Raw genomic sequence first — 144,179 nt, forward strand, 5'->3', positions numbered from 1 at the left:
CTCCTAGTGGCTATATTCTTGAAGGAACAGACCCAAACCCAAACTTCACACCTGAAACCCCCACTCTTCAAAGGTATACAAAATACAAATGTGTGTCTAGATTTTTAGAGTATTCCAAACAGCATCACTCAAATAGGTAAAATAAAATAATTAATTTAAACATTCAAGGTCTAATATCAGAGTTACAAAGTAGCGTGCTGATTTAACATCTAAAACCTATCTCTAGGTTATACAAACATTTAAAAAAAAAACACAGTAGCAAGGTATTGCATTCTTTCGTTTTTTAGTAATACTAAAGAGAGAGATGAGAGCCATAACAAAACCATGTGAAGCAAGGTGTTCAGGACTTTGTTCAATGGTCTGAAGGTAAGCATGGGCATCAACTGGATCAGAGTCAATCTCATTTAAACTTTAGGTCCTCTCAGACCCTGTAAAAGCAAAGGAAATGCTTAAGTGTTCTGCTACAGTAAGTCTCCATAGGTTCAACCTACCACATAATGAGCCCTATGCCAGCCACCACAATCTGTGAATATGAACTAATGTCACTGGATCTTTGAACCACGCTAAGGACTCACAAAACGCAATGCTGGCATAGATCAGAAGGCCACTTCTCCCAGCAGCGCTCTGTCTGCAGTCATGGCCAGCAGAGGACATTTAAACAGAGAACTTAAAAACAAGCAACGCTGAACAGTATCAATACTTGGTTCTAGCCCTTCCTCCTTGAACTAGCTATTTTCCATTTTCAGCACCAGCTAAACACCAAAAATCCATCTTGGTAATGAGATCTATATCAGGGAATTTTGTGAAAGAAAGACTTAGCAGTCAAGATACAGGCAGCGTATTCAACAGTAAGCCAAAGCCCCACTAGCTGGAACTACAGCAAGGTAGACCCAGAGGACACACGGGTCTGATTTTGCCATGTTGGGGCACATTTCCTTTCTCATTTTCAACCAATTCAAGTTTCCCGTTGTCCACCATCCTCTTGGAACAGAAAGTTTTGGGCAGCAAATTCCATATGTGAATAAGCTTAACCAAATAAGACATTGAAAGAAAAAAATAGAAAAGCACAGAATAGAAAGAAAGGCACAGACAAGGAAATCTTTCCTAGCAAATCCTGGCTCTAAGTGACCACGACTTCGTAACAATGGAATACAGATTTGCCTTCCTCTGTGTATATATCGGGGCTCTTTGTTGTTCGCCAAATATCCTGTCATACCCCTAACATCCCCACTTCAGAGATTTTACATAAGCTCCCCTGTTAGAGGAGAAATAACACACTGCAAAAATAACTGTGGTTGGAGTAGTTCTTTCACAACAAAATAAAGCCTTTATGTACTTCAGCTCTCAACTAACATATCTGAACATCTTAAGAACCACCAGACATACACCTGGAGTGCACACAGTTTGACTTCACCTCCAGGAGGTCTTTCTCCATGTACCTGTGTGTGCCTGAGATACACTGCTCTGCTTGCAGCAACAGGCACTTTCTGCTACATTTTTCCCACTGTGCCGGTGCTGGTAGAAAGCCTTTCTTGAACAAGGTCTGGTCAGTATCCACTTTCCCTGACAATCCTTATGGTGCCTGAGTTTGCTGACCTTTAGGCCAGAGTGTAAAGCTTATCTTCATCCTCAGCTTTTACCTGAGGGGAGGGAAAAATGACGATTCAGTTTTGGAAGAGGTTCTCACTGGTAAAAAGGGATTGACAAGTGAAATGCTTCCCACTCAACTTGTTTTCCACATCTCCTTCAGCTATTGCTGAACACTAGTTGAATCATACCAAATAAACAGTTTCAGCTTGTCTTAGTCTAGCTAAGTTTCCTAAAAAGTTTGAAAGCAAAGCCTAAACTTTTTGTTTGTTTTCTCACCCTGACAATTTAGCTCTGTCCAGTAAGGAAAGCAAAAGCATGCATCTATTGAAGCCTTTCTGTTTCTGGCTCTCTGACCTTTTTTAGCCCACCTGTTCAGCCAACTTCTTTTAAAAGCACCTTTCTACACACATTTGAAACCTCCTTTCATCCAAAGTTGACAAATCCCTCTAACACAGCCACCTCTTGTCATGTCTCCTGTTATTAAAACCCTACACAACGGATCCCACATTCCCCCACCCATCCCAAACAAGCATAGACCTCTACAGCCGTCTTATGTGGGAATGAAAACAGCAGGTGACTGGAGCACCCAGAGGTGAGCGAAAGTTGGGGTAGTCCAAGGATACAGAAAGGACAGAGAAGACAGAGCTGCAACCCTACAGATGTAGGCTGGTTCCTCCATCTCCAAGCTTCTTCCTCATGGCTCCAATTATTTGTTGACAGTATCTAGTTAAGTGATTTCATTGTCAGAGGAAACGCTACAGGGCAGACTAAACTGCTGGGCTGCTACCAAAACAGGAATGTACAAATTCGGAGCAGAAATTCCCTACGAAGGCAAGGCAGTAGCAAACTGTAAGTTAGTTACCTCTGTCACAGTCCTGTGAAGAGCCAGAAGAGCCCCACAGATTTGCCCTCTGTCAGACCTGGGGGATTGTTCTTTTTCTAAAGCAACCAAAGCTAAGACTTTCTAACCTTCCACTCCTCCCAAACCAGCTGCTCGGAGGCCACTCCACAGAGAGCCAGTTCCTTCCTTTGTCCAGGTAATGGGACACTTGCGTGCACACCCTCCCAGACATGTGTCAGGCAATTTAAATCAGCTCAGCAAGTCTTCCAGCCTGAGAGACACAAAAGCAATATAAACAGAGCTTCCTTTTGCACTCTGTCCTCAGAGAGTCCTATCCAGAGCAGATCATGCTGATACAACCTGACAACATCCAGGGATAAAGGGGAGGCTCACACCAGATGCAGTCTAATACGAGCTAGCATTATAAGAGGGCAACCAGAGATCAAAGACACGTTTTCTTTTCTTTCCTACTACCAGTTACTCTATAAACTGAACAAGCCCCCAGCCCCATCAGAGCAACAAAGAAGCCGATCCTCGCAATCCTGTCATGGGTAGGGAGAATGGTTTCCTTCCAAGGGACGCTACCAGGGCTGAACTGTGTTTGCTTTTCTTTAAAGCCTCTTGTATAACCCTTCGCCCTTCCCAGCATTTCTCTTGCTAGCACTGTAATGCATTTGGCACAAAACTGCAAAATTGCAAAACTCTTCAAGAAGTTGGATTTGGTTCTTGCCTTTTTAAGGGGTGTGGGGGGGAGAGCTCGTCGATTCTTTTTGAATTATTGATTATTATTATATTTAGGAGGCTGCTCCCCCCTCCACCTCGGAGTTAACCATTCATTTGGACTCTTCTTTCAGGCAGGTGGTTTAAGCTTGATCTGCCCTCCAGGGGTTAAATAAAGAAGTGATGGGAGGAAAAACAAAACCTTTCCAGTGGCTCATATTCGAAATTCTTTTTTCCCTCTCTCTCCCTCTCCTAAATGGGGCTCGTCTGCTTCTCGTTTCCTTTCGCTCCCTAATTATTCTGTTAGGGAATGGTGAGGGGCAAGGATTAACAATGAAGCAGATGACAGGAAACTGTTACCAAAAGCACAATGCCGGACCACCCCCCTCCATCCTCCCTTCCAAGAGACGGTCCCCCTCACCCTTCCGTCGACGCCATGGTCCCGAAAGCCCCCCTGTCTTCTCAGGAGTCCAAGGGATTATTTTGGACAGTAGGGCACGAAGGAGGTTGGCTCTTTGGGATAACCCTCGCTCGCGTCTAGGAAGGAGCACGCAATTCCTTGTAATCCTGGGGACTCCGCAGGGCGAGGATCCGGCAGCTCGGCTCCTCGGCTCTCCCCCACCCCGCCGCCGCCGCCCCAGCGAGGGCTCTCCGTGCCCCGGGGACCGGCGCTGCTGCCCCGCGGCCGCCCAGCAGTGGCCAGCGGGGCGAGGAGGCGCTGGCACCTGGGCTGCGATCCCCGGCGCCCTCCCCTCCCCGTGGGGTGCGTGTGCGTGTGTGTGTGCGAGAGGTGGGGGTGACTTCACATCGGCGCGGTCTTGGCTGAGGCTGGATTGGAAGGTTTTAGCCCTCGAGCCGTGGATTTGCAGTCTATCCCTCTCTATTTTAGGCACGGGCTGACATCACGAGCCGTTGTTACTCCTATAAATCCCCCCAACCGCTCCTTGACAGAAGCGGGGCGGGGGGCGGGGGGGGCGGGCGAGCGAGCCCCTCGCAGGGGGAGGGCCGGGCGATGCCGACCGTGACCTACCCCGCTTGCCGCGGACCGCCACCGCCTCCCCGGGGCAGGCCCGGCCCTCCGCACCGAGAGGGCCCGCCGGGACTCCGGGGAGCTGGCCGGGAGCGACAGGAAGGTGCGAATCCCCCTCACACACACCCCGCGGGTGTCAGGTTGTCACCTCATGCCCCTCACGCTCCCTCGCGAGCGGGCCGGCACTCCGGCGGGAAAGGAGTCCCGCAGCCCGCCCGGCCGAGGCGCGCGCCGCCGCCTCTGCGCCTGCCAGGCGCGCCCACCCCACAGGCGAAGCACCTGCCCCGCCACGCCGCGGCGGCAGCCTCCCGAGGCTGTACGGCCCGGCACAGCTCTGGGCGGCCGCCCCTCGCCGGACCCAGCCCGTTCAGCCCTTCGTGAGAGCCGTTCTGTCTCGCCGGGGCGGCCCGGGGCTGGCTGCCGACCGCGGCAGGACGGAAAGGCCGCGGCGCGCTGCGAGCGGGGCCACCCGCCCTCAGGGACGAGCAGGGCGCGGCAGCACCGAATGCGCGGGGCCCCGGCCCGGCCCGGCCCGGCAGCGGCGCGGGGCGGTGCTGCCCCCTGCCGGGGAGGCGGAGGCGTCGCCGCGAAGGAGGCCCCACCTGCCGGCGCAGCGGGCCCCCGGCCGGGGCGGAGAGGCTCCGGCGGCTCCGGCGGCAGCGACCCCGCAGGCTCAGCCTGACCGCGGAGCAGAGCCCGAGCGCGCCGGACCTGGCCCGGCACCGCGGGCCCGGGAAGTGCGAGTGGCCGCCGCACCTCCCCGCGCCCTCTGCCCGCTCGCACCGCCCTCGACCGCGCCCAGGCACGCGCCCGCTCCGCGCCGCGTCCTTACCTGCACCGCCCGCCGTCGCCGCGCCCCTCAGCACCGCCCCGCCTCGTCGGGGGCGCCGCGCGTGGCCGCGGCCTGGCGTGCCGGGGGGCCCGAGGCAGGCTGAGGTGCCGGCGGTGCCTGCTGCCGGCGGGGCCGCAGGGCGGTGCTCACGGCAGCTGCCGGAGCGCGGCCGAGTCCTGCCGAGGCGGCCCCGGCCGTGCTGGAGTGGGAGCTGCACAGAACGCGGTCACAGCCGGAGCACACCCTGGCCATGGCCCGGGCCACGGTCGCCCTGGCAGGCCCCTCTCCAGAGCAGAGAGGGTTGGACGGGCACTCACAGCAGCTCGGCTCACAGGAGAGCACAGGGATGATGTGGTGCGACCCCTGCCTCCTCACCTCATCATTCTTGGGAGCCACAGCAAGGTTTGTGTTGGAATTTTCCAGATCTTGCTAGCGGCCACAGGCTGGCCTGGCAGCCCATTGCCTGGCCTCCAAGCTGCAGCTGGGCCATGTTTGCAGCGTAGGACAGGAAGTTCTCATCCCACTCGGTGACCACATTTGTGCTGGAGCATGGGACACTCATGCTGTGTAAAAACACTGCCACGCACCTTAGCTGCAGCTTCCCCCAGCTGAGGCTCTGCCTGCCAACATCAGTGCTGTCTTTCTATCCAAGTCTGACCAACCTGATATCCTGTTTCACAGGGAACGAACGTTTCTGCTGTAGTCTGTTCGCTCTGCACCAACGCGGTGGCACAGAAAGCCAGCAGCCACACGGCAAGCTCCCTGCCACGATAAGGAGCTGCGAGGCTGTAGGGGATGCGCAGCCAAGCAAAGGCTGCCCGACCCTGCCCACTGCTCCCGCTCCCCCGCTATGCCTTTCCTCCACCGAGCTGATTCCAGTACCTGTCTTTAAAAATGGCAGGATGCAACTTAGAATGCATTCCCTAGTCCTAATCAAATACATTATTTTTTCTTGTAATCTTACCATGGACTTAGGTTTTCAAGGGAAACAAGTTACCAAGGCAATTCACTTAGAGTCACTGAAGAAGACTGAGAACATGTACTTCAGTATGTCCGTTTCCTTACAGTGCTATTTTTCAGCTAAGCACCCTGGCGTTTGGAAGTACTTTAATGCACTCCCAGCCCCAAAAACATACAAAGGGAGAAGTATAAATCCATTGGAGTGAGTAAGAATGCAGAGACTGTTTTGAGCTCTTTTTTTTTTTTTTATAGGAATATCTTTACAGCCTTTCCAGAATGCACAGCTCTTTTCCTTGGAGGGAAGATGTGTTGCTATCCATGTTGTGCTATTTCGCACCCTTTCTCCAACAGATGGCATAGATCCTCACCTGTTTGGAAAGAGATGTTTGAAATGGTTTTGCATCTTAAAAATAGAGCCTAGCTATCAAAGGGATTAGTGATTCCAACTTGCAGGCTGTTTTTTTCAAACATTCATCCCCTATTTTTCTTCATTACTGGCGTTAGATGTTAACCCCTGTTCTGCTCAGGCCGTAAGTAGGGAACTACTGTGGGTCAGCCTGCCGGACAGGTTGGACAAGCTGACTTGTAATTCCTACAAATACTAGGCACGGTACAAGTGCTTGGATATGTTGATATGACTGCCCACCCATACATGTGAATACATATGTCATATAACTATAGAAATAAAGCATTATGTTTGCATTTAGAGATTAGCCAGAATTGAATCTAGGATTCAAACATCACTGAGGCCCAGGAGAGCCAAATGCTAAAATCTGAATCCTGGGGTTGAGAGACGCTTGGCCATTTTCTTGCTTCTGTTTTCTTTGAAGAGCATCATGACTGTAAAAAGAAGGGGGGGGGGTGAATTGTGCTGTGCACGCACAGCTGTAGCAACCTCCTCCTGTGATTTTCATTCCATGAATTCCTTCAAGTTTCTCTTCAAGAACATACTTTTGTGTGATATACAGCCACTGAACAGCTATATTGTTGCTGCCCAAGGCCAGAAACTTTCACCTTATTCGTTGCCAGATCTGTGAGTGATTTGAAGCCAAATAGGGATGGGATTCAACACTGAGGAGTTAGAGGATCAGTAAATACTAGGCATGGCTGATCTTTAATGAAAGAAGAGTGAGGGCTAAGGCTGGAATTAACACAGACTTTTGCAGATCTGTGTGGACTGCCTAGTTCTCTACTGGACAAATCCTAGAGGGAGAAAAAAACCTGTAGGGCCTCTTCTCTCTCAGTTGTAGCAGTGGAGAACAAGAATGCTATGGAGAGCAGTGCAGTCATGGTGTCATAACTGAGCAGCTCACAGACCTTTATTATTTCTGGTTTAGAAGATAATTTCTCTTACCATTAGAGGGTAGAGACTATCATTTAATGTAATAATGGAAGAGCTCTGACCAGGCAAGCTAGGCTCCAATAAACAGTTCTGTTCCTTTCTCATTTCAGTTTTCGACGATAGTGTTAAGAAGAAACGCATGTTGACTTTCTTCAAGTTTGCCCTTCTCCAAAACTGTCACCTAATTTCCTCTAACCCCTTCTGTCAGCAGGGGAGTACCACACGTTCACTGGCACGTGTTCCTCCCAGCAAGGGAATGAAACACATCTTATTTTTCACATTTAATTCAGAATTTTTGTTACTGTTGCTGCCATGCAGTTTGTCAGCCAAACATAATCACCTGGCAGGAGGAGAAAAACAAACAAAATAAGGAGAAGCAATATACTTTTGTTGTACCCCTTAAACTTTTTGATTCAAGCAACATCACTTGGTCCTGTTGCCAGTGAAAATAAAAAAAAAAGTGCAAAAGCATAACACATTAAGTCTTTCTGCTCAGGAAAGCAAAAAATATAAATTACACAGAATGACCTCCAATACTAATTACCCTTTTAGAAGCAGTTTTCAGGTTCAAAAGTAGGTGGAAACTACTGAATGCTAAGAAACTCTTAGCAAGATTTCACAGCATCAGAGAATCAGAGCTGAAATCAGACTTACTAGGTTACAGTTGCCATAGCCATGCAATAGGCTAGGCAGAACACAACTTCAGGATCTGAGCCCTTCTTGGTGAGAGTATTAAATCCTTTCATGAGATCCCCAGCCTTCACGTCCAACTATTGCTGTGAGCTGGTCTGAGCACTGTAATAATTTGGAGGTACTACAAATTCCAGGATGCCATAGATGACTTATCCAGGAGTTACTACTGGTGGGAGACATTCCCCTGTCCCTCCCCCAATCTCTAGTCTTTAGCCGCAACTGAATAGAGAATGATTTAGTGAAAGAGCAGTGATTAAGGACCATGAGGAGACCAAAGTCTCTCCACTGAACATGCTTAATGGGAGAATCTTACACTTTCACGTCAAACAGTCCAGTCAAGAAAACCGTCTGCTAAGTGTGAGACCTGGACATTATTCTTCACCGTGAAGAGATACAGAGGAGTTTTTTTGCCACAAAAGTAAGTGAACTGATGTAAACCAGAAATTTTCCTGCGGTTTTCATAGGTCTTTGAAATAATCCACATAGAAAAACATTTTTTAAAGTATGTTTCAGGTTTTCATCTGTTCAGAATACAAGGTGGGAGAGAACTCCCCTGTACATTTCACTGCAATGGTTCATGTACAACAATCGCAGCACTGGATGTACTAAGAAAAAAAAATCTTGTTATTTATGTAGTAATTGAATTTTGTGCTAATTCTGCCTTTCAGCGTGCCTGAAGAGCCCCAAGTGAGGCTCACATGCAAACAGACAAGGGCAGTAGAGTCCCTAGAGTGTGACAGAGATAAAGCAATAAGAAACCTAAAGAATGTCAGACATGAGTATGTAGGTTAAAAAAACAAACCATGGTTTATTTAAATGTGTAAAGTACTTGGGAGGGAAAAAGATTACATTGTACTATGGCAATACAGACAGCACATACCGTAACAAGCTCATCCATTGTAATGAATTCAGGCCACTCTTTCCAGCCTCCTAATCCACTCAGTCACACATTTCTTTGAGAGAGGCTCACCGTCGATTTCTCTAGGGCACTCCACACTACCGATTAATTTCAGTCAGAATTTGCTGTCCTGTTTCTGTATGTCAGACTCAGGAGCAGAGCATCATCCTCCCACCAGGGGAGACAGGCAAAATATGGCAAAACTTCTCATGCACTAAGACCCTCTGTCATGGGTTAAGTAAAAGTAGCCTGATGAAACATCTGATCCTAGGACAAATTACCAAGCTGTCTGCCTTAACCTTATCCCAGACATGGCTCATCACTGGGATGAGAAGCCTAAAGCAGCAGAGACGGAGAGACATATTATGATAGTTATAAAATCCCATTTCCAGACACAGCTTTTTATTTCAGGTTCTTCTCAATCCAGTCTTTGAAGGGAAGAGTTTTGGTGTAGCCACTGTAGAGTTCTAGACTGCAAGTTTTATCATAACCCCAGCTCACTAATCCCATCAGGTGCCACCTTAGCTCAGGAGATGCTTTTCCTGGTAAAGTTATGGCTGCAATCCCACCAGTCTCAGCAGGGCAGATATTAGAAAAGGCTGTGGGGTCTTGTTTGGCACAGAACATGCTGTCAGTGATGCTGACTTGTATCCCGTTATCCTCATACTGTTGCTCACACAACAGTGAATCCACCATCCGAACAGCTCCCATGCGGATTGTGTCATTCTTGTATCCAGGATCTTTAATGTCAGCCAATACCTTCCAGCCAGTAACCATTATTTTTAAATCCTCTGTGGATGAAGTCAAGTCATGAGAAGATGACAAGCAAATAGGTTGAACACGACTGCTGATTCTTGCTTTGTCCAAGAGTTTTATGATAGCTATGTCAGAATCAAGTAATATAGGGTCATAATTGGGATGCACTATGATGGCAGAAATCTGGGGAGGAAACAAGAGCAGGAAGAATTGTAGAGTTAACAGCAATGGCAAGTCAGCAGCGCTCTTTCCATACTACTATAATGCATGTTAGTTTATTTTGTGTACTACTTTATCCTCCATTCCCAAACTGTTCTTTCACCATAGTGCTCACTCAAATGAGAAACATGCAGAGACATCAGACATCTTCTGACTTTTTTTTGGCTTGGGTTTCAGGACAGTTTTTATTGCATGAAACTGTTCCTAATGAAAAGCAGTCAAGGATATTTTCAGCAAAATGGGGAGTTAATGTGCAGTTCAAGTTTTTCCACTGTTTACTGAAAAGATTTTACCTGCCATGTCACCTTCAGCCTGTAGAATTTGAATGGCGGGGGGGGCTTTAAATTAAAATGTTCTCTTCTTATTGAAATTCAACCATGTTCCCACCAAAAAAGAATGCTAGAAATACATTACATAATGTTGGGGCCAAACTTTTACTTGTAGTTACCTTGATGAAACACTGCAAGAATGGATAGGATTCCTATAAGGAAATATTGTAAAAAATAATATATTTAGTTACCGGAAAAGTCTGAAAAAGCTGTAATTAGAGAAAGAAACTAAAAATCAGGGCAGGGAAGAATCAAATTAACTATGATTGCTTGGATAAAATCCATTCATTAGCTCACATACCTCACCCCCTCCAGAAAAAGACACACACAGCCAAAATTGCTGTATTTCTCCTCATTTTGACTTCAACCTTTCTAGTTCTACTTGAAAAAAAAGAAACAACTCTGGTGAGCCTGACATGCTATTCTTGGAGCTGGAGTCAGACATAAACTTCTTTTGCGTTTAGAGCTGTACAGCCTTGGGGCTGAGATGTGAAATGTGCTCACGGCATCAAACCAGGATCTAAGGCACAAGTGTTTCCCTCATAAATTATGCTAATCACTTTTGACAGTAGCTGGCATCTCTTCTACTTTTTTTCTGGCAAAATCACTCAAGACATTATGGCCCATGGAACCTGAGCTATTTCCTTAGTGATCTGTGTTAGGGGGTGAACATATGTGTTGGACAGCGGCGGCGGCAGCAGCGACAGCGACTTGAGGTTAGTGCGGGGGCGAGGGCGGCATCGGGCTGTAACCGGGCGGTTTTTGTACTCGTGACCCCCGTGGAGCAGCAGCCCCAAGCTGCTTCAGCCCCGAGCTACTTCCCCCCCACCCCGGACCTAGAGGTTCCCGGCAACGAATCAGGAGAGGAGGGGGCGTAGCCAGAGGCACCGCAGGCGATTTAAGCGATTTAAACGCACCAGCCCCTGTTGATTGGGTGATTGATTGATTGATTGATTGATCGGGTGATAAAGAGCCTCCTGGAGGACAGGGACTAGTCCCTGCCCAGAAGGGAGAGGGAGAGGGAGACTCAGCAGTGACTGTGTGAGTCAGCAGTGACTGGGTGTGTCCCAGGGCAGGAGAGGCTGCAGTCGTTTGCAGCTCATTGGGGAGGGCACTGACTCCCTCCCAGTGCACAAGGCGAGGAAGGCGCCAAGGAGCTGTGAACCAGGGGTGTCACCAACAGGTATTTCCCAGTTCAGTGAAAGAACAATGGTATCTACCCGGCAGAAGAAGACCAAAATGGATGTGGGAACCCAGACAGAGTTCCCACGGAAGGAGGCGATGGTGCAGGTTGCAGGCTGCAGGGAATGCTACAGCGTCTCTGTGGTGACAGGGGGCTGTGTGCGCTGTGAGCAGATAGATGATCTGCTCGGCCGAGCGGCACAGCTGCAAAGCCAGGTTGAAAGGCTTCAAGCCGAAGTAGAAAGGCTTAGGAGCATTGGGGAGGCTGAAATGGAGATAGACTGGTGGAGCCAGGCTTTGCACTCCCTGCAACAAAAATGGGAGCACCTGCCGGAGAGCTCCCAGGATCGAGGGACAACTGTACTCTGCCCCTCTCAGGTGGAAAACAATAACCTAGAGGAGAGGAGTGAGTGGAGGCAAGTCTATGGCTGTGGCAAAAGGCAAGTGCCCTCCTTGCCTACTTTGCCTCCACAGGTGCCTCTGAGCAATAGATATGAAGCCCTAGTGGAATACAGCCGGTCCAATGGGGATGTGGTGGAGAGGCAACCTATATCAGAGGTCCCACCACAGTCAGAAAAACCTGACAGGCGTATAGCTACCTCCTCCACAAGGAAGAAGAGAAGAGTTTTAGTGGTTGGAGACTCCTTCCTAAAAGGATCTGAGGGCCCAATATGCAGAGCTGACCCCCATCACAGGGAGGTCTGCAGCCTGCCTGGAGCCCGAATCAGGGATATCACCAGGCAACTCCCCAACCTGGTGAAGGCCACAGACTACTACCCCCTGCTGATCTTCCAGACAGGTGGGGAAGAAGCTGCATCCCGTAGTCTGAGGGGGATGAAGAAAGACTACAAGGCCCTAGGACGGTTGGTGAAAGAGTCTGGGGCACAAGTTGTTTTCTCCTCCCTCCTTCCATTTTCAGGTGATGACATGGGATGGAATAGTAGGATTCTCTCTATTAATGCCTGGCTACGAGACTGGTGCTACAGGCAGGGCTTGGGTTCTTTGATAATGGCTTGGTTTTATAAGACACCAGGCGTGACGGTAATACATGGGAAAGGTTTATGTCGTAGGGGCAAATGGGTTCTGGGACAGGAATTAGCAGGGCTCACTCAGAGAGCTTTAAACTAGATTCGAAGGGGGATGGGGTAGTAGCTGGGCTTGCACCACTGGGGCAACGCTCTAGTGTTGAGGTAGACCAGGAGGCCTCCCATCCCCCTGGGGTGAAATCGGTGTGCTCAGCTCACTCCCTGAAATGCCTGTACACCAATGCACGCAGCATGGGGAATAAACAGGAGGAGTTGGAAATCCGTGTTTGGTCGGGGGGCTATGATCTAGTGGCAATTACAGAGACTTGGTGGGACGCCTCGCATGACTGGAATGTGGTCATGGATGGCTATGTCTTGTTCAGGAAAGACAGGCCACTAAGGAGAGGTGGTGGAGTTGCTCTTTATGTGATGTGGGCAGCTAGAATGTATTGAGTTCTGTCCAGGGGCGGATCAGGAGCGAGTTGAGAGTTTGTGGGTGCGAATTAAGGGGCAGGCTGGCAGGGGTGATACTGTTGTGGGTGTCTATTACAGGCCACCGGATCAGGATGAGGACGGTGATGAGGCCTTCTACAGGCAGCTGAGAGCAGTCTCGCAATTACAGGGTCTGGTTGTTGTGGGGGATTTCAACTACCCTGATATTTGCTGGGAGGCCTACTCAGCCAGCCATCCTCAGTCCAGGAGGTTCCTCCAGTGCATTGATGATAACTTTCTGATGCAAATGGTGGATGAGCCAACAAGGAGAGGAGCGCTGCTGGATCTTATCCTTACTAACAAGGAGGGTCTGGTTGAAGAGGTGAAGGTTGAGGGCAGCCTTGGTTGTAGTGACCATGAGATGGTAGAGTTCAGGATCTCATGTGGCAGGAACAGAATAGCTAGCAGAATCACAACCCTGGACTTCAGGGGGGCTAACTTTGGCCTTTTCAAGCAATTGCTAGGGGAAATCCCATGGGACAGGGTGCTAGAAGGTAAGGGGGCCCAAGATAGTTGGTTAGCATTCAAGGACTGCTTCTTCCGAGCTCAAGATCAGAGCATCCCAACAGGTAGGAAGTCAAGGAAGGGTACCAGGAGACCTGCATGGTTAAACAGGGAACTGCTGGGCAAACTCAAGTGGAAGAAGAGGGTGTACAGATCATGGAAGGAGGGGCTGGCCACTTGGGAGGAATATAAGTCTGTTGTCAGAGGATGTCGGGAGGCAACTAGGAAAGCTAAGGCCTCTTTGGAATTAAACCTTGCAAGAGAGGTCAAGGACAACAGAAAGGGCTTCTTCAAATACATTGCAGGTAAAGCCAACACTAGAGGCAATGTAGGCCCACTGATGAATGAGGTGGGGGCCCTGGAGACAGAGGATAAAAAGAAGGCAGAGTTACTGAATGCCTTCTTTGCCTCTGTCTATACTGCTGGAGGCTGTCCTGAAGAGCCCCAGACCCCTGAGGCCCCAGAAGAAGTCAGGATAGAGGAGGAATCTGTCTTGGTAGATGAGGGCTGGGTCAGGGACCAATTAAGCAACCTGGACGTCCATAAATCCATGGGCCCTGATGGGATGCACCCGCGGGTGCTGAGGGAGCTGGCGGAAGTCATTGCTAGGCCACTCTCCATCATCTTTGCTAAGTCGTGGGCAATGGGAGAGGTGCCTGAGGACTGGAGGAAAGCGAATGTCACTCCAGTCTTCAAAAAGGGCAAGAAGGAGGACCCGGGGAACTATAGACCGGTCAGCCTCACCTCCATCCCCGGAAAGGTGATGGAACAACTTGTCCTTGGTGCTGTCTGTAGGCACATCAAGGATAGGGGGATCATTAGGGGCACTCAGCATGGCTTCACCAAGGGGAAGTCATGCTCAACCAACTTGATAGCCTTTTATGAGGACGTAACCCGGTGGATAGATGATGGTAAAGCTGTGGATGTGGTCTATCTCGATTTCAGTAAAGCGTTTGACACGGTCTCCCACAGCATCCTCGCAGCTAAACTGAGGAAGTGTGGTCTGGATGATCGGGTAGTGAGGTGGATTGTGAACTGGCTGAAGGAAAGAAGCCAGAGAGTGGTGGTCAATGGGACAGAGTCCAGCTGGAGGTCTGTGTCTAGCGGAGTCCCTCAAGGGTCGGTACTGGGACCAGTACTATTCAATATATTCATTAATGACTTGGATGAGGGAATAGAGTGCACTGTCAGCAAGTTCGCTGATGACACAAAACTGGGAGGAGTGGCTGACACAACGGAAGGCTGTGCAGCCATTCAGAGAGACCTGGACAGGCTGGAGAGTTGGGCGGGGAGTAATTTAATGAAATATAATAAGGGCAAGTGTAGAGTCCTGCATCTGGGCAAGAACAACCCCATGTACCAGTACAAGTTGGGGGCAGACCTGTTGGAGACCAGCATAGAGGAAAGGGACCTGGGGGTCCTAGTGGACAACAGGATGACCATGAGCCAGCAGTGTGCCCTTGTGGCCAAGAAGGCCAATGGCATCCTGGGGTGTATTAGAAGGGGTGTGGTCAGCAGGTCGAGAGAGGTTCTCCTCCCCCTCTACTCTTGCCCTGGTGAGGCCGCATCTGGAGTATTGTGTCCAGTTCTGGGCCCCCTCAGTTCAAGAAGGACAGGGAAACTGCTAGAGAGAGTCCAGCGCAGAGCCCACGAAGACGATTAAGGGAGTGGAACATCTCCCTTATGAGGAGAGGCTGAGGGAGCTGGGTCTCTTTAGCTTAGAGAAGAGGAGACTGAGGGGTGACCCATTAATGTTTATAAATATGTAAAGGGCAAGTGTCATGAGGATGGAGCCAGGCTCTTCTCAGTGACATCCATTGACAGGACAAGGGGCAATGGGTGCAAGCTGGAACACAGGAGGTTCCACATAAATATGAGGAAAAACTTCTTTACGGTGAGGGTGACCGAACACTGGAACAGGCTGCCCAGAGAGGTTGTGGAGTCTCCTTCTCTGGAGACATTCAAAACCCGCCTGGACGCGTTCCTGTGTGATATGATCTAGGCAATCCTGCTCCGGCAGGGGGATTGGACTAGATGATCTTTCGAGGTCCCTTCCAATCCCTAACATTCTGTGATTCTGTGATTCTGTGATTCTGTGATTCTGTGATTCTGTGATTCTGTGATTCTGTGATTCTGTGATTCTGTGATTCTGTGATTCTGTGATTCTGTGATTCTGTGATTCTGTGATTCTGTGATTCTGTGATTCTGTGATTCTGTGACAGTGTCAGGGGAATTAAATGAACTACAGCATATGCCCTCCTTGTGCCATGACAGTTCTGTCAGTTGAGTCTCTAGATATGCATTTCAAAGAACAGTGTGTAAAACAGTATATTGCTCAAAGGATAACCTTTTTCTCCCCATACAGGATGAAGGTGATCAGCATCTGTCTGTGCTCATCGTTTTCCACTCCCAGCAGACTTACTTACCCGCAAGTTCTGGATGGTCTTTTCATCCCTGTCGTCGTCTCTGTAGAATTTCCCCAGAACCACCTTGAGCTCTGCTGTCTTGAGCACGATGGTCTTGCCCAGGTCAGTGACACAGTGAGCTGCCACCACCACAGTGCGTTCGTTCACCAGGGCTCCGCTGCAGATAAGGATCCAGGCCCCTTTCCGGAGACTGTTCTCCTTCACCCTGTTGGCCGTCCGATAGATTGCTGCTTGCCAGGGCCACCTGGTAGAAGTCACTGTCTTCTGAAGGGTGATGTTTTCTGCTTTTCCACAGACTGAGGAAACATGAACCAAGAATGAGGTAACGCCTTTTCCCCACAAAAGAATCTGAATATCACTCTTGATTCCTGTTTAGGATGTGCCAAAAGAAAACAAACTGCAATGGTTAGCATGAGGGACAGCTTTCTAATTCTGTCTCCAACCTTCAAAATTATAATATAAGAATATTTTTTATAGCTTTTTAAAAGAACTTTTAATTTGTCCATTATTATCTGAATTCCTGGCTGAAGTAGGAACATGGATTTAGCACTTGAGCAGGTAAATTTTCATGACAACCTTATCAAGCTGCACTATAATGTGACTGCATAAAGAAATGGAAAGAACACCCCTGATTCTTGCTTATAATAAAACACCATAAAGCCAGCAGCACACTAAAACCCACCCTAGGCAGTAACAGAGTAGTTGTGAGATCCTCTCCTAAAACTGACCTTAGGACAGATGAGTTCATGCCTATGAAAACAGACTTATCTTGCAACAAGAAGCAAATGCATCTAAATCAACAGCCATCCCAGGGAAAAGAAAAAGCTCTGCCCTGTGCTAGGAATATATTACCTGGGCTCAGACCTGGGGTAAAATCTCCTGTATTAGGAAAGGTTTATTTCAGTTGGGAGAGTTACATCATGTGGTCACATTTTTTAGTCTCCTTAGAACACTTTTTTTTCCCTGGGATGTAGTGTGTGCATTCCCATAGTGAAAAGGATTGAATGAAATACTTTTCAATACATGAGCTGATCTCAAAGCAAAACCACAAACAAGAACTGTCAAAATTTGCTTGATGTTAGCATCTACTTTTCACAGTTAGCATGATGTCAGTAGTGGGTTGTACCAGATCTTGTGATATTCCTACCCTGTCTTGCTCTGTGCACTAGCTCTGGATAATACTTTATCTGGACTTACAGTCTGCAATATGAACCTTTCCTTAGCAGGGTCTATTAAAGAAAGAGCCTCTTTAAAATGCAGACTCCTATTGCTTAAACTTTGCCGTTTTTGTCAGCTGTGTGCCAAAGTATAGAGAGGAAAGAAAAATCACATTTGCAGTAAATAATACAGGAAAACATGAAGTGACAGTAGGAAAACATTTTCAAATCAGGAGAGAAACTCACTTTTGCTCAATTTTTCTACTCTTTTATTGAGGGCAAATTACAGTGCTGAAAGCTTGATCCCTTTACCATCAACTGCACAAGATCTACTGGTGGATAAAAAGAGCCATATATCCTCCAAGCTTTATTGCTCCTGTCTCCCAGCTGGAAGCCTAGGCAGCCTACACCACTGGAACTCCCTAATAATCTAAGATGAATACACATCCTGTTCCATCATCCACCCAGAGATGTGTGCACTTTTTTTCCTTGGAGACTCACTTGGAATACACACAGGGGCTCTCCCACTCCATTTTCCTGTCTTCAGACAAGTCCTCCTGCTGCTACCCAGGCGGCGGTAGAAAGGAGAAATGCACTCATACTGAAGCTGAGTGTGGAGATGCTGGTACCCTGGAGGCAGGTCTCCAAATGGCAGTGCTGGCTTCTTGGTTGGATAGATTTCAAGTTTTTGCTTGCTGAATGCAGATGAGTAAAGTTGATGCAAAGGTGTTTCCCTGTTTCAAGGCACAAAGAACACAAGGTAATAATAATAATATTATAGAAGCAATCATTACCATAGCTTTATCATCAGCTGTGTTAAGTATCGTTTAAAAGCATATGAAGCTTGCTTGTTAAAGAATAAGGCAAAAATATCATTCCAACATGTTTAGCAGTACTCCCATTTACATCTCAGCTATTTTATTTACATATATATATGTGTACATATATATAAATGCATGTTTATAAATTTTCTATTTCTGTCTCTTTTTTTTCATTTTACAGTTTCTGGATTGCAACCAGTTGCCTCTGAATGTGAAACAGTTTTTGCCATTCACAAAAGGACTAAGATAGATACCATGTTTTTAAATAAAGAAATTACACTAGAAGTTGGCATTGCCATAATTAATTCTCACTAGAGAGGAGTTAGACACATCTTTTCTCTTGTGAACATTTTAAAAGGCAGTATTAGGAATCGATTCAGATTAAATCATGTTGATAAAGTTGCTTGATTTAGCAATTAACAGATATAATCGCCTCACCACAGAGATTTCATAATTGCAATAATCACTAAGCTTCCATTTAGCAATTGTACTGATTAGCTGAAACATGGCACATAATTAAAAAAATAAATATATGCACCAGCCTAGATATGGACCATAAATTTGACTACAGTCATACTTAAATCTTCATCACTTAGAATGTGTCCCTTGCTCTAATGCTTCAAAGCACGTATCTACAGAAAAAAACTATTTATATCTGAAAAAATCAGCAGGAAATTAACTTCCCTTGAGATTTCTGGTACTGCCTGCATCCAGAAAAGCCATAAGAATATTTTTTCACATGGTAATTCCATTTTTGATCACAGAGAGACACAGACTGATCCCATTATATAGCATCTGTGAGGCGATACATAACAGCACTCAAGGAAAGTAAAGTTACTAAGAGCAAGAGCAATGGCAGGTTTCTTGTACTTTGAGAGAAGGATGAGAACTGCTGTGGTCATGTTTAGACTGCCAGGGTCCCATTCCCTACTCACATGTGACCTTGCAATATTGCATAATCCACACTTTGCCTCACTATTAATCTATGAAATGGAGATACTACTTCAAAGGATAAAAACAGTCCATGAACATGAGATGCCATCATGATGCTATAGAGGTGGAGGCATGTATGCGATCTCATATAGCTGGTGTTAATATCTGAAACATTTAGCATAAAAAGACCTGTGTTCAAAAGTGAATTGAGGAATTTAAGCAGGAAAAATCACTTGATGGCTACTAAAGCCTCCTGATGGCTTCTCAGGGTCATCTCTACAATCATACATCACAGAGCTGGAGAGTGGGAGAGTATTTCGGAAGTATGTGCTTGCCTTGTTCCTAAAGTCTTCTCTAGGCATCTGCTACTGGCCATTGCCAGAGACAGGATATGGCTTGAGCTGGACCTTTATTCTGACCTGGTATGGCTGTTCTTAAGACCAAAGATGAGGACAGTTATTGCACTGCATCTAAAAATAAATGAATCATGTACTGCAAAAAAGAAAAGCCCTGAAATGAGAAATTACTACTTGGACAAAAATGAGCCTGAACATTGCAGCATAAATAATTCAGATTGGTCTTATTTCAAGAAACAGCAGAAGGCTAAGCCCAGACAGGGTCTGATCTTTCATTCCTTCCTTCCCTCCTGCTCTGCTTCCTCCTCTTCCCCATGCCCACCCCAAACCCAGCTTTATATCAATTGTGCTATATTGCTTTGGATGGTAGAAACTTAATGGGGAGCAGAGTACATTGCTATACCCTCTTCTCTCCTTGTGCTCTCCCCACTCATTTCTTCACTAAGATGGCACATGTGCATATTCTAAGACACATCATTAGCCCCATGGAAATGTTCTCAGAGTGTTCTCATAGCCTGTCACAAGCTTGCAAGCCTAATTCCGGCATCGTCCAGTAGCTTGCAAATCTCTAAATGTGCATTTCTTCCTGGCTGCCTCCAGCAGCCTGCGAACCTGTGCTTAATCAGATCTCCCCTCCCAGCAACTCTCATTGCTTGGTTATCAGTGGAGTTGTAGGAATGGCTGCTCAGGCAGGCTAAGCACACAGGGTGGAAACGAGAGAAGGGGAAAAGCAATCACATTGTTTCTTTAAACCGTAGTTGAGATATTGCATTCTCACCTTGACTGAACCTGCATTGGAAGCACTTTCTGTCTCACCAGGTCAGAGATCTTTGGCTCTCTGCAGGCTAGAAAAAATATAATGTTGCACAGTACTTTTCCACATTCACAGCTCAAGTGTTATGGTTAATACACATTTCCACTCTTTTCTCTCCCTAGCTATAGTGGAATGGATTAAGAAAAGAGGTAGCCAGTTACGTACATTAAAATAAAGATAGGCCCTAAAACCTAAAGCCTTGGAAAAATACTTCCCCACAGATCACCAGATCTATCCTGTTTACAACAGCAGAAGCAACTGAGCATGTTCTGCACTGGCACTTTCATCCATGGAGGAAGATTTGTCCATCAGTGTGTCTGAATGCCAGATTTACACCACTACAGCTGATGGTTTGGAATCTGAGCAAACTTTTGCAATAATGGAATTATATTAAAAAATACTTAATTTCCATCTGTGTAGCCACACACAGCTAATCCCAGCGACTAAGCATTCGGAAAAAGGCTGCAGGATGTTACAGACTTCTAAGAGTCTGCTTGTGCACCCATTGGAAGGAGCTCGAGACTGATTCAAAGGAACACCTCAGAGTTACCTGAATATGCACAAAATAACAGAAGGGAGATCCAGGATTTCTAATTTTGCATATTCAGTTTATTTACTTTAAGAGCAGGATAAAATACTCAGGTTTATCAGTTCAAATAACCCTGCCAGGATCTCCTTCCTGCTGCGCACAGTGGAAGAAAAGGAATCTTGCAGGATGGATTTTATCTGTGTGCCTGAGCACTTGTGTTCTGTGGAATTTAACAATATCTAGTTCTTTGTGATTACTATGTATGTTAACCATTATGTCACTATCAAAGTTAACATCAATAAAGATGCTTTCCACAAATAATTATAGTCAATAAGGATGCTTTCCACAAATGATTACATGTTTCAGGGAGAGAGTATTTCCATCTAAAATAACAGAATAAAGCAAATTCCCCAGGAGACAGACATATTTCCTTATATTATCATTACTTCAGTTAAAAAAAAAATCCATTAAAATATGTGGCAAACAATTGCTTTGGGAAAATGAATTTGGCAGTTTCCCAGCCCAAATTCATTCATCCATTCAGAGTTTCAGACACGATTAGAGCAGCTCCAGGTCAACAGCATAATTCCCTTTCTAGCAAAGTACTTAAAGATGTGTTTCAGTGTTTTGATGAATATAGATGGCATGTCCTCAAGTGGTTTTCTGAACCAAACCTTCAAGTCTGCAATCTACAGGCTTGGCCTTTTACACTCATGGCTGGTCCGAGTGACTTACTTAAAAGGGCTGTGAGAGGAGAGCTGGGCCCTATGACAGCAAGACTGATGAGACAATTTTTTCCTTCTATTTCAGTTCCCTCCTGATCTTCTTTGATTTTGATTTTACGCAGGTTTGATCCTAGAATGAGGGTCATAAGGGTCTTAGGGAACATTCCTTTCCATATTTAAAGACAGAAATATCTTCTGAAATCACTGGCATCTTCTCTGGCTGAGTTTAGCAGCCAGTAGAGCTGGCAAACCACCAATCAGTATCAGGTGTCAGTCAGATGGCTTATTCTTAGCAAAAATGATTGTTTGGCAAGTGTAAATTATATAAAACAAACTCCCATAAAAACATAGCAGTTTTTGTGAGTTGTGGTAAAAAAGATGGTAAACTACCTTTTATGCAGATTGGCTGCTTCCCTGACCATTCTCCATCTTCTTGGCAGGTCCTCTGTTCATTCCCACTAAGAACATATGAGTTGTTACAAAAGAAAGCAATGACTGTGCCAATTTTTGCATAGCGTCCATTCAAGAACCCAGTGTCTTCCGCTACTCTTCTGTAGCCATTAAGTGGGCCACCAGGATCTGAGCAGTTTTTTTCATCTAGAACTAATGATAGGGGGAAAAAATAGTAATCATTTTATCAAGTTCACAGTATTATTTTCACCCATCAGATTGCTTGGCATTTCATTCAGATGTTACTACACAATCTGCACTTTATTAAAGAGGCCTTTTCCAGACCCATCTGGGATCTCTGTCTTTGAAAAGATCAAATATTAAAGAAGAAATTATAATCTAGAGAAGTCTGTTTATAATACACACTTCAGTCTTCACTGAAAGCATAAGATTCTCAAATTGTTAAGAAGACCTTAAAACGTAGCTGACAATCCTGAAAAAGAACCTTGACTTTACATGATGTTAATGTCCCATTGACATTAAGAGGGCTACTTCAAGAGCATAAAAGGAAGCAGTTAAACTATTTGCAGGAAACAGGCCCTTGGCATTCTTTTCCCTTTTCTGTACTTTCAATACTTCACTGGACTTGGATAATAAAACTAGACTACTTGATTTTACTTTTATGTTTGGTTGCATTTTGGTTTCTTAACACTGAGAGATAGATCTCAATAATCCAGGGAAATATGGGAATTGAAAGAGAACATATATATATATATCTCTCCACACTTACTGATGCTAAAAATTTTATATGGAAAGCTTACTCATGCTGTGTTCTGCCTATAAAACCTCTTTTACTTCTTCCTTTCCAATGTTTTCCCCTTCTTTTCATTTGTGTTTTTTTCTCTCAATAAACTTAAATTTTTGGCCTAAATCTGGATGACAGCATTCCCTATGTGATGCTAATAAATGCTTTTTCCTATATTTTTCACTCCTCTGCTTTTTCTGTTTAGCAGCTGAAAAGGTACTTTTTTTTTCCTTTGGATTTCATCTCAGTTTTCTTGTCGGGCTGACAGTAACATGTAATTCTGTTTAATTCCTCTGTCTGATGTCTCATTGCATGATAACCAGTGAACATCTAGTTTAGATAGCTAGTGTTGGTGCTGCTCTGCTTATGGAGGGCTGAGAAGACTGAGACATATCAATTCACCAGAAATGACCTCTTCATGTCATTGTTTCAGACTTGGCTGCCTGCTGAGCCTCACTTCACAAAAGCACTAACATATAAGAAAGCACTTAAACATTTATTTAAATCCCTGTGAAATCAGCACAGTAACAGTGCATAGGTATGGCTCTATCCTGTTCCCACATCCTCATGTCACCAGAGCCCAGCTCAGCAAAGCATGTAAGCCCATAGCTAACCGTAAGAGTACAAGTTCAATGAAGAGTATATGCTCTTAACATGGAGTATATAATTCAAGCTAAGCATATAATATATTTCAGTGCTTTCTTTAACAACATTGGATTTTAGCATATGCTGAAGGTTATGTATGTACTTAAATACTTTTCCACATGAGTGATATTCAGTAAACAAAAAGGATGTCTGAACTTCCTCTCAACCAGGAGAAGGGAGAAGTAGAGCCCTGTCTCCTTTTAATTTGGCTCCATTTTTCTTCTCTGTACCTCACAGGCTCTCTCACTTGTGGTTCACAAGTGTCTGACAACTCGATAGCAGCAAAAGACTACAGGGAATTGCCCACAGTATAATGCTTTATTTGCAAGTTGCTTTCTGCATCGATATCTAGCCTGGAGGCATCATCTGATGAGTGGAGTGCATGTTTCTAAATGTACCTAAGCTTGACCAAGTAAGCCAATGAAGGCCTTCTCTTATTTCATCCTATGCCTATCAGTAATTTGAACAGTAATTCTCTTCTTCCTGAAGCTCAGGGTTATGACTTTTTTGATGGATTAAAAACAAAGAGAAAACATCCGGGAAGGAGAGACCCAAATTATACCACCTAGCACTTCAGTAACAGCCAAGTCTAGAGACAGATCTTCCAATAGATCTTTAGCCAGGGATATCATGCAGCAGGGACTTTAGCACTATCCTGATATTATATTACATTTACTGCAACTGGAGACGTTCTCTCTAGATAGAAGAATGCCTATTGCTTGCTCTTTCAGATGAACTTCTGTACAGCTGTTTCATAACACTTCCCCTCCCAAATTTACATTGTTTGCCACAACACACTTGTAAAAGCACTTTTCCCATTGATACAAATTATTCTGGAATATAGAAATAAAATTGTGCAATACAAAACAACTAAAGAAAAATTAAAACTCTCTTTGGGTGAGAAGGGGCTAGGAATTTCACAGCTGAAGCAATGTGAATGGTAGGCATGCCAACTTGCACAGCCAGAATGAATGGAAGTTTTTCTTTTAACAGTTTCTCTCTAGGATGGGAGTTCTGTTGAAATAAGAGTCTAGTCTTCATGCAGTAAGCTCCTAATCACCTCCACAGAGTGCATCAGACTTATGCAGAGAAGGTATCAGAGGTACATAGTAATGGTAGTAGCTATTCATTGTTGCACAATGTCCCTCACTTGGTTTTGGTCCTAGATATTTTCAGTCTCTATGTAAGAAGGATGTATGCCTAAAGTCTTTGAGGAATTTATTTTTCAGTCATTTGGTGTTTCAGTCAGACCTTTATATAAGCAAGTCTTGGAGGCTTGGCCTCCAGCAGAGTAAAATAAGAATCTCTACTGCTTCTTAAAGACAGGAAGACAAAAGAACATCATGTTAAGCCATGGATCTACCAAATTTCAAGTGAGATTTGGATATTCTAGTTTCATGTGAATACATCAGCCAAAACATTTGATAAGAATCAAAACTTAAAGTGACCTTACCACATTCAGGATGATGTGTTGACCAAATCCCATCAAGCTGACAGTAGGCAACACGGCTGCCTTTTAAGCTGTAACCTGCGTTGCACTTGAAGTAAACCTGGGCCCCGTATTTAAAGTCATCTCCTTCCACAATACCATGAGCGGGAGCACCTGGAGTCCTACACATCACCACTGACAGTTCAGATATTTCAAAAAAATCCACTTTATTACAAAAACAGGACTGTGTTAGGATGATTCTTTATTTAGAACATTGAAAAACCAATTAAAATGGGCACAAGAGTCAAAATTACAAGACAGGTATATGCTGATCTTCAGAAAGTTGTTTAGATGTCAGTTCTACACACACTTATATATATGCCACTTTTCAAAACATATCTAGATCCATTCAGTTCAATGGGATTACTCAGAAGTGTGAAGTGATCATGTGCGTAAGTGTTTGTATCATTAAGGCTCATTTGCTCAAAATATTAGTACTTGAAGCACTTTCCATCTTAACAGGGGTTTTGAACGAACTACCATGCTTGGTCAAGAAAAAATTTAGATCCTTAGAAGTCTTATATTGAAATTCTTTCAAACTCTTCTTTCCATTTTTATATAGTTTTTCAGATAACTTCACTGAAATATTAAAGCATGATTTTTTGTGTAGATCAAACATTATCATAATGACATTAAAAAGGAACCTTGATATTTACCCAGCTGTGATATTTACCCTTTCCACAGGGTTTGCTCTATTTGGAAAATACTTACAGACTATAGTCTATTTAACTACTGCAAGTAGTAAATATTAGATTAAACATCTTAAGCAAGATTTCTCAGAAAGCATCAAACCAGCCATACTAAATCAGAACAAAGGTCTATCCAGCACAGAAACCTGTCTTCAATGGTGGTAAACAGTAGATTTCATGGAAGGAATATAAAAACAGAGCAAGCATACAGAATACTTTCCTGGCCATATTCTGGCAGCATTCAGAAATCTGGGGCTCAAGGACTACCTGAACTACAATTGTATTTTTGGTATAACATACCCTGGTGATTTTTTTTTAACATTAATTGGTGTAAGCATTTTCTAAACTCAACTATATACTTAGTGTCCGCAGAATCCTGTGGCAATGAGTTCTACGGACTAAGTGTTGTGTGAAAAATACACCACCGCCTTTGGTTTGGTTTTTAGCCTGCCACCTGATAATTTCATTTGATGCTCTATTTTCTCCATTATGAGAGACAGAGAATGTCCGTGCCCTATTCACCTTCTCCAAGTCACTTTTTAAGATGAATTTTCTGTGTGTAGAAATTATATGTATGTATTTCTGTATGTAGAAATTACAACAATGTAGGAAACACAGGTTTTAGTATCTACAGAGTTATCCATCTCTCTCTGTGTCTCTGGCTTTGCTTGGCCATTCATTGAGGAAAACTGCATAGAAAAAGATTCAGTGAAAGATTTAGATATGCGTATGGGTTTTTGACCTGGGAGCTGTGGTACTCTGCTGAAGATAGATAGATGAATGCTAAAGAGATCATCCCTACTTTATGCTTTTAGAATTTGCATTTTTCTGTTTTGCCTTGTAGCTAGTTGTGTACTAACCTACAGACAAATTTTGATCCTTACACTTCCAGAGGAAAAGCTTTTCTAAGACCTCAGCCCTGTAATCCATACGCAGAACACACATAAATGAATCTGTTCATATGAATTGTGGACCATCCAATTATTCACGTAAGGAGAAGATTCTTGAGTAACAGTCCTAAAGCAGCAGCATTTGCAAGAACAAGGCTCCACAGAAATTCCCCTCATTTTATGGATTACTACAAACATCAAACAATGAGTTGGCAGAATCATTTGTGCACTAGTAATCACAAGTCTTGGGAATAAAAACTGTCTAACATTTAAGCATTAGAGAAGGGCCCAGACTCACTGCTCCAAATCAAAACACATCCAGTTAGGGAAGCTTAACACTTCCCCTTGGCTGCAAGTGTTCTGCATCAGTGTCATCTTTAGTGAAAGAATAATGATAAAAATTCAACAAAATTCATTCCTAGCCCTTGACGTTTCTCATGTGAAATATAGGCACACATACATATACATGCATATATAGGTGCATATGTGTATACACAAGCACATACATAAATGAAAGGGAAATAATGACAGCATAGATTTTTCTAGGCATTTTAAATTCTCAGAACACTTATCTTCCCAGTCATGATCTTTGTATTCCCAGTCACTTCTTCCATGTCTTTCTCTGAACAGCAACTCATTTCACTACATTTATATTTCTCTCTTTCAATGTACAGTCACACTCAGCTTGTCAAATGAGAAAAGAAGATGATTAGAAACATCTGTGCACCACTCAGAGTTCTCCTTTTTATCATAAATACAGGCTTTCCATTTTGCTTGTGGTCCAGTTCAGCTCTGCAGAACAAATGTTTTGGTGCTTTTGTGTTTTAGGTCCATCCTGGAAAAAATGTCACCAAGCTACACTTACTTTTTTTTCCAGAAACTATAACTATTTGTTCTTGTTCAGTCTCCTAAGTGACTAAGATATTTAGCTTCTAGTCCTTTTGATTTGCTCTGGTTGCCAGACTTTCTTTACATTCTCGGTGCCAGTGTGACCCAGCTGGAACAACTCTGGTTTTATTTATGATGTAAATTCAGTGTTTTGTGCACAGATTAATTTAGTACTGGAACTATGGCCTAGAGGATATGGAGGGAGAAGGTCATGAGATCTAATCATAGCTATAAAACTGTGCCCATGGGTAAGTTGCTTCATCTGCTGCATCTAACAAATGAGAGCACCCCTTTCCTCACAGGGAGGTTATAAGCATTAGCTCATACCCACTTGTGTCACAGAGTCACTGTGGGGTTTCTCTGATGGCAAAACAGAGAAATATTATTAATAGACATGTCCCTTTTGTTACCTGTGCCTTTATCTACTGGTTGTCTATTCTCTTGTAACACAGGATCTTCCCTCATGGTCTATCCTATTCTTTAAATTTGCCACTGGAGGCACAGCCACTCATTTTATTTTTTCTTTGGGTGATTTTGTAAGTTCATTCTTTCTGTCTACAAATTAAATGTGTTTTTGAATCTTGAGATGTTCCCTGCATCTCAGCACCACAGCTGAGCTCGCTGTTTTCAGCTGTATTATCTAGCCTGAAAGTCACATACAGTTACTATAGTACCTGCCTCTGCTGCTTTGGTTTGAGCTCTATAGCTTTTTTCCCTCTTCAGTTTGACTTGCCTTTTATCCCTTTCACCTAATATGTTTCAGGCAGCTCTTCTGCACCTTTTCCCTTTACTTCTGAACACTTCAGGCAATGGAGCTTTGACCAGTTATTGTGAGGGGAATCCTAGCCCCTGTGTGCTTCATCCAATTCTCTCATCTTTTTGTGGATAGCTTCCCATCAAGAGTGTGAATTTGACTGGTTCTTACATCTTTCAGAATCTGCAGTATGTTACATTGAATTTTAGGACAGCCTCCTTTCCTTGAGATATTTTATTGAAGTCTTTCAACATTCTCTCCTGGTGTAAGACTATATCCAATTCTCCAACAGATGTTTCTCAGAAGTCAAAAAGAAAAGAAAAGAACATTTTGTAAATGTCATTCATACCTAACTCTGCCCTTACCCTCTGGATACACACACTAGCCATAAAATCCAACCACCTGAGCTGACCCAGTCCTCTTCAGTTTCTAAGCTCTCTAAGGTATTTGATATGATTTCAGATTTCTGTGTCTAGGCAGGATGGGCCTGATCCTGCCATCTGCTGAGTATTTATGAATATCAGTCCTCCTTCTCTGTGTGGTCCAGCTTTCACAGTCATGAGGGCTGGACCCCTCTCACCCACCCACAGCCATCCCCATCCCACCTTGTATCCATCCTCAACTATACCTGTTCCTGGTCTAGCCTTACTGCTACACAGAGACAGGGCTGTGAGCCATTTTGACAGTGCTTCCTTGGCAAGCAGGTGGTGGACTGGCCAGGAGCACTCCATGGGCTTGAACTGTTCCTAGGCCACTAGTTAGTCTGCTCTGCTCCACATGAAATAAATTATTCCTGCTGCCCTGTGACGCTGGCTTCCTGCCTTTAAGGTGTCTTACACGTGTCGTTTGTTCTGTGTTTGGCTATAGCATTACTTGTCCATAGCAAAATGAAAGAGGAAAGAGTAGGAAAATCTGTCTTGATAACCCATAGGAGGATTTTCTCACTGACACAGGAGTGGTTAAAGAAAGAACTGGCATCCATAGGTCTTACCCTACTTAAAGGAGTTATCAACATTTCACTAGTGTTAGTGCAATGCCCTCTGAATAGCAGTCATTGCCCAGCTTTTCACAAGATGAATACCTTACCTTTTCTCTCAATGCACTTTGCAAAGCAGACAGAAGAAGAAGCAAAAGACAAGGCAGAGAGCTCCAGACAGAATTATCTATTAAATGTACCATGAAGTCAGCAATACTCACCCCAAACTGTAAGGTTTGAGACAACCCTGCCAAAATGGAACTAAGAACGTCAGGATTTCAGGTTGCAGTGCTTGGTCTCTGCACCTTTCTCTCCACAAACAGAAGACCAAAGCCACCAGGAACCCAGAAAATGGACTAGGTGACTGCAAAATGCTACTATGAGATAGCAATGGACAGCCAAATATGAAAGAAATTCATTCAAGTCTGCCAAAAACGTCTGAGCAACCCAGAGACTCCATGAGGGTCAGGCTGATCCCATTCTTCATGCTATGGTGTCATCACACCTATAAAGATTCTGGTGAATTTATATCTAGAAAACAATAGGAAAACTGGAGAAATTTCATGGAAAGGTGAAACTAATGTTAGGGAAATATAATCTTGAGAGTGACTAAGAGCTAAGAATGACCAGTGTGGTCATACAAAAGCTAAAAACTACAATAATTAAAAAACTAAAACCAGAAAGGATACAGTAAAATGTTTAACAGAAGACAAAGAAGTATATTTGGGCAGGAAAAAATTAAGAACAGGAGAATTCTTACTCACGAAAACTCCATAAAATTCTCCTTGACAAATGTTTGAAAGGCACACTAAAAGTGGAAATTATATGTCTAATGGTTTGAAAATTGAAACTGCAACTAAAAAAAAAAACTGGAATAGACTTTGGAGAGAATAGAATGGCACTAGCAAGCCCATTATGAGCTGAGAGATTTTTTTTTTTGTTTTAATTTTTCCATATTTTGCTACACAATGTTGTTCCTGGTAAGTTCCACAATTAATCTATACAGGCATATATGTAACCCTTGTCACTTCAGGGTCTGAAGTCAGTTTTGGCCTGATACAGCTCTGTACAGAGAGCAAAGTAGGAAGGTATAAGACAAGGTGGCTACAGGCACTTCTGGCAGAAATGCTCATTTGTGATAGCCCAATTGTTAGACAGAGAATAATAACCAGAGCTGCCTCAAGTGTCTATATAACTCATAGATTCCCGATAAAACTTATTACCCTTCTTGCCTCTTACTTTGGTGTCTTGGGAAAAAGAAAACAATATTTCTGTCCCATATGAACATTAAAATGGCTCCACATTTCACAGACAACTTTCTGCAAAACCTAGACTAGAGGAACAGTATGTTCCTGAATTTTTAAGTAAAAAGTTCCATTATTAATAATAACAGTGCAAATTCCTCTCCCTTTATAAATTATATGTAAGAGACATTCCTCAGATCTGAATTATCTGCCATTTAGAAATAGTTTTCATGCTCATTTTATCACCAGTGAGATAAATTAGATGATCTCTTGAGCTACACTTTTCTATCTTCAATGTCCCTCAAATCGTGCCTGATGGATGTATCATTTGCTTTCGTTCCAGGGTCCCTTCATTAAATGAACACCATTTTTTTCTGCTGCCTTCCTCTCACCCACTTCCTCCTTAAATAATATATATCCCCTCACACATATCATACATTATCTCTAAATACTGCATAAGCTTTCAATAATATATTGCACGCCTGAAATAAATCTCATTTCTCATTGCTGGTACTAATAAAAGGTTTACATTTTCTTTTTTGTCCCGCCTGAAATATCAGGTGCAAGAGCTTGTAATTGCATAGAGTTTTGTTCTTAATTTGCTTACAGGATTTTTTAATACTGCTACTGCTAAAGAAATTTATCATGTTGCAAATTCCCAAGTCAGAGTTTGGCTTTCAGGCTGACCCACGCTAATGTATATAGCACATTTTGACTATCCAGTAGTGGCTCTGGGGAACATTTTTCTACGTACTTGTAATATTGCTTTTGCATAAGGTGTGCTGGCGTGCTTAGTGGAGGCCAAACACGAAAATGGCCACAGAAACTGCATTTGGTAATGAGTAATGGAGTAGAGCAGCTTCTGCTGCGCAGAGAACCTCAGCATCAGGATTTTGGATCCTGAGATTTGGGGTTTCCTGGCTCCATGGCAGTGGCTGGCAAGTGCTCTGGAGCCAGAGAATCTGGAAGCCCCAGAAATCACAGTTCCAAGATGGTCTTGCTGGAGGGAGTACAACATGCAGAGTATGTGGAAGAGATTTTTTTTGGTCTCCGATTAAGAAAATAATAATAATAAAAGAATTCCAGCAGAATATATACATTTCATTGAAAATTTACTACTGTGAAACCATTCTAACTGAAAACTCCCAGCCAGCTCTACCTACATGCACTTCATGCAGCTCACTGATATTTGCAGGGGCTGACAACGGCCAAGCCTGCTAAAGTCGATAGTGGGAAATCCCATCAGGTTTGGCTTTTTGCCTGCAAGTCTCTGATCTGATCAAATTCTTTTTCTTGGTTTAACTTTTGTTTCAAGGGCAAGTGTGATTACATGTATCATTATATAACAGTTCTTAAAGTTTATAATCTCTGTATTTCCAAAGTTTTTTATAAGATTATTGTCTATCTGCATTTTACTGCAGGTAAAGGTATAGCATGGAGATATCAAGTGATTACCTGAAGGCAAACATTGAGTAAGTGGCAGAACTAGGAACAGTCCTGTCATCTCCTGATATTGTTACTACATTTACATTTAAACTGACCCAGCTTTGTGCAGAAATCAGCATTAAATAATTATACCGTTATGTAATCCACACATTATTCTCAGCAGCAGTGTTTTGTACAAAGGTGATGGAGCCATATGGGAGCATATAGTTCAGTGTGCCTGAACGAAAAGCAAAGGAGTTAAGGAGGGAACGAGCTGTGAACAGCTTAGCAGTTACTGCTGGGTATTGTGATGCCTTTTGCAAAGCCCCATGAGTAAAGAGCTTTTCTGAATTCAGATTTACAGAATTTGTTGTCTTCACTCATAACAGAGCTTATTTCCTAATCTTGGCCCATGAGCTCTGTCAGTCCATGTAAATCTCTGATACCATTTATTCCTACATTTATCCCTTCTCTCCCCAGAGTGTATCCACAAGGTGAGGATGGCCCAAGTTCTCACAGGGTTTGCTGGCAGAGAAGAACTGACATGGGGGAGGACTCAGATGGCTCTCCTGAGACATCTTCCTTCTGCAGCTTGGCATAGCAGCTCAGAGACAGTTAATGCCTAACACATAAGCCCACGGAGACTAACTTTAGCCGAAAGCATAAGGACGTTGGCTGTCAAAATGTTTTTGGAATGGCTGTGTCCTCAAGGAGGGAATGAGGTGAGGGATTTCTGGAAGCCATGGCTCAGAGCACTCAGAACTGCTCTTTTATTCCTTCTCATAAGCAGTGAGCAGGGCTTTCAAGCAAGCATATGAGTTTGGCAATGGATTTGATGAAATAGCCTGCCAGCATTGGGAGACATCAGGCCATCCTGAGGCAGTGTGGCTCTGCACTCTCCTCTGAGGAGGGCTGCCAGACCTTGATGTACCAGGTCACATACACTATGAGGCAGGAGCCCTGACTCCAGACTTATGCTTTAGGAGTCCCAACATTCTTGCCTGGCTCCTGTCTGCCTTAAAGTTTCTCTGCATGCTGGGATCATGGGGACATAAGTCTGCTGATAGCAACATTGGATTAATGAGGTCCTTCAGCACCTCATAGAGCAAGCTGTGTAAGTAAGTTGTGGTGGGAATGTCCTTCTCTCTGATACTGCTGACACTCTCCCTAAGCCTGAAATCATTTCAGCACAGGCTTTGTTCCTACACGGAGCTCAATTCACAGTGATGGTACTGCCGCTAAGGAAAGAGCCTGGTATCTTCTGGTGCTGCTCTCACAATCAACTCTCAGCTCAAGCTCTCCTGAATAAATGGTAGCAAACACTGTGGGATCCACCATAAGGACATTAACCTTCTCGTCAACACCTTCCTGAATCTCCCACCTCTGCTATGCTGGAGAGCACTGCTGAGTAGGAAGCCACACACTGACAAGTAGCCCAGCTGTTCTCCTCCAGACCCTGGCAAGAGCTGGGTGTGAATGAGAGCAGAAGAGGCTCAATGGCTTTAGCTTTGCTGTGTGATCGTCATTCTTCCCCACAGCAGGAACAGACTGCTGGGAGGTGAACTGCTTTGGAGGACAAGAGGTCTTGGTCAGAACTCTCTGAAGAGAATGCTTTCCAGGGGCAGTGTATGTTTACACGGGCCATGTCTGAGAGGGCTGGTGATGTCTAGCATGCTTGCTTGTCTTCTTTGTTGCCTCTCTGAACTTTAACTTTTTGGAGCTGGCAGGCTCTGCGTTTTAGGTGAAAAAAGAGTGTGGTTGCAACTTTCACAACAAGAAATTAGAAGGGGGTGAATAAGGAAAGCCAAGAGTGCTAAGGTTTGGGTTGAAAATTATATTTTTAAAAGCAAGATTCTCAAAGCAGAGAACAAATACATGCAAACACTGCAGCAGATTCTGTACAGGAAAGGGCAAGGAAACCACTGTGATAAAAAGGTGTTCACAGTGATGGCAGAGTTTTCTGGAATAAGGAGACTCTTGGATCTCAAAGAACAAGGATGCTCTGAAGAGCTACAACCACACACCCAAGCAGCACTGCTCTGCTTGGTCATGCCCATCACCACAGACTCAGCAACGAATGGGTGAGGCTTTAGGCGGGGGTTTCAGAGGTACCTCCAACCGGCTATGTTATCACAGGCACTTTAGCTGGCAAGGCTAAGTTACTAATAGCCAGCTCCACAGGGGGGCCCATGTCGTGGTGATTTCAGTAGCTAAAAGAGCAAATAGGTTCATGAATGTCAATTAGGAACTAGTCTTCAGTATCAAATACAAGTCCTGGAGGGGTAAGAAGGATTGTTCCCCAAAAGTGCCCCCCTGCATTGCAGTAGCTTCCATTCAGGTTGCTAGCAAGGGAGGATTTTGGATAAACTATCTCTGCCCTCACTCACTTATGTTTCAAAGAGAGGAAACTCTCCACCCTTCTTTGTGCCTCTTGTGGTGCCCCAGGACACATTCTCCCAGCTCCATGCCCACCTCCAGCCGCAGCTCATGCAGAAATGCTGGAACAGACAATTCACCACAAAGATTTTTGGCCTTAATTTATCTGCCATGGAAGAGTCCTGGAAGTTCAAATCTCATCTCATTGTTGCATTTTGCCAGTCCTCACATTAATCCTGGAAATGTCAAAGGAAATCATAACAAGAGCAGCTGATCAGCCAAAACCAAGTCCCAGAGATAGTAGATTTCCAGTCCTGCTCTCTGGGCCTCTTCGCTTTTGCAGTGGTTCCACCAGCTAGGAATAACTACACAAAACTATGACATAATCCCTACTGAAATCCAACCCTACTGAAATCCAAATCTTTTCATTCCCTTCCAGCCAATTGGAACTCACCTCTGATGTTTTCCAGCTCCCTGCTTCTGTGAATGAGACCGTATCCATGTGAAAATATGCTTAGATCACCCACTGTGATTTATTCATCCGGAGGCAATTTGGAGGTTGTTGCTTACAATTAGCCACTTGATCTTTATCAGCATTGTTCTTAGACCTTAGAAAGCTGTGTCTATGGATACAATCTTTCCGGTACTTGGATGGCCTATTTAATTATACAATTGGACCTGTTTGTGCATGGGATACTGGAGTGACTGAAATCCTAATGATCCTCAACATTCACTTTCTCTGTCAGTAGCAAGAACTAATATTTAGAATAAGTTCCCCAATGTGTGTCCCTTGGAAAACATCACAATATCACACTGAAGAGGACTATCTGCTCAGTGGGAAGATTGTAAGGCAGGAGAAGCTAATACGCTCATCATTACACCAGATTACAAAGGAGAGTAAATCATCTTGAGGTATTTCACTTTGGAGATGTCAGCCTTCCAGCTAAACAGGGACAGCCCAGGCAATGCTGGATGAGAAAGACACTCTAAAGAAATGCATATTGCTTTGAAATAATGTTTGTGAATGTGCATTAACTGTAACAGGAAAACATCATTTAGTGTAGCTGACAAAATAGTTTATTCAGCCTTTTGCAGGGTTTTTGAGCTGGATTTCAGACAGAAAGGAAGATCTGGCATTGCCTGTTTAAGAAAAAAGAGATGGAAATTACCAAGTGTTGAGATGAGAGTGTAGGGAAAAAGAAAATGAAGGGAACTAAAAAGCAGGAGAGTACTAAGGAAGTATCAGGGCAATTTGGTTGGCTGTGAAATGCAGTTCCTGAGCTCTTGAAGAAACCAAAGAGGAGTATGGGAGCCATAAGAAAAAGAAAGTGGGATACTGCCTGGTCGTTTGTGTCATCATTCTCACCACCTGAGGCCATTCTGCCTTAGCAGTGTTTTGTATCAGCTGCAAACAGTATGCAAGACAGTGAAATCATGCCCACAAAGGGAAGTGTGTAAGGTAGCTTGCCTCAGAGATGTTTGAGTGTAAAATCCTCAAGGAGGAACAAAGCCTTTGAATAAACTTTGCAGGGAAAGAATGAAACTGTCAGCATTTAAGCATGCTGGTTATTCCAGCAAACTTTCAAAGCAGTTTTAAGGTTACCCCAAAGCACAAGAATGTGCAGTCTGTATGCTTGCACCCCAGAAGCTACAAACAGTGTATCAGTAGTCTTCAGAGAGAACAAGGAGTGGTTAGAGGCAGAGACCCCAAATCTATAATCTACTCCAGGCCCTCCTCTCATTTCTTCTAGCTCCAAAGAAACCAAAAGATACATCTCCTCCCCCTCAGCTAGGAGACAGAAAACATCTCCATCAGCAACTTATAACTGTATACCAGCCCCCTGTCGTCTGTGACCTTTACAAAAGTTGGGGGTGAGCCTTTGTGATGCAGACTGGTTTATTGGCCTGCATGCAGTTTTTCTGTGCTGAAGAGCTGATTTATGCCATACATTAGAGCAGACCTGTCAGGAAGACTTAGTCTCCTAAGTGATTCAGTGATGAAATGACAGGGAAAAGTATCTTTCTCCCATCCATCAGAATACCTGAAATGTAGCTTGGTCCAACCTGTCCTCCTGCAACACTGGTTCATCCTTCCACATGGCAAGTCTTACCAGGGACAATCCTGTGGATGGTTTTATCTCTAAGGCATGTTAGCAGACTGAGGAAAGAGCTCAGGATTGTTTTGGGGTGGGGCAAGTGGAGATTCCCTATGAATCCATTTAATGTGGTTTAGAAATATACTTCTTATGGCGGACCCATCCTTGGATGGCTTACATTAACAAAGAGAAGACAGTTTCTGATTTATTTAGATGATAGCAATGCCTTGGGCTATGCTCTGGGCAGAATACCATGGCTTTTTACCAGACATGTTTCACTTTTCAGAAAACTAAAAAAAACTGGATAGTTAATAGACACTGAAAAAGTAACAAAGGGACAAGAGGAGTTGTCAATAAAGCAGATATCCTGTCTCTTTCAGCCTTGCTGTCAGCTACACTTACTCACTGGAGTTTCAAAACACTACAAAAATACTATGAGATCAAACACTGTTAAATGGTATGAGCAACTTCCTCCCAGAGACTGCATGACTTGCCCAATCCAACAGTCGTAGTGACAGAGCTGAAAGAAAGAGCAGTTCTAGGGATCAATTTTCTGCAGCAGTTCACAAGCAGCAGTTGTTTAGTGATTGCTTCAGATATTTGTAGCAATCTCCCTCCTCAGTGATCAACCTCATTTTTTCTCTTTGGTGTTTCTGTCCTCCCATGGGGCACCTTGGCTGTTTGTGTAACAGGAGCCAAACAGCTTTATTTTATCGCTCAGTGAATTAAGACAAACCAAAATTGATGTTGGGTTACCTTAAAGCATCAGATGTAAATGTTTGGTGGTTTCATAGTTGCTGTGCGAACAGTTTCAGCATCCTTCTAACCAAGGGAGAAACCTTCAGGTTTCTGTGGGGTTACTGTGGGGCAGTATGGGGCAGCAAGGATAACACCCTAGCAAACAGCTAGCCAGCATCACAATGTTCTTCTGATCAGCTCAGAAGAACAAAAGAGGGCATTATCCCACCGGAACTGAACTCTGAAGGTGACTTATTAAAAAACATTCTGAGGACTGCAGTACTATTATCTTACCTGGCTTTGCAGAGACATGTGGGTCAATTAAGCTTCATGTATGACTGCACTGGCCATGCCTTCACTGCAGGATTATCTCATCCTATCTGAACTAACTGCCATTCTGAACAGTCTTGCCCACAAAGAGCAGTTTAACCAAGTAATAGTGCTCAAGGAGAGATACTACGTTGCCTCTCAGAGAGAGTCCCAGGAAGGTTCTGGAGAACAAGCCACCTCTGAGAGCACCCTGCCTGTTCACACTACAGTGCTGCTGTATGACAGACTAAAGGGTGGTGCTGGTTTAAGCTTTAGCCTGTAACCCCTAATGGGTATGCAAAACCTGAGAATTGCCACATTCCGGTTAAAGGTTTTTGCCAGACTGTGGGTCTCAAGGCAGGTGAACCCTTGGATTGTGATAGTGAAAAAAGGCCACTAGCCTTTACTCCTTAGCAGCTCCAGGTATATATGTGCTTTGGCAGCAGCAGGAGTTGGCTTCTTATGTCCCACTCTATACATGCAAGCCTATAGGGAGGACAATAGAAATGTGATGGAGAAAGAGTGGCATTAATCTCACCTCTTTGGCATAGCCACCAAAAAAGCCACCTTGACACAAGTGGAGAAGAACTCTGTCCCTTTAAAAAAGCTGTAATAAGCTATCTTCCACTGGAAAAAATAAGCAAAACCCAATAAACAACCAAAAAAACCCCAATGGTAGGTCTAGGAGTAGGGAAATTAAGAGTCATATTTCTTTTCAGAACATTTTCCCTAACTGGAATAGGACTGAGTGTCAAGAAAGGGCTCAGGGACATTTGGTTATACCTGAAGTTCTCCACTGTAATCATGCAGTGTAGGCATAGTCTAACACATATGGGCTGCAAGTGGAAAAATATATACCAGTGATGATTATAGATAGTGATTATGGCACTCCTTGAAACCTATTACTGAGAACCTTTCTGACAAAATTTTAAAAAACTCCAAGCATTCCCTTAGAAGACTCTGCATTACATGTCCATGGTTAGGTAAGAAAACTAGGTTTAATGTCCAGAACCTTTCCCCAGTGCCGCATCCTAGAGTCTGCTGGGCTTAAAACTCTGTCTAGCCTATGCCAAGCACCAACCGCCAGGCTTATTTCTCCCATAGCAGAACAAGGCGGGGGGGGTGGGAATGTTAATGCTTTCTCCCTATCTTAAATAACAGTCAGTCAGTTCGTTAAGGGTGAGGGCATCCCTAAGAACCAGCTCAAGACACAGTTGTATGGGGCCGAGAAGGATGGAAGGGGATTATATCAGCAGTGGGGAAGGGTCTGAAAGCTATATTCAGAGGCCTGTTGGAACACAGTAAGGCCAGCCCTAGCAACATCAAAGGCTACAGCAAGGAGTTAGTTTATACAGCTTAGTCAGTTGGATTAGACCCTTCATTAGGATGCAGAACAAACCTCTTCTTCTTGGCAGATAGAAGTGCGAAAGAGAATGAAAATGGAAATCGGATCTGAGCCCTGAATTCTCCATTCAGCATGAGTTCCTCTTATTTGCGTAGGAATTCTAGTTCGCCTGGCTTTGTTTGGAATAAAGGTAACAGGAAATTTCAGGGCAAAATGAGGTCAATGTCTCTTGCTTTGGGGCCAGCAAGCCCTGGGAGGACTCTTGAGTCAGAACACCCCGTCCTAAGAGGAGGACAAGCAGAGGGGGAGAGCATTTGCCATGGGGTACCAGCAGTACTGTGTCTCTACAGCTGCATCTTCAGCAGGCAAACTCAACATTGACACTTCGGAAAACACCTTTCTTAATTTGAGTTGAACAAGTAGTTGTCATGCTCTACAGAGTCATTGACAGTCTGATACCTGAGTGGATGCTTTTTAGCATGCAGAGCACCAGGACGAGGCCACTAGTCTGCTTGTTACTTCTTCCCTAACGTGCATCTTTTGAGGAAGTTGCTGTTCTGTTCCAGGATATTGCAGGCTAAGAGAACAATAAGATCTGGTTTGGGGTTTTTTTTAATGCCTCTGATTGCAGGATTATTTGCGTTAAAATCCACAGAGGTCGGACAGAAAAGCCTGAGTTTGACCTCAATCATGTCAGCATGGCTAAGGGGTCACTGGGAGGGCTATGCAGGTATACTGCAAATTCAGTTTAAGATCAGAAAGAAGCCTAAGTATTTAAAATAGGAACTAGTTTTCTCTACTTACTGTATCATCATAACAGAGCATGCTTATGTGTAAGAAGGTATTTGTTCCTGGTCTCTAGTACTTGTTTTTATTGTGTTTAGGGCGAAAGAAAGAAGGAAAGATCTCACTCTATTGGTTAGCATTTGTTTTACTTTTTTTTTATAGATATTTTTTAAAACAGTCTTTGTCATGAAATCAGACATATTTAGATAAAGTATTTGTTGCCCTGAAACAGGACTGATTGAAATATTAACAGCTGTTAGAAAGATACATGCCTGCTTTTCACTTCATGTTGTTGAAGCATGTAAATCACTATATTAGCCCCTCAAATTGTAAACAAAAAGACAGTGTCCTGTCTGCCACAGTAGAAAAGAGACTGCTAGTTATAAGCAACCTGTGCCTTTAATTATTTTATTAATACTGCAAATTGTAACTGACAGAGCAATTAGGGTTGAATATTACCCCAGGAAAGCAGCTTGACCACTGTTGATCATCCTCTTAAATAGATGGAATTTAGTTTAACAGAGGAAAAAATAGGTTCCTTGTGGTTTATCTCATTAAGGTGATTTCCATAATTCCAACAGTGATTCCCACATCTTTAAAGCTAAACTTGGTAACAGACAAAAAGACGCAGCTGCATTGGCATGGTGAGGGACTTAGAAGATTTCTAATTCTGTCATGAAATGTCCATTGCTGAATTTGTTTAATTTGGCCTTAACTTATTCCTCAATGAGATAATCCCAGTCTCCCTTCCTCTGAAGTATGTCCCTTGGATTTCTTTAAAACTCGTATCGCTCTGGGTACCTTCTGTTGCACCACCTCAAATCTTCTACATGCACTTAACATTAAGAAGCTCTATTTTTCTTTTCTCTTATATCTATTTTTCATCAATGTAAATCCATTGACTTTAATGGGATTGCACCTGACTTGCTCCAAGAAAACTAGACTGAAACAATCAGCCTCCTAGTGTCCAAAGTCATATTCAATATTCCAAAAGTGACCATTTTATGATTGTTTTCTGCAGAAATAGATTTCTTTCCCTTGGCTCCACCTCACAAGACAGCACTGTTGCTGCAAGACCTAACAGACAGAAAGATTCTGAGCGTGACACAATATCCCTTTAACATTTAAACTGCAATGCTGTTCAGGAAACTATATGACTAATTTTTAAAAAATTACAGACACAGGTATTTTTTGCTGTTCTTCCTTTTGCTCTTAAAAAACAAATCAAACTTTAATTTTCTGCCTTTTTCCCCCCATACACTGGAAAATACTTATGATACGTTTTGGCAAAACTGAAGGAAATATCTTAAGAAAAAACTTCTTTGAAGCCAGAGAACAGATTTGCCATGAAGTTTTCCCACTGTGAGGTTTGCTATTCACATACAAGAAAAAAAAAGACAACCTTTATCTGTTATGGAAGGCAGCAATATAGGTGCTGGAAAAAATATTTCCTAGTATAAGCAAAAGGCAAGCATACAGCCTCAAGCATCATAAATTAACAGTATTTTATCCACCTAAACTGTTCTTTCACAAATCAAACTACAGATTTCTGTCAAGTTAAAAATCTTACTGTATACATTTTTAAGTGTCTCCTCCCTTTTATTCTGTTACCACCTATACCCTTCATTGTTTACACTAAGACAGAAGTCTCATCCTATTAGTTTTCGACTACCTCCTCTGTTGTTTGCTCTGTGTGTTGCATGGGTGAAGTTTCTACACTGGAATTACAAAAGAAAACTAGTAAAAGAATGTGAGCTTCATTTCTTGCCTTGACTGTAGTGTAGAGCCTGCCAAAACTAGAGTTGAGGTCTGCTGGAAATTTAATTAATTTGAAATTTGGTTTGCTTCTGAACCAGACAGGAATCTTTTTTTAACTCTCTCCTAAAGACAGGAACGGAACATAATCTCACTGAGAAGTTGCAAAGAGCTTGGGAGTTCCCAGTCCCTAAACGACCTGCTAAACAACTACTCACAGGAAAGAGACTGTTAGCAGAAGAGCCAGCCACATTAGTCCTGAGGTCAGGAACCCTCAATTTTCAGCAACCCCTTCCCTACAGAAAACACAGCAGGAATCTGTGCAGTCTGGCAGAATGTGGCATGCTGTTCAGAACCAAAATTTTTCAGGCTTATAGAAAATGTAAAACTACCTCTCCTCTGGTCTCCTAGGAGAAAAGTCAAGTCTTATGAGCTACTTCTGGATCTGTAGAAATTGAAAGGTCTTTTATTTCAAAATGATCCATGCAAGGAGGTACCATGTCACTATGATTTAACTCCCCTGATGAAGTAAAAGCAATTCCAGGAGAGAAATCCACTCCTGACAATGTCATGTGTGGGGAAAAGATTTTGAAGCAGTGAAGTTTGGTGTATATTGGTTGCTCTGACACAGAATTATAAACTTGGAAGCAGGCAAGGTATTGTGCGCCTTATGGTCAGAGTAATGCCACAGCAGGGCACAGTGAGCCATGCTTTCTGTCTTGGGCCAAATATGATCCCAAGTTGATTTCACTAGTATCACTGAAATCCTCCAGGGTCAGCTGGAGCTCTAGCTCAGTGACTTTAAATATTGCATAACGCTCCTTTCAGCTAGTAGAGATGATATAGCCTTTATCATAGCATATATTGCACAATTCTTACTCCTTCTTGCTCTTTCAAGCCCTGTTAGATGAAGACATTTGCTCAAGCATGAAGAATTAAATCACTAGAACAGACAATTGATTTGAGCTCATTTGAACCCAGTTATTTTACAATTCGCTTGGCAGGTCAAAACCAGGTGTATGTACAGTGAGGACCACCAACACAGATATGGACAGAATCTACCCTTTTTCATTTGTTTTGATCACAAGTGTCTGTCATTCATGGTGCCAGAAGTCTACCTTTCAGGTGGCTGTGAGGAAAGACAAACTTCCTAGGACTGACTCTGACTAGAGCATCAAGCACAGGGCTCAGCTGGGGTATGTGCAGAAAAGATATGTGTAGAAAAGAACAGCTGATCCACACAATGGAAAACAGCAGGCAGGTGTATCTCTGTCTGATAAGGCTAGTCCATTGCAAGATTTCTTGTGTGCTGTTTCCCAGCTCCAATTCTGGTTTACCTTTTTACACATAGATGTAAAGCTCCAGAACTATTCAGTGGAAATCTCCATAAACTGCAAGCCACATGTCTTAAAAAATGCCACAAGAAGCTCAGTGCATTTTCTGGCACTGTGACTGACCTAACCTACATATCAATGACACTCCTAACAATTAATGGCTTGCATCAGTGACAACTCTGGAGGCTGGTCATACACACAGTGCCTGTACTCACAGTTTTCACAGCGATTCCCTGTATATCCAGCCAGACAGGCACATTTGTAGGTACCGCTTTTGTCTAGAATGCATGTTCCATCATGAAGACATGGAGATGAAGAACAAGCTATAAAAGAAAAGCAAGAACGTTCATGGTCTCTCTTAGGATGGGTGTTCTATCTATTTTTCCTCATGATGGTTGTGTCTTGGGGTAGATTACATATTCTGGTTAAAAGTTAGGAAGACACAGTAAAGAGCCTAATGCGTGTCAAAAAGCCTTCTGCTCTTCTTTTTTACTTACTAGGGAGGGGATCTTATAGGGATGCACAGCTCTTTTCCCAGCATTCATCACTTACTCTTACAATTTTCCTTTCATTGTTGTCAAGTGGTGAGAAAGGTTTGTGGAAGAAAAATAATTTACAGCAAGCTCCAACATTTCTCCTGCCATTCATCCCAGAGTTTAGGGATAAGTTCTGGGATCCATGGTTCTGGTGGGTTTTTTGGGTCTTGGATCTTGTCATCCCAGACTTTGGGAGTTGCTTTGCTCCTGAGGAGCACTTCCTTGGTGTTAGGTTCAGGAAGCTCTGAATGGTCATGATGACCCTAAGTCTGTCGGGGAGGCTCTTGCACACTACAAATCTAGCAGTGACACACATCAAACCATACATATTAGCATAAATTAATATCAGAATCTGTAATTGTGACATTTAATATCAGCAAATTCTACTGTGCAATAACAGACACACACTTTTTTTTGTACCTGCTCTAAGGGGAGATGACTGAGTAGAACATAATTTGCTCTCAAAAATACAAAGAAATCATTTCTGCTTAGATTATTTTCCAAACTGAGTGTGGGTTTTAGCAGAGAGAAAGTAGAGCCAAAAATCTCAAAATTTAGATCCAGTTTAAGATTCAAGTAACTCCAACACCTGAGGAGTTAAGGATCTGATGTCCTGCTTCAAGTCCATCTTAACAAAACAAGGCTCTGCAGCAAAGTTCACATCTGGATCCATACCAGAAGTTAAGTTCAGTTTCAGCTCACATTGACTGCAAAAAATATTCCTTGGCCATCTTAAAGATTTATTCAAGCATGCTTGACAATTTAGGGATTAAACTTTGAAATCATAATTTCTAGAAAGGTCTGCATCCTAATTCGTTTACAGGTCATCTTTGTCCTTCCACGCTAAATACACTGATTACTTTGGTTATAACAGCAATAGGAATCTTTGTACCTACTTTGTACAATACTTTGATTGTTGCAACCACGAGCAACCAGCCCTGAGGGACCTATGGTGAGGTTGTGTATTATTACATTTAAAGCATTCTCTCTGCTGCAGTCCAGAATGACAGATACCAGAATCAGCAGTTTTCCTTGCAAAGACTTCACTTGAAGCATAATCTTTGAATGTCTTATATCCAGACGGCAAGAGACAAGAAATATATAGATGTCACATATGGATTTCTCTGGAAGTTTCATGTTGTGATGCAACAGCAATTCATAGCTGGGCAACTAATATCTTCCAGGTCTCACTGAAGACTAAGGTCTGACTAAGGACAGTAATTCATTCGTTAAAAGGAATATATATGTGACAATTGTACTCTTATCCAACTAACATAACATATCACTGAGAAAGTGAAGACAAAGCAGAAGAGCCTGTACAGACTGATACTTTGTAGTCACTGGTTTGAAGCCAGTGAACTTTCAGCTTTGTCCTTGCCCCAGCTTTGTCTCATGATTCTGTAAAAGTAATCATGTCAAGTGAACAAAGATAAGTGCCAGATACTGTCCTTGAAAATGCCTGATACTCAAGAGCACTAACTATTTTTCTTTTTAAAGGAGTCTTGATTTCCTGGCTTCAGTCAAACAACATGGGACAGTACTACAAGAGGTTAAAGCCCCTGTGTTGTGCCAAAGATCACTAGCTTGGGGGTACAGAAAGTAAAGTGTTATTGAAATTCAATAACAGGCTTTCATCTAACTAGATTCAGCATATGTCTAATCCCTAAGAGAACCTGATGCCTCCCCATCTGGCCCCCCATCCTTCTCATCTGAAGTCTGCTGAGTGAACTCTAGTCACTCATGCCAATTACTGGTTCCCATTTGACACTTGGCATGGGATGGGACCTAACATCTGCTTCCAGACCAGGCAGAGCAGCAGGTTGCGTGGTTTCGTCCTTTAATAACTACACATGCAGTGACCTTTCCTAAATGGGATATAGGCTTTGAAGCTTATTTTGTATCAATCAAAACCTTTCTGGCAGTTAAGCCAGTGACCTCTGTGCAGTCAGTGCCACTGCTTCAGCAAGCTATGACTTATAAGCCAGCACAGAGCTCAGAGGAAGGGAAGACAGAAAGGGAAGGAATTAAGTTCTGACAGCACAAGATGCTTCTTCAGTCCTCTCCACTACACCACTAAGGTGCTGAGGACATCAGATCACCTCCATGGCCTGGTCCATATCCTGTAAGCACAAGTGCTGCTGCTGCTCTCACCTGCAGCACAGGGAATTGCTCTAGCAAGCCTTGTGCAATCTGTTCCAGGGACCTCAGCTTTTCCGCAGTGCTGTGCACAGAGGGAAATTTCAGGGGAAATGCTTCAGTTTGCAATGTGCTGCCCCCACTTTCAATGCTACCCTGCCCCATGCATGCCATATTCTTCCCCTAAACTGTCCTGCTGGCCAGGTTAATGCTTCACATAAAAAGACACTGGGAGTGTTTTAAAAGCCTTTCACTGCAGCTACACATTAGGCCAGAACAGCCTCATAATAAAGTTCACAATAAGACCTCCTCACAAATTCTAAGAAGCCCTTTGTAACGTGCTCTGTGTGGATTACCACACTTGTAGCCACTCAGCCTCAGAATAATTACCACTAAAAATGGGGTGGAAATAAAGTGCTCAACAGTATTCAAATACCAAGTGTTCCCTGCTGGGCAGAGAAAACAGAATCAATTCATCTTGCACCATATGAAAAATGTTAGTTCCCTGAGTGTAGGCAGCCCTTATGCAACATAGCCCACACCACATTCATTTGTTCTATATCACCTCTCCTGCTGTAAGCCCAGGTGAACTATCAATAGCTAACTGTTCCTGCTATGTTACTAGCAGGTACTAAAGGTAACATTTGAAGAACACAGCAGGCAAAGAAATGGCATAGGCACTGCATCCTGTGGTATGCACATTTCAGATTGCTAGTTACACCCTGATCATTGTTAACAGCTGATCCACTGTAGGTTTGCATATTTATATAAGGATTACATAAACTGACTAAAATTCCTGAGCCAGATATACCCTGGAAGACCTCATGAAATGTGGGTCACTAGAGTGTGCGGAAGGCAAGTTATGGTGAGTCACAGATCTTGCAGGGTTTATCTATGGCAAAGCGGCACACACTGATTAGCCTTCTGTGCCAGGAGTACTGTGGATGGCTTTGACCAAAATTCCCTACACAGCCAAACAAGGAAGATCCAAGAAGAGCGTAGAGGCTGCTTCAAATGCAATGGCAAAATGAGGAGCCAGCTACACTTTCAATGTTATTTTGCAGCCAAAAAGAAACGATGGAAAGCAGTGTGGGGGACTCAAGCACTGAGTACTAACAAAAATACAGGAATTCTGGAGCCCTGCTTCTGTCATTCATAACACTTGAGTTCATCACAGAATGGGAAATGCCTCTTTTTTTTTTTCTTAAAGAAAATAATCTGTCCTTTGTAAACACTTTTTTTTTTTTAAGCCCCAATGGTATGATACATGAGCCAACACAAGAGTCATGTCAAGGCATTTTCACTGAGCTAATTATGAGGATTTGCATCAGGTTTTTGCTAATTGAGACAGTGACTCTGCTCCTGTACACAGCATTGAGCAATTCTGCAATTGCAGATACATGTGCCCCTTCCTCTCTTTCCTTCTGTGCTCTTACTTCTCAGTTTCAAAAAGGAAAGCCTCACAAAACAGCAGGTTTTCTATGCTGGCTGATGTGCTTGTCTTTACACAGGTCGAAGGAATTCAGTCTTTGTTAGAAGAGCCTCACATTCACATGCCATCTGACTGCTTTTGAATCTTCCCTGCACTGGCTTTGTGTAAGTTGCTGTTGGCAACACAGCATGAAAGTTTTTAACGAAGAAAAACAGGGAGAGAGATTAGTGAAACTGAATTAATGAGAATGAGTGGCATGATCCACTTTTGGATTATTTTACCTGTAATTTCTTCAAAGACAGCATGAAATCCATCAAAGTTCTTGGATCCATCAGACTGGAAGAGGACATGGAGTGAAGACCCAGTGCTTCGGATAGGAGGTGGCCTCTCATTTCCACAGAATTTCTTAATTATTTGGCTGTCCAAATCATCCCCATCACGGACCTCCACGTAGTCATACTGGCACATGTAGTCAAACTCCAGGCTCAGCATGGAAAATCTTGGGGAACAAGGACACACAGTCAGACTGCATACTCTCACCTGTGCACCTGGACTCTGATTTATTTGGATGTTTAGTTATGTTTGTGCCTTCCCCCCCGCAATGAAATCAACAAGTCCCTAATCACATGAAGTCCCCCTCACTTCATCTCAATTTTTTGCATCACCATCCTTGGAAGCCAGCTCAACTCTACACATTTGCTCCATGAGAATATTTAAGTGGCAGAACAGTGAAGTCTAAATTGAAGTCATACAGTCTGTTCACATGCGTCAGGTCTCTAACCACATTTCAATGTTAGAACTCTTATCTAGGGTCACACACTGTAGGGGGCATACTTGTATCATGGCTATTTGCTAAAAATTGTTCTATTTCCCCTAAATAAAGTTCTAAGTACTGAAAGTAACAGTGTCAAAGACCAAGGCTTAAAAGCTATTTACATGGTCATGTTCAGAAGTCAGCAATTAGGGGTGTGAGGAAAACTCGGGGATGTAACAGAAGCAGAAATAGGCAGAGAAAGGGAATCTGAAACACTATAGCATGTTTTGCATTAAAAAGCAAAATGGTAGTAAATCCTCAATGTCTGGCACTTGCCCTTCTTTTGAGGGCAAAAATAAGGGACAGGAGTTAGTGCAGAAGAGAAATATTTAAAGTCTTTTCCCACAATGTCTGTCTTTCCTAGCTTTGATCCAGCCACTGTGCGAGGCTCTTGTTCATTAACAGCAATGTTATATTCTGCTGTTTGAATTCAGTGGGGCACAGAGCCAAAGCATCTCACCAGAATATGAATCAGAAACAGAGTGAGAAACACCAAGTGCCTCTGGAGAATGAGCAATGGCCAAGAGTGCTGGGCCCAGCCTTGGTACAGCAGATAAGAATAGAGAAGATCTGGGCCTGGGAGAGGCCATGCTACTAACTGTTCAGCAGAATATTTTATAAATAAGACTTCTTGTGTACTCAGTCTTCCTGAGAACTCCTAATGCTGCAGACGTGTATTTAGGATTTGGCTAAATCTCCCACATTGCCTATTCCAGTGTGGGCCTAGTGATTTGCAAAGACTGCATTTTCACACCAATGAGATGAGACAAATTTTGGATCTGCTGCTGGATCTCACAGTCTCAAGAGGCAAAAGAGTACTGGAGCCTATTTCACGCTCTTCTCTTCTTGAGACTCAGGCTTCCATGTTAAGGAGGCCGTCATGTTATGTGAAATGACCTTTCTTTGATGACTCATGAGCTGACTTAAGGGGCCTCTTCACTGAGTCACCTTTGTTCAGGTCATATGGTTGGGTTTAGAGCATCAGGAGTACACTTCATACAGAGAAATTAATGAACAGTTGTAGGAAGCTACACCAATGGAGCAGAGCCCCTCATTTTTCAAATCATCTGGTGGAATGTAGAATACGAAAAAAAAATGACATCTACTTTTAATATGCATTAGAGAGAGATTAATTCAACTTAGCTTTGCATAAAATGCATGAGTTGAATTCTACTTCTGTCAGGTTTGCCAGAGACATCCTCACAGGTATCAGGTTATACACTACATCTTCAAAACATTCTTTCACTGGTGGATCATACCCCAGGGATCTACCCTTACAGAAGTTATAGAGCAATACAAATTAACCCTTTCATCCTTGTCACACTTATCAGGCTACAGTTTATCCTAACTCAATCCTAAAAATATTTACCAGTTCCCTGAACTGGTACATTTCTGATTAAAGTTAAGTATATGTGTAAGCACAAAAGGAAAGTTTCTGGGAAGCCCAACATGTAATGGGAGCAGTATTATTTATAGACAGAAACTCTGTCTATCAGTGTGTTCCTGAACAAGTAATATCAAGAGATACTCACACGGAGTGAAGGCACAGAATGAAAGAGCCAGACACAGAATACTGTTTTAATTGTTTGCTTTCTCTGCTTTAAAAAAATGATGAAAACAGAGTGGAAGATGTGCAAAGCACAGGGGGTTCTGATTTGCATTTTACTTAGCACAGAAGCAGACACACTGTACTGATGACATGGGATCTCATGATTAAGACTCAGAATTGGCAGATCAGGAAACCTGCCAAAGCTTTTCAAAACCTCTTGGCTATGGCCCAGTTTACAGGACCCTTTACAGACCACAAGGTCTACTGCTGTTTAAATCGCACGTACAGGCAATGTAATAAACCTCAGTTCCCTCACCTGTGAAGCTGTAACTGTATCATAATTCTCTTGCTTATGAAACTAAGCATGCTAATTCAGTGCTACAGGTCATCAGATATGAAATGGAATGCAAAGTATTGTCTTGATTTCATCAGTGTCTGCAGTGGGAATACATTCACCAACCCCTCTGAGGAAAGCTTCTAGCCAAAGGAAAATATTTAAAACTGCATCTCTGCTGAGGCATTAAAGACAATGATTGAAAGTTGTGAGCTACTCCTACTGTGGTATGACATCCCTGACATAGCTTGGGCTGAGGGAGCCTATACATCACAACCCAAAGAAAAAAAAGGCTGGAAAAAAGCAGAGAAAACAAACTACAACCACAATCTGGGCACCATTTATCAAAACAGCTCTGCTTAGCCAAACTCCAGAGGATTGTGTGGCACAGCTTGAAGGAAGGGAAAGTTTAATTGTGCTTCTGAGAGTTTTACTCTTCCTGCCCTATGTAAGCAGAGACAAACCACTTTGTTCCCCTTCTGTGTCACACTGTTCCCATCCCTGCCCTCGCAAGCAGCAAACAAGATTTGTGCACAGAGAGAATGAAGGAAGGAGTTCTTTTGTTAGCCGTTGTGCTGATTCAGCACAACATTGGCTGTGCATTGCAGCTCTAGGCAGAGTTAGCACCCACAGAGGGGATCAGTGCATTTATATGAAAAAGCAGTGAAGGCAACGATTCAGCATGGAAGGCAGACCCAGGAGGAAAACTCTGGTGGCCTGCTTAGTTGTACCTGCCCTTCTGTGTAGGAATGGCCTAAAGTAGAAGCTGTAGGCTAAATGTACCCATTTTCCACACTATCTAACTGCTGAAGTACCTCAATGGCCAGCTTTGAGGTAGTCCACCTTGAAAACCTCAGCTGATTCAGAACACACTCCAGGGTTACCTTATGTGAGGTAGAGATAGGTCCTCATGTTCTGTGTTTGCCCTGGAGGCTTCCTCCTATGCCTCCTGACTTGCATGGTAGCAGGCTAAGTGTGGACATTCAGGACAGTTCCTGATCTTTCCCTAGAAGTGCCGTGTCATCTTCTGGGATCTTTAGGCACCCAGACATCAAGCTCAGCTCAGGCTGGGCACAGGGCTCTAGGCTTCTCCAGTGCTACCCATCTCAGATAAATGTATTTGCTGACAATAGAAAGTTGGTAGCTCAGGCTTCCGCCTTAGAGACTTCCACCGTTGGAATGTAACCTTATGTCACAACAAGGAGATGCCTAGTATTGTGTTTGTTTGACTGTAGGAAGGATGGACATGGGGAAAAAGAGAAAGGCACTCTCTGCAGGACGCCCCTCATGTTAAAGTTTTGCATCTTCTGGTAACAGCAAAGGTAAACAGAGTGAACTGTACAGATCTCACATGACACTAACTTCTTCCTAGCATGCATGTGGGTGGCCCTTGGGGTCTAGAATGGACGTCTGATTTCTCCAAAGAGTCAGTACATCTCTTAGCTTACTTTATAGCACTCCCCATTCCTCTGCCTTGAAAATGGATGAAAGTCTCCTTAGCGCAGACACAGCAAGTACTGCTGTTTGATCTAGTGTCCTCTGTTAAAATAGCTTTTCCTTCTTTTCTTGTACCTTGTGCCTGGTGCCACCTGGCTGTCAACTCTTTACCCAGAGATGGGTGCATTCACTAGTGATGTGCATGTGCAGGATCCATTTCCACTCTCACACCCACACCCATATAAAAGAAGACAGGGTGACACCTGTAGATCCTGAAGCACTTTTTAAGCCTTACAATTGACAAAGCCTTGTTCAGAAAAGTAAAAAATACCAGGTTACCACCTCCCTGAGGTTGTGCTGTGCAAGCCATACACCTAGCCAACAACATCTTTTAAAAACAAGGTAGGTACAGCTCATACCTGCTGAGATTGATACAAAGTTGTGTCAAAAGAACACAGAACTCCTCCTCACAGCATTGCTCCGCTGTCTCCTACATATTTTTCCAAAGTCAAGAGGCTCCAACACTATCCAGGCAATAATTGCAGCTGCTCATAACTACACAATAGACTTGCTTTGCAAGTCTGAAAAAAGGGCATTAGCATGGAAATGCCACAAGCTCTTATCTTCTATCAAATTGATTTCTCTTCCTCTTACTAAATATTAAGTCTCTCTTTAAACATATAGGAAGAAATCTATTTGTGTATCCAGCATAGTTCTTTTGCCTGGGCTCCAAAGCTGGTGAAATATTGATGTGAAGGCTTTAGCTACTGTTTTTATTATATTAGCTAGTGGGTTTTGAATACGATCCCCTGCCAAGACTCCTGCTGCATGTGCGAGCTCCCTGCTACACACATGTGAAAACAGTATTAATTGGGCTTAACTAGGGGCTCTCCTGCACTAGGCAGGATACCCAATCAGGAACTGTGAGCTTGAGTCAGCAGGGGCTGGTTAACAAGTCTAAGCATACACAGGTTAGAGGAACGATGACTTGCAGGAGAACCAATCACATCCTCCAGACATAGGAATGGTAAGAGGAATAACTGAGGCTGGTAGAGGACAGGGCTGGTAAAATGAGTGAAATCAAAATAAAAGAGGAAAAATGTAGGCTAAATATAAGGCAGGTCCCGTGGGCAACTCTCTCCTGGCATGAGACATCATATCAAAATGTTCCTACAGCTTTTTTCAAAGAATATCTTAGATCAGCCTGGTACACACCTCAGAAAATACTGGGTGCTTTGGTGTCAAGGTCTTGAAGAGACCTCTAGAGAGATACATTTTGCCTGATATCTGAGAAACTCTCCTTAGCATCCAGCTGTACCAAATGGGAATTGAAGGCACAGCATTGATGATTTGTGCAGTGGCTGCTCATCATAAGCTAGACCAGGGGAAAGAGCTGGGGTACCAAATGCAAAGTGGTGGCAGTGCCTTCACTGCCCCAGGGCTCCCTTGAGTTGACCCTCATTGACTCTTGGTTATCCACATGCCCCAACGTCCACCTGAAACCAGTGCTGGCTAAAAGTCAGTATGACCCACCTTAATTCAATGTTAAATCCAGCTTGAACATGAATAGTCCATTCGCATCGTGCGTTCAGTGGGTAACCCTCCAGCAAAATCTGACCTCTAGAAGCCTGAAGAACCTGCCCACACCCTGGGGAGCAAAAGAAATAAAAAATTCTGTGTGAGGGACCTTCAAGAGACATTTGAAGAAAATACATGTAGAAGAAACACTGTAATGAAAAGACAGGGTGGCTTAGGAAGATACACACTTTCTTACAAGGCAGTGTATAAAATAATGGGACAGCCACATAATGCCTATAGAGAGTTATGACTCTATTAGAGTATTGCCTAGGCTAAGAACACCTCTAGAAAAGTTTTAGTTGATTGCTTCTCCCTTGTTTGCAACGCAGCCCCAAGAAACCATTTCTTACAGCTTTTGCCCCACTCTTGATTAGCCCATTCAACCACCTGGCTGACACTCCAGCTCAGAACAGTTTTGATGGATCTCATGTTGACCTGTGTAGTCACTGAAACTGAGGAAGCTGGTGGGAAACTGTCAAAGGTACAATGAACACTTGAATTAGATCAAGTGAGCAAAACAACGAGAGGAGGATCTGTTGCACCCAACATCATAGTTTCAAGTCCTTCACAATGAGTTTTTTGGAGGAAAAACAGCTGATGTATTCCTAGAGGAGACAGATGTTTGTCCTCAGGATTCACCACATCATCCTTACATGTTAATGCCACCATGCTAATGGAGACATATAACCATCACAGCTCCTCCACCAATGACTCAGTGTAACACATGTATAATATACAGCCCTCATCCCTTCTCTCAGGTTCATTCCTATCCTTCCTCTCCTCCTGTCCCACTCTGCTTGTGTCACTCGCAGCTTTTCACCATACTAGGAAATGTACTTCAGTGCCCAACATCAACAGAATAAGATGAAGTACTCTGGTCATTTGTGCCCAGTCTGAGACCACCACCAGAGGACAATGACCTGAACAAACAGCAGACAAGGTCACACACTGAGGAAGCAATATCTTTTCATGGCTATCCTGCAGCTGTCCCTAGGCAGCTGTCCAGGGATAGTTGTCCTAATTCCTCATCTTGGATGCTGAACATTTTTAGCCCAGAGAGTTCTCTCACCTTCGCTAACCTCTCCCTTTACCCCAGCCATAAAATATGGCTAATGGTATTTTTCTCTGTGGAAGAAGGAAAGTTTAGTGATTTTTGTAGAGCCTTCTGTGATCTGTAAATGCAAGTGCTAGCAAAATGCACAGCTAAATCATTACGCACCAAACAGAGCTAATTTCTCAGTTTCTACTTTCCTGACTACATCCTTCTGAATGGAATCTTGCACATGGCTACATTCCCTGGTAAGCCTTCTGTTGCTTTGCTGGGGGATGAGGCTGTATCCGTAAGCCAGAAATTGCAATTGAGTCTAATAGTGTCACTGATCCACGGGACTCTGATAGGCTGCACAGCACAGATGAGGGTAAGTAAAAAGATGAATGACCCAAGAGACCTCCACAGCAACTCTCTCGCTTCTTTTTACCTCTTTAGACCAACAGAAAGCCCTGCTCCTTCCATCTGTTTCCAAAGAGGAACTCTAAACTTTTAACCAGTAACACAGGATGAATGTTTCCTACTGAAATGGTGGGTTTCAACACTTGCCTCAGGGCCCTTCCCTCCTTTGGGAAAAGAGGGTGACAGTGACCTGATTTGGTGAAGTACCAAGCATCTGCGGTTCCCATTGATCTTAGTGTCTGGAAATCAGTCCTGCTGCATCTGGCCTATGGGGAAACATGAAAACTGCAGGTCAACTACTCCTCTTTCATCTTAAGAAAGTGTTGCTCAAATGAAATACCCTTTGTTCATTTACCCTCGGTTACCCTTAATTAAGCAGGACCCAAGGAAACAGAATCCTGCTCAGAAGATTCCTCAAAAGTGTTTCATCCTCCTCTGTGTCTCTCTCAGTTCCCTCTGTAAAAGGCGAGGATTAATGACTGTGCCCAGCAACCACATTAGGATTCAGCGAGTACAGCAGGATCTGCTGTGATGCACATGATAATGCTCCTTCCCACAGCAAGAAACAGGACCTTGTGCTGCTTCTGGCTCCTGACTCAAAAACCAACCTGAGACAAAGCTGCTAGAAACATTCAGATGGTTTGACAGGGGGCTTGGACCACCTCAAAGAGTTTCCCTTTCATCCCGAAGGGCTTTTGAGTTTCTGATGCCTTTAAAAAAGGAAAGCCAAAGAAGAGATGTGAAGAGATACTTGTGTGCATGGCATACTAAACGTACTTTCCTGTTTGCAGTGGTACAGCCTGAAATCTCTGAACACTGGTGCCAAGGAAGTAGGTTTGGCCAGCAAAGCAGGTGGTCCGGAGGCTAAAGAGGAGCCATTCAATGACCGCCTCCAAAAGAATGTTCTCAGATTTGCTACCACCGTTCTCTGTATGAAGCACCTTTGCAATTACATCAGATCTGTGCTCTTGTACCTCCAGCTCTTCTAGCAGAAGTTAGGCTCACTCCCCAGACCAAGAGTTCAATCATCTGTTGATCAAAAGGAGTCTTTTCTCTTCCTATTCTGAATCTGCAGGAGACCTGGAAAGCTATCAAAAATAATTTACATCCTAAACAAATGCTGGCAAATTCTGCTTCATTTACAAAAAAATAATCCACTTTGGCAGAGTGTCAACATCCTTGTTCTGTTCCTGTTCTTGAAAAAAGGCAGCTTTCAGGGCCACAGTAAGATTTCCTCTAAAGCTTGTCACTAACAGAAAAGAAAACAATTCAAGAGACCTCTGAGTTGTAGCCCACGGAGACACGTGGGTCGATGGAGGGAGAGGTCCTGAGGAGACCTCTGGTAAGAACTCATTATCTGCTGTTTGAATGCTACAGCACTGATGTGGGGGCTCCTTCAAAGGTCAAGAGGACTGAACAGAGGAGAATGAGAGTAGAAATGTTACTGGTATTCAGAAACAGGCGGATATGGGAAGGCAGCTGTCACTCATCATGCCCTGTTGCTACCTGTTGCTTGTTGGTCACCAGTATTATGTGAAACACTGTCCTCGTTTCACTGGGATTTTGTTTCAGTTTGTGGCCAGCCATGGTGATCAAGGCCCTTAGCAGTTAAATGCAGGGCAGCTGTCCCAGACTGGCCCACAGGTGTACTCTATATCATTAACAACAAGCTCGCTATAAAAGGGAGGGCTTGCTGGGGGGAGGTGAGCCTGGTTTTGCTTTCCTTTCTTCTAGCATCTGTTTTTCTTATTCCCAATGACTGGTATTCCTGGGACAACCTGCTTCAACTTTGTAGCTAAGTATACTTTTGTGTGTTTTGTGTTATCGTTGATATTGGTTTCTATATTTTATTAAATCTGTTCAGTGTTAACCCATGAGTTTCCCTCTTTTTACCAATTTCCTTCCTCAGTTGGGGAAGGGATATTAGGTGAGAGAAAAACTGTTATTGTTTAGCCCCGGGTGTGGGCTAAATGAAGACAAACACTAATGTTCACAAAGTATCTAAAACTACAAGTACTATTGTTCATCATAGGGACCACATTGAGATAGCTAGGCTGAGGACAGCTGTTGGATAACACCACTTTCTCCCCTACTTTGATGGAGTATTTGTTCTCAAGCGATGTGACAGTTGGAGGTTGACAAAGGCTGTCGGGAGTGTACAGTACAGAGAAAAGGGACCTGCAGGGTCATTTTTCTTCTGGTTTTAGATTCTGATGTGCCTTTAGGGCATGCTAGCCCAATCCAATAAATAGTCCCATTAGGAAATGTCCCAGTACCCAATTAACTCTATCAAGTGTGTTTTTTTCCTAATAATATTCCTTTGGACTACCCTATACCATTTCTCTTTTTACCAAATGATCTGGTGTCCTTTAGTTGTTTTTCAGCCACGTCCACACATCCAGCTATGCCAGCAGACAACACAAACTGGATGGCCCTGGGGGCTGGCCCATGCTACTTCTTCCTTGCCATGGCCCTCTAGACACATGACCACTTTTGCTGGCACTTCCCAGAAATCACTCCCTGGGGCTTATCCTGCCCTCGAGATTGCTGACAGCCCCTTGACTGCTGCCCGGTGGCTGGGGCAGTGCCACCAGCCCGTAGAACCAGATGAGGATGCCCAGGACTGCTGGTCTGCCCTGCGGGCAGGCCTTGCTGCTCCCCTTGGGGTAACTGGAGCCTGCCCCACCACTGCCCTCCCCCCCACGAGTGGGTTATTAAATAGGCATTAATCTTGCCCATAGGCTAAATTGCAGCTGTATGCGCCGCTGCACCCCTGGCACTCATCCCCTCGTGCCTACGCGCGTGGCCATTTCCTCATCCGGCTGACCGGTGTAGGCCGGGAGGCGCGTCCCCCTCCGGGGCCTCCGGGCGCCACCTAGCGCCCGCGCCGCGGCGGTGCCGCTCGGCGCCCGCGGGCGGGCCGGGACCCTGAGGGAAATGGCGCGGCGGGAGGGCGGAGCGGTGAAGGCTGCGTTGCGGCCGGGGAGTTCCCGTCGGGCCGGGCCGTGCCCGGAGCGGTTTCTTAGGGCGGTCCGGTAGTGAAGGGATGGAGCCAGAGGGGTGCCCGCTCGCCGCCCGCTCGCCCGCCCGAGCCGCTCGCCGAGTGCGCCGGAGCCGGCAGCAGGAGCCCGGGGCCAGTGCTCCGCGGCAACGCCTCCCGCGCCCCGCGAGAGGGAGACAAAGGTCCGCTCGGAGCCCTGCCGGGTGCCCGGGAGCGGCCTGCCGGCACCCCTCGGCTCTCTCCTTCGCAGCGGTCCGTGCTCTGAGCAACCCCCCTAAAGCGTTCAGGCGGAGGCGGGGGCGGGGGCTGTGAAGCCTGCGGGTAGGTTGCCCTCGGCGCAGGGGCAAGGTAGACGCTGGCCTCGCTGGGCAGGAGTAGGTAAAATCTGGGGAAGAAGCTTCAGCTGAGGATGCCTTGCAAGGGCAGCTCTGCCAGGAGGAGCCCTCTTTTCTGGCCACAGCGGCAACGCTGCTCCTCGCAGCCACCGGCCTGGTGTGGGGTGAAGCTTTGTGTGCCGCCTGTGCGCACGACGAGCTTGATCATGGCAGGTCCCACGGGCCGTCCATGTGCTTGCTAATAGAGGGCACTGCCATTTGCAATATGGGGTGAAGCAGACAGATTACATTCCCCAATTACTGTGGTTGCACTCCCTTGTGTTCCCGGGATTTATTTGCACTCTGCTGCTGGTGAGGCACCCAAGCAGGCTGCAAAGTTCCAGATGTGATCCTGTGTGCAGGTGCCAAAGAGTGATGCCTCCTCCTTTGCTCTCCAAAATGCGTTGTGTTAGCACATCCACTGCTCCAGCAGCCAGTGCATGCTGTCATTCAAAGGCTACTCACTGGCTGCCCTCCAGACCCAAAGCCACACAGCTGTGAGCCTGCAGGCCAGCACCCAGCATGGTTATAGGCTGCTTTCTGGACATGCAGTCTCTGCATGCCGGAGCCTAACACCAAGGCCAAAAGTGAGATAACCATGAGAGTCAGAGGAGGGGAGCTCAGGACTGTGCTAAGATCACAAACTGTCCCTTGTGCTCTTCTTTAAAAGTGGAAGAGACTGTTGTGCTATCTTCCCATCCTACCCAGCCTCTGAAGTACCACAGAACCACACAAAAGAGACCACGTCCTCAGTGTCACACTGCTTCCCTCAAAAGAGCAAGTAGTAGGAAAAACACTATAAGACAAATCTCTGTAAAATTTCAGTATTGCAAAAACGTCCAAATAGACTACAGTGGGAGGGTGTATTTGCTTTAAAACACAAGTCAGCAGAGCAGGCTGAAATATACTGTAGACAACTGATCTACTTAGGCAGAGGGAGGAAGGATTAGATGAGCTAATGATTCTTTCTTGGCTCTGCTTTTATGAAAAGTGCCAGGGGAGCTCTAGCATCGACCTAGAGCAAACAGGACTTTAAAGTGCTATCAGAAATCACACCATAAACTGCAAGGGACTCAGTTTATCAACTTCTGAACTACCAAGGTTGAGTTACTTCTGTTGCTGAAACATGTTCATTCCCCATACTCTGCTGTTTGAAGCAATGATTTTATTGTGTTTGCTTTCACCTCCTGAATGGTCATGGTCTTTGTTGGGAAAGCAGGTCCAATTGTTGCTTTAAAATCAATGAGCAAGATGAGACAAGACTAAGGTGTTTAGAATAATGGACAGAATAGAGCAGGAAAAGCAGACTCTGCTTTCATCCCTTTCAGTGAAATGTGAACAAAGAGACAGTCAATAAAAGTTGAAAGAGAGTTGGTGAAAGGCTATGCCTTCACCAGTGGGAAACTGGTAAAGGAAATACTAGTACTAGCTAACTGTATCAAATTAGCTCATGGAATTCATTATTGAAAGATTGCATTGGGACCAACAGCTTAGCAAAATCTAAGAAGCAGGAGCTTTTGTACGCTGTTGGGAACGAAACCTTTGGGTATCTCTGCCAGAGCCTGAAACACTCCTGGTCCATCACGATGGTGTTAGCAGTTGCAAGACACTGTTTTCCAGAGCTGCCTTGGTGTGCTTTGGGAGGGAGGGAGGGAGCACTGGGACTTCCTCGGGGCTGGTTCTGCAGCCCAGGGGTTGAAGGAGGACAGAGGAAAAGCTCTTTGATATAGCTGTTGCCCTTATAAATGTTTATGCTTTGCTGAAGGCCTCTGGGGAATCAGTTATGCTGAAGTATGTCCGAGAAATGCAGAGAACAGAAGATTTCCAGAGTCACAGTAGTTAAAGTTTTAAAATAAACTAAAACAAACCAGAAGTTTGCTAGGGTTGTAACCTCCCATGACTTGAGGCCCTAGCAGATGAGCACTAGGAGAGAAATTTTTGCCACTGTAGCTCTGCTTAATGCCTGTTTTGTGTTTGCCCTCTCCTGCCTGTGCCCTTTGCAAGAGTCACCATACAGGAATAGCTAGAAAGGCACAGCATGGCTCTGGCTCCGTCCCACCACTCCCTGTCCCTGACATGCCTCCCTGCCTGTATAGGACACTTACTCATGCAGTCACCTCCATACCAGCCAGCTCTGCACTCTGCACAGTAGATCCCCTTGATGTAGAAGTCGTCAAGCGTCCCTCCCCAGGAGCCGTTGCGGCAGGACTTGCAGTTCTCAAAAATGGTGCAGCCTGAAAGGAGAGCCACTGCATTAGAGGAAAGCCAACGTGGATTGTCCTGTGGGGTGAGGAGCAGCCTCTCTCTCTTTTCCACAAAAAATGCCAATAACATTAGTGACTGCTGCAGTGCTGACAGCTTCCCTGCTATGAACCATACCCAACCTTCACCCCCAAACCGTAGGCAGCTCAGACTCTGAGATTTGGAGCCAAGCTCCCAGTCTGACTTGCCCGAACCTCTAAATCTCATTGCTCCGACTATAAATGCCTCTTTTAGGAGTCTGAATGTGTATGCTGGTGCTACTCAGGCCCAGCCCAAGTGATTCTGATGTCTTCTAACCTGGTTCTGTCTCCTACTGCTCTCACCTTTCACTTTCCCTTTCCTCCTTGCTAGCTGGACTTCCAAGTCATCTCTCCCTTCTTTGGGGATGCAAATAATCCCAGAGCACCTACGAAACACTCCTGGTGTGAAGCCAGCTGCAACATCACCCTTTGGTAGCTCCCAAGCCTGTTCAAGACACCCTAAGCACATCACTGTTGGTAGAAAGTGGTTTTTTTCTGGCAGCGATGCTACCTGCTGTGGGGGCACCTTGCCAAGTGTCTTGCTGCCATCAGCAGAGTGGCAGAGGGAGTTCCTGAGGAGATGTGGGGCAATCCCATGCCCCAGTGAGAAGTGCCTGCCCTTGCCACTCCCCTGCCCAGCAGCTGCCATTACGTGCTGATGCCTTGGCCAAAGATCCAGTCTGAATGCAGTGTGGTCCTAAACATACCTGGGTGGATTAAGCAGGAGTCACACTCATTCTCCTCGTTCCTGCAGCAAGGAATGGTGTAGCCCACTCTTTCTTTCCGTCCTGGGCAGATGCACTCGATTTGGTCATATTCACAGCACTCCCGACACATGATATTCCACTCGGCACCTGGGCAGTTTTCATTGATCACTGTGTACTCTGCAAGTGGGGAACAGAGAGAGGGACACATGGAAATAATCCATTATCTGCTGAGGACTGACAGGATCTATTATTCAGCGATTTGTCAGATCATGTATGGCATGAGGCTGGCTAACATCTGCAGCCCAGGAAATCCCAAACTACGTGGTAACACACAGCCGAAATGTCAGCGCGGTTTGTGTGTCTAAAGGACACACGGGCAGTTTTGCAGTGCCACCCAGAGGAGGCAAACAGACCAGAGGGAAGGAATATGTTCACTTACATCTCTTCTCTGCAAGAGAAGTCACTTCTGTGGTGAGAAAAATAGTTTAGAAAAACCACAGAGGATGACATCACATGAGAAACTCTTCTTCAGATCGCAGGACTGATTTACAGCCTTATATATAGTATAGATTATTTAAACTATAATAGCATGTTTTGGTCATATTTCTGTTTGTGAATTTGCTACTCTTGAAGACTAAAGCGTCCATTAGGAAAGGACAATTTTGAGGCTGAGTTTTAGCCCGTTTCACTCCCTATTTTCACTCAGAAGCACACAGTGTTACACTCAGCTTCACTGCCAAAGGAAACAAGATTTTTCATTATTTTTGAAGGTTCATTTTGTCTGGCATTTCTAATATGGTAACATTATTAATATCTTTTTGTTATTTAGCATATCCTCATATGATGATATTTAAGATATGCTGGAAGTGCCCTTTTAGGAAATGACCTCAGACTGTGACTCCAGACTGCCACAGTAAGTGCAGATCCCATCTTTCACTGCCAGCGTGCTGTCTGAATTCTACAAAGTCAAATCTAATGAGTTCACGATGCTGTCAGCGTGTCTCCTAACCAGCTGACAGACCTGATGAGTGCTTTCATGGAGTTTGATGGTAAAAAGAGAGAGAGAGACTAGAAAGATGAGACATGAAGGAAACATAATGAGACTATCTCTTTCTTCTTCCCTCTCTCCTCCCCTTTTTTCTTTTTTTTTTTTCCATTGTAGTTAGGTAACATCCTTTTCCCTTTTGTTTTAAACTCTGAGTAACAGGACTGCCTTGTCATTGCAACAAGCCATACATCTCTAAGGCGCAGCACTCCCGTCAGTGCCTGTACCTGTCTCCTTTCTCACACCGCTGCTTTTTGCTTCATTGTGCCTCATAAAGTAATTACCATGTCTGCTGGAGCTCCCTACCACTGAACCTTGCTGCTCTGTCTCACTTGATTCTTGAGGGCCTCATGAAGCCTGGTTCCTGGAAGCTTATCTTTCCCCTAGTGATATTTACTGTCTCCACAAGAAAGGGACCACCAAACTGTTTCTTCATTTTTTTCCCTTTGGCTGGGAAATGAAATTCAGCCCTTCGTGCTCCTCAGACCTGAGCCTTTCCCTTATGCCTGGTGTACCGGCAAGGGAGAGTCCACTGCCGCTCTGAGTTTGGAAACCATGCTGCTGTTTGCACCGAAACCTTTCTATCTTTCCTGCCTGCCCCCCATAATCATTCCAAAAAGAAAAAGAAAGCTGCTTCTGTCATTCAATAAGGTGCAGTAATTTTTTATTCCAATAATAAATTCTTGCATCAAAATAAACGTAGTGTTTAGCAGTTATATAGCTTTTTGCCTGTAGATCTCCATATGCTCTATAAAGTCCTTTTTCCAGATGGGAAATGGTAACACAAGGGAGGTGAAGTGACTTCGTTCAAGGTCCCAGAGAAAAACAATAACAAAGCCAGGAATTAAACTCATGCCTTCTCAGTCCCACAAGAGCAGTCAATCAACTTGGCCAAGTTGGGACTTCTTAACCTATGGCTATTATTCTCTTTTAATGAAGCCATTTATCTTTGAACTGTATCTGATTCAGATTCCAGAGCAAATTGATTACATATGTCTAATTATCGTATTAGAACTGACACTCAGTTTGATACATCTCGGCATACATGACTGAAAATAGCTGTTTCTGTGGGGTACAGGGGTGGGGGTCTCACTCCTTGTTGAAGGAGTACTCCCCAAAGTCTAATTAATAACTATCCAACACTCAGGAGCTTTTGCAAAGCTTCCTTCAAATTCTCCCGTTTCCCAACTCAAGCTAGAAATCTAATTTCTCTCAAGATTGCTAAAGCTTATTAACTGGCTATATCCACTTGTGTTGAGCTATAAATTGCCCAAGAGAAATTGCTATCTATAAAGTGATCCAAATGTTCACAGGCAAAGTTGCCCTGGGGTAACTAAGGCATGTCTCCATCCTTGCAGGAATTCAAAACCTGGTGAGATAAGGCTGCGAGCAACAGAACGTAACTTGCAAGTTAACGCTTCTCTGAGACAGGGGCTGGATCAGATGACCTCCAGAGATCCCTTTCAACCTAAAATACTCTATGCTTCCATAAAATATTACACATGTATGTGTGGAGAAAGTGTGTGTGTGCATATCCATATTTATTTTTATATGCAGAACTTATGTACACAACAGGGCCAAAAAGCAGATGCCACACTTATTCTTGGTGAATTGAATGGGTATATTTGTAGCATAAGTTGAGTATGAAGTAGTATTTAGTGTTAAGATGGGAGTAGCAGATCTTGACCCTTAAAGAATTGTAAAAATAAATTTGCTGCCGCCTAGAAATGCTGTTTGCTTACTTCTTGCCCTTGTCTCAACTGAGACAATGAAAATGGACTGTCTTTTGATTTACTGACAATTTAATTCCATTTCAGGTTCTCAGGTACTGCAGTTTGGGCAATACATATAGCCTTGACAAGGAAATCTGTGGATCTGAGATTTTTTTTAAGTGATCCTCTCTAGGATTTTCTTAACAGAAATAATGAAATCTATTATTCTGAAGTTTTGTAGAACCTATTCTTTAAAGAAATTTGTGTGAAGAATTTGTGCATCTCTTTAATAATGGTAGATCCCTTTTATTTTGCATAAGTATCTCCAGGCTACTGAACAAAAGGCAAAGGAAACCTTTCCCTCAGAAATTTAAGAGGGAGATGCACAGAGCTGCTAGCATGTGTAATGAATGTTTGTTTGGGTTGCTGCGATCAGCCTGGGCTCCAGGGAGGAAGAGGCATGACCCCGCTTCCCCTTGTGTGTTTGGGGAATGGTAACCACCGTTGGCTCCCCACACCCACACTTGGCCATTATTACCCCAAAACAGAAGAGAATGAGGAAGAGAAGAGCGGGGGAAGATTTATTGACTGAGTAAAATACTGAAGCCAGGCCTTGTTCAGCTGTGGCAGAGATAATTGTGGGGTGCTTTGTGGGCCTGACTTTGATAATCCTCCAAAGCAGGCAGTCTGGCTTGCAGGCAGTGTCTGTGTCCCCCAGCATCAAACACAGTCCAGAAAGTGTCTTGACCTGATTTTAGGAGAAGCAGGAAGAAGGTGCTTGACAATCCATGCAAAATATTTATCTGAAAAGAACAAACAAATCTCTGGACAGGCAAAAGAACAGTGGATTAATTTATGGGATTTTAATGGTGGAAGAAAAGCCCATTAAGTCCAGGCATAAACAGCACACGTGGAAGCAGCTCAAGACCATGGAAACCGAGCAAGAAATGGCTGTGTTGGGAAGGCATGCGAACCTCCAGGGAAGGTGCTAGAGAGACGACCTGCTCGACTTGGGAGCCTGGCAGAGCGGAATGCAATGTTTCACCCGATGCTTTGAGTCCAGCCTGAGGGACAAGCGAGGTGGGAGATGAGCACTGAGGCATATGCGAGGTGGCTGGTAATTCTCATGTCTTTCCAGGTTCAGATGGCAACACGTTCATGCTTTTCACCGGCATCTGTACCTAGCAAGACCACCTAGTCACTATAGCACATTTCAGATCCTAAAGGCTGTCAGCAATGGATTTTGTAAGATGGGGGTAGGAGGGGATATTCCCAGTCAATGTCCTCCCCATTAGCATTGGTCCAAGGGCTGAGTTACAATGATGGCAATTCATCACAGTGATGCTGCCACCTCCCCTGCTCCCCAGTGTTGAGCCAGGGCTTTGGAGGAGCCATTAACAAAGGCTCCCCATTAACAGGTGGGCCCTGAGCATCCTCTGTGAAAACCTGCATGTGGGTGATGAGCTGCAGCAAGGAGAAGATGCAGCAGAACTGTGTGGAGGTGTGGGCTGGCTGATCCTGCTCTGGCCTCTGCTGAGCCGGTGCTGGGAGCTGACCTGCTGAAAAGCAGATGAAGAGTATCTATAGAGGAGCTGGCACTGAATGAAATGCACAGTCAATTTGCTGAGTAGTTTAATGCCAGGTGACTTCCCCTGTCAGTAACAGGACCTCAGTTTCTCCACAGATCCTCAAAACTGCAAAGGCAAAACTTGCAGCCTTTGCTCTTGATTTTGACAGTGTTTGCCTTTTTAAAAGGGGTGCTTGCCTGCCTGCCTGCCTCTGTACCATGAACCCACAGAAGCCAGTGAGGGGAAGGAGTGGAAGTAGGTTACTCCTGGTGCTGCAATAGCTTGAAGTGTAAATAGTTTTAATCTGCTGGAATATCAAGCTTCTACTGTCACTCACTTCCTTTACGAAGTTGCAGCAAATCCAGCTCTGATTTGACTTGCCAGCCTCACGTACATCCCTCACTTTCTCTGGCCCAGAATTCCCCTTTTTTCTTATTTTTGCTTCACCTTTTCAAAACGTACCAACTTCCTTGGCCAAGATGTGCTTGGGTAGCCTGGTGTGCAGCAGAGGAGCTTGAACAGTTAGCGAAGTAGTCATCATCTCCCTGACACTAGTGTGTCTTTTTTTCCTATCACCCTCATGGTCTGTGCACACATATGACTCAGCCATCTCTGTCCTCGCTAAACCTCAAATACTATCCTGTTCCAAACTGCAGGACTTCGGAAAATGAGGTGATAAAAACCATACAAGAAATTCTTTTATTAGTACTTGGGAAGGGTCATGATGGAGGTTTGACAGAAATATTGTTTGAAATTGAGTGGAAAAGCAACCTTTGAAAAGGGTTGTTTTTACTGCACCGTTCTGAAAAGCCAGAAGTCTTGGAAGATAAGTGAAGGCTCCATTAGCACTCACTGTGAAGACTGGAGATATACTTATTCTTATGCCAGTGAGTTCAAAGAGGATGCCCAAGTAATAAAAAATAGCTGCAAGGATAAGACCATCTTAAAGCACCAGTTCTATTCAATACAAGGTCTGCTGGAAAGGATAGTGATGAATCCTGTGGGATATACAATGAGCCCAGTCAAATGTCTCATTCAAGGGAAAAGCAGAGACCTATCAGGGATGGAAAAAAGTCTAATCATCAAAGCAAGCTATGTCTTAGAGCTCAGGGACAGAGGAAGAACTGCCAAAAGCCAAGCCGAATTTGACCTTGCAAAGGAAATTAAAATGATAGCAAAAGGTTCTGCAGCCATAGAAAGAAAAAAGAAATAATGAAAGAGGAAGAGAGACTCCTGTGGGATGGGGGTGAGGATTAAATGTAAAGCCGTGGTGGAGAATGTAGTGAGGAGTTAGCTTTCTAGCACTTATCTTCGGGGAGGTTGTTTATGGGGAACCTGTGAGCAAGGGTTTGAGGGTGTGGAAAGAAATAGTGTGATCCTCATATTAGTGAGCTTCTAACCAACTGCAGTTTGCACCTTGGGACAGTCAAGTAAACCAGCTTCAATTTTGGTTTATCTTACTAGGACAGGCTTAAAGCTTTGGTGATTTGGGAACAGATTCACAAGTACATTGCTGCCTCAGGGGTGGGTCAGGCAGCTCATCATGGCAAAACTTCAGCTTCAGCACACTTGTCTTTCACCATGGTGAATTTGTCAGTCATAGATACCTTGCTAGATGGAAAGGGAATTTCTGTTCCAAAGGTCTGAGAGCTGGGAAAATTATTTGGATAAGAACTAAGGTGAATTGAAGCAAGCCCGATTACAGCAATTAACTCTTGTGTCCTCCACTTCTTTGGAAGAATGACTTTTTTAGGCTGCAGTCACTTTAAGCTGATATGAGCCCATGCTGCTGCTGAGATGGGACACTTTTCTCCCTTCTCTCCCTGACTTCCCATTCCCACTCCCTATCTTTGTGCTGGTATTAGCTGCTATGTGGAGGGATCGGAGATCCAGCAGAAAACCAGTTTGCCATCTCCATCTGTCCTTGGGGAAAAACAAAGAAAAGTTTACAACTTAAATGTGCTCTACAGTCCTCCAAAAGAGAGATCACCTTAGGACCCTGCTGGAAATATATATTTATCAGAACTCCTGAAAGATGTGCATTATAAGGGCATCCATATCTTGGTCTGAACTGATGGAACTTCCCATCCTACAAGTCCATTCTGTTATCCTGCAAAGATGAGTTCTCCTTCCATGCCTCAATGTATCCATCAGCACATTGGTAAAACGCTACTCAGGTTCAAAGAAGTATTATTTCAAATTGCTTTGAAAAGTGCCGCACGAATTAACAATGCATCGTAAATAAGAGCAGATATGAACAGATGCATCTCTAAAGTTACAGTCCATAGAGGATGACTTTTTCAAAGTGATTATTCAACCAGTTCATGTTCCACAGATGAGAATATGCCCCTTTTTATTTGATTTCATTTTAATTTTTCAGCATGTTGCTCAATAAAAATTATTGTCTTCTGCAGAAGAAACAAGCATTTGAGTTTGAAGGAGTAAATATTTTAAGGCATTAAATATTAGGGAATGTTTGGCCATGTAATAATTCTGAAATTAAGCTTTCTCGTTTAAAGAAAAAATAGCTCCAACAGAAGTGAAACCTAGTAACAGCTAACATTTTCTTTAGGTCTGTCTCATTTTTATTACTGTTTTATCCTGCTCCTTTCTTACTCGCTCTATTGTCATTGCACGGATGTGCAAGCTGGGCCCAACCGTATAGGTATGTCTTGTGTGGACATTAACATTAATAACAAGAAGAGCTCCGAGCACACAGGAGACCTAGAATTTATCAGCTGGAAATGAGAAACATGTTGGGTAAAACTGTGTCTCCTCTGTGATGAATAGTGAAACTCTCCATTTGATTTCAGTAAGGCCAAGAGGACTAGACCTTGGAAGGGAAGAGAGGTGTTCCCTTTAAGAGGCTTTTACCGAGGCTCTTGGAAAATGGTGTACCCCAAACCATTAATAATGAAGGAAAGTGCAGGTCTTTATTCTTAACCTCTTTTTGCCTCAGATGATAACCTATTGTGCAAATGATGCCTGTTTTCCTCATAGATATGTTAAGAGGATGAAAGCGATAATGCTGTCTCTAAAAATACTTGCTATTCTTCAGAAATTATGTACCTATTATTCTTTTTAGCAGCTGGACTAATTAAAAGAGGAGCTAAAATACATCCCTGTTTCCTTTATGGATTGCAGACCTTTGCTGAATTAGACTGCTTCTCCTACAGAGTCAGTTAGTGTCCTTTCCTGGACATTAGTGTGTGCTTTCACACAGCGGTAAGAATGGGGGGAAAAAAAACCCAAAGGATTTCTATTTTAAAAAATCTAAACCAGTAGGTAAACACCAGAGCAAATCCACTATACTAAGCTGAATCTGTCCACTTAATAAATGTGCATTAACTCGACCATCTTTTTTAAGTCCCAAATGCAGGATTGTGTTGAAAGCAGACTAAACTACTGCAGAAAGTATATTCCATTCAAGAAACACATTGAAAAGCTATCTAGTGTAAGTACAACTGTGTTCTGCTGGATGAGACCACCATTGTCTTAAGCTCTACCGTTTTAACAATTCAGATCATGTTTCACATAGGAAAAAAGGCTAATGCACATTCTCCTGTGATACAGGAAATGGGGTCTGCCTAATGTTTTCAAATAGGAGGGTCTCTATTCCAGGTTTCCTATTGTCGTATAGTATTTAGTAGCCATAAATTCAGAAATAAATAGTCCTGTTGTTGTTCCTGCTAGGCCACAGGTTTGCTTCATCGTGCTCCTCCAGTACTGCCTTGTTTACATTTGTAAGCTTCTATTCTTAACTAGGCTATGACAAACAAATCATAAACTCTCAACACTTCTGCTCCAAGAATAAAAGAATTGTTAGTTCAATTAAAAAAATATTTTTGAGGTCTACATCAGGTCCTTAACAGGATTTCCCATGTGCCTTCCGAAGTTTGTATCTCTCTCCACACTGCCTTGTTTTGCTTTGTCCGTGATGAAAATCACGTAACTCAGTGTAAATAAAAGGAAAGCCAAATAAAAATTGTGCTTTCCTATTTGTGAGGTCTTGACTTTGCCCATCTAAGCATTATAATGGTGTGTTAATGCAAAAACAGCATTAACACAAATAGCTCTAGGCTTTTCTGTTTCCAGTCTTAACTGAAAACAGGACTGTCAGTTTGGTCTTTCTACATGTTAAAGCCTAAGTAATCCCACTACCCCTCAGCCAACCTTGCCTCAGTTGTGATGCCCAACCGGTTGTGTCATTCCCACCATTTTCCTCTTTCAATAAACCTGCATGCCCTGCAGCCCCTCCTCTTGCCTGCTCTACCCACAGCTGCAGAGAGGACTGACAGGTAGCTGTAGGGTAGGATGCTTGTTCCCGTTGGAAACTTCCTGTTCCCTTTCTTCCTACATTTCAGCAGCCCTTATTCCCTGGTGATAAGCTGTAGCATGCAAAATAGAGCCATACTCCACACCTCCCAAACTGAAACTCTCCTTTCCCCATTTTCTTCTATCAAGCCCTTATATCCCCTCCTTTCCCTTTAGGGACAGGCCTGTTGGGCCACAGGCCCAGAGACCTGTGTCAAGCGTTCATGCCTCCACCACATTTCAGGTCCAGTTCCAGTTTAAACCTCGTTCTCCTGTTCATGCATCTTCCTCTTGCCCTCGAAACACCACACAGCTTCCATTTACTGTATTTTTTTGTCATAGTTGGATTTAAATTACAGGCCATCTATGCCACTAGCCAGGATGTTTTTAGCATCTAAAGCAACCTGAAGAAGTCTGCCCTAACTCTCCCTCCTTCGATTTCTTCCTTGTAATTTTGAACTGGTATTTGTGATTTTATTATTGGCACTGTGGCCTTGTGTCTTCATCCAAGAAGGGCTGTTACAGGATGAAATAGCGAGGGTAAGGCTAAAATTCAGAGGTTGCCACATTACCCTTCAGGCCTTGATTTCTTTCTGGGATAGAGGAGCTTATTCTAGCTGAAAAAATTATACTAGTGTGATCAGGAAGAGATTTTGTTTTCTCTGTGCTGCAAGACAAGGAACAGGAACAGGTAATGAATGTAGCACTTTTGAGTTAGTGACAGCATTGATGAGGTTAGAGAGCTCAACCTTTGCTAATGGAGTCTAGGGGGCAAAGCCAGACTTCTGCAGTACGGGAGAATATTTGGGAATCTGTGGAGAAGAAGCAGCTGCAGTACTGAAATTCATGACCACATAACATGAGAATGTGCTTGTGTTATAAACATGGAGGAGTGGTGCTGGGCCTGTCTTGAGTTCTTGCTTGCTGTAACAGTGTAAGACCTGGAACACGTTGGCAGTTTACTTGCAGTTAATGTTGCCCAGATAGACATAGTCCACACAGACAGCAGCAAAACCCCTAAGGCTCCATCTCAAATTTTACTCCTTACAGCCCCCACTGGGGTACGTAGTCCAGCCCTAACCAAGAACTGCAGATGACCTCAGGCTGCCAACCCTCTGTTCCTGCTGATAGCTTGCCTCCCTGCCCTGTGGCCTCCCTCCCCGTTTGCCCTTGCACCATGTCACTGGTCCTGCAGGAGGGAGAGGGGCATCCACATCCCCAAGGGAGTTCGTGCTGCCGGCAGCACCTGTACGGCCCTGCAGTGGTGAGGGCTCCCTCTGGGCAGATGAAGAGCCAAATCTTGGGCACCAGCAGGCTTGCAGGGATTCCTGGGGGCCCCTTGAGGTGGCCTTGGGCTTGAGAGTGAGTAATCCCAACTTTTCTCCAAAATAAAAAGCAAGTCTCTTTCTCTTTGTCCATGCTAGGAACCTAAACATGTGAACTGAAGTAACCCATTTGCTAAGATTGAATGCATCTGGATGAGTCTGAGTGCATCTGGCCTCCACTTCTCTAGACAGAGGTTGGAGGGGGAGGGGAAGAGAGATTGGGAAGGGTTTAGATAGGCAGAAACACACACAAACACACATATATTTTTAAGAAAATATGAGTCACTTGCACTTCAAGTTTATTCCAAAAATCAATTCCCAGACCTCCCTGACTCCTGCCCCCAACTGTTGAGGCAGGCCCTGTGCAACTGGGTGTGATAACTATGGATAAAAATTGGATACATCTGTTGGGAGGAGGCAAAATGCTGCTTTCCAACCTGCCCTGACATGCTAAGGCCACCGCACTTTTGAATCACTCCCCTGTCTCTGAATCCCCCTCCTGCCACTGCTGGAAGGGAGCTCCTGGCCCCCTCCTCGTGCTGCACCACAGCTGCCTACACCAGCCGCTCTACCAGCAGCAGGGCAGGGGAAGCATGGTGAGGAAGGAGAAGGGGTGAGGGGGACTGCTCTCCTCCATGAGTCCCCCAGGCCCTTCTCGCACTGCACCTGGCACGTGAGGAGCCAGTGTTGGGGGGAACCAGCATCATCCTTCCCAAGCTTGCAGCCCCACAGCCCTCATGTCCCGTTGCGCATCGTTGTCCTTCCTCCTGCCTCCCCTTGTCACTGCTGCTGAGGGGGCCCCCAGCAGTCCAGTGCCTGCCTGCTCTGCGGACCAGCTTCGCACCATGAGAGAGACGTGCCACCCCTGCAGCAGGAGAGATTTGTTGCCCACCTAGCCGCTTGACAGCCCCAGCCCATGCCTAGGGATTCTCTGCCACTGGCAGGGCTATTTCTGTGCCACCGCGGCACGTGTCATGGAGCCACCTCGCCTGGCCAGTGTGCAAGGTGGCATGTGGCTGAGGGACAGGCCACCACAGGGACAAGTCGGTGCATGTGAGACGGAGGTGTGGAGAAACTCTCTGTGCTCGTGCCCCAGGGGCAAACTTTGGCTGGAGGTCAGTCTCCCAGGACAACTGCAGGTGCTGGTGGCCAGCCTGGCAGGCAGACATCCCCGGTCACCACCTGTGAGGGGCAGGCAGGGAAGGGCACTGCAGAGGCAGACCCTCTGCCGCAACCCCTGGCGAGGTGGGCTCTGAAGTGCTGCCCTTGACACCGATTATTTATAGCCATCGCAATTGGAGTGCCTGCATACCTGACAGCTCCCCCAGTAAGAGGCATTTACCTTGCCAGGAGTGCCGCAATCATCTGCGGCAGCTTGAAGGGTGGGTGATTTGAGGGCACCTCACCTCCCGGTCCTTAGGGCTGCAACTCCCAAGAAAGCAGCCTGTGATGCTGATAGCTAGCTGCTGCAGGCAGCTCCAGCCACCTCCAGGTGTAAACAGCCCACATTCATGGCCATAACAACAGCAAATTTGCGCTCAACAGTAAATGCTTTTTGCTTAACCTTATCCAGAAGAAACCATACATGCTGGTTCAGCAGAAACTGGAGCGAGGCTTGAGTATAAAAAAGATCATTCTGCTTTAACGAGGCTTCCCCTTTGAAAGAATAATATTGGCAGAACTAAAGCCCAGATTGGAAACAATGTGTGGCTTTTGTTTTCTTTTTTTCCTTCACTTTTTTCCTCCCTTGCCTTCATTCTTGGTGTTGGGGCTGGAGAGGAAAGTCTCTGTTTTGCCAAACTAAACAAATTACTCTTTACAATTCAGAGACTTAAATGCCTCTTTTTATCATCATTTCCTTAGCACCGAGTGTTGAGAAAATAAAGCAGTAGTAAGCAAAGTGATTGCATACAGTTTTCTTGATGGCCATTGGCAAACAAATCCAGCCAGTTGTTTCTCTTTAAGGCTTTTAAGTTTGACTGGAAATGATCCCTGGGCAAACCTCCCCCCACACACACTCCATGCCGGCAAGAAAAAAATAAATAAAGCAGAGCCCCTTCTTTCTATTATTACCATCCCTGCAGATCTCTCTACTTCCCATGACCGCGCATGAGATCAAACCCCTCTGACCACACTGAAGGAAAGGGACTCATTCGGCAGTGCTGGGAACACACACGCTCACTTACGGTACCTCTTGGCAAGCAGGAGATGAGCAAGAGCTGGAGGAGAGTGAGTCCTACATGTGTCCAGGGTGCTCGCTCCATACTGCCCAGGCTGGTGCAGCGGTGTGACTGCTCGGGAAGGGAAAGCAGGCAAACAGCTTTTACTGGGACCTTACCAGCTCCAGGCTGCAAGGGATCTCGGATTTCAGACCTCAGCTCACTCCCATCCTCACCAGAGGGGAACTACCTTCAAGAGACTTCTCAGGCGTCCAGAAGCACGACGTCACCCCAAACCTCTCCAACTGCTGCCTTAACCCTTTCTGGGCTCTGGCAGCCGATCCCTTTTGTGATGGGTTTATTGGCTCAGTGCTTAGCTCTGAGATAGCGATTTTCATCTCGGAAATAAAGATGTTTTAAAGGGGGAAGAAACAGAAATGCGAATATCTGTTTATATGAGTCATCCCAATTGCTGTGGGTGAGGTGAATTTACAAACGTCTCCAGAAGGAGGCACTTTGTACATGCTCCCTTTGGGCTTGCAGGTGTTGGTGCATCCTGAGGTGCTGCGCCTAATGTCAGAGCTGGGTGTGGGGTGGGTGCAGAGAGGGATTCCTGGTTCACGCTCCTGTGACGGGGCAGCCTGGCCAAGTGACATGTTCCACTTTACAATGTGCTTAAAATAGCCATGCATTTCTACGGTGGGGCAGATGAATGAATGAGGCTCTCTAAAAGTTCGCTCCACAGTGGATGAAAACCACAAAACATAAAAGGAATGACTTGGCATACACGCACTCAAGCTAGTCAAAACCTTTTTACAGAGTCCATTTCTGCCAGGAAATGCAATTTTGGCAAAATTGAAATGTTTTGTCAGAACATGTTGATATTGAGGAAATGTTCAATCCAAACAAAGGAGACCATGTAATTTGGATTTTATCTTTGTGTTATATTTTGTTTTGCCTTTTCTATTAGCACATGCTACTGATTTTGTCTGGTCTTCAGCCCATATGTCATCCCAGTATACTTTATTTTTTCTAATATTTTTCTTGCACAATTTTTCAATACTACCCAACGGAAAGATTTCATAGTTCTAAATCAGACTTTCTCAATTTCATTTCTGTAGCAAGTTTATAAAATTTACATATATTGTGAGGGGGAAAAATTGAAATATTGGCATTTGCTTTGGAGTAGAAACTCAAGTATCTCAAAAAGCTTTAACAAATACCTACAGCTGTTTGTAAAGCTCCTAGGCATGTTGAGCAACCTCAAAAATTTGAGAGCAGTAGCCAATGGAAACCTTGAGTAGTTTACTGTAGTGGAAAATGAATTACACCTTCAGGTGGTCTTTCACAGGGTGAATTCCTTTATTCAGACATCTCTCTAGGTTATGCTTGTCTGTCTACCAACCTATTGACTTTTAACTGTGAACAGTCTTTGTAGTGTTTGTTTGTGCACCTTCCACATAAAACAATACCAAAGTATTCATGATTGTCTTTTTTCTCTAAATCTCTTAACACTGATGCAAACCCACCATTGAGAATACTAATATAAGAAGACCTGAGATAGATGCCAAGATTTTAACCATTATGGCACATAATGTTACTCAGAACAGGTCAACATAACGTGGGTCTTGAAGGATATTTTGCACTTAGCTGCCATTTGACTTTCTGCCTGTCTCCCAACAGTGAAACCGATGTTAACTGTAAATACAGTAACAATCAGTCAATAAACGTATAGTTTCCACTTCTCAAACACCATCTCTTTAACTATTTCAGTATGATCTATAGATACTAATTGTGGTGGTTTAAGCTTGGCTAAGGGCCAAACTCCCACCCAGCCGCTCACTCACCCCCCCTTCTCAGCCGGACGAAGAGAGATAAAGACAGGGAAGTTGGTTACCGGTTACCATCGCAGGCAAAACAGACTTGACTTGATTTATTGCCAATTAACATAGATTTGGGTAGTGAGAGACAAAAATGAAAAGTAAAACAACACGTTGTCCCCCCTGCCTTTCCCAGGCTAAGCTTCACACCTTCAGTCCTGACTCCTCTACCTTCCCTCCCAGCATTGCAGGGTGACAGGGAATTGGGGCTGTGGTCAGCCCATTGCAGCTCCTCTCCACCCCTCCTTCCTCCTCACACCTTTACCCTGCTCCAGCATGGGCTGTCCACAGGCTGCAGTCCTTCAGGAAATACCTGCCTGGTCTGGTGTGGGGTCCTCCAGGGACTGTGGTATGCGTACTTGCTCCGGTGTGGGCTTTCTGTGGGCTGCAGGGCAATCCCTGCTTTGCCTGGAGCACCTCCTCCCCCTCCTCCTTGTCCGACCTTGGTGTTTGCAGGGCTGTTTCTCACTTGTTTTCTCTCTTCCTCCTCCTATCCAGCATTTTTTGCCCTTTCTTAAACCCGCTTTCCCCGAGATGCCACCAGCCTGGCTGAGGGTCTCGGCTGTGCCTTGTGGCAGGGCCATTGGAACTGGCTGGAACCAGCCAGAACCAGCCATGTCGGGCATGAGGCAGCCCCGACCTCTCCTCACAGAGGCCCCCGCAGCCCCTGCTGCCAGCGTCTCACCAGGGACACCCACACAGTGATTTGGTTTCCACACCCCCCTATATTTCATAGTAGCTCCTGATGTCCACCTCTGGCACCACAGGCAAAATGTTCACAGCTTTTGTAAAAGGTGAAGAAACCGAGGCTGCTGAGTGGAAATCTCTTTCTGAGCACAGAAATCATTGCAACGACGGTCCATAGCAATCTGCAACCAGAAGTCCTAACAAGCAGACTAAAGCTTTTCTGCCGATCCTAGCATGTGAGCCATCCTCGTTGAGCCAGCCCAGCTGGTGCCCCAGGTGCTCGGCATCTCAGGAGGAGACTACCAAAGCTCTCCAAGTCCCACTGGGCCCTATTATGGTTCAGCTACCACATTCCCCTGGAGCCCTTGATGGGCATCTCATGCCCAGAGCCCTGAAACCCTGCCTTGGTGGCCCCCTGGCCCTTCTGATCACTCACACATGTGCTCAAAACTCTTTCCTAATTCCAGCTTTGGATTCCTCTAACAAGCCATTGCTGGTCAGTGGCAGGAGGAAAAAAGCTAAGGAAAAAAACGGAAGCTCCACAAACCAGATGAAAACAGTGAAAACAGGGAGTCCTTACCTCTTCACAAAGAAACATGAAACTATTTTAATGTCTGTGGAATAATGATTAGTTTATTTCCTAGCCTTTACTTCTAGTAAACAATTAAATTATTTAACCTAGTAAGTCCTTGTAGGACTGAAAGTTGGCTTACAGATATCTGAAGCTTAGATATCTCTGAGGGTGAGTCTCATGAGGACATAAGCCAAAATTTGGTTTTGGTGTGTGAAGTGAAGGGAAATCCCAGAACAGTGAATGAGGCTGGACACAGGGAAACAGAGCGTTAAGGCCAGACAGGACCTAATACCTAGGTTTCTCATAAAGGCCAGAGCCATTGGGGAAAACATACCCACAAGGGCCATAACTATTTGTTTATTTGAGCCAGTTCCTGTGGTGAGCCGTTCAACACGGTAGAAAAGGAGTAGCTGAAGTTGTGTCTTTGTCTTGTGCAAGGAGAAGCTCTGCAGGTACACCTTCTGTTTTAGGGCAGAAAAGTGATCTTTCTGTTTTATGGAGGAGTGGGGTAAAGAAGGGGAAAATTGGTAGATCTATGATATCTTTTTGTTTTTCTTGTCTCTGAGGGAAGGCAATTATGCCACCTGGAAATACAATTGCACTCAGCATTACTCTACAGTGCGTAACTTAGCTTGGCACCTTGCAAAATCAGTTTAGTTTGGTGGACCCACTGCCTCCTTAGAGAATGGCTCAGCAGCCAAAGAAGTTAATTCAGCCATGATCCCACAGATTTGCACATGGCCTATTTACACAGATTGCCTGGTGGGAAGTAGCTTTAGCCCCAGGAATAAGTCTGGGCAACTTACACAGTACTCCTGAACGCACTTCTTGCATTCCTATTAAGAGGCAGGGACCAAACCAGGCAGATCGCACCAGCCAAATATTTCAGGCTGTATGTAATCCTCCATGAACGAAAGCTAAAAGCTCTTAACCATGTGTCTGTGCTGCTGAGGTATTTCACTGTAGCATTTGGCTGCAATGTTTGTATCTGCCCTTCTGCTGAACATATTTAAGTACAGGTTTGAAAATTACATTCCACTGAAACTGAATTGTAGAACAGAGTGCTGCAAAAATTGACAGTTATCATATTTTAATGGTAATTTTAAAGTACCTAGCAACTCATTTTAACCTAGAGTAAAACACCCTTTGATAATTAATAATTGACTGCTGAGTGAATAATTAATGTGTAATTAATACCACTAACTTGTACTTCTAATAATACACTATCAAATCTGAGACATGAAAACAGTGTGGGGTCCAGTCTGCAAGAACAGAAAGAACACCACCATTTTATAGTGAGGAAAAACTGAGATGCAAGGAGATGAGCTGACGTTCATATCCTGAAGCAGTGGAAGGTCAAGAAGGGAACACAGTAGCTTTCCCCTTGTTTGGTACTTGAAGCTCTGGACTATCCTGCTTGAGAGGACTCAGTGATGAATAATTAGTGATGAATGTATAGTTACGAATAAAATCAGTTTGGACTTGTAATAAAATCACTGTCTCAGAACCAGAAGGACTTTTTTTCAGTCTTTGAAATTTTTGTGAACTTTTCATTTCCCCTCATTTTCACAAACTACTGAAATTTCTTGTTTCTGTTACTGGAACATTACCAGAAAACTTTCTTCTTTTGTGAATTCTGCTTGGACGATTCCATCCCAAATGGCCCTGACGCTCTTCCAAAGCTCCAGAGGTTCTGCTGGAAGGGAATCTATGATTTTCAATGTTATTAATTTACGCTACTACAGATTGGATGCCTTCACAGAACATCCTTCTTACAAGAACATTTGGAGCCCATTTCTCTCTCTTCTCACAGGCAAGATTCCCACCGAAACTAGTGGAGTCTTCTGCCAAAGAAAGAGTTTGAATCATCTGAGCTCAAACATGCTCCCAGCAGGGTTGGTGGAGTTAGGTCTTGAACTTTAGCGACTGCCCAATAATGCCCGTCCCACTCAAACAAAATCTGAAGGAACCATTTGAAAGACATTGCAAAAGAAAATGTACCCATTGAGAGGCTGGAAAAGACCTGTGTCTCAGAAGGAAAATAAAGTTCAAATGAAACTTAGACCTGGAGCTTTAAGGGTAGCAGCAAGAGCAGTTAATGAAAGATTAGCACTAATGTTTTATTCCTGCCCTCAAAGCATTATTGTTGAATAAGGGGATCCTTTTAGAGGAGAGATTACAAAGTGTTTGCCTTTAAAACACAGCTTTTAAAAGAAATCTCAGACCTTACTGTAACATCTGAGGAACATTTTATAAGTTTCTAGGAGTATTAAGAGTATACTTTGCCCTTTGGGCTTCAAGTTCTGCCAAATGTGTGCAATGCATTATCCAGCATTTATGAACCACAGTAGAATTGTGGCAGCCTACCTACACAGACACCTACAGGCAAAGGCACTTTGTGCATTTTTTTCTGGCCTGAGCTCCACAAACTATTCCCATCTCTGTGTGGGATGTTAATCCTCAGTGACTGAGGCATCACAGTTCAGGAAAGCTAAGCGAGTGAGGATGGGAGAAGCCAAAAGAGCTAGGAGCTGTAGTGCCAGCAGACATTACAGCCCCTGACCTAATAGGACTTGTAATGACAATGGTAGTGCTTGTATTTGTTAAAAAGATTTTGTCAGGAAAATCGAGGTAGTTTAAAGTTTATGATTCCAATTACATTTCTGGGCAGGTGATCAGCAAAATATGGCCAGAACAATAAGACTCCTTAATGGCATCTAACAAGCAATACACTTTTTTTCAGTTGTTATTTCATGTCTTAATCTGCTGGTATGTTTTTTTCAGTGATTCTTCTGTGTTTCACTTTTGTATACAGGCTATGATGATCTTCACCATAGAAACGTGTAAGGAAAGAAACAGGTGCAAGATTTGGTTTGAAATTAAAAATAGCTGGTAGTCAAGCCTACTTAACAATCAGTCAGACACTGATATTACAGTCTAAGGAGTAACAAAAATAGGGCTGCAATTATATATTTCCCTACGTGGACATGAACAACCTGTAGATTCATTCTTGTGATATATATTTTTGCTTTGTAGGTTAATAAATAAGGCTTTCTGGGTTAAGAGTAAAACTTTTAGTCTGTATAGCAGATTCAAACTGATCACCAAAACAACAGAGACATAGAAAATGAGCAACTGTGTTGGTTTTATTTAAGTTGGACTTATGTTTTATGGTCTTGAGTACATGTGAGTCAGCATAGAAGCCAAGAAGAGAATATAATTTTGAGATAGAAACCTAACCATGCTCCACCTAGGCAGCCAGCCTAGCACTGCAGCATGAAGTCCAGCCAGATGAATGTGTGCATGAAATAAAGGTTAGAAAAATGTATGTTGGAAGTAATTGGTGGAAGGTCAGCTTTTCACAGGTGCTGAATGTCTGATTTTCCAAACTGGAAATGTAAAAGTATAGCATTTTTGGAAATTATTCACACAAGCTGTAGCTGCATTGCAGTTAGATAATGGAGTGATGTAAGACTTGAGCAGTGCTGTCTAACAAATTAAGAGCTTAGTTTGAAGTGCAGTTTTTTCGTGATCTCCTTTTCTCCTTTCATTGAACCCCATAAAAACTGAAAATAAAGCTCACTTTAGGTCCCTGTAGGTCAAATTTGCCAAAATGTCCTTATGAATGTTCTCTGCAAAAGTCTAGTTAAGAACAACTCTGAAATTCTAATTATAAGGAGTAATGAAATCATTCACCTTTTATACAGTTATCTTACATGTCATACAAGCAAATAATCAGGAAATGTACATTAGCATGCCATGTATCTTCCTGATGCATCTTTGGGGAGTTCTGCCATCCATCATTTAACACCCTCTTATGTTAATCATTTCCCAGTTTTTCTGTCCCTCTCCCTTATTTGACTTGACTGACCTTGGCAAAAAGGGGGGGACCTGAATAAGATGACAAAGACAATAAAAATATAAAGATTCAGAAAGAGACAGCAAGATTGCTCAAACTAATAGGTGAAGTGGATGAGATCTTTCAAAGCAGTAGTCCATTCTGAGAACAATTGGACAAGGTCACCAGGGCATTGCAAAATTTGATCTCATGATACAAAATCATACACTGATCAAAATCTCAGGCCAATATGCTGTCATGTCTTCAATTTTGTTTAAAAAAAGTCATCAGCGTCTTCAACTAGTGCAAAATCAGGTGCTGAAAAGCAAGGTGCTGAAAAGTAACATCTTGTCCACCTCTTCTGTCCCTATCAGACATTGAAGTGGCAGTCCCGATGATCCTGCTTCCACGTATTTATTCTCCATGTCATCCTTGTCATCTTTGAACTCTGGCATGCCAGACCACTATTGATGTTTCACTCAAAAACCTGAAAAAATAATGAAAAAATGTTTCCTAATAATTTTTCTTTTATTATTTTTTAGGCAGTGATATCGGGATATGAATCAGAAAGATCATATGTTTTAATATACCGTACCTCAGTACTTAAACTGTGTGTAATTCTGAAGCACAGATCCCACCCACGACCCTTACCTTAATTCCTATGGGAAAATTTGTTTTGCTGTCTGTCAAATCACTAACTGTCGCACTTTTCAGGCATGCATGCTCGGTGAGTAGTAGGGTATGTTTGTATCAGGAAATCCCCCTCTGTGTATCTAACGCCACAAAAAAAATGCATCTTAGTATAATTCTGTTACTGAAAGCTATATAAGCTCGGGATATTTAGAAGACTTACTTATAAGCTGTTAATCAAGGAAAAAGACTCTATACACAAAAAACATGAGCTGAAAAGTTCATTCAAGTTAATGGAAAACTTTATATAGCTCATAAGACCTCTGTTTAAAATATCCATGAAGATACTACACAGTACTGATCGCAACGGTATCTTAAACTCTGACCTAGCAAAGACTTAAGCATGTGCTTAACTTTGGCTGAATGAGTAATCCCACTGAATTCACTGGGGCTAAATGACACTCTCATAGTGTTTTGAAGCCTAAAGGTCTTAGTGGATAACCATAACTGAAACTAGAAGTGACAATGCCAGGGGTCACACGGAAATCTTTCTGCCCAAGTCCTGGGGTGGCTGGACTTCCCGCACCTCCAGACATGTGGAGCATTGCTATCATTACTGCAGTTGCCGCCCTCAGCAGCAAACAGGAATGAGGCTCTCATTTTGCAGTATGCTGCTTGCTTTGCACAAGAAATATAAAGAAATAAATTCCATCAGACCAGATTTCCCACTGGGATTACCAACAGACTAGCACCAGACCACTGCTTTGGAGATACTGAAAGAGTGACAGGACTTTCTAAATAAGACAGACTTCAACATTCATTGTTAATAGGTGTATCAGAGTTTTTAGTAAATATTTATGTAGCAGCCTCCAGGATTACAAATCAACATCGCTGCTTCCCTTTAATAGGAAGATTTTACCACACTGTTGTTGCTCCCCTTGGCTGTTAGCATTCAGTGGCATGCAAGCTGACAGAGAGGGTATTGCTTTTTATTACTTTGAACATTTCTTCGTCGAAGAGAAGCAACAAAAAGGAGTAGAAAAGAAATAATAGCAATTCTTGTTTTCTCCAGCAGGACTTCAATCTTACAAGTTTAAGCAGTAAAAGAAAGCATTAGTCTATTCCATTGCACTCTGTTCTGCTAGAAAATCCACATTTTGCCATCCTTGTTATTGTTTCTCTATCTTGAAACCACGAGAGCATGTGCCTTATGACCGCATAAACTTCTGATATCTATTCATGGCTCCTTGGGACCTTCCCAAACTCTTGTCACAATATAACACACAAAATCATGCAAGGAAAGAGAAGTCTACACAGAAAAATTTGCTTCGAGTAGTCTAAACTGCTTCAGGAAGGACCTCAGAAGAGCCAGTCTTGGATCCAGTAGAGAATTTTTAGTTTGTGCTAAAAGAGTATTGACTACTGTGGGGTTTTTTTCCTATATATTTGGTTCTGTCCATAATCTCATTGTTTGTATTTGGTCATTGTCTTCCATGTGAAGAATCTCTTGGCCATTGACATTTGTATTAGATTTCTCTTCATGTATTTTTAATCCAAACCAGCTTAATCCAAAGCCATTGAAGTGAATGGAAAGACTATCACTGAGTTCAGGGGCCTTCAGAGCCGGCCCATAACAATCCTGATGATGAGCCGATAAAAATTTAGATGAAATTGAAGGCCATGTCTGTGTTAAATTGAAACAGAAACCTCTGGAGTGTTTGTGAGCCTGGTTTGTTTCCTTTCCTACCTGTCTTGACTTACATCTTGGCTGGCCTGGGCATACATGATCCTATTCCATGACGATGGGAATGGTGCTCCAGTTGTACATCAGGCCATGCCTGGAAGGTCACCCTATGGCAGATAGGTAATTCATCTCCTGGAGCAGTCATGGGACCATCCTTTGCAGGCAATATAGGCATAGTTAATATGAGTGAACCACTTCAAATAACTTTATCATCTAGGTCCATGTGTCTACAGGCAAAATTGTAAATTAAATATAATATTTCTTCCTGTATTAAATGTGCTCATGAACAAGGACTTTCCCAAACACTATCAAAACAAACATTAAGAAGAGATTTCCTCTATGGACTGTTTATGTTGTAACTATCTAAAGTTGGCTTTTCTATGCCTTCAGAAGTAGTCACTGTCAAAGACAGGAGCACAACTGAGTACATCCAGCTATTTGATCTCTGAGGGAAATTCTTCTTGTTGATGTCCTCAGCTGTGTTTCTCAAATGTTTTGGTGTGTTAGAATTTATAAACTATGCACCTTTCCTGAGTCACCTAGTAAGCACTGGCTTTTAGACAATTAGCTTGTAACAGTACTATCTTAAGGCTGAAGCCAATACCAGCACCTTGAAATGTCTAATTAGTTTTCATGTGCAGCTTTTATCTCTCTGCTCTAAACATGTAACTGTCACACACATCATTATGAGTAAGAGATCTTAGGCAGAAGCCTACAATAGCAACTCAATGACCCACTCACTGGAATTGTTGCATATGGTGGAATATTACAATGCATAACTAAGGTAGACATCAATCACTTTCCTTTTCATAATACATGGCATTTCTGCTCTTTCAATGGGAGTCAATCAGTGAAAATTGGTTCTCCTGCTTCATCTTCTATTCCTGATCTAAGGTGTAGTTCAACTGACGTGTCTCAGTCCTGGCCTCTAGCATTTTGTACTCTTTCACAGGTCTTCCATTTTGGACACGAGGTAGCATCCATCTCAACAAATGTTAGATGATTGTATGTAGATATCTGAGTTAGTGCTTTAGGTGCTTTTCATTATAAATGGAGAGAACTAGAAACTTCTGGTATGTTATATGGTGTATATTAGCACTTTTTTGAAAATCAGCATTAGGATGAGTTTTCTGTTCTTCTCCATGTGCTAGAAAGGGTTTTTAGATTATTATCTTTGATGTAACTACTGACATTTAGCATGTCTGATGTTAGATAATGTGAACCTAAACCCAATCTGATGAACTTGTGTGAGGACTGCATGACATATAAAAAAAGTAAAATGAAATATTGACTTAATCTGCAGACCTGTCTTTCATGGGACAGATTGCATTGGTTCAGGTTGCCATTCATTGTGAAGCAAAATACTGTCTGCTTCTGCAGAGTACAGATGCCAGAAGGGTGGCAGATAAGTACCACATGAGGATCCGGCCTTCAGCACCGGCCCTTCTCTGCTGTTTTAGCAGAGTAAAGCGTTACTGACCAGCACACATTAGTTGGTTTAAATGTTTTATGATTTTCTCAACCAAAAGAAGCCACATCGTCCACAGTGTAAACAAATAAATGGGAACAATGAGATGCAGACGACAGAGATCTGCATATTCCCCACTACCTGGAGTGTATTTAGCATTTTATCATCCCCTTCCTCCATGTGTTCACAACAAACCATTAGTTTCTAATGGTTCCACCTTAGTGGAACATGCTTTCTTTTACAGCCTTTCCCTTTGAAGTATGACATATCAACTGCAAAAAGAGGAGGAAAACATAAATCAGGATGCCTTAACAAATAGAACTCCAAAAGAAGTCGGTGAGACTTTTTTTTTTCCTCTGTACGTAGGCACAAGAGTAAACAGGTTAATCAGTTTAAGATTCTTTTATAAGGTCACAGGGCTCAGTATGATTAACCGGAGATCAAATTTGGCAGGTAATACATTCATAATATGATCTAATCATGTTTGGTAGTGTGGGGAGGGAAATAAATTGGCTGAGAGAGGATTGCTTAAAAATTGGCAACCTTGTAAATACTGTAACTTCTCTAAGGAAATCTCATCAGAATGATGAGCCAGCCAGCTTTTCCAAGCCTGTCCAGAATTTTTCCTTTCAAAATATCTGTGCCTGAGTGATAATGGATGACTTCTACTACTGGATGGCTCTTGCAGTGCACTTCAGGACTGACCTGAAGTATCCCCTGATATTTCATTATTGGACTACAAACTGCTCTGCCAAAAAGCCTCACTTCTCAATCCCTCCTTTTCTTTCATGCCTAGGATTCATAGGTCTGTTGGAATATTGTCACATAAACACAGTCGGGCCAGACAAGATTGAGTATCCTCTTTGTATAATCTTCTGCCTTCAGAAGTGGTCAGGACCATATATTTCAACAGATATAGACAGTAAACTCATTGAGATAAGCTGTTCCAGCCCACAGTTCTATCCTGTTCTCCACTAAGAAAGACTGACTCAACTCTAAAGCGTTTATGATTTAGCAATTATGCTCCTTACCTCTTGCTATCTACACATATGTCTAATACCCCTTTTAAACTTGCTAAGATTTTGCTCCCAGAGGTGTACAGTGGAAATGATGAATTATCTAACTACATGTTGCACCAAGAATCATTTCTCTGGTCAGATTTGAACTAGCCACCTTCTGTTTCATTAAATTACCCTTTGGTTCCTAAAAACCAAGGCAAACACTTAAACTATACTTCTCTAACATTTTCTTGATTCAGCAAGTTACTATTTTTTGGTAAGACAATTCTCGTGGTTTTTTTAATTGCTACCAAGAGACCAGTCTAATGTGTTTTTTCTCTCCCTCTCCCCTTTTCCTCTCCATCATCTAGTCGTACAACATCTATCTGAAATGCAGTGATTGGGATGAGGTGAGTATCCCACAGGGGCCATCCTGCTGATTAGATCAAAGCATCACATCATTCTCTCGATCATGCTCTCCACTGTCCATACTTGCTGGTTTGCTGGGATGCAGTTGCCACTGCAGCCACCACTTCTTTGGCCTGCCCAGAGCAGTACCCAGCTCACTTGCCTGAGCTGATATAACTAACCTATAACTGAGAAGTGCAAGGGTAACTTACTCTTCTGATGCTTGTATTGAACTCTGCTTGCTGTGTTGCCTGCTTCCCTTACACCCTTGCTTGAACTGTGCTTGGACCCTTTGCAAGTTCCTCATAGACATTCCTTGGTCTGGACTGATCAGCTTAACCTTATGCTATCTGCCACAGTTGCTAGGTCTCAGCTCCCCCTTCTTTAATATGTGTATTAAACTACATATGGCTTCACATCCATGTTAGACACCTTGCTACACCTATGTTGTCAGGTATGAGAAAAAAACATTCGTTCCTACTCTTTCTTCTTATCTCTCAGACTATTTTGACCCATATACTTTGTTTCTCAGCCATGATAGTTTACCTTTATTTCTGTCCTTCTATAAGGCACCTCAGAAGGTGCTGCAGGGAAGTCTAGCTGAGCTATGGCGACCAGCTACCCTCTATGCACTGCTTTACTCTCATGTAAATTCACTGGATTTCTGTCTCACAATGCCCATTGCTATTCCAAGCCCAGAGCTCCTCACAGTGTTGGCACAGCTACCACTGTCCTCATCTTCTGCAGCCTCAGATGGTTCCTGCTTAACTTCCATCTTCAGCTGTGCAATTCTTCATTATTTACAATGTGGATCTCACTGTCAGGTATACATGCAGACCTATTGGTATGAGCAATTGGCGTGAACATTGCCTAATTTTACCACAGGAATCATGATTTTTTTATATCGCTTCATGCACTTTTTTCCCATATGCTCAAATATGCAGGCATTAGGTCCCATTGCAACATCACTATGAGGTGTCTGAAATTTTTGCCCCCAAAAAATTGCTTATGTTGCAAATGAGAAATAATAGCACTACTGTCACTAAAGAATGATTCATCATTCTGTAAAAGTTTGGCAACTTGACAAAGGGCAAATGTTCAGGAAAAGAGAATATTTTCCCAGTGTTAGTAAAATGTTCAACAAAATAAATATGATCTCCCTGGAGATCACAGGCAATGAATATCTAATTTCAGTCTTCACAGAAATGCATCATTGTTTCTTTTATTCTTTGGAGTTCTCCAGAATAAGGAATGTATTTATGGAAGATTAATCTCTAGATAGTGAGCTTCCCATGAAAGGCATTTACCTTTTCTGTACTCTCTTCTGACTCTTCAGAAACTAACACATGGGTGTTCCAGGTATTAATTGCCAGACAGTTATTTGGTCTGGGGTGCAGCCTTGGGCACACACTATTGGAGAGATTCTTGTAGCATTGCAAATTGCCTTTGATTTACCAATCTTACCTGTTGTGTGAAATAACTTTTAATTTATGAAACACAGAACTAAATAGGTGCTGGGCCAGTGTGGCAGCAAACTCCATAGCACATTATGCAAGCGCGTTTACTCGAGGCAGAAACCCTGCTTTGGAGGAGGTGCTTCGGTCCCAAGCATGAACCCTGGTTTCCAGAATTGCTCTGCCATGGAGAGCGGGCCTGTTGGCGTCCTGTGTGCCTGCCAGAAAGGGAAGGTGTCAGTCATTAAGCCTTACTGACAGCCTGCCTAAGGGAAACACTTAGGGAGGATGGGCTGGCTACAAGTGTTCATTAGCTCCTCCAACTTCTCTGCAAGAGAGAAAGGGGAAGTGGAAAGTGGAAGATGCCTAACATCAAAGCAAAAGGACCAGATGTTCATGATGGGCTATATAAAACTGAGGAATTCTCAAAGGACAAGAAATCTTAGCAGGTGAGAGGATCAAAAAAATGTTTTCACAGCAGAAGGTCTTCTCCTAGTGTGTGGGAGTAAGCAGCCAACACAAGCTGTTCTGTAGCAAGGAAGAGAAGAGTGAGAGAGAGAAACACCATGACTGAAGAACAAAGTAATTTTCATTCGTTGTTCAAGTCAAATTCCTGTCAGAGCAAACTAAGATACAGGCATTTTTCACTACTTTGTCCACTACTTTTTTGTACTTTTGCTTTTATTTAAGTAAATCATTGTATTCTGCAAGATTTTACATTCAGAGTATTTACTTTCCCTGCCATGGGAGTTGCAATATTATCCCAAACACTCCCCCGTCAGAAATGCCAGGAAGAGATGCTCCTATTCCTGTACCCCACAGGATGGCAGCAGCAAAGATGCCACAGTGACACTTCCATAAGGGCACTTTGGGCACAGCAGCGGCCTGCTGAAGAGGGTAACCCAGCATCTCTGCAGAGGGTGCCCTCGGACAACTGGGAAGAGAGGGCACCTTATGGGGAGGCCCAGTCATGACCTGGTGGCTGGCTGGTATGGGGAACTGCACCAGAAACAGGCAACACCATCCTGTGGTGGAGCATACACAGTCAAAAAAGCTCTCAAATAGATGCTTACCTTCATAAGGATGATGTTTACAATTGAATGAGTCCCTAAATGCTTTCTTGAATGGGGATGGACTGAAACACCAGCCACCCTTGTTGCACTATCCTGAGGGAAGAACTGTCATATCAAGATCATAATCTGGTTTAAATTGACCTATCAAGTGTGAGGTTTACAAAGTTTTCTGATGTCTCCAGAAGTGTAATTACCTTATAGTCCTGGCATAAGGGATTAGCTGCTGTTTTTTCTTATCCTTTGCTTTTTCTGTCCTAATGCAGCCTCTTTAAACCTATTATCCTTGTGTAATAGAGGGAAAAGACATGATTAAAATAATATAACTAATAATATGCCACAGTTCACAGGAGGAGGAAAATTATTGATTAGGCCAAGTGATATAGCTGGAAAAAACAGATAAGCTTTCAAGCACACAAGCATGAGTGAGCCCAGAAGCTTGTTAGATTTTCCCAGCCATATCATTTGGTATAATGAGCTATTTCCTCTCTCTGTGAACTGGCTCATATGGATCCTCTAGGAACATAGCGTGGAGAATGCACTGGGAGCAAAGGAGCCCGTTGAAGTGTCCCTAGCATCCCACTTTATAAATTGGCATAGCCTTGAGTGAAAAGTGCCTTGTAATCACTCTTAATTCAAGCCAGGATAAGATCAGTTACAAATAAAAGCATTTATTCATGAGATCCAAAATAGATAATGTTGTCACAAAATTTATAAAAGGTAAAGATGAAGCAACGGAAGGAAAAAAACATTTGAGATTCAATAGGGAGAGATTCCCTCTTATGCTCTCCCTCCCTTTCTCTCTGCCTTTCTCCCAGCAGTTCATTGCAGCCTCTACCTGTGCTCACCTGGCAGGGGTGATCTCTGTCCGTATGTCTTTCACCTCAGCCTTAACCCACAGGAGGACTTGGCTGGGCAGATCATGACAACCAGCTCTCAAGCCTGGTATCCCCTTGAAGCCTTCCAGGTGATGCAGGCAGGTGTGATCCTTCTCTCTGAAACTAATTTATTGCTTTTCTATCCAGGCAGGAGCCTGATCATTCTTCATTAAAATATGGGTTGGTTGACTTTCTTGGGGACTTGAACGTCTCTGCATGGACCAGGTTCCTTTCGGACCATTTGACCATGCATAATGTTTCCTTCCATGTCCTCCCACTGCCATACACATGTGACTCTGCATTTGTGACTTTACACCGAACTCCATACGTCATAGTAATCTGTACCTTAACAAATATGCTTGATACCAGCATCTCTGTGGGATAACTGTATACATCTCCCGACTGGATTTTGACTGAGAGCAGACACAAAGGTTATTAACCTCTTTATGGCAATAGTGGATTTAGGGCTGTTGACTGTGAATATCTTTCTTCTAAACATACTCAAATAAGTATCCTATGCTCATATCTCGTAACAATTAATGAATGCTTTCTCACAGCTCTGAGCAAGGAGTTGATGACTGTATCTCATTTTTCACTTGAGAAGTGGGTTGACAGATTAAGCTCAGGAGTGTATTTGTTTCCATGGTCCAAAATGAGATGCTTAGACAGCTTTTTTGTTTCTTTGTTTGTTTGCTTTTAAATTCTGTTGTTTCTTCTAACAGTACCAGAACAGACTCCCATTGGCTTCCATCACTGCTGACAGTTTCCACCCTCCTGGTGGTCAAATCCTGGGGTGGCAAGTGAGGAACCTGGAAAAATCAAATGCAAATAGCTGAAAAGCTTGGCTTAAGGAACCTGGATGAGGTGTTCGGGTCTTCTGTGCCACTCTATAACAGAACTGTGGGAAAAATCTGCACAATTCTGCTTCTTTGAGCAGAAGGCACCCTCCTTTTCTTGTATTCCTTGATTTAATTCTCCACGATACTGCTAATTTCTGCAGGATGTAAGGCAGAGGTCTGACTACTTCACACTCTTGGTAAAGCACCGTAAGGCAACATTTGGCAAAGCTTTCTCTTTGTGTCATTTTGTACAAGATATGCAAAGCAATTAGTAGAAATGGTTTTTTGGATGATGCGCCTTTGTTCGGGACTTTCAGTGCTCCCAGAAAACCCTGCTGTCTGAGCAATTCCTGTTTTGTTTTTATTTCATTAATTTAAACATTCTGGGATGTTTCAAGTCCAGAATCAGTTGCAAGGTCAGCTTCTCAAGGCTGAGGGGGAGACACAGCTGGGCTTCTTGCCACTTGGTGACTCTCCAGCCAGAAACTTCTGCCTTGACTGCAGCTCTTTTCTGGCATTTCCTGAGCTGTAAGGAGAAGCAGAAAGGCAAAATGGCAAAAGGAAGTGCAAGATGACTCTGTGCTCTTCTTGTTCCTTTTTGAGACAGATAAAAAAAGGCCTGAAAAGTGGGACTTTTTCTCCCTCTCGAAAAGGCTCCATTCTCTTCTTGTTTTTAACCTTTGAAGCATCAGAAAGGTCAAGGCTCATCTTTGCTGCTTTTTCTTTTGAAACTGCATGGATATCTGTGATATTGGCTGTATAGAGGAGACTGAGCTGAATCTTTAGCAAATTGGGGTTGCAATAAACATGTACTAACAAAACCCAGCATTTTAAACAGCCTAGATAAAATTTACCTCTTCTCTCAGCTATTTGTGCTATACCTCTACAATAGATATCATAATCCTATTAGTTCTCAAGCTGTCCAGAGAGTCTAGCAGGAAAAGCAGTAGAGACAAGATCTGAATTTTTCATGTACAAAGTATCTGCTGAAAAGTTCTCTCAAAATATCTGTAAAATAAAAACTCTTTCAGGCTTTCTTTATAGCTAGAAAAAGAAAGAAAAGACATGGACCCATTTGTTCCTCTCTTGAGATCATCTCCAAAAGCTGGAAAAAGAGCTGAATTTAACTCAAATAAGCTCAACTCAATTCTTACCAGGATGCCATGGCCCAAGCTGGTCTGACAGTCCATGGCCACCAGTTTTGAGCTCCACTCACTGGGCTGTCATCAGCTGGCAAGAGCCAGCAACGCAAAGTGCCAAGTCCTGCAACTTTGGTCACAACAACCCCATGCAATACTACAGGCTTGGGGAAGGGTGGCTGGAAAGCTTCCCGGCGGAAAAGGACCTGGGGGTGTTGATCGATGGCCAGCTGAATATGAGCCAGCAGTGTGCCCATGTGGCCAAGAAGGCCGACAACATCCTGGCTTGTATCAGAAATAGGACAAGGGAAGTGATCATCCCTCTGTACGCGGCACTGGTGAGGCCGCACCTCAAATACTGCTTTCAGTTTTGGGCCCCTTACTACAAGAAGGGTGCTAGGGGGTGTCCAAAGAAGAGCAACAAAGCTGGTGAAGGGTCTAGAGCACAAGTCTTATGAGGAGCAGGTGAGGGAACTGGGATTGTTTAGTCTGGAGAAAAGAAGGCCTTATTGCTCTCTACAACTACTCGAAAGGAGGTTATAGCAAGGTGGGTGTTGGTCTCTTCTCCCAGGTAACAAGCGATAGGACAAGAGGAAATGGCCTCAAGTTGCACCAGGGGAAGTTTAGATTGAATATCAGGAAAATTTCTTCACGGAAAGGGTTATCAGGAATTGGAACAGGCTGCCCAGGGAAGTGCTTGAGTCACCATTCATGGAGGGATTTAAAAGACGTGTAGGTGTGGTGTGTAGGGACATGGTTTAGTGGTGGACATGGCAGTGCTAAGTTTGCCATTAGAGTCAATGATCTTAAGGGTCTTCTCCAACCTAAATGATTCTATGATTCTATGATTCTAAGAGTTTGCTGGTTTCTCCCGCTCTGAGTCTGTAGGCTGCTTTCCAGATACAAGAGGCACACAGCTGACGTAGTAAAAACCAAAAGCCTCTCAGTCTTCAAAATATGTTCATCTGAATAATAAAACCTCTGATCCCACTGACTATTATTTCAAAAATGTTGGATTCTACCTCCATGCAAAATGTATCAGAGTTGCATCAGGAAATAGTGTCACAGAGATTTCCATTGCGCCTTGAGGAGAACTCTACAAATGCTTAATACAGACAGAAGCTGTTCACGTGTGTGCAACACAGGCAGACGAGCGAGGCTGAAAGCACTGGCACTATGCTGTCCTCTAGGAGCTGGCATAAGACGAGAGCCCTAGTCCTGAACAGAGCTGTGTGAAATGTGCTCAGCTGAAACACAAAATTGTATGGAATGAATGTTACACACTTGAAATGAAGCAGTTTAGTCAAAAAGGATCCCTTTCTCTGGAATGTGCCTGGCCCCAGTTCTGAGGAAACTTGGATGAAATCGTGAAAACCATAAACTGCCTTTTTTTTTTTTAAACTTGGAAATTTCTGAAACTCGGGGAACACAAATCCACTGAGACAGAAGCCAAAGAAAAAGGTTGTCATTATTCTTATTTACCCTTGTACCCACTTCATGATGCCTTGCCAGGACACACATTGAGAAGTCCTTGAATGAAGGAACACAACTCTCTTTCTGTACAATGAAAGCCGATATATTTCTGTGTGACATTCTTTGTACAAAGGAGACACTTTGTCCAAGAGGAAGACGGCTGTAACGATGCTAAAGCTAAGAATCTGTAACTTCTATATGATGCTTTTCCTCCTTGGATATCAAAGGATTTCACAAAGGAGGGTATTCTTATCCTGTCATTATAGAAAAAGGCAACTTATACAACAAGAAATGAAGGAACTAGTCCAATATCAAATGGTAGATCGGGGAGAGAAGTAACCACTGTCCTGTTCCTGTCCCACATGATTAGCCTGCCCTGTGAAACATGCTGAAGGTGTTTCTTAATCAGTCTGCCCTTCAGAGGGAGGAATTCACACTGATGAAATTTGATCTTCTCTCTCTACTGCTGCTGCTACTCTTCGTCCCCTCTTGCCACCCTGGTACATGTTTTCTCCAAACCCTGAGCAGCCTGGACACAGAAACAATATCACTAAGAGAGGGCAGGTTTGCAGTGACATTCCTTGCTTTGCTTCACTGTGGTCAGTGCTTCGAGTAGTGTACTACAAAAACATCATGTACCGCACACACGCAGGGACAGTTCACATGACGCCAGCTGTGACCCACAGCAGTCTTGGTGTGTTGCAGTTGCCTGTCGTGTCCCGTCCCCAGAGCAGCAGACGTTCAGGCCATATGTCTCCTCCTTATGACTCCTCACAGCGTGTGACAGGCTCACAGCAAGGGCCTTGGGGTAAGAGCAAGGACAGTGGGGAAATGCAATATCGCCTTGCAGGAGGAGAAAATTGGCCAGTCCGGGGAAGAGACATTCGGAGCAGCTGAATAAGAAAAAGGGATGGAGCCACTTTGCCCGCGATTCAGATGTCATTGCCATCGGATGCTGAGAAGCAGAGTCTTGTGATGTCATTATTTTAAATTTAAGAAACAGTTAAACACACAGTGGAGAATTGCTGCACTCTTTACAAGGAAATATGTCCTGTTTCACAAGATGACTTCCAAAGTATTATACATACATGATTAGGAGGTCACAGCTCCAGGAGCCTGGAAATCCAAGTGCTGAGCTTTGCAACGTGATATGCTGCAAGGGAACAGCTTGTCAATACCTTCCACAACAAGTTCACCTGGTGGTTTTATGGAAGTAGCTTCTCCAGGTCTCAGCTCAGGTTGAAGCCTCATTATGGCGGATGCATGTCCTCCATGCACACAGGAGACATTCCTTGCCCTAGACATGTTATGGTTTCTCTAACATAGACACTTCAGAGCTTGAAGGCATAGTGAAAGGGTATGCCTTGTCAAAGGAAGTTTGTGGCAGAAGTGCAAACACATTAAATTGAGATCTGCTGAGCTGAAGCCTGTGTCCTGAATTCAAAAGCCTCTGCCTTCCACCAAGTACTTTCAGACTACTTTTTACCTGTCTCTCCTCTCCAGATGTTTACTGGAAACTACTGTGCCATGATGGTTAGAGATTCAGATCCACAAAGCAAATAAAAGAAACAAGAAAAACCTCCTTTGGGCTGCTCTGGATAGAATCAGAAGGTTTACGTATGGAAATGATCTATTTGCCAGGGATTTAGCAGTTGAATGGAAACCTGTGAAGTGTTGTTTTGAAGGGACAAAACCCAGCATATCCTGAACACATACATCATTTTCAACAGGGAGATGTCAATTAGCACAGAGCAACTCAGATGTCACCAGCAAAAAATCTCTGCTCTTCGGGGAAGGGAGGAATCTCTCCATGACTCAAGAATGGATGGTTTGGCAACAGCAGCTCAGCCAACTCCTATCACTGGATTAACAAATTACACAGATATGCTCCCTCCCTATTTATAGCACATGACTGGAAAGAAGGCTCAGGAAAAAGGGATAATGTGAGAACAGCTCAGTTTCCACATGTAATGTCAGCTGAGTGGCCAGAAGGGATTCTGATGAAAGCCAGCAGCCTGCAGCAGGATGCTGCCTGTCTGTCTACCTCTAGCATGTATACGTTGCTGTTTAAGGGCATAGGATCCCATGTCCTCATCCCAGACAAAATACAGCATTATAAACTACTGATATTTCCATCTCTCTAATTCCCAGTGCTTAAATCAATGCTGAGCCTGTGTCTTTAAGCCCTGTTTGTTGCTCCTCTTGTTGCCATAGCATTTAGTGTTTCCATGTTGGAGATTTCCTTTTTTTTTTTCCCAGACATTACCCCATCAGCACAGTTCCAGACCTGGGATTCCAGCCACTTTTGGCTAAAGGGAAACTCATTTTTGTTGCTATAAAAATATCAAGCCATGTAAATGCCTGTGGCTCAAACTTAGGTCCCTGTGTCTAGGAATAGCAGCACAGCTGAGAGTGAATGAGAGAGGAGAGGAAGAAGCAGACCAACCTCTGTGCATCTTGTCTCATTCCTCTGAGTCAACCTTTCCTCTCAAGGACAGGGAGATGAATAGGTCTTTGCCATTCTAAGGCACAGTAGCAATCCCTATGGCTTTTTTTTTTTTTTTTTTTGGTGTGAAGGATGCTTGCCTCCAGGTTGCACCTGCAAGAGAGATGGCCAAGGCCAGCGTGCCCCACCTGAAGTGCTGACCCATGTATAATGGCTTGGTCTGAGCCATAGATGAGAGAAGGTGTCACTCACTCAAGAACAGAATGACTCAAAGACAAAAGAAATTGCTCAGTTTGGTTCTGATCTGAAGTCCAAGGCGGTAGAAACTCAGACAGCCCTTTAACAGGTGCTGGTCCGTGGGTAGACCCAGCTTGTCACTAAGGTCTTTGCAGTAGATGTGGGAGGAAGTGTGACACCAGAGGCTCCTCGTTTGCTACATCCCACCTTTGCAGCCTGCATAGAACTGGAGTCAAGTCTGCTCTCTGCACTTGGGGATGAGCGAGATTAAGGGTCCCTCAAGAGACCAGAAGTGGCCAATGTAAGAGAGACCAGCTGAGCCTTCTGAAGTGAACTATCTTCTCGTAAACACCAGAGAGTTCAGAGGGAAATATTGGCTGTGTAGAGTATAAGTGCTGTGTTGCTTCTTGTGCTGGACTCCAGCAGCATCTGCAAACCCCTAGAAAACAGCATGGAAAAGATGGCAGTACCCACAAAACGCAGATCCCAGATATTACTGCTGCCCTGAAATCACTGCACTGGTCTGAGCCTCTGGTTGCCTATCTGGAAAATGGAATAATGAATGGATATTTAATTGTCTTAGTAAAGTGTCTGCTGATATAGGGATGGAAAATATGAGCTAAGCACAAAGTACCACTAATATTAAGCTATTTCTTAAAGCATTGTTAACACTGCTTTCTGCAAATCATCGCTGTTGACTCACCCTGGCACTCAAATTATTTATGCTGTACAAAGTGTCAGTCTGTTACATTGCAGCACAGATTGGAAGAATAAGATAAAATACTCTAGGGAATATGACATGCAGTTTTAACTAGCTCTAAGTAACAGCTACTGGTAATTAACATTATACATTTCACTAAATTACATTAAAATAATAAAGCATTTCAGCTAGTGTATTATGTCATATTGTAATATATCAGAAGCAGCAGTGCATGCTAGTAATGTATCAGGAAATTACATTTAAAAATGCAAATAATTTTAAAAGTGGAGAAAATAAATTAAATTTGAAGTAAAATTGTGATGCAAAACCAAACATTTTCTATAGTGCTTTTTCACTTTCAACACTTTTTTCATTCAAATTCTATTCGTGAGCCTCATGGATTTTGAGGAAAAGCAGATCCAAGATAATTCCTGGAACTTTTCATGAGACTAAAATGGGAAGTGTGGTCCTAAATTCAAACAATTTTCCTGGTTTCTGCCCACTCGTGTTTTCTTGTGGTTTTGGATGAATTGGTTATGTTGCTGTACAAGGAAAACCCCTGAAAGAAAGGATTTCAATAAAGAGCTTGTTGGCCATACTACCATGATTTATTTTTATTAATTACCACTAGAAGCAGTATCTTTTTTTTTTTTTTCACTTTGCACATGAAAGGAAAAAATGTTTCTGTTAAAATCCTCAGGGTGAAAGTCGCTCATTTGGACTTTTGTGAATGCCCAGGAGAAAAGAGGGGTAATGACAGCAGCAAGACTGAGAGAGCTGGATAAATCACGGTTAGGAAAGTAGAAAATGTTGATCAGCCATGCCGTTCCTCAGGAAGCAGGAATCCTCAAGCCTTGCTGCCAGAGCACTGTGTAACCATGCAGAAACTTGCTGTAGCAGCAGTGAAGAGCCACTGCTCTGAAAAAGCACAGGCAAGTGTTCTGGCTTCCCTATGGAAACTCTTGTAGAGGTTGATAAGCTTTGGCGTAGCACAGAGCGTTGCAGCAGAGCAAGGATTACAGGTACATTTGTTGGGCAGCCCAGAGAAATGACTGGTGGACAGCACCTGACCTTCCCAACAGATCCTCAGCTGGGATTTCTATTACCTGAACAGTTCACATCATCATCTCTCTCTAGCTTTGTTAGGATCTGTAATGAAGTCTATTCAACTGGCCAACAAGGAGCACAAGCAACTAGAAAAGACTGAGAGCTAAAAGAAGTAAGGCAATCTGGATCTTCTCCTTTTCCAGGCTCTGTGGCTATTAGTGAACCTGCCCATTTCTGGGTGAATCAAATTAGAGCCTGCGGTAAATACCAAGGAGGATATAAAAATATTTGTAAAATCAAGACGCACATTCAAGAAGTGCTGTCTGATGCTGCACAGCAGAACTGCAATTGTGAAAATCAAATCATGGCTTGAGAGGGGAAAACCTTAAGTTGCATCTGAAATCCTAGAGGACTTTAAAAGACTCTACAGAGGATCCTAAAGAGGATCCTAAATAAAGATCCATGACAGACAGAGTTTCACAAATATTAGAGACATACAACCACGTACTGAAACTGCATATAGGAAATCCTCAGCTCAAGTTTCATATTAGTGCAGGGTAAGTAAGGGTGGGGGCAGCCTTGTATACACCTTCTCCTCCCTGAACTCCCTTCTGTAAGTGCCAAACTACAGATGATTTCTGTTCCCACCTCCTCACCAGCCAACCTAATTGCCCAGCTAATTATCCACTCACCAGCCAAGTTAATAGCCAAGCTAAATTCAATGTTCAGATTTTCACCAATAGAAACATCTTGACAATTTAATAGCCCAACTCTTCTCCTACCAAGGCTCCCTGAAGGGAACTCTTACAGGCAACCAGCTTTCCTGGAGCAAAGACTGATTCCATCTTCTGTTGTTTTATTTTAAAGTTCCAGACCCCAGCTGATGTCATCTTTTTGCCAATTACACTCCTGTCAGCACAGTCAACCACATCCAAGAGTGCAGGGTGTTAAACGCTCTGAGCTCCAAGAAATGTCTCAGCTGGCTCTTGGCTCCCCTTGGCTTCTGGATACAGTGCACATGTGCACAGAAGGCAGTCACTATGTCACATCAAAGCTGACATCCCAATCTGCAGAGCTCTAATCACAAGGACTGATTTTGATTGTGTGGTTTTGACTTTCCCACACACAGTGATAGCCCCATGTACCACAAACACAAATCCTGTGCAAGCTGCACGTGACAGAGGTGTGATCCAAATTCTTCTGCTTATTCGCAAAACCTGAATCTGACCTCCCCTGTTTCTGTGACTCCTTTTAGCTCAATGCCTTATTGATTAAACACTTTGTTTTCATGAGGCTTTTGCATCCTTGACCTCATTTCATCGAGGGTGGGGAAGAAGTCTCATATAGACAAGTCTTGAGAGAGCTGAGCTGTTTGCTTCTATGTTGGTATGCTGACCAACGAGCCCTACTAAAAACAATAAATCACAGAATAACTTGCATATAAGTAGAGACTTAGTGGTACACTGACAGCATGTTAACTACTTCGGACATTTCAGAGCATTTGACCATGAGAAAACTCAACCTTGACATTTTAAGATAATAAAGCAATTAAGATGGGTGTTGCACATTAAGTATTTGTTTCCTGAGCAGAATTCATAATATGAGCCCATCTGAGCATGTCGCAGCTGTAGTCTTAAGCACAGCCTGAGCATCAGCCTCACGCTGCATATTTAACCTAGTGAATATTGTGCTTACTTTGGTTTTGGCAGCAGGAGACAGGAAGATCTCAAAGTCCTTCTGTGGGCTCCAGAGTACTGCAGCTCCTGGTGAGAGGATATACAGAAGGAAGGTCCAAGGTCTTCACATAGGCTTTGTCCTTGTTGTTCTTTGCCCTAGCAGGCAGAAGAGAGAGCACCAAAAGTCATTTTACATAATTGCTTCGGGTTGCCTGTCCATACAGTGGCAAAACACTGCAGTATAGAGTGCTGAAATGGTTCATGGTGATGCCAGCCCTGCAAAGCTGAATTGCTCCATGTTGGTGCTTAATTTGAGGAACCATGTAAAAGGGCAATTAGAGAAATGGAGTGTATTTCTTACACTTAGTTCTGTTCCAGAATAAAAAGCATCCGCTATAGAGCTTGTGAAGGCACCTGTAATGCCTTTATCTGCCTCGGTGATTCCAAAATCCTAATGCAGACCTTAAAGACAATCTTTAGTGTAAGGACAGGGAGCCAGAGAGGGGTGCAGGTAAGTCCTTCTGATCTGAACAGTGGGGCTGATGCAGGACACATGACTATGCGGCAGCTTTTCCAGCCTGGAGACACCCAGGACCAGCTCAGCTCCTCCACACCACTACTTGCCATTTTTTGTGGGGCAGATTAAGTTAAGCTGCATCTCTAGCGCCACTCTGTATCTGAGGAAATTCAGATGTCTGTTCAAATCCATCTCAAACCTTAACAAAACAAATGTATGCTTTCTCCATGATGCCTTTGTTTGTTTGTGCTGTCTCCTGTTATCTCCTGGGTCTTTTTTTTTGTGATTCAGTGGAAAATCAGCTACTGTGATGCTCTACAAAGAGCAGGAAGAAGAGAAAGCTCACTTCAGTAACTCATGACTATGTTTGTTTTTCTATTCTTTGGGGAATTTATTTTATGACTCTCACTAAACTGTTTACAGAAAGTTTGACAGCTAGGCAGAAAGTCATTTGCAAGGAAACTGGCCTAAATTAAAACAAAAATGCTGGTCGGTTTCCCAGAGGAAAAAGAGCTCTTTTCTGTAATGTCTGTGTTTCTCTTCTTCTCCACTCACATATTGGGGAAGTTCAAATGCGATAACAGGGAGCTGAGCAGGGATGAAGACCGCATGAAATGCAGCTTGTCTGGAAGATGGGGAAGCTCATTTATCCCCCAAAACTTTTTGATTTTTTCTGATCTTTAGTTTGAGATCAATGAGAAGGACATAGTTCTACACAAATCAGGAGTTACATGAAATGACAGTGTATAGCAACAACAGAAATAATAAAATTCTACTGCGTTCACTTGAGCGTCCACCACCTCTTCCCAGCTCTCAAGGAGAACTCAAAGACCTTTCTAGACATCATCAAATAACTTACCTTCACCGCATCCCATTCTGCAAGTGGAGAAACTGAGGCATGGGCAGGCTAAGTATCTCACCCGATGTTGCAAAGGGGAAATGGAGTAGGGCCAGTTGTAGAAACTAACACCTACATTACCTGTCTTGCCAAACTACTGGATGAAAGAAAGGCTGAGGGAGAGGCTCACTCTTATGCTTTTGTATTTCATCATTCCTGATAAAAGACTGACTTTGTGCAGCACATGGTAAGCATGACATGAAGCCTCTTACATTGGTCATAAATTGGCTGCCAGGAGTCCTAAACCTGTCTCAGGCTTTCAGAGGAAGCTGAGCAGCACCTCTTTCCCCAGCGAGGTGGAGGAGGTGTATCCTACCAGAGCACATGGTAGAATGTACAGCCCAGCTACAGTAGAACTGTAAATCATATCTTTATTTTGTAGTTTTACAGCCTAGCTACAGTAGAACTGTAAATCATATCTTTATTTTGTAGTTTTACAGCCTAAAGGTCCAGCCACTAACCAGTTTTGCTCCTTACTGCTGCACTGTTTGGTGGCCAGCCATAGGCTTTGCAGGCTGAGGAACTAAGTATTACTTTGGGCCAGTTAAGCTATGCAGTAACTGAAATGCTTTCCTGTTTGTAGATAAAGTGTTCGGATTTCACTTAGAGTTAAAATACATTTTCATTTAACAAAAGCATTATGGTATTTTTAATAAAGCCTATTGAATATAAAAATGTTTATGATGCTTAGATATTGGGCAGATTCAGTTCCTGACTGCAGTCCTTAACCTCTGAAGGGTACTTTCCCATTTTAAATCACATGCAAGAACTATAGCTTGCTTCTGACTCTTAAGAGAATACTTGTTAAATACCAGATAAGTAAATACGTAATCAATGAGACATTTATTGAATGTTAATGCTGTATTTAATAAGGCTTAGAAATTTAAATGGGTCACATTAAGATGTAGAGTGCGCAGCAGGGAAACTTCTCAATGTCACTAACCCAATCACAGAAAAATCATGAGCTGGGACCTTCAAAACTGGGACACCTTTGTGACTCAGATGTGGAGGGGTGCTTTTGTTTCCTGCTTCTTACCCCATCAGCGGGAGGGCTCCTGACAAGGAACATCTCCACTGCAGAACGGACCGTGGTGCAGGGATAACTGCGGTTGCAGAGACCCAAACGGTAAGTCCTCTTGAGTCTTAATTTAAGCTAGTCATGAAAGTGTGGCAGTACTCCTGTGCTAATAACCTGAACCCAGGCTTCTGAGCTCAGACAGGGAGCCTGCCTAATGCAGCTAGATCACATCCAGGCTCAGCTGGCTTACCTTCAGACAGTTTGGCTGTCCTTACAAACATCAAGGTAGACCCTATTTATTTTCTTCAGTGAAGACTGAGAGTGTCAGTTAATAACTTGATCCCAACAGCTGGAATGTGTAGAAAAACTATTACAATAGCAATTGCAGCTACAGTCAATGGTCCCAGCAGAGACGTCTGCTGGATAGAGCTAGGAGGTGTGGATATCTCATCATTTGATTCACTTAGAAGTGGACAAGACAAAACCCTAGAGAATGTGGAGAAGGAAGAGTCCCCGCAAGCGAGGAGAGAGCCTCAGTGTGGCCTGATGCAAAAAAACTATACTGTCACTTGGCATGGGACCATACCTGTCCTCAGTAGTAGACTTGCTCCCCATATATGGCTGGAGGTCACATCCTGGAGCCCACAGGGTGCTGCATACACTGATGTGTACACTGCTGGTTTGGTATGCTATTGTAGAGCCCTAAGTGACTGAGTGTCAGGCCAGCGATGCCCCTATGGGCAAGCTACAGGCTCCCTGGAGTGCCTTCTGTGGGTAAGAGACTGGCAGAGCTGAGAAACCTTGCACCATGCAGGCACAGTGCAGAGAGGGCCTCCTCTGGCAGGATACACGGGCCAAACAAGAGGGAATGGGACACTGCTCCCCGTTTCTCACCACCTCACCTCACAGCTTCATGCAGAGGCAGAGGGCACCTTCAGGGAGGGGAGAGGCTGGGGGAAGAAAAGCAAAGGTCCAGGGAATCCATACGTTTCTTTCTTCTGTGTCTTCCCCTGCCAGCACTCTCGGCAGCTCCTCTGTCCTTGGAAAGAATCCAGCTGCCTCTCCAGGCAACACAACAGAGAGAAGATATTAGAGGCCTGGAAACTGGGTTTGCTATTTAAGCTGGTCCTTTTCTCTGCTTCACTTAGAGAGAACTGAACAGCTGGCTTTCCACTGGCGCAGCCGGGGTTTTTACCTTAAAGCTAATAAGAACAGTTTCACTGGCAGTGCAAAAGCTGCACTTTTTTAGGACTTGCTGAAAAGTTTAAGATGTGTCCTGGGTGTATTTTTGCAGTAGAAGCTAAATTTTATGGCATTTTTTTCCTTCCTGTAACAATAGTAACTCCACTTCTAGCCTGGTCTCATTTTTCTAGTCAAGTCTGGTCCACCTCAGTTTTAACTGGGCCCATCACAGGGCTGTCTAAGTGCCTGAAGAACACATTAAAGTGAGGATATTTTTAATAGTGAGGGTATTTAACCCCTGTTCCAGCTTACCAGAAGGTGATGGAGAGTCTCTACCTAAAGTCACTGTCTTTCCAAATCACACATACTTCTTCAAGTACTATTTCAGGGGTTTGCAGGATGGGTCAGGAGGAAAGAAGGTTATTATCAAGGTACTTTGACCTTCTCTCTTCTGGAAAGACACCGAGTTTAGATTTACCCCCTCTCTTCTGTTATGCTACACCAGGGCAGGTTGCTGGAGTTACTGTGAACTGTATTGAACAATATTCTTCACTCATGTGAAGAGTTCTTCACACATGTTTTGGCAGCCAGAAGAAAAGTTTTCGATATATATGACATGAATATTGCAGGCCATGAGATATGACCCTTCAGGAAACCCTACTTGAAAGCAAATGCTAGTACCCAATGCATTATTTATCCTCTCATGTGGTAATTACCTTTTGTCTCCCTAAATCACCTCAGCAGTTTCAGCTGAAGAAGTTTCTTGAACCTCTTTACTTCCTGGCCTAAAAAAAATGTATTTTTTTGAAATGGACACAAATGGCTACTGTGTTTCCCTCCAGAAAGGACTGTATTTCAGGGTTAGCAGGGAGCAGTGACCTCCCAGAACTGTTCTAATGTGGATGCTGCAAGTTTCAGCGAGCCACTCACCACCGTGCAGCTTTGCCAGTTCAGATCAGCCAAGATTCTCACCCCAAGCCATGAAAAGCAAGGCCATCATGCCTGATGTTAGTTATATGGAAAATCCTCCCAGCTGAATCATCAGCTGTCTGGAGAGGCTGGGTTGTACTTGTATAATGGATGCTGCTGACCTATCATTTCAATATATTTCTTTCATGACTGTTCTGCAAAGCCTGCTTGTTGGAGGCCCTGAGAACATCAGTCTGAGCATAACACAAATTTCTTTCTGTCTTTGCAGTTCACCTTTAATAGGGATGCGAACAAACCCCCTAACTGACTGAGCATCACCAGGCACCTGACATGTCTTATGAACACTTTCAAGAGCCAGGCACAAGAGCTCAAGCACTTACTCATTTATTGCTTTGATATTAAAAGCAGAGAGTCACAGATATTAAAAACAGAGACCCAGAGTACAGGGGAGATAGGACCTGTTCTGTGTACGGAAATTGCCTAGCTTCATGTTCGACATGGTGCTTCAGATTACAAAAAGTCCTGCAGGGCAAGGTCTCTAATGTTCACCTCCCTGCCATGAAATACAGAGCACCTTAACTTCATCAGCCTTCCCACAGTCACAACCAGCTATGAATCCTGCCCTTCTGTTGTTGGAATACCTCATCATGAGTGGTGCTTTTTGTAGGTTGAGAAATACAAATCCACCTTGACAGAGCCATAGTCAGGCATATACATGGGCTGTGTTCCTGATATATTTGTACAAGGCACTCCCAGTATGGAAATAACTTATAGTGACACTAAGCACATAACATTTTCGCACTCTTTTTGCCAGTATAGTTTACTCCAAAATTCCCACCCTTCCCCAGGAGAAACAAGCTGTATTGGCAGCAGCATTGTTTTGATGGTAACCTGCATCTGTACTGGACGGCTTTGCAGGCACAACTCTTCTCCTCTAGCCAGCTAGTATAAGTAACTTCCTTGCAAAGGTAAGAACTGAAACACACAGGCCACGTGGATGAGGGGCTCAGTGTGGGAGCTGCCCTTCCTCCAGGAGGCTGCAGGTTCGGGCAGTGCAGAAAGGCAGTGTGAGGTGCTCTCACCGCCAAGTAAGCTGGCACCGGGGAGGCTGCATCAAGAGGAACCTGTCTTCATCAGAAAAGGAGTGCTATAAATCAGCCAGTATAGGTTACCAGGAGGTGAAGAGCTGATACTGCCCTGATGGAAGGCTCCTGAGACCCACATTTTCACTGATCCATTGGCTCAAAACACAAAGAGAGGAAGTGTGGAGAGACAGGAACATGCAGCACTGAGGAAGCAGGGGAATCATTTTGTTGCCTGTCTGCAGCAGCTTTCACATCCCCAGGGCAGACCCCACTTCCACAGCAGCACATTGCACCATGTTCTCAGTGCTCCTCTCCTGACAGCAATCTCAAGTAGTCCCTTTAAATGGCTATCACTTGTTCTGGAGCTCATCGATACCAGCTCACTGCCAGGAGCCAAAGCTACTAAACAGGGGTGGGAACAAGCCACTCAGGGACAGTTAAGGAAATGCTGAATAGAAATAGAGGTGTTTGGTAACCTGATGGATAAAGAAGAAAGAGTGCAGATAGAGTTGCAGTAGTACTGAAGGTGGGAACAAGCTGTATAAAAAGTCTTAGGAGGGTGAAATCTATTATTATGCTGGAAAAATTATGCTGGAGTAAAAAGCCCCTATTTCCACCCCACCCAGGATCCTGAACCACAATTCAGAGTAAATGAAAGACTTCATGTGTTGTGCTATTGAGAGAGATAACCATGAAGAAATACCTCAGGCTCACCCACTGCAGTCTCCAGGGAAGGAGCTCACAGCCCTGCTGAGGTTAATGTGGCAGCCACCAGACTCAGTAACTTGGCATTGAGGTGAGTTAGATCTGGAATTGGGTATACACCAAAACCAATGATGAACAGAAAGTGTCTGTCAGTACTTAGTGAAGAGAGAGAAATTTCCATGAGCCTGGAAAGGATTTGGGGGGGAGCTAATCTTGGTGGTCTAAAAAGGTCTGTGATGGGAAATTACTTCCATGGCAATGACTCACAAAGGTGGGGGTGGAGGAGTTGTACTGAAGTCTTGAGCTGTGAGAGAGTATCAGTTGAAGATACGCAATGTTACCACTGGCCAGAACTTGCGTGAACCAGAGGGTGCCTATGCGTGGCTGGGCAGCCCTCCCAAGCTGTCCTCCCTGCAGCGGGCTTCAGCTGCACCCCTTCTGCCAGCTGCAGCTCCAGCCATGGGAGGAGGCTCCCTCCTGCCCCAGAGAGCACTGATGGATCTCTGGGTGCTTTGGACCTGTTGATAGTTTCAGGCTCTGGTGCAATGGAGACACATTCTGCACCTGCTTTGCCAGTCTTCCTTGCCCAGCAGAGATTGTTAGCAGAGGCAGGGCTGCTCAAGTCCAGCATTGGTAAGCTGTGTCCAGAAAAGTAAAGCCCCCGTCTGCTTCCCCATGATCCTAATCCTATCAAAGCCCATTAGAGTTTGGCCTTTGACTTGAGTATGAAATAACTTTCACTGCAGGGGAGAAATCCTGAAGTCTCTGTTCAGTCCCCATTTCTTCTGCCTTTGATGGGAGGAATCACTGCTGCCTGCAATGACAGCTACCCCACATCACCAGAAAGCTGGGTACTGGCAGTCAGAAGGGAATGAGGAGAACAAAACCTTCACTTAGGCTAAAATCAGTGCAAAACACTAGCAGCTAGGTATTCTATGACCCTAGGTTTGTCAGGCAGCTAAAATCAAGTTAATATAAGAAACACCATAGGGAAGAGAGAAATTATTTTGTTTTCTTTTTTACTTGCTAGGATTCTGGGTCGACAGTGGCCAGCTCTCCCTTCCCCAGTATGGGGCTGAGAAGCCTGGAGACTTCTCCTTTATCTCCAAGCTGCTCATTGCAATGTCTGCAAAGCAGCGACAAGACATCTGATATATATTGACCCAAATATATCAGTGATCGCAGTTTCAGGAATGCTTAACATGCTGTAAATTGAACAGCGCGTCAGCTTGGCTGATGTTTAAGCCTCTACCGATTGTCTGGTTTTAAAAATATTCCGGCTCGTAAGCAGGACTATTAGCCAGCAGGATGGCTCAGCAAAACTCTGGCTTGTTCTGCTTCCAAATAGTGTAGTCAGGAGGCTGAGTATTTGGGGGAGATGCTGTTTTCCCAGCTGTTGGTTTAAGGGTGTAGTCACAGTATAGCCTGTTGATTAACTGCTTAGCTTACAAGAGGCAAGCTGTAATTGAAATGAATGTCTTGCATAACTTGGAGCTTATATTCACCTTAATAACAGGAAATGTAGTGTCCTTACCTGTGGCAATGGTACTTCTCCAGGGGGACTTCCCAATGCAGGCACTGGCAGCTGGATGCTCACTATAAGCATAATTCACCCTGAAAGACATTCAAGTAATTCACTTAAATCAAAATACATGTCCAGTCTATGTATGGAGTAAAATTAATTTTCTGCTTTCAGTCCTTTTCCAACAAGCTATGAGTTTTCTTAAAGCTATTTCAAGCCAGAAAGCGACAGGGAACAGAGGCAATTCTGTGCCATTTCTTTGGTAAAAATATTCAGCCTACTGTTGGATAAAAGCCTCCTGCTTAGTGTAATGGTACTGTTCTTATTGGCTACTGTGAATTGTAGCTATCACCAGCTCCAAATCATACATCTGGTGTTCACTGTGCAGCTCGTGTGGCTTCAAAGGGTGAAAGTGTAAAGCATCATCTAGCAAAAGGCTTCAGGGCTGGAATAGCATGAGACCTGAATTCATGGGTAACAAGAGGAATGATTACAGCTTATACTGCATTTGAGGGAAGACAGGATGGTGACCATTTCTCATTTTTTCAGCAAGTTCCCTATGTGCATGAGGCACCCAACAGCACTAATGCTCCCAGTTACAACAGTCGCAATTAGATGCGAGGTCTTGTTAGAAAAGTCATCAGCCACAATTTTTCACAGGCACTGTCTGTCCCTTCTGTGCCTGGCACTCCCATCTCATGCCAAGAGACCCCTCCATCCAGGAGTGAGCCCTTCACCTCCGAAGGGCTTCCTGCAAGTCACTCTCCTCGGCCTGGGCCCTGCTGGGGTTGGCGGGGACAGAGGTGGTGGGGCCAGGCTGCCTGCCCGGTCCTCTCGGTGCCGGTGGCGGCGGCTGCAGAGCGGCGCCGTGACCGGTGGGAGGAGCTGGTGCGACACGACCGCTCGGCTCCCCGGTGCGGCGGAGGGAAGCGCTCGCTGGGGACTCGGGGCAGCCGGGGCCGCCCTCCGCCGCTGACCGCAGCACAAACGCTGCCACCGCAAACCCTGCGGTGCCGCGGGGCGCGCTGGGGGCAAGGTGGAGTAAGGCATTGGCGTCTTACAACCGGAGCTTCCCTAGGAAGGGTGTGGAGTCCTGGTTTAAAGGGGAATTTGAGGCAAAAGACAGGGAATTCTGCGTCTGCTTGCTTTTTTTTTTTTTTTTTTTTTAAGTTGTTAAGGTGGATTAGGAGGGTTTGACTGTTTTTAACAAAATCCTGGAAAAGAGACTATTCCCTTTTTCTTATATTAAAAGAAAACAAATTGCATTCCATCCAACCTGGAAGACTGTGGTGTGGCTGGAAAACTAGTTGTTGTTGTGATATCTCAAGAGAGCAGGAAGAGATGAAAAGGTGAGAAAGGGATTTTTTCCTTTTGCGATATTTAAGATTTTGTATGTGGTGGTTTTGCTTTGCTGATCCAACTCCAGTAACTACTTCGGAGGATAGCAACGGCACTGACTGAACAAGGGAGGGGTGGTTGATCTAACTCGGCTCTCAAACATGTTCTTCCCAAGAGAGGTCGCCAGTTAAATACAGAAAGAGCAGAGCTAAGCTTCCTCGCCTTGGGAAGGCAGGAAATTGGAAATGGGGGGAGAGAGAAATAGCTGCTCTTCTAATCTGCCAGTATACACCCTAAAGACCTCAAAGGGACAACATTTGAAGAGAAGTGCTGGCTGTCGTTTCCTCGGGCAGGAAATTCCGCGGGGCGGGACCGTGCCCTGCCGCCAGCTCCGCAGGCTTGACACCTTCCTGTCGGGGGGTGTTAAAATGCCAGGAAAAGCTGGTCCGCACCGCACACGCCGTGACACACCTGCTGGGTGAGCGCGCCGCACACACCGGTGTCTAAGGACGCGAACGGCGCTCCTCTCCGTGCAGACAGGCTCCGCACCGGCTGTGCCCTGCCGCCGCCGAAGCGGAAGGAGGAGGAGGTGATGCTCGGTGGGGTCTCACGACCGCGCCTCGCCCACGGTCAGCGGCGGCCCTGCCCGGCAGGGAGCCTCGGCATCACGCCGCAGTGTCCCGGCTTGGTCCCCGGCGTTACGCTCCTCGGGCGGGCAGCTGTGTGTGTCCGTTCGTGTAACCGTACGTACACACGCTATATGTGCACAACGTGGCGCGTGTTTCGGGCGATCCCTTTGTGCAACCACCTGCCGGCTCCCGACCCCCCGGCGCCGGGTGGGGGAGCGGCGGGGGTGCCGATCCGCCGGTGACCGCGGCGCGACCCCACTGTGCCGCCGTGGGCGGGAGGCGGCGCGGCCGCGCCCCGAGGCTCCGCGGGAGCTCGTGCACCGGCGCGGGGGAAGGCCCCACAGGCGTGCGCACCGCCTTCGCCTTCCTTCCCCCCCCCCCCCCTCCCTCCCTCCCTCCCTCCCTCCGTCGGCGTGCAGGAGCCTTTGTGCTGCTTGCAGCGGGGAGGAGGACGCAGCGGAGCCAAGCGCTCCCGCCGCAGCGCTCTCCCTTCCCGCGGGCGGCCAGAGTGGCCCCGCGCCACCCCCCACCCTTCCGCCTGCCCGACGGGGCGCCCCCGCCGCCACCGCCGCACGGGTCATCGCGGCTTTAAGCGGAGGACCACGCCGGGAGGCGGGGCGGGTCGGACGCGCCCCTCCCGGCTCCCCCACGTGGTGCGGGTGCCCGTGCCTCCCGGCCGCCGGCGGAGCTGGGCACACACAGCGCGGGGCTGCTGCCGGGGCTCGCCACCTCCCGCTCTTCGGGCGGCTGGCCCGGTTCGGCCTGGCCCGCGGCCATGCGCCAGCGCCGCGCCGAGCGGCCGAGCGGCGAGGCTGCACCGCCGCCGCGTCCCGCGGTAGGAGTGTGAAGGGGCGGGAGGATGAAGCGGGTGAGGCGGGCCGCGCCGGGCCCCCTGCCCGTGCTGGGACTGCTGCTGCTGGGCGCCCTGCCGGGGCTCTGGACGGTGCTGCTGCGGCGGGAGGCGGCGGCCCAGCGGGACCCGGATCCGGAGCCCCACCCGCACACGGGGCCGTCCGCGGGGTCGTCCCCGGGGCGGTGGGGCTGGGGGCTCTCCCCGGCGGCGCCGGGCGAGCCCGGCGCCGGTGGGCAGAAAACTTTCCGGGCGCTGCTGGCGGTGTCGGCGGCTGGCCGGGAGGAGCTGGGCGGCGGAGGGCCGTTCGCTGCGGCCGGCTCGCCGACGCCGGCCGACGCCGCCTCTCCGGTGGAGCGGGGCATCTTCTGGAGCCGTGAGCTGGAGCAGCAGGTGCCGCCGGGATTCGCGGCGGAGGAGGCGGCGGCGTGGCTGTCGGCCGCCCGCGCATCCCGCGTGGCCTCGCTGGAGCGGGGCGGCTGCGGGCGCAGCTCCAACCGGCTGGCGCGGCTGTCGGACGGGAGCCGCGCCTGCGTCCGCTACGGCATCAACCCGGAGCAGATCCAGGGCGAGGCGCTATCCTACCACCTGGCCGGGGTGCTGGGCATGCAGGAGCGGCTGCCGCCCATGGCCCTCGCCCTGGTGGAGGCCCGCGGGCGGCAGTGGGAGCCGGTGCGGGAGGAGCTACGCGGCTCGCACTGGGCCGAGGGCGCTGTGGTCAGCCTGACGCGCTGGGTGGACAACCTCACCGCCGTGGTGGCCCCCGCGCCCTGGGGCGCCGAGGCGGGCGCCAGCCGGCGCCTGCAGCCGCTGTCGGCGGGGGACCTGGGCGGCCTGCCGCCGTCTCAGCTGGTGGAGCTGGTGCAGTGGAGCGACCTGATACTCTTCGACTACCTGACAGCCAACTTCGACCGCCTGGTCAGCAACCTCTTCAGCCTGCAGTGGGACCCGCGGGTGATGCGCCGCGCCACTAGCAACTTGCTCCGCGCCCCCGACGGCGGGCTCGTCTTCATGGACAACGAGGCGGGGCTCGTGCACGGCTACCGCCTCCTCGCCATGTGGGACCCCTACAACGAGCCGCTGCTGCGCTCCGTCTGCGTCTTCCGCGAGGGCACGGCGCGGCGCGTGGCCGAGCTGCACCGACGCCGCAGCGCTGCCGCCGAGCTGCGCCGCCGCTACCGGGCTCGGGAGCCGCTCTGGGCGCGCCTCGGCTTCCTCTCGGAGCGGCAGGCCGAGCTGCTGCAGACCCGCATCGACTTCGTGCATCGCCACATCGCCCACTGCCGCGCACAGGCCGCCGTGCTCTGACGGCCCCGGGGCGGGAGGAGGGTGGCGGCGAGAGCCGGAACCGCGCATCGCTCCGGTTTTTCTTCCCTCCGAGGGAGCGGGAGTCACTTGCCCTGGCGGCCTCCGAAGGCTGGGGTGGACCCTGCCCGTCACCTCGGTGCTCAGTGCCCCGTAACCGCCACGACTGCCGGGTCTGACCCTGCCGCGGATGGAGGGGCGGGGGTGGAAAGGCGACCGCCGGGAGCGGACGCTCACGCTCGGGTGCAAGTAATAAGGGGCTACCCGCCTGCCGGGGCTGGCGAGAGGAGCAATTAATTCGCGTTTGTCAAGATCTCTGAAGACGCAGAGCGCGATCGGTGTAATTACAGCCGAGTTCCACTCCAGGGCTCTGCTCCCGGGGCTTGAAAAAATGAAAGGATTCAGCATCTTGGGTGCTTTCCTTAACTGTCTTGGTGCACTCACCCTCATAAGAGACGCTGTAGGAAAGCTGTCGTCTTTGCCTGGAATGGGGTCGACTACCTTTTTCTTCCAAAGGAGGCAGGCGGAAACATTTTTTTTATATATTCTTCCTTTTGCAACAACATATTTAAGTATGAATGTTGATATTCATAGACCAAGAACTGATTGCACAATAGGGGAGCTCCCTAACTAACGAAACTGCCCTATTTATGAAGCTTGTTTCTCACCAATTTTATTTAACGAGAGTGAACCTTCCCGCTGATTGTTAATCTTGTTGATGAGAAGTGTATAAGAAGCCCATATTCCGTTAGCTCTTAGTCTTTGTTGTGGATGCATCTGGTTAAACTGTTTTGGTTTTTAAGCGTTTGTTTGTGATCATCACCATTATCGTTTCAGCTGAGCAGTGAAGTAACTGACTAATGGGTGACACGAGGATCTCCCGGGTTTTAAAAACGTTGCTACATGCTAAGACTTTGACACAATAGTTAAAGTGGAGGAAAAACTGTTTCATGCACTTTACTTTGACTTTTTAATTTTTTATAAAAGAAGACCTTTTTATTTTACAAAGTCAGCCTTTTATGTACATTATATGTGTTCGTAAGCTTTTCTGTAACATACTAAAGAAACTGGTATTTCAGTAAAGTGTGTTAATGTTTTGCCTTCTTTGTCCTGAATGTTTGCCTGAGCTTTGACAGGGAAACGTGCACCTCCTTGGTCTTCCCTGATGGGCAAGAAACCACCTCTTTCCAGCATCTCACTCCATGGAAATGAACGAACGTTTCAAGGCCAGGAGGGTTAGAGTTAAGCTTTCGAATGCTACTCTTCCTTTTCTCTCTCTCTTTCCTAGCTGTTGTGTCACTGAAAGGGCAGAAGCTCTTTGAGTGGCTAAAATAATGTGACTATTGCATACTTTAGCTGAATAGACTTTTGTCTGTTTTTTAAAGCCTGAAATGAACTGCCTTGACTAGCACTGAGATAACTGAAGTTGTTAGTTTCAGCACGCTGATATGGATGGTGTGGGCTTAGCTGCTGTCAGCCTCTTCAGGTGCTGGGACTGGGTACCAGCCTCTTAATACAGGTCACATCAAGTGTTACTGTACCAGAAACATCCCCAGAGGTGGCAGTTGCTTTCAGTGGGTGTTTATACTGGTTCTCAGTCCTCTCTTCCCATTTTGGTTATCTTTGCAATGGAGGTTGAGGCAGAATTGAAGAACAGGAAAGCTTTTCAATCTTGCTAAAATAGTTGGTGGTTTTTTTCCTACAGAAGTTTTGTTCTAGGTAGAGTGAAGCAGTAGCAGTGGGTGTATAAATTAAATATCCTGCATCTCTTGCTTGCCTTTTTACATGTACCAGTGTTCATAGAAGAGGCCATTGTATGGCTCAAAATACAGCTGGAATAAGGACAAACCAATCTTCTTTAAACCCCAAATGCTGGTATATATCCTGCTATAATCAAATAGCAGCATAATCTCTTCTATGTCTGGACAGGCACTGCTTGATGAAGGCAGCAGTGTGCTCAGTGGCTGCTACACAAGTAGGTGCTGTCTTCAGTATGTCAAGCGCTAACCTTCCCCTGAACTCAGAGGGCTGTGCATTCATACCTGCTGGCGGGAGGTCTTTGGTCTGTTAATATTTATTTATTTAGATTAAACTTCACATAAAGATAATTTTCTTTGGCCATTATAGTGTTTTCCTTTTTAGTAGGACAAGACAACAGTTTTACAAACTACTTAAAATTAATGGGCAATTAGTTAGCTATATTAGATATTGAAACTGTGTGTATGAGTATTTATTTTAAAATGTACCAGCAGCCTCCAAGACTGGCTTTCATTCAACTGCTCAACTGACAAGGCTCTCTATTGAACTTGTATTTATAGTTCGCTGCATTTATCTCTCCGAATAATGCACAGAATCCCATGTGACATTTTTTTGCCATTTACATGATAATACACAGTTTAACTGTGTAATTCTTAATTCTTGCGTTGCTTTGTAACTTGAATGCAGCAGCTCTGTCACATTCACCTAATGAAAATACATTTCAATAATAAACTGCTGGCATAAATTTTAAACCACTGTGAAGAGCAAACTGCTGTGCCACAAACATCTAAGGTTTCGTTTCTGTTTAAGTACTTCTATAAGTATGGCACAACTGTGGTTTTGACCGCTAACGGGAAATAAATCTCCTTTGCAACGTCTTTAGAGCCAGAGCATGGCTAATTACGCCTTTGAGAAGAACCATGGTTTTCTATTTGGTGGCTGGTAACTACCTCAAGTTCAAAAATGGTGTGGTTGTAGGTTGATGTGAAACTAAAGATGCTGTGCTAGAGAAGCTGTGCCCTACTAGGAAATGTGTTTATTCAAAGAGGACAGAGAAAAGCAGCTTGGATGGATGAGGATACTTCACTTTGCTGCATTTTATTCTTCTGGTGCAGGTGATCTGCTTCTGTGCTAGAGAAAGCTTTGAATTGCCATCACATTAAGGAAAACTCACTTTCTTCTGTGTGATTTCTTTAAGGCAATGTCACGGTTTAAAGCTGGGCTGGCTATTAAACCTGCGGCAGATGCCCTCTGTTATCCTCTGTACATTTTTTGCATGCCATTTTAGCTGTATATGTTGTTTGATGTTTGACTATCTTTCTGCAGAACCAAGGGGTGAAACTGTAAAACTTTCTGTAGTATAATTTCAATGGCACTTGTCTTAACTGAGCTTTCTTCCAGTGGAGTTTCATTTGAGTTACAGTAATTGGACAGGCAAGGAAGGCCATTGCTTATTTGAGAACAAGAAGACTTTAGGACCTGGAAGTTGTGAGCAGAAGTTTGTTCTTGATAGCAGAATCAGATGGTTCTGGCTGTGCATTGCTGGCACCTCAGCAGCACTTTACCTGAGGCTCAAGGAATTGGCTGCACAACTTGTATCAGAATGAGAAGAACACTTAAGGATGCACTTAACTTCCCACCACTTTTCACAGGCTTTCAGTGAAGTATGTGCTTACAGGTTGGCTGCACTCATGCCTGGATCAGATGTCAGCTGTTGCACAGATCTGAGAAGAGTCTTGAAAAAGGTTGGGTGGGGTTGGCAGTGTGCTGTCTGTCCCAGATTCGCGACAGGAGGGCTGGTTTTCAGCTCTGTGGAGACTCATGTGCGTAACTGATAACACTAGCTTCAGAAAAAAACAGGAAGAAAATACCTAGAGGGTGTTGTAATCTGAATGCACTTCATTCAGTCCCATATTTCTGTACGTTTCCCTGATTAAATTCAGAATGCCTCACCCAGATTTTTTCTTTCGTTGGAATCTAAGGAGGCATGTAGGGTAGGGGGTTGTTGCCAGTCCCAGCTTGAGTTCATAGTCACCGGGATGTTACCTGCAGACCCTACTAGTGTGAAGGGAGGACTGAGTTCACAGTTTCTGACAACTGCCCTAAGGAGTATCAAAATTGTGCTTGCGGTGGCTACTGCACCCTCAGGGAGTACCTGGCAGCAGATGCTGGGTGAATTCAGTGGGGTTCCCACTCTGAAAAAAGCAAAACTGGCATTCACATCACAAATCTCCTTTGCTTTTGTTTGCTTGCATCTGAAGTAATTTCCAGTCTGGATTTATTTTCATTGTGGGTTCCCCTTTGAGAATTTCCCTTGCTGCTTGGGAAGCTCTTGCCAGATGCAGAGTCCCCTCACCTCACACAAAAGCAGCTGCCCTGGGAATGGAGCTGAGCTGGCGCCACACTTCGCTGCCCGACTGAGGCCATGTCAGCCCATTCAAAGATTCGGGAGATAACTCGGGGCCAGTGGAAGGCAGTGAAAATACAGTTTGTTACACTTTGACTTACTGGGCGTACAGCACGCTCTGAACATCGCCAGCATAGTTTCTGTGGTTTGCTTTCCCTTTGAAGTTCAGTGCATTTTTTTTACTGGTAATAATACTTAGAATTTTCTCACTGACATTACTAGGTGGTCCAGGACTACCTTGGATATGAGATCATATTAAGGCTTAATCCCATTTTGCATGTTATTCCTATTTTGCAACCACAGCATAAAACTTAATCGCTCCTTCAGAGCTGTTCTCCCTGGGTTGAATGCAGCGAAGCTCCCATGAGAACAGGCTGGGCTGCACAGTAAGCAGTGCCTGCCAGGCGCCTGCACAGCTCCTGCAGCTTTCAGTGACCTAGAAAACCTTTCACCCTGCCATCTCGGGTGCTAATGTAGCTCTCGCAACTGAACTAATGCGCACTCATCTGAGCAGAAGTTATTTCCCAATGTGGTGACTTGTGTCCACAAAGAATATTTTGTTGTGAATCAACTGGTGTTTTAACAAACATTATCAGTCCCACCCTCAGGGACTGTTTAATCTACCCCAGTGTACTTTGTGTATGGGGCAGGAACAAAGTGTTACACCTGTAACGTCTTAATCCCCCCTCATGCTGTGGCTTTGGATGGCCTGCTCCAGGCATCACAGGATGAGTTTACGGGAAAGAAGCACGCACACAGGCCCCCGTGAATTGGGACTGCCGCTGTGTGCAGGTGTGAAAGGAGCTGTGCAGACAAAGGAAGGAGAGTAATCCCATCTGAAAGCAAGCCAGCACTGCACTCAAGGAAAAGAGCTCCGGCTGGATTGTTGGAGGATGAATGACAGTAATAGGACAACAAAGAGGGTCTGACGCTGCAATTGGACTGGCTGTTTTTGAGTGATCCTGCTATTCAACCACTTCTTGTGGGTTTTGGGTTGCGGGGTTTTGTGCGTGTGGCACTCGGACCATTTCTGCAAGGAAACAAACCCAAGGGAAGACTGACTGCAAAACACAGCTATTGCTGACACAGGTAAAATTGAGCAGATGTCCTGAAGACCCAGGCCTCTCCAGTTCCTATCCCAGGGCAGGAAATGCAGGTAGGGGGATTTCAGGTGGGTAATGCAAGCTGAGGAAGAGTAAGTTACGGCATATTGTAATGCAATTAATATGGGCAAATTTAAATTGCACCATTACATGTACTGCCAGGATATCATCATGCTTGTCTACCCTCTGTCACCTGGGCTTTTTTAAGTGTCACACAGTGTCAAACCAGTCCTCAGTGTTGAGCCAGCAGAAGGGGTTTTTGAAGAAGTAGTCAAAGGCATGAAAATTCCAAAAAACCAAATAATTTTGAGGCACTTAAAAGTAGGTGAATTCCACTCCAGCTATGTCTGCAGCAATGGGACACATTCAATGAATTCGTGTGTGCCACCTTATGAGGTATAGAAAGACGTAAGAACGGAGGGGAAAGCACTCCAGAAAAGGACAGAGAAACAGTTGAATCCTTGCAGATGCTGGGGATGGCAAGTGTCAAACATCCTTTGAGGAAATTGCACAGGTGCAGAGGTAGTGTGTCCCCAACAGCCCCTTTCTCCACTTTCTGTGACAGGTTTCCTGCAACAGCCTCTGAAATGGGTCTTTTCCAGGCAGCCTGTATCACAGAACAAGGAGAAAAATGTGTGTACCAGGAGGCCTTTGGCGCTCAAGTACAGAAGACCTGCCCTTCCCCTGTGTAGATCACTGACAATTTGTGATCTTGAAAGCACAGGCTCATTTTCAAAACCTGTCATTAATTTTTTTTTATCTGATGGATTTCAGCCTGTGTAACATTATATATATTCAATATTTTTTACTGCCCTCAATATTTAGTACAACCCATTCAATATTATTTACCAAAACTCATAAAATGCTGAAAATGTTTTTACTTCCCCCGTTTGGAGTTGTGATCAGTTCATTAAGAAGCTCCCTTTCAGTATCATAAAATCCATGTATATAGTGTAATATCCAAGTATGTAACAGCCCAGGGTTTCCCAAACTATTTAGACTAGGGGATGCTCTCAGCCTCGAGGCATCCCCAGAGCTTACGCCTGCAACTGTGCAATGGTGAGAATTCACAGAGGTTTGGAGTCGGTGTGGTTTTGGGTGAGTAGGGAGGCTGGGAGGACCCCTCACTGCTGCCACTTGCTGCCCCTCATATTCCCCAAAAGCATGTGCATGAGTTAAATTTGCTGTTTGCATGGACTGAGTTGATTTTCCCCTTTTAACTGAAATGTAGCTGAAGGGCTTTTTTCCCAAAGGTATCTCACAGAAAGCAAAAGCTAGGTGTTAAACAGTGTCCATGTCTGGCCCCCTGCCCCCACCAACTACCCCTCCCTTAAATTCCTTCACCTGCCAAAAGCCTTCTCCCCTCGTGGCTGGGATCTTAAAAAATGCCTTGCAGTGAGGACAGACAGGCATTTACCTCAAGGGATACTAACACACTAGTGCAACCGGTAATGAGGTAAGGAATGAACATGTTTTATACCAGTATCTCCAACCCCAGCACAACAGAAGAGGCGTGTATTTCTGCATATTGTATGTTTCATTCAGAGGAGTCATCATTTTTTAATGCGCCTGTTTTGCCAGTTCCCTTTTTGTGTCCTGCTGTGGAGGAAAGGGCATTAATAAACTATGGTTTAAAGCTGATGTTGTGAATTTTTTTTATCCATACATGATTTCTTTTGGATGAGCTAGGAGTCTGCTTGCAGTATTTATTTAAGTGATTGCAGTTAGTTAATTTGTTTTAGTTTAGCTGGGTCACCTTCATCATCCCCAAAGTTTTCAATGCCCTTTACTATGTTCAAGCTAGGGAAAAGTAATTGCTTCCTTTGTTTTGTTAAAAACATACAGGATTTGCTCAGCTGATAAAGAGTTATTTTTTATTTTTTAACAGTGCAGTGCAAAATCAGGTGGCATACATTATGGATGAATCTGGATGCAAGGATCTGAAGGATATTAATGGTATTATTTCCTTTCATACCAGCTACCCAGCAAGGCAACTGCTCAGTGGAGATATTCCTGGTTTGATAGCCACCAGTGATCAAAATCAGGCCCTCTGTTTGCTACTTGTTAAATGCAAGTAACAGGCTAAGTCCTTTTCTTATTTACAGCCCTGCAGGGGTACGAGCATGAATTTGCCTGCAATTTGGATGCAAAAGCTGGTGATGAGTATATCCACGATGAATATTATTTAGATACACCTTCATCCCACTTTTAGAAATGACAAGGGGGAGCGACAGTGGTGATTCGTACTCCTTTCTTTGCCGACTGAGCCAGCAGACTGCCGGGAGCCCAGCTAACCAGAGTCTGCTGTGAGAGTCAGGATGAAAAGAGGTTTTATGAGAGCCTCTATCAAGGAATATTTCAGGTTATGCCAAAAATGAGGCAGTCATCTTCCAGCTCATAAAAGCAATTACCTGTGTAGAAATTTATCAAAAGTAGCAGGAAAGAAGAAAAAAAAAATGTTCAAACTGGGAATGTCACACTGAGTCCAGCCGTATTACTTTCAAGGCTCATTAAAGCGGTTAGTAGACAGCATTGACTCATACCCTTCCCAACAACATGGCACAGTGCAGAGGTGGACAGAAACAGCCTGGGGACCAGCACAACGCGTTATGTGGGACGCTGTCCAGTGGAGTCTGAGGCTCCCGAAATCACAAATGACAGAGCCCAGTGCAATCATTTATCCCTCCATTCAAGCCAGCACAGGAGAGCTGCTAACAAGGCTCTTCAGGTGCCTGTCAGCTGTAGAACAAAGGACCACAACCAATGACTGACAGTTTTCTTACCAGTTTGTCATTTATTATGGAGATGATGAAATGTCTGGCTTTCTGAAGATGACTGGTTGGAGCTGATACAGTTCGGTTAAACAGATGCTCCTGTGTTAAGTCTCCTGTTTTTCTCTAAGAAGAAAACCAAACCGTTTGCCTTCCTTATGTTTCTATTAGTGCTTCAGATTATTAAAACTAAATTAGAAATGTAATTTTCTTGTCAGTGAATAGTCTAGATAGTTATTTTACTTGTATTTTGCTCCTCCTAGTCAAGGCACATAAATGAAGCACTTTTTGTCAATAATGAGTCTCCAGGTAGTTTCATTTTCTAGACCTCTCCTACATGATCAGGACACAGCAGTAACTGTACTGTAGACTCTACAATTGGTATTCCTTGAAATTAAGCTATTCCCATGAAAATCATTAAAATTATATCTTTGTATATTTTGGAAAAGAGAATATTTAGGATTTTGTCCTTGTGAATCTTAACAAACCAGGCTACAATTTTTTCCTCTTTCAAACTGTCAGGTTTATCTCCTTTGTGCCAAAGGGATAGCAGACAACTGCTTCATGTGGCAACATCTATTTCCTATAAAACAGCACAGCAATCCCATCTGTCTTAACAGTGCTTTTGGTGACATCAGGAAAGCTGTCTCTGATCAAAGAGGCATAGGACAGGTAGGCTACATACCAAAGTATGGATCTAAGGCTTGGTTGCTTCATGGGTGATGTATGGATGCTTTGTGAAGGTAGATCATGGATGCATTCACAGTGTCAGCAATTGATATGAATTGGGACACTGGTGAGTGCAAGTGTTAGAGCGGCTTTGTTTGGCTCTGGGAGAAGAAAACCAGGGGCCAGGAGCCAGAACAGGCATAGCCCTCGTCCGACACAAATGGGAAAACCAACACATGATTTCTAGCAGGTACCGAGTGGCAAAAAAATGGATGTTTCTGTATATTTGCTAATGAAAGGTATTGTCTTGCTCCAGACTTGGTGCTTCTCCCTGCCAGGATCATTCTCAGCACTTCAGCAGCTAAGGCGGCTTTTGAGACGCAAGGTGCGACCTTGGAGCTGGGGAGCAAAAGCAGAAGGATCCATCAGGAAGCAGGGAGAGGTGTCCCACAAGCTGAAGCTGCAGCTGTGTGCCTCTCAGCTGAGGTTCGTGGCCCCTGCCAGTGGAAAGGCTGGGACAAGGGCACCGCCGAAAGGTGGGGGTGAGACGGCTGCTTCTGCAAGAGACTCAGCAAGGTCCGGCCAGCAGGAGAGAATGTGCTCCAGTGAACTCATCTGTTCCAATGGCACTTAAAACGCTCAAATCCTTATTTACAACACCTTGCTGCACCTGAGTGCCTTGCCATGGGCCACGTGGTAACAAGCAAATACTGCATCTGGAAAGGGAGCTTGAGCATAGTGACCCCTCGTGCTGTTCAAACTGCTCAACTCCTTTTCTTTACCATCTAGATAATTTTTGCTCCTGTCCACACTTTGCTGCCAGTTTTGACACCACTGATATTCTCACATGCTGGTACACGCTATACCATACACAGACAAGTCTGCCTGCTCTGTGGGGTGTGTTGCCTTCTCTTTGCTACTCTGGGCTAGGAGGACCTACCCATACTTAGACATAGTGCCCCAGAAACACCAGCTAGGGTGGTAAGGAACACATGACATGCTATTTTGAGGTGAAATGCAGCTAAGTGCTTTCTTCATTGTAGTTTTTCAATCTGTGTCAATTTAATGATCTCCATCCATTTCTTTCAATTCCAGCAACTATCTATATGTTTATAGTCATCAAGAGAATTTCTTCTCAGAAAGAAAAGTTTACTCACTGAGCAATTTTAAAAATTTTCCTGCCTGATACGAATTACTTACAGAGCTCATTAACATTTCAGTTCTCAGTTTGCATAGTAGCTATTTTTTTGCATAATAGCTGAAAAAAATAGGTGTGCCAGATGGAGCCTTTTCTGCATTAGAAATGACAGAATTTTGACTTCTAACATTTCAGATGTGCGTACATCTTCCTCAAATTGTTGAGAAAGGGCAAATATAAGAAAGGCATTTACAGCATCTCTGTACAACTGCCAAGGAGCAATATTGACGATGGTAATATTGACGATATTAAACTAGTGCTTTGGACTTCTGCAGAGCATTTCATGATGGATTCAAAGCACTTTACAAAGATGAGTTAGGCATCACATTGCTCTTGTAGAGAGTCTCTTATTGCCCTTGTGTTACAGAGAGGAAAATAGGAATGGAGAAACCAAGGGCATGTTGCATGGTGCTGGCAGAGCTAGAGCATCTAACTTAGCAGGAAAGCAAGACCAGTGATGGATGAGCTCTAGCAAATATTTCATTGAAGGTGGAGGCAAGCTAAGGCGGACCTCGCACCAAAGCCGCCAAGACTTGGGCACTGTTTTCTTCTGCTAGCCATGCTGTGCCAGCAGCAGCGTGCTCTCACTTTAGAGGTGCTCTCAATGCTGTGGGCTGGCGGGAGCTTTCACCATCTGCCGTGAGCAAGAGGGGCCCTTGTTCATGACCCCTCAGGGGACCCGATTCCCCCGAGCTGGCAGCTGGCGGCTCAGGCTGCCTATGCTGCTGCCGGGAGCCAGCAGAAACCTCGATCTTACTGCTTGGCTTCCTCCGTACCTCTGCCTAGTGCTATGTTGCTGCCCTTGCAGGAACAGCACAGCCACATTGCAGAGCTCACCATGTTTCTCAACACCAGACAGGGTTCAGAGTAAAGAAAAGGTAACATAGTCCTGAGATTAGAGTTACAAGCCTCAGGGTCATATTGTAAGTAAAAGAAAGCCGTGACATGGTTGTAGCCTGTATTTAATGTGACATCTTTGTTGGTCTCATGTTTCTCCCAGGGTTCTTGTGTGACATGTGCCTCGAAGGGCAGTGATGTGGGTTTAATGGAATAACCTGACTGCAAGCACTCTCAGTATCCAAATGAATTATTTATCTTTTTCCCCATATTTACACTAGATCTTTCTGTTCTTAAAGAGCACAAATGTGGCATCAATAGCTCACATGCCTACATCTGTTGTCTTCTGGGATCCCCGCCCTGGGGGGATGGCTTAATACACAACCTTAAAGTATGCTGAAAATCTGTAAGGTTTTACCCAACAGTGCTGTATTAACTGTACAAATTTCCTGTTGAGATTATGGTCTTTGTGCCTTCCCACCTTTGCTAGGAATCAGCTAGAGCATCTTTGGGTACATTATTAATAAGAGACCAGGAAGAAGCTCTGTGCTGGTGAAGCCTTTTGGGCCAAGCTCCTGCTCCTTAGGTAGCATTAACTCACGAGTGTCAGGCTTGCAATGTGCAGGTACGAGTTTGCACAGTGGTTACTCTGATGCGATGCACTGACCCCTCTGGGGTTGTCTCCGGACTTGTGGCAAGCAGCGCCCGCTACCACCCGCCTGCTGGCCTGACCCTGCGCTTGGGTTCCCCTTGCCTTAGCAGGAGCACATGCAGCCTTACAGCACACCTAATTCAAAGCCATTCCTGGAAGAGCAGAGCTTTAAAACTGAAATTTGAAACTGTTTGGTTGGAGGAGTCAGTGCAGCACTCTATATTAGCATAGGTACGTGCACTTACTGGGGGCACGGTAATGACTTAGAAAGATTTGGGATTTCAACACTGGTTTTTCATGTGGATAGACACACAACTAGGAAATTATTTTTCCACTGCCTTGCTGTTGGTGTAGGAATTTGCACTTTTAAAAGTGTGTATCATAATGATAGTAAAATTAAACCATACAAGAAATGTATAGTTTTATGCATTTTACTCACTCTGTGTTGTGTAAATAAAACCCTAGGGACACAGCAGAAGAAAATCAGGCCATTTTATACTGTTGACTACCTAATTTAATTACTGTTCAAGCCAACTTCAGAATAACAGGATTTGAAAAAATAAAAATGAAAATAAATATACCTTTATTAAGATAGAAAAGTAATGAACTTAAATCATTAGATGGAGGTGAGGCTTCTGTAGATCATGAGATATCAAACCCAGTGTAATCACAAATGCTGCCTAGTATTAGCAACAATTCACGGGTTCAGGAGCACAGGAAGGACTTTATTTTGATTTAAACCACTGCAGCTTGAAAACCGATTTTCTAGCTTTCTGCCAGTAGAAGTCATATCAGAATCAAGTTTAGAATGTGATTAGTCCAAAATGTAAACTTTTGATCTTTCTAGGTGTTTTTTTGGGGGGGGTAGTTGGGTATCTTTTTTCTATTATAATTTTAAGAGAATGACTTGTTTGCATGTTTGTCTGTTGAGGGCTGGGGATGGCTCTGTTTCCATTAGACTGAGATTAGTGTCAGCTGAAATAAGTCTTGCATTCATATGCTTCTCACAGAGCCTCAAGTTTTGCTCTATCAACACTTTTCTTAAGCGCATTTCATTAAAGATTCTGTATGACAGGTTTGCACCTGGAGACAAAGCCTGTTCCCTTCCCCCCTCCCCCTTCCCTGAAACCCCAAGTCTTTTCACATCAAGTATTTAATTTTCCTTTGTTCAGGATAAAATGATATGTAAAGTATGTGTTGCCATGGATGCAAAACTGAGAGCCTATGATCCTCCCCTTATCCAGGTAGATTTCAAGCAGGATATTTAATATCAGAGGGTACTAAGGCATGGATGGCACAACAGAGACAGGTTGAGGAAGGGAGAAACAACTTTAAAATGGAAGTTCCTGTAGCTCTGAAATGTCTTGTTGAAATAAAGCAAATCTTGTGCCCCCGAGGGGTTGCTGGAATTGTTCTCCATGTACTTGGCAGCATTCCTCTTTCAGCACTTGATTGTCTCCCTCCCCTCCTCCATGTGCCTCCTGCCATGCAAATGGCATGGATTGTTCCCATTTCTCACCCAAACCCACTCAGATTTGAGCTGTGGTCCAGATAAGTAATTTTTTGTGTATGCCGCAGGTTAAGGAGCAATGGCCTTTTAAATACCGCAGGAGAGTGGTGTGAAGATGAATGTCTGAGAGTGCTGCAGAAGGATCCCTGGCTGCTGAATGACCCAGCAGGGTCAAGCTGCTCATCTGTCTAGGGCAAGCAGGTAGGGAGAGGGGAACACACAGCTGCTCATGGCTCAGGGACTTCTGGAGATGACACCTCTGCCTCTGTGTTTTCCTCTTGCAGCAGGTGACGCCGTGAACCCAGTTTTAATGAGTAGCACGCGGGGTAGTGTCGAGCACGGGCGAGAGGTAATCATCACAGAAGACCACTATAGTGCCAGAGAGGGACACAGGGCGGGTGTGGTATAAATAAATACATTTCAAAAGTGGTTTACAATGTTCCCCTAACTTAATTTCAACTTTATTTTTTATATCTATTGTATTTGCCATGGCTTCATATCCTTTCCTTTCACTGGCAGCATACTTATATCAGAACATCAATTTGCCATTGTAATTACATTGGACTGTGGCCTCCACAGAACTCCATGAAAATTGTTTCATTTAATTTTGTCTGAAGAGTGTAGCATTGCCTCCATAGGCTTGCACCAAAATTGGCTCATTTTGCTTCAGATTATCTTTTCCCCATAGGATTGCATTATTATGGCCTGCACTTGCTCCTTGCTGCCAAAAGCACACATTTTAATCCAGCTCGGGTCGTGAGTTACATGCCTTTTCAGGTTTTTTTGTATTTTTTTTTGTGGGGTGAGCTCTGCATACTTGTGGGCAGGGCACCACCAGAGACCTTTTCAGCCGTGTCTGCCGTGTAGTGGAGGGGGACAGAGGAGCCTGCAATTGGGTGAGCATGAAGCTGAAATTAGCTTCTTGTTCAGGCAGCTCGATGTCTCTGTTACTGGGGTGGGGGAAAGGTGAGGGCATCTGCAGAAGCAGCCGGGACCATCTCTTCCCTTGTTTCCAACAATCACCCTGTTTTAGGGCCCTCACTCCTTTGTCATTAGTAAGAGCTACCCGCAGAAAGGCACTTTCTTTTTTCTAACTGAAATGGGCTTTAATAAAGCTATTGTATTTGATCACTGGCTAAGGAAACAATAATTTAGCATAACAGGAAAAGATCATTAATGTTCAATGAACCTAACACTCTGCTCTAGTTTTTGCTGCCCTAGAGAGATGGAGTAAACTCTTCTTCCTTAATTGAAGACTAAATAGAGTACATTTCATTTTTCATTTCCAGCACTTTTTCCAATAGGCTTGTGATGTTCGCTAATGCGTACTGAAAGGGGTGGACTGTCTGGCAGCAGGGGAAAAATTGGGTGGGAGGGTTTAGAGCACATAAAAACTCGCTTGCTCTTCGTCAGATGGTTCTCTAGGGCCTTTGACTTCTTTCTTGACAAGCCTCATTTCAAAAGCGCCCAAGGACCATGCCAAGGAGATGCAGTGGTCCATTATATTACAAAATAGAGAGGAGCAGGGAACAACACCCATGTCCACTCTCCCACAGCCATCCCTCCACGGGGCACCAGCGGCAGGTAGCTGCACTGCTGATTTCTCCAACAAGGGATTCCCTGGGGCACAGAGGGTTTTTCTGAGCTGCCAGGTGAGTGGCTTTCTTCCTGCCAGGGTCAGATGGAGGAATAATGGCTAAAATTGGTGTCCGGATGGCATTTTGACAGCAACTGCAATTTTGTATGAAAGCAAGCTGATAAATGCTGAGAGGCGTAAGGTTTGCACCTCTGCAGCTCTGGATTCCAATGCCACGGCCCACTCCCATGAAAGCGCAGCCAGTGTACTTTGCACTGGAGGAAGCTCAGGGCCGCATTTATCTCCAGTGATCACTTCAAACACTTCAGCACCATCATTCACAGTCACCTGCACTCATCTCCCCTACCAGAGCCACAGCACGGTTCCTGTCCTGAGCGCTCCCCTCACGTAGGTGGGAACGTGCCTCTGTGTCCTTGTCAGTATTTTTGGGTGCGAGTTTTGCTCTGGCTGCCACGGCTGGTTGGGGGAGTGAGCTCTGGCCACCTTCACCGGTGCAAGAGAAGGAGGTGAAACACACGGCAGGCCTGGGCCGCGGGCATTGCTGTTTCAGCTCCGCCCAAGGAACCACTGGCTGGGTCGCTGTCTGCAGGCAGAAGGTGAGCTGCGGCGAGCCTGAGCGCCGGGCCGGCGGGAGCTGACTGAACGAAATGCCCAAGCGCAGCTGTAATGAAACAAAGCACCTCCACAGAAGAGCTGGGACACAGCTAATAGCGTCACGTTAGCCTCCGTTTAGTGCAATAAAAAAAGGGCACCGCTAATGACCGCTTTGCCCTGAGAGTTTTCCTTGATGGATTTTGCCATTGGAGAATGCACCGTCCTCACCCCCTGCTGCGCAAGGAAACTGGAGGACGCGACGGTCGGGGAAAAACAATTAGAAGCAAACAGAAGCAAACGGGTAGCGGTGCTGCAGCGGGAACTCACCCCACGTAAATAACAGAAGATTTACAGTGCATACGGCTACCCTGCCTAATGCTCGTGTAACACTGATATTCACCATGTCCATTGTAGTGGTAATTAACAAGAAGATTAAGGATAATAGCTTGTTCCGCAGCAACAGAGAGTCCCTGGGGATGCAGAGTGGATTCGCTGCCACTGCGGAAACCCTTGGGAGGGGGTGTGGGGGGTGTGCATTGCAGAGCACCGCGTGTTTAGGCCGCCAAAGGGCACGTTTTGGGGGTGATGGGCTCTGCCGAGCCGCCGGCCCGCACCGGTCGTACGGCAGCTCCTCCTGCCGACCCCCTGCGGCAGGCATCGCCGCTTTAAGGCGCTGGAGGGCCTGGCCCCGCCCCGCGCGGGGGAGGCCGAGCCGGGCCGAGCCGGGCCGGGCGCTGGGAGCGCCAGGGGTGGCCGGTCGCGACGAGCGAGCCGAGACTCGCCGAGCCGCCTGAGCGATGCTGTTGGGCGGGGGAGCCCCGGGCAGTCGCGGCTGCGGGGCTGGGCCCTGCTCGCCCGGGCAGCGCTTGGCGCCGGCTGCACCCCGCGGACCTCCGCGGTGGCAGGCGTTGGTCCGCGCTGCGGCCCTGGCAGTGGTGCGGCGCGGGCGGCAACCGCAGTGAGGAACCCCGAGTAACCACCCCCCCGCTGCCTAGATAGCCGGGACACAGCCAGCGGTCGCACAGAACCGCTTGCTCCATTGGGAGGCACGAGGGGAGCCGCCAGGACACGCTCGGACCAGCTCTCGGGAGCCATCAGTCTGTTAGAGCTGAGGAGCGCTTACCTTGGTGTATATGGCGTGGAGGTGCCAGGGCGGAAAAGGATGGTTGGGAACAACATGAAGATGAGGTCAGGGGTGGTCAAAGGCAGAGCTCTGGCGTGAGGGAGGGGAAGGTGCCACCAGTCCAGAGCAACGGGTGCTTTCTGTGAGGGAAACAACTGGGAGCTCATGGCGTAAGTTATAATTGTGCATGTGGCTCTTCATAATTGTCACAGTGCTGGATTTCCTTGATGTCTTTGCCACCCAGCTGGCCTCTCCCCTGTCCCCTAGCCTCCTGTCGTGTCACTCCAGGAGGTGGCTGAGTGTGCAGTCCTCTTGCCCTCTCAGGTGGGAGCTTCAGGGCTGCTCCAGGAACGTGCTGGTGCAAGGTACCCTCGTAACCCTTGTCAGTCTCATTGTATGTCTCCCAAGAAGCTGCCTGATGGCTGCTTTCCTGAGAGCCCAATAAAAGTGCTACTCTGTAGCAGTGGGAGGCTTTAAATCATAGTGTTAATTTTGTAACTACTGAAATAGACATGGGCAGGGAGGATATTCAGATGAAGCTCCAGAGGTTGAGAGTTCATTACTCACTTGGCAATAATGTTGTTCATTAATAGACAAAACCATCAATGGAAGGAGTAAGCACTCCCTGTATTCTCCCATGTTCCTTCACTCCTGGATGCTTTGGGGAGTTCCTCCTCAACCACTGTGCTAGTGAGGGAAGGGAATGGACTGGTTCGGGGGTGGGGGTGTGTCAGCAAAATATCAATCCTCTAGCCTCCAAGTTGCTTCCAACCGTGATGGAAGGCTGTTGCCATGTGATGGCTGTAGGAGCTATTGTTAGTGCATATAGCACAAGTATTGTCTCAGCAGGCAGCGTTAGCAAAAAGGCTACCAGTGAGGGTTTTTTTTCCAAATGCTAGATTAAAGCATGGTGAGAAAAACTACATGAGTTATGACTTAGATTATTTTGTAGGTAAAGTTGGGATTTCAGTCTCCAGGGTTTATAAAAACAGCTCCTGTTTCATGCCTGGAGTCTGCTGTGACTTCAGTGGAAATTAGGCATAGTAAAATTTCTGAGAAATAAGGGCTATTATCTAGGGGAATGGAAGAAATGTAACTTGAAGTCTTCTTCTAGGGAGTAGCCTGTGGTCTTTCTTTAGTGCTTCAGATTTCTCCTGAAGATCATGGCTTTCCTTTTTTTCTAAAGGAAGTGTCATACCACAGACCCGCTCACACAAACAAGGTAGCTGTAGGTGTTCTTGTTTGTCCATGTCTGTCTTTAGACATTAAGCAAACCAAGAAATACAGAGAATCAGGAAGAAATACAGCTAGCTGAGTTTAGGTTGGTCTTGAGCATCCCTGCTTTTGGAGGAGGCAAGAATCCCTTCTTACATTTTGTGTTTTGGTTCAAGCTGCTACTAAAAGAAAGTACAGATGCTTGAGCCCTTGAGACAACCTCACCTTCTTAAGGTCTTTGCTGGAGTCTGGTTTGGAGCAAAGTGGTCTCTGGCTGGCTTGGTGTTGCAGTGAGATTACTGACAGTCCTTTCTGTCACTGCGTGACCCCCCTGCTCCCCACAAGTTGTGCAGAATCTGCCCTTGTTCCATGGTGGCTCTTATTTATATCATAATGTACATAGGTTAAATTAATTGAATGTTACTGATTTATATTTACCCAAATCTAATAATAATGCTCCCACCTCCATTACTGACAAGATAAATACTTGCTAGCTAAAGCTTTAATTTCCTTGGAGTACTATTTTTCTTGAAATGAGCTAGTAAGTTGGTGTTGTCATGTGTCCTGCTGACACCCTCACAGGCACCTGCTGCACCATGTGTATGAGGTCGGCCTTGGCTGAGGGCACTTGCAGAGGTAAAACTGTTACACACTAGAAGTGCTTTTCAGGAGAGCATCCACATCTATGTGTCAGTAGGCTTTCTGCTGCATGGAGGGAGCTTGACTCAGGTGGAGGTAAATAAGATGGATTAGTACTTGTGCATACTTCAAATTGTTGCCTTTGTCCAGACTGGAAAGGCTTTAATGGCTACCATTTTTTAGCACTGGGATAGATCACATTGACTGTAATGTCTGTGTATAAGCCCAAAGGACTCATCTCCCACCCCTGCAAAGAAGTCCCCTTGCGTGTTGCTATTGTGCCCACTTATTAGTTCATTAATGCTTTCTTAAGAGAGAACAGTAATGCAAACTAGTTGTGGCAGCACTCATCCTGCAGAACAGCCAGGTAGCAAAGGAAACCAAAAGTGCAGAAACAGCCCCATGCTGATCAGTGGTCAGAGCTGTGGTGCTCCTGAAGTGGAGCCAGGCCATGGCTGAAGCTGGAGTCAAGTGGAACTTGTACATAAATCTTTCTAATTTCGTGTTCAGTGTCTGCAGGGTCTCTTGAGAGAAGAAAAAAATGTTCTTGTTCTCTGCCTCTATCAGTCACTTCAGGGGCATGTTAATGGACTATTGGGATGCTTCTTGGCTTATTTAAGTCATTCTGCCTTCTGTCTTGGGTATTACTAGTCCCTCAGGACACTTGACACCCATTCTGCTTGGGAAAAAAGTGTTTATTTGGAAGCAATCCTGCTAGCATACCATATGTTACGAGTTTTCGGTTTCCTTGTTTGGCGACTTGGGGCACCTGTGTGAAAATATGTTTGCATTTGATTTTTATCTCTTGCAACTGTTTATGCTTGTCACATGCTGATTGCTCAAGAAATAATTATGCTGTCCAAAGTGGAGGATGCAGTACCTAGGAAGTCTAGTGATTGGCATTCCATGAGAATCACCAGACTTAGAGTGAGGAAGGAGGGTGAGGAGCAGGGGAAATTAATTCATCTCCATGCACCAGAAAACAAATCCATGTGAAATAGGATTTGGTTTTGTTTTGTGACAGTCCGGTGAATGGAGTTTAGAAGGACTCTTCAGCAGTGGGATGAGTACCGTGAAGTGAAAAAGTCTTGAGTTAGTAGTAGTTGGCAGTATGGCAAGGGAGCATTCACCTGCATCAGAAGTGATGCTGTTAGGGTCAATCAAGGTGCATCTAGAAAAACCACATTGTTGGTACTGTTGTTGTAAGCCATCAATGCCCCTGGGAGGTGATCTCCTTTCCCACCTCCGCATGTCTCCAGTGGTACCGTTAGTTTAGCCTGGTCTTTGCCCCACACTCACTTTGGAAGGCTTCTGTACTAGCATTGACCACTGTCATCAGTGCTGTGACATGTCCCTGGTCTGGAAGGTTGGAACCATGGCTAGATAGGATATCTACACCACCACTTTGTTTCCAGTTGAGAGTGGAGGTCAGGGCTGAAGTGCCTGATAGCTGATGGTGCTGGTCTGGTGTAGCTGTCTCTCGTCCCTGGTGGGCTGTGGTGGAGACTGCTATCAGGATAAAGCAAAAATAGCAGCAACTTGGTGTCAAAATCCAGTAGTCTCACTAGTACATGGGGCAGATGGTTGGGCAGAAACACAAAGGAAACCTCTTGCATTCTTCCCACTCTTCAGTATGTGAACAAGAGGGAGTTTGTCAAGAGTGTTGTCTGTGACGGGCTAGATTTGGGAAAGAGCCTTGGTCTAAGTGTCGCATCTTCCAGCTTTGTAGTCATCAGGCAACTACTGTAATACTAAATACCCTTCTGATTTAGGGTCTAGGCTTCCCCTGTTATGTCTGAAAACAGTTACTGCCTGAGAAGGTGATTTAGGAGAGCCAGAATGTGGATCCATGATGTCAACAGACAGAAATGCTTAGGAGAAACATATAGTTAAAGCTTTATCCTTTGTCTTCCATGCCAGGGAGAACACCTGTTTCAGCTTGGGATATACAGCAATGAGTCTTCTCCTTTTTCTGTATTCTTACTGATACGTAATTATTTATGCAGAGAGAAGGAGATACTAAGATATTGAGTCCTGCCCCAGAAGGGCCAGCAGACCAAGAGCTGGAATGCTTCTCTTGAGAGGACCTGGCTTCAAGTCTATCAAGCAGACAGCATCACTGAGCCTGATTTTGTTAGAAGGGTGCTGGCTGTGCAAGACAAAGGGATCATGAGAGCATCGCTTCATTTTTTTTTACATGTGGTCTGCCTGTGGCAAAGGCAGAGGAATGGTTCAGTGGATAAATTAGATGGGAAACAATGTGCAAGGCTGCTGCTGTTTGGTCTTTGAGACTTAGGTGATCTCCACACTAGAGGGGGGAAAAAGGATATCTAAAGTATTTTGTTGGCAGACACTCAAGTGTCTTTAGGATTAGGTGGGCGGTTGAGGATTGACATTTTGGTTGTCGGCATTTGAATTGGGTGTTAGTTGTCTAAGTCTCCCTCTAGCAAGGTGTCAGCACATTTTTTGGATTCTTTTCTGTCAAATGCTGTAGATAAAATCAGAAAATGCTTCTGGGAAAAGCCTCCATTAGGCTCTGCCTCAACTCTTCCATTTTCTTTTAATTTAATTTAATTTAATTTAATTTAATTTAATTTAATTTCATTTCATTTCATTTCATTTCATTTCATTCATGGTGAGACAGTGGCACAGGTTGTCCAGAGAAGTTGTGGATGCCCCTTCCCTGGAAGTGTTCAAGGCCAGGCTGGATGGGGCCTTGAGCAACCTGGTCTAGTGGAAGGTGTCCCTGCCCATGGCAGGGGGGTTGGAACTAGATGATCTCTAAGGTCCCTTCCAACCCAAACCATTCTGTGATTTGTCAGGAAGCTGCTGTCTCTCAAATAAGAGTAAGAGTTTATTGCAGGGAGTAGCTAAAGCAAAGGAAACAGATATTTCAGGTATTCCTTAAGTGCCTCACACTTCACTTTTTCTCTCCTGAAGCATGCATCCTTGATTGCTTCCTTAATTAGTACTTTAAAGATCTCTCTCTATTCCAGTTTATAAATAAAGCAAAACAGAAATTCAGAGTATTAGTTTATCAGGCACTTAATGTGCATTCTAGAGAGCAAAATTAACACCCATACATGCAAGGACTGAGTGGCTCCCACAAGCTCCTGAGCCACTGACTTTGCTGGTGGCTGTGGAGCATCCAGGAACATCTCTCATAGCCCAACTTCATTAACAAGGATGCAAAAAAGTCACAAGAAAAATGAATTGCCTATGCAATTATATTTAATTTTCATTCTACCAGGTTTCCCAGTTCACTTGACAGCTATTCTTTCTTTCTTTTTTTCTTTTTTTTTCCCCAGTTCATGCTTTCTTTCATTTTTTTTCATTCTTTCTTGACCCTTTTGACTGAACAAAAGCAGTCCCACAAGGGCAGGCTAATGTATTCATAGTTTTGCTGCAACTTGGCTGATAGAATAAGCTGAAAAATTGCTGCCTCCCATTGTTTACTGAGAATCTTTGTTGTGCTTTGTAGAGTTGAAATAAGTGCTGTCTAGTGCCCTCTACTCCCCATCCTTACAGAACACAGACTGTTGTGCTGAACCTGCTCAGGCTGGAGATGGTGGAAAGGCTAAAGTTCAAGTTCACAGACCCAAAAGCAAGTTACAGAAGTGATTGCTTGTTTGTGTTCGCTTGCTTGCTCTTGCTTTTCATTCTCCTTGATCTAAGCGCAGTGTATTTTTAAGCCTATCTGAACATTGCATTAAGCTTTAATTAAGCCTGCCAATCAAAAAAACCCAGAAAGGAGGCTTCTAATGTGCCTGGTAGTAAGTCATATTTTCCCCCTCAATTTTCTGACTACAAACATGTAACTGGTAAGTGTGGGTTTGTTTGTTTTGTTTTTTTTTTTTTCTCTCTGAACTGCAGACAAGTGCTTAATGAACTTGTACCACAGTGTTTACCTTAAGGGCTAGCTTTCATTATAAAATGGCTTTGGACAAACATCACAGCAAAGGTCCAGACTTTGCCAGGCTGTAGCTAAGATTGTACTGGAGCATCATAGAGAAGTCAAAGTTGTTCTCAGCTTTTCATGCAGTGTCAGAAAACACACTAGAAGTAACATGATCAGGAGAAGTGAATATGACAAAGCTGCCTGGAAGGTCTTTCTGGAAATAGGAGAGAAGGTGCAACATCCAGAGTACTGGGTCTTCTATCTGACGTTGGAGCAAAAGCCACTGATGGTAACAGCTAGTGTAAACCCTAATTTGCTAACCAAAATCCAAAAATGGACATATCAAATGATGTGGCTTTGGAACTTCCACTGAGGCATCGTGAGTGAGGAAGCTAGAGGGCAAAGCCACAGTCTAGTATTACCATTTTATAAACAACCATAAAAGAAGAGAGGTGGCTTCTAATCCACAGCATATTTGTAAAATAAAGCACATTGGTAGGATTGAGATCACAGTGGTTTTGTACCAGCAGCTTTTCATGACTGTAAGGAAAAACAAATTGGGATCACACATTACAAAAAAGTCCCAAACATCAAGGTCAGTAGTAATCTCACTTTCAGGAAGACACCAGAAGTTTAGCTGCCATATTTTGATATAAATTGAACGGGATAAAATAATAGCATAAACCAGAGACTAGAGCAACTAGCTGAGATACCCCAATAGGTCTTTTCTATCTCTAACCCTCAGCATTTATTTTCCTGTGGAGCACAATGATGGTTTCTGCCCTTCTGAGCTGCTGAATCACATACTTTAGTGCTTGTGAAGTTTGCATCAAGCGTGGAAGTTGTACAGCAGTGGCAAGCAATGCTAGACATCTGAAAGGCCATGGAGGAAAGTTGTGACTGAAGACATGCAGCTCCTATATAGGCTATCCTGACTTGGGGACTTCAATAAGAGATCTCAGACTAATTAAGCTTTAATACTGTGGGTAGGGAAGGATGACAGCTCTGCTCTAGCTTGACCTGTTTCTCAGTGTGCTTTTGTGCCTGCCTGATTTTTTTCCCCTTCCTTCCCCTGCTGTAATCCTTATGGAACATCTGCCCAGCCAGGAACAAATGACAGCTTGTTCTCTGGATGCCACATCCTTGTCAGTACGCTCGGGTCCTGAAGTCCTTCCACCCTTTGTTCCTCTGCTGCTTTTTTTCCCCCTCTAACATCGCAAGACTTGATTAATCCAAATGCTGAAATCCCACAGGCACTGTAGTTGTTTTTAGCGTTAACGTTAGAGCTCTGCAAAGGGTGGATAAAGATTTATGATTTTGTCTCCTACAAATCTCATGGCCTTTCCTTTCTCTGCTACAACTTGGATGAATTCCAACATCCCCCCCAATGCCCAAAATTGCCTTTTATTTCTTTAATTCAAGAGCTGCAAGGGCCAGCAGTCTTGCCTCATAACCATGTGGGAGAGTGGGTCCTGCTTCCCTTATGCAGTTCAGCACATCTAGAATTTCTGCTCTTGTTTGTGGTCATTAAAACTTCATAAATCTTCATCCTGGAAAGAACCTTTTTAGCGCTTTCTGTTGTGAGCTGGGAGAAGAAAGGTTGCTTAAGCATTTGAGCACCCAAACAGAACTTTCACGGTGGAAACTTGCTTTATTTTCTACTTTAATGTTTTCATCCATTCTTCCATTTCCTCCCACAGCTAACGTGTTCACGCTTGACTTCAGCAGGCACTGAGTTTGCCCTGGTGATGCCATGGAGAAAGATTTTTTTTCAATAAGAATTGTCAAGAATGAATTTGGGTCTCTCTGCTTGTGTCTCGTGTGTTACTCTCCTTCTTGGGCTCTGCACATCCAAGCACGACTATGGTGTTACAGTCTGACCAGGACACAGTCATTCCTATGGATTTTTTTTTCCCCAAGTCAGGCATGCCATACGCCATAGCTGTTTCCTGGCACACCTAAGTCTAGTTTCCAGTTTACACCCCAAAACCCCACTTAAAATGAATTTAATACAGCAGGGAGGCAGCTGTAATTACCATATATTTTCTAGCACGTGCTTAGGCATGCAGATGTGCCCATTTGTGCCAATTGGAAGCTGCTGTTTTCTCCCTGTGTCTTCCTCCTGCTTTCAGCGTAGCTTCGGGTCTGTGGGGCACAGAATGATCCTTGCCAACGAATCAGGTGGTTAGGGAAAATTATTACTATCTAAATTATGCTGCTTTTCTGAAAGCAAAATTTCTCTCTTTGGTGCAACATTTTTAAAAATCTGGATGATTATCCGCAATTCCTAGTAATGTACCTTCGCAGCAATGCTGTTGACTTTGGGAAGTTTGGGGTTTTTTTTTATGGCTCTGGACACAGCAGCAGTTGCTGTGTTAGAGGATCCCACCTTTTCCTCCACCAAGCAGTGTTTCCAGCATGGCAGTGAGCAGTGTGGCTGTGCCACGGCACCAGCCACTGCAGGGCTAACCAGTTAGGGGTGTCTCCAGCTGTATGTTTCCCCATACAACTGTGAAATCAATAAGCTGAATCAATTAACTAGACTTCATAAACTTCAGCTGGCAAGCTTTCTGGAGTCTATTCAGAAAGGCAGCAACAGCTCCTGGGTTGCCTGAGAGGGAAATAAGCTCAGAGCATTTCTTTTGTTTGACTGGTGAGAAGGACACAGACAAGCTGAAAGGGGAGAAGATTTAATGACTTTGTTTCAATCTCAACTTTAAAAAAAAATGAGACATCTCTATATCTTCTTCTGTTCCACTGTTACAAGTGGAGAAATCAATCTTTTAAACATCTGAATAGGATTTAAAAATTGCCCTTACTCCCTACCATCACCAGGACCTCTTTTTAGTAGGCATTAGTGAGTAGATTCTGGTAACTTTGTTTGGCAAATGGTGGTTCATTTGCCTGAAGAGCTGAATGAAGCAACTGCAGTTTTGACAAGCAGAGCAAAGCTGTCAGGCTTCTTTTCCCTGTAGGTGACTATATTTCATGTTCCTCGTGCCAGATAATATTTGACATTTAATTTAAGACCCTCAGTGCCTTCATATAAAACTTTACTATGATAATAGTGATAAAGCAGCTGAGTGTTATATTTGACAGTCTTTTCTTCCTCTCTCCTAGTTCATCTCCGTGCTCAGTTTGGGCTGAAGGATCTAACTTGAATTAAGGAGATGAGCAGACTTAAACCTGAATTTTTATGATTTGAGGAGACCTGACTTGCAGATAAAGATCTAATCATGAATCTTATTCTGGCTGTGAGATCTTTCACTGGCTCGCTCCTAAGATGCCAGGCAGAATTTATGCAGAGGAGAAGGAATGGGTGAGGGATAGTAGAAGAGAAGGACCTTCTGTTGGTAATTCATCCAATTACTCATCTTCTTACAAAGTAGCACATACTATATTGATCAATAATGCATTTCCCACAGAAAAAAAAATAGCACTAATAGTATCGACAAGGCTGTGCTTGTACTGAGGAGCAGATAACTGGATTTCTTCTGAAATCATGTTGAGCTGTATCAGTGCTGATGGTGCTCTAGTCTATCCTGCAGGCGAAAGTAGGTCAGGACAGTGGCTCCCGTGAGGAGAGGCCAATGACGCTGTGGCAGCTTGTCCCCTTTGGGGAGCACGGGCTGCACTCTCCTGCAGTGTGCGATGGAGGAGTAAATGACAGGGACAGTATGTCTGTCTTTCATAAGCAGTCAAACTTGGTAAGAGCTGAGGTGATAACACTGGGGCCCTGGCTGTATCAAGTCAGCGGTGCTTTGTCCATGCAGTTCCCCTCTCTGGTGCACTTCCGCAGGCTGGCGTAGCCCACTGTGCCTCTCTGCATCAGCAGGAGTTGGACCTCATGGTGTCAGTGCCTCAGGGTCTTAAATGCATGTGTTATTTTTCATGCCTAATGTACACAGGGTAGCTGTCCTGCCCTCTGACTGTACCCTGAGTCCTGGAGAAGGCAGGCTGATTCACCTGGCAGTCTTTTGATCTTGGACAAGGTGGCACAGAGACACTCCCTGTCTCAGCATGTATAGGAACACAGTGGAAACCAAGCTAATTTTTTTTCTCCTTTTGCCTTCCCCCATTTAAAAAATACCCTGTTACTGGGATCAACACCAATGTTTTGTCACTTGGGTTAGCTGAGCGGGGAGCTATGGTGAGTCATGCATTTAATGTGGAGATTAAAATATTAGTCGTGAGTATGTGTTGGAGACAGTACTTGTGCTGCTGCTGGTAGAAAGCAACTGGGAGGGAAATTCTTATGGGAAGAAAAAAATGTTTTACAGAGCCTCTGGGATCTAAAGTGCTGCCCGTGAAGTTATGTACCCAGTCCTATTGCAGAGACTAGAAAGAGTAGATGGATCGTGTTTGAAGTCTTTCAATTTAAAGTGAGTGGGCATGGCACAGTATAGGGGAATGGATTTTCTCTGAGCAGAACAAACATTCCACATCAGGGTTTAAAAATAGTGCCTGCCTGCGCCAAGGCCCTCAGCTCCTTGTGTCGCTTCCATTCACCCACTTCCTCTGGAATTGTCTGGAGTGCACTTGTTTCTCTCCAGCTTTTAGCAGTTGATAAGATAGCTGTTTTTAAAAAAACCCAAACAAACACCCCCTCAAAAAAAACCCAAATAAACCCAAAATTGCCCTGTTATTCTTGGAGAGTCCTGGGGCTGCTCCATATGTGACGGAGTGGATATGTAGTTGTTTACGATGTGGTTAAAGCATGATGAAGAGACAGCTCATACAGAGGGGATAAAAGTCCATTGGCGAAACGTAGCTCCGCTGCATACCTATATCCTTGTGATCAAGAAAAGCCAGTGGAGACTAGCCGTGACCCCTGCTGACAGTCCACATGGTAAACAGTCTGTGTCCATGCTGATGCTGCTTTTTTGTACATTTTCTGTGTTCGAGATTGCTTAGCCTGGATTCCAGGGCTTTTAATATCTCAGCAGACAGAGTTGCCCAAGGGATGGCTGGTAGGGCTTGCCCCATCTTGCTCAAACCTCACTCAGGAGTTGTTTTTTACTCACCACCACCTTTTTGTGAAAGCTGTCGCATGGCATACTTTGCAGTGCTGTGGAGGAATAGCTCTTGACTGTGGCTTAAGCTTTACACATGAGAAATCGGCTCTGGTGATAGCAGGAACTGAGATGGTGGGGCTTAGAGGGGGCTGTCTGCAGCACGTTGCAGCCACTGCCACAGCTATCCTGATGGTGCTGCCAGAGCATAACACAGAAACCCACCAAAAATGTAGTTGGAAAGATGCTCCAGGGAGCATCAAAGTCTGCCCTTCCCTTAGGGCAGGATCATTTGCATCTGCTGTTTCCAACAGGTGTTTGTCTAACCTTATAATGCAAACCTTCAGCAGTGGTATGCACAGCCTCTTTGGACTAAGGTCAGCGCAAGTCTGGTACTACACTACAGCATTAGACAAGCTTTTCCTAATGTCTGTCTTAATATTCCTTGCTGTAATTTAAACCCACTATTATTAGCTCTTGAGTACTCCTACCACCAGCACCTCCATTTTCATTACGAATATAACTATTGCAAGTACTTATTCCTTGTTAATAAGTGGCTCTATCAGTGTTATCACTTACAAAAAATGCTTCATACCAGACACTCTGACATGGATTTCAGATTAATTCATTGAGTAAAATGGGGGAAAGGTTGGCAGGACTCTGGTTGAAGTAGTCTAGAATCATCAGCTGTGTTATTAGAAAGTATGTCAGGCCATAGAAGCACTGGATGATAGCACCATTTATGAAATAGCAAAGCAGAAAGAAGACGTTTGCCAGTTTTTAGTGTAATTGTGCAGACTGCTGTAAGATTTTTCATTGCCTGAGTGGGACAGCAAAAAAGAAGTGAAGGGCTGATGAGTTGCAGGAAGAGACAGTTTTGGAGGGTTACCTTACGGCAGTTTCTGCTGCTAGAAGAGTCCTCCAGCACCACCTGTGAGCTGCCAGGAACACTAAGACATTGCCTCTCCTGGAAGGCAGGGACTGCCAAGAGCAGATGATTCATATGCTTCTTGCTTATTTCTGGCTCTGGAGCTGGGGTAGTGTGCCAAAAATGAGTGAAACCAAAGATCAAGTGAAGAGGTCTAGAAGGTTTTTTTTACCACTTTATACAGCCATTGGGAGCTATGACTTATGCAGTCAGACGATGCTTTAACATTCACTCTAGATCTCTATAATTCTGCTGGTGTGACTGAATTACTAACAGCAGCATTTGCAGAGATGGATTCAGCTGTCTTAACTTGCACCTTGACTGACATTTGCGATGATGATAAAAAAATAAATAGTTCTTAAATTTTATGTATTTCTATTATTCCTTTTGGAATGATCTTGAACCCCCATTTAGTGGGGAGAGTAGGCAAGGAGGGAACAAATGAACGAGATGTGTAGTATAGTTTATGTCCTCACTTGGAGCTAGACCTGGTTAGCAGGATGTAATGTACTCTGTGGCAATCACTGAATGGATTATTAATGTATAAATTCCCTCTGTTTGCTACTGCTTCCGCTGCACTAATAGGCAAAATGGTGGAGAACCCACTGTTTTGGGCCCGTTCCCAGGCCAGTACGGATAAAGCAACACCCAAGACACTCACTAGCCTATTCACTGGCACTGCTAGATGCTGAGTTTGCCAGTTTGTGAACTATGACTCCATCTTGTTATGCTGCAATCTCTTTTGCTGCCTTCTCTGGTCTTTTCACCTTGGTTCTCTAATCTGAAACAGCCAGTAGTCTGTGTTCAGGATCTGCTATTCTGAAAATAAATCTCCTCACGGCCATAAACGACCTTATCTCAACCATCAAAGGTAATGGAAGTCACCGGAGTGCTGGCTCTTTGAGAAGCTTGAGGTGGGGGTGAATCGTCTTGTTTTTCTATTTGATCTTTTCTAAGTTAACCTGAAAAGTAAGTAGGAATCCATTTGGGGTTGTAGCTCTCAAAGAGCAGGCTGGGGGGAAAGCATCTCACTTTTTAGCGGAGCTAAGGGTAAACAGTACAGGAAATAAATTGGGATTTGGGGAACAAAGGTTAAGTGTCACAGAAGGATAAATACACTGAAAGCAGGTCCGAGGAAGCAGGAGATAAGAAAGTAGTTGGGGGGAGGTGCCGAGAGCACAGAAGTATAGGGACTGTGGGAAAGATGCTGGAGAGTTTCTCACTGCCAGCCCAGGAGCCCATGCTTTTGCTGCAGCTGCTGTACAGCAGAGCAGGAAGGATTAGGTACAGCTAATCCCACACTGAACTCCAGACTGTTAAACTGCATGGGTTTGACATATGCATTTCAATGTTTCGAGTGTTAATTATAAAAGGTCTGGGTAACATCGTACTGCAAGCCTGCTGGGCAGAGTTGCTGTTAGACCATGTGCTTCTTTATCATTTCCTTATAGGGGTTTATTATTTCACAGCAGAGAAACTAGCACCTGCTCTGGGATTTTAAATAAATAGATATGCTCTAGCAAGACACAAAGTGTTAGCTGAATATGTATAGAGAATTAAGTATTCTTCAGCTGTGTTAGAAAAGGGCTGTTGTTCATTAACCCTCCTTTATACTGGCCAATCTACCTGGTACTCAAAGCAAGCGGCCATCAAAAGGTAAAGTGCACATTGTGTTAATGAGATGCTAAGCTATTGTTAGAGACATCATTTCTGAGGGAACTAAACTACATGTTAAACAGATGAACTTGGATATTTGTGCAGGACTGTTCCTGAAATTGCTGAGAGGGGAAAATGTGGTTTTTAATTGCCTGCTTTTTACGCTCATGAGAGTCTGGACCAGGAACAGAGAAGTGTGTTTGTCCTATCCTGTCAGCCACCTGAAAGAGCAGGCGGGCTCACTCTGCCCGCTGTCAAGGACTGCACAAGGTGCAAAGCAATAGGACAAAGTCCGAAGGTCAGGAGACATGAACTCAGCATCTTGTCAGCTGTAAACTTGATCTGACCCTGGGCAAGTCACTCATACCTGGTCGTTCCACAGCACCGCTGCTGGAGGGAAGGCCTGTGGATGAGTCCTCTCTACTCTTGCAGTTGCTTGTGCAGATGGTCTATGCATCACTCCCTGTATCACATGATCTGTTGTTTTCAAGTGAAAGGTTTCCTTTTTTGTAAACTACAGCGGTTGAAATCTTACAGAGTTGCATCTGACAGAGATGCATGAAGTTGAGTATAAACCTCCTTTGCACAGCCAGAAGTTCTTTTAGAACCCAAAAGAAACTGTTAAAGCTACATTAAAAAAAAAAACAAAACAAAAACACCAAACAAGATAAGTCAGGTATCCATCTGCACTTTCCTCTTTGAGCACCGAAAAAGTGTTCTGCAAAAGGCAGGGACAGTTTGAGAGCAGAGTAGAATTTGATGTCTTGATTGCTTGCTGGTGCTGGTATGTTTTCAGTAAGGCTTTACTGTATTTTCAAGGGCTTTTGTGGAAAGGCTGAGATCTTTCTCCCCTCATTAATTCCCTGATACACTGAGGGGCTAAGACCTTTTTGAGAATTTTACCTGGTACATGGAGACTGTAGATCAAGGTGGCTGTGGCATTTGGTGTGGCATGTGGATTAAAGTATCTCCTGCCACCAGCGAGTGTAGTTGTTACATAGAGGACAGGAAGAGGACCCTTGGGCGAGTTCTCTCTTGTCATCCTTCACAGAAGACTGCTTTCCCCAAGTGGGAATTCCCAGCGTGGGTGGTGAGTGAGGGCATGGATCTGGTGGAGAAGGGGCATCTCCTCAGCTGCTTCTGGCATCTGCCCGCCTTCCCAGTGGTGTAGCATAGAACTGCTTTGGCAGGACAGACCCAGCCCTTTCCAACCTTTTTTAAAATTTTCTTTTTAAATTCAGTTATTACTTGACAGCTGCCATTGTTTTCTGAGGAACACGAACAAGGGAAAGGAAGTTGCATTTTTTTTTCTGCGGTTTATAAAGCAATAAAACTTGGATGGAACTTCCAGGAGTAGGGAAAAGGCACTTCGACTAGCTTGAGGGCTTTTCTCCATGACATTAGAAAGATGGATCCTTTCCAGGAGGGCATCAGTGCCCGACTTTTCCTAACAAAGATTGGGTTAATATCTCATTCTGGAAGTCCCACTTAGCCAGTATAAGGGGGAAGACTTGCCTGCCTTCTTTCTGTGAATTTTGTTATCATAGAATCATAGAATGGTTTGGGTTAGAAGGGACCTTAAGGATCATCTAGTTCCAACCCCCCTGCCACAGGCAGGGACACCTTTCCACTAGACCAGGTTGCTCAAAGCCTCATCCAACCTGGCCTTAAACACCGCCAGGGAGGGGGCATCCACAGCTTCTCTGGGCAACCTGTTCCAGTGTCTCACCACCCTTTCAGTAAAGAATTTCTTCCTAAGATCTAATCTAAATCTACCCTCTTTCAGTTTAAAACCATTTCCCCTCATCCTACCACTACAAGCCCTTGTAAAGTTCTCTCTCCCGCTTTCCCTGTAAGCCCCCTTCAGGTACTGGAAGGCTGCTATGAGGTCTCCCTGGAGCCTTCTCTTCTCCAGGCTGAACAACCCCACCTCTCTCAGCCTCTCTCCATAGGAGAGGTTCCTACGCCCTCTCATCATCTTCGTGGCCCTCCTCTGGACTCGCTCCAACAGCTCCATGTCCTTCTTATGTTGGGGGCCTCAGAGCTTGGACACAGTACTCCAGCTGGGGTCTCACAAGAGCAGAGTAAAGGGGCAGAATCACCTCCCTCGACCTGCTGGCCACGCTTGTTTTGATGCAGCCCAAGATATGGGTGGCCTTCTGGGTTGCAAGTACACACTGCCGGCTCTTGTTGAGCTTCTCATCACCCATCACCCCCAAGTCCTTCTCCTCAGGGCTGCTCTCAATCCATTCTCTACCCAGCCTGTATTTGTGCTTGGGATTGCCTCGACCCACATGCAGGACCTTGCATTTGGCCTTGTTGAACTTCATGTGGTTTGCACAGGCCCAGCTCTCAAGCCTGTCAAGGTCCCTCTGGATGGCATCCCTTCCCTCCAGCGTGTCGACCACGCCACACAGCTTGGTGTCGTCGGCAGACTTGCCAAGGGCGCACTCGATCCCACTGTCCATGTCGCCGACAAAGATGTTAAACAGGACTGGTCCCAGTACCGACCCCTGAGGAACACCACTCGTCACTGGTCTCTACTTGGACATCGAGCCATTGACCGTAACCCTTTGAGTGCGACCATCCAGCCAATTCCTTATCCACTGAGTGGTCCATCCGTCAAGTCCATGTCTCTCCAATTTAGAGACAAGGATGTCATGCGGGAATATAGGTGTTATAGGCATGAGTAATCTCTAATTTCCCAAGGCAGTGCTGAATTTAACAATGCAACAGTTGGTGAGTAATGTGGCAGTGAAAAGTTGTTGAAAATTGCAGTATTTTGGCTGTAGTGTTGGAAGCAGATAGCTCTAAAGTGTAAGACATTTTGCTGGCACGTTGCTGCCATTTCCCTGACTTCTCAGGAAGCTGCTTTACAGCAGTCTGACTCCATACAGTGCCTCCCTGCAAGAAAGACATTAAATTTAAATTCAGATTGGAAATGCGTAGTTATTCTGCTATCCCCTATGCAAAGCATATTTCCAGATAATGTGCTATATGAGCATCTGAACCCTTCAAAACAATTAGCTGATGAGCAGATACCCAGTAAGTGCCACTGAGAAATACCACCATCTGACTGGTCTCTACTTTTTTTTTTTGTCCTCCTAAATGAATGAAGCAAAAAGCTGGACTGGAAGTAGTGTGAGGATCGCAAATTCTCTCAAGGCATGGCCCTTACTTACAGTAATCAGGTTTTGTTTTGGGAAGAACTCTGTGCAGAGGATATTTGGCACTCTGTTCCAGTTGCCTAATTAAACTTCTCAAAACAACAACAAAATACATCAGTCCTGGAGCAGACCGGAGCTTTGGAAAGCAGCCGGATAAATCTACTAAGAACAAATGGAGAAATTCCCATTCCAGGCTTATACACTTCAAAATCTGGATGGGGTAGCACTCCAGCAACCATTGCTGCTGTGCCGGCATGGCAGGGCAGACCCTGGCAGGAAGAGGATGTCCCCCTGCTCTTTTCTTTTTACTTTCCTCTCTTATTCTTCTTTTCAAAACAGGTAAGCACCTGAGATGATGCTCCTGACTTGATTTTTATTATTAGATCTCCACTTCCATTTCCACCGTCATTTCAATCCTTGCCTCATAAGGTGAGGCGTGGAGCTGTTGTAACTGGCGGGATGGCTGATTAATAGGATAAGTGCATCTGCAGCAAGCATGCAGGTTCAGCTGCCTGCCTGTGCTGCTTTCTGCCCTTGACTGTCGTCTGTTTTTGCTGGAGGATGCTCTGTGGCAATTTTGAAGAGAACTTTCCGCACATGCTTCCACCGGTATCTAGCCATGTTAATTAAAAGGAAACCTATAGTGTAGAAAGCTACCTGCTGGTACCAACCTTGCCTGTCAATCAGGGTTAACCTGGCTAGTTCAAAGATGCTACCTGCAGATGGAAGCTAGCATAAGCTGTAAAGGATATTTTTTTTTTCTGTCTCTGTTCTAATTGCAGTAAGAAATTTTGGTAGTACCTCTATTAAGATCACCTCAGCTCTCTGTCCTAAGCAGTTCTCGATTATAGTGTTACCAAATCACAAGCGTTTTGGCTGAAATTTTCTGGGCTGTATATCTCACCATGTTATTTTTAGATTTTCATCTAAAAATATGTCCAGCCTTTTTCAGGAACAAGACTAGGAGAAGAGCATTGCTTTACATTAAAACAAATGAGCAAACGCATCCTGGCAGCTGCCTTCTCTGTGAGGTGGACTGCCTCAAATGCTTGGAAGCCAGTTTTGGGATTTGGTAGAGGAGTGGCCTTTGGGCTCATAAGTGAGCGTTTCCCGTTCTGTGAGAAGTTGACCAGTTTTAAGGCATAGCATGTGTATGCAGCAGTGACTTCAAAGTTTTCTTGCTGAACATTAAGGTTTTCTGTTCACTGAAAGGTTAAACATGTCCCATTGCTTACTGCTGACCAGCCTGCTGGTGAGCAGAGCAAGTGAAGATGGATATGCCATGCACTAGTTTGAGACAGTAGAAGAGACAAGTCAGGAGGAGTCAAGCAAGTAGGAGGAAGAATAACCCACGTTTTCCCCCAGATCAGCTGCCTGACCCAGATCCCCATGAGGTGATGAGTGTTCATGGCATTTCAAAGGAAGCAGGAGTACGGGACGAGGAGGGCCACGCCTCCCTGCAGGCAGGTGTGCTGCAGAACTTGCTGGCAGCTAGTACATCTAAACCCCACTGGCAGTTTGCTTTGTTCCTTCTCCAGCTGATCAATGCAAAGGCCAACAACTGTTACTCCGGTCAGCTGCTGTGTTTGCCCAAGTAAAGGAGGTCTGCGAGACAGGTTGGTAGACTAAGGGTTGCCATTGATCCCTGAGGGTGACAATGCGAGATCACTTTATGGTACTTCTGTTCGTTTTTTCTAGAATTTCTTCTTGCAATTAATTTTGATTTTGACTTACAGATGAAACATATGTAGAAAAGATCATTATTGAGACTGCAGGTAGTTTTGACCATGGTGGATGGGCTCTGAGAATGAAAGGGGTTACAGAGGAAAAGTTGCTGTATTCCTTCGTGTTTGTTGCAGAGGCCATACTGTATGGAGTGGATGGGAGCGTTCAGGGAGAAAGAATCTAATGATATGGTTAAAGTAATTACATTGGTTGGTAAAGTGATTTTTTTTTTCTTTTTTTTCCCCACAAAAATACCTCCTATTGGATGCTTGAAGAATATTTCCTTCTGATTATTCTTAATTGAAGCAATTCTATCGTTTAAACATCATAGTCCTCTTTTTACATTTCCAAACTGCTCAGCCTTCTCAGTAGTGTCTTAGAAGCTCACACAAAGATACTCCTTTCATTTGTGCCTCAGTTCTTAAAGTGAGAAGGGGATCCTGTTGGGAGGTGATGTCCTTTTGCCCAGAACACTGAGTCCTGATGTTATTTCTCCTTTGTCCTTCTGAGTAGACCCTGAACAGATGAGTTTTTACCTCATGTATTCTGCTCAGCAAAGGGTGTGTAGGTAAAGGAGAAAAATAGATCAAAGCTTATATTTTGCTAAGTCTATGTTCTTTATATGTACAAGACATAAATAAAGGCAGTCTTTGCCCTGAGGAGCTCTGAAAACCCCTCTGTAGCAAGGTCATTT

The 144,179-nt window shown here is 44.7% G+C and overlaps 2 protein-coding genes across 5 annotated transcripts; one reads left to right on the top strand and one right to left on the bottom strand.

Annotated features, from left to right (window-relative positions):
- Positions 1-9,225: 9,225 nt before the first annotated feature.
- On the bottom strand, positions 9,226-59,883 carry PAMR1 (peptidase domain containing associated with muscle regeneration 1). Of its 4 annotated transcripts, none has more exons than XM_068399333.1 (11): positions 59,739-59,883; positions 58,855-58,983; positions 51,880-51,994; positions 46,494-46,711; positions 42,324-42,431; positions 24,468-24,638; positions 21,565-21,777; positions 19,885-19,951; positions 17,498-17,730; positions 15,840-16,135; positions 9,226-9,845 (listed from the first exon to the last, which is right to left on the bottom strand). In XM_068399333.1, exons 1-11 carry the CDS (start codon positions 59,866-59,868, stop codon positions 9,309-9,311), a joined length of 2,217 nt encoding a protein of 738 aa, XP_068255434.1. In that variant the 5' UTR covers positions 59,869-59,883; the 3' UTR covers positions 9,226-9,308. The 4 variants fall into 4 exon arrangements, with proteins under 4 accessions (XP_068255434.1, XP_068255433.1, XP_068255432.1 ...); XM_068399332.1 differs by having other exon boundaries at positions 24,468-24,668; XM_068399331.1 differs by lacking the exon at positions 24,468-24,638 and having other exon boundaries at positions 59,739-59,868.
- Positions 59,884-107,730: 47,847 nt separating this feature from the next.
- Positions 107,731-109,029, top strand: FJX1 (four-jointed box kinase 1). The gene has a single exon (XM_068400071.1). The coding sequence runs from the start codon at positions 107,731-107,733 to the stop codon at positions 109,027-109,029; it is 1,299 nt and encodes a 432-aa protein (XP_068256172.1).
- Positions 109,030-144,179: the final 35,150 nt, after the last annotated feature.

This window comes from Nyctibius grandis, chromosome 4 (assembly GCF_013368605.1).
Source record: "Nyctibius grandis isolate bNycGra1 chromosome 4, bNycGra1.pri, whole genome shotgun sequence".
NCBI classification, from domain to species: domain Eukaryota; kingdom Metazoa; phylum Chordata; class Aves; order Nyctibiiformes; family Nyctibiidae; genus Nyctibius; species Nyctibius grandis.

What these genes read in the sequence shown, in the direction of transcription:
- PAMR1 (XM_068399332.1), bottom strand. Translation starts at nt 59,868, where the DNA reads ATGTGTCGGGAGTGCTGTGAATATGACCAAATCGAGTGCATCTGCCCA. An exon ending in AGGGAATCGCTGTGAAAACT is followed by an intron (nt 24,669 to 42,323) that starts GTGAGTACAGGC and finishes TTTGTAATAAAG; the next exon opens with TGGATTTTTTTGAAATATCT. An exon ending in CCAATGCAGGTTCAGTCAAG is followed by an intron (nt 17,731 to 19,884) that starts GTGAGAATGCAA and finishes GCCTTGAAACAG; the next exon opens with GGAAACACCTTTGCATCAAC.
- FJX1 (XM_068400071.1), top strand. Translation starts at nt 107,731, where the DNA reads ATGAAGCGGGTGAGGCGGGCCGCGCCGGGCCCCCTGCCCGTGCTGGGA.